The sequence below is a fragment of the Poecilia mexicana genome, unplaced genomic scaffold (assembly GCF_051168715.1).
Source record: "Poecilia mexicana isolate PSO_F unplaced genomic scaffold, ASM5116871v1 scaffold_5, whole genome shotgun sequence".
Taxonomy (NCBI): Eukaryota; Metazoa; Chordata; class Actinopteri; order Cyprinodontiformes; family Poeciliidae; genus Poecilia; species Poecilia mexicana.
The window spans coordinates 30899412-31039534 of NW_028263374.1; the positions used below are offsets into that span (position 1 = coordinate 30899412).

The 140123-nt window shown below is 44.3% G+C and overlaps 12 protein-coding genes across 15 annotated transcripts in view; 6 read left to right on the top strand and 6 right to left on the bottom strand.

Moving 5' to 3' along the window:
- rnf123 (ring finger protein 123) overlaps window positions 1-5757 on the bottom strand; it is a 48111-nt gene extending 42354 nt beyond the window's left edge. Inside the window, exons 1-4 of the mRNA XM_088005883.1 lie at window positions 5448-5757; window positions 3857-3957; window positions 2535-2619; window positions 230-309 (exon numbers count right to left, since the gene is read on the bottom strand). Coding sequence (XP_087862009.1) covers window positions 230-309; window positions 2535-2619; window positions 3857-3938 — 247 coding nt within the window. The 5' untranslated portion in view covers window positions 3939-3957; window positions 5448-5757. The remainder of the gene's footprint in view (window positions 1-229; window positions 310-2534; window positions 2620-3856; window positions 3958-5447) is intronic.
- A 1277-nt stretch (window positions 5758-7034) lies between these two features.
- Window positions 7035-15023, top strand: aldh4a1 (aldehyde dehydrogenase 4 family, member A1). Of its 2 annotated transcripts, none has more exons than XM_014974592.2 (15): window positions 7035-7287; window positions 9732-9825; window positions 9903-9995; window positions 10074-10121; window positions 11191-11346; window positions 11422-11571; window positions 11651-11725; window positions 11912-12099; window positions 12176-12249; window positions 12665-12861; window positions 12945-12992; window positions 13068-13220; window positions 13531-13652; window positions 14115-14233; window positions 14340-15023. In XM_014974592.2, exons 1-15 carry the CDS (start codon window positions 7247-7249, stop codon window positions 14450-14452), a joined length of 1671 nt encoding a protein of 556 aa, XP_014830078.1. In that variant the 5' UTR covers window positions 7035-7246; the 3' UTR covers window positions 14453-15023. The 2 variants fall into 2 exon arrangements, with proteins under 2 accessions (XP_014830078.1, XP_014830079.1); XM_014974593.2 differs by lacking the exon at window positions 7035-7287 and adding an exon at window positions 8575-8728.
- Window positions 15024-19126: 4103 nt separating this feature from the next.
- On the top strand, window positions 19127-21967 carry LOC106908471 (achaete-scute homolog 5-like). Its single transcript, XM_088005885.1, has one exon. It carries the CDS (start codon window positions 19187-19189, stop codon window positions 19703-19705), a length of 519 nt encoding a protein of 172 aa, XP_087862011.1. The 5' UTR covers window positions 19127-19186; the 3' UTR covers window positions 19706-21967.
- Window positions 21968-24821: 2854 nt separating this feature from the next.
- ppp1r15b (protein phosphatase 1, regulatory subunit 15B) lies at window positions 24822-31021 on the bottom strand. The gene is made up of 2 exons (XM_014974590.2): window positions 29076-31021; window positions 24822-26107 (listed from the first exon to the last, which is right to left on the bottom strand). Exons 1-2 carry the CDS (start codon window positions 30453-30455, stop codon window positions 25904-25906), a joined length of 1584 nt encoding a protein of 527 aa, XP_014830076.2. The 5' UTR covers window positions 30456-31021; the 3' UTR covers window positions 24822-25903.
- A 266-nt stretch (window positions 31022-31287) lies between these two features.
- pik3c2b (phosphatidylinositol-4-phosphate 3-kinase, catalytic subunit type 2 beta) lies at window positions 31288-57755 on the bottom strand. The gene is made up of 33 exons (XM_014974589.2): window positions 57507-57755; window positions 52983-53835; window positions 51949-52049; window positions 51317-51477; window positions 51010-51130; window positions 49810-49921; window positions 49382-49461; window positions 49243-49306; window positions 49015-49161; window positions 48862-48895; window positions 48595-48790; window positions 48257-48379; window positions 47169-47336; window positions 46821-46935; window positions 46595-46737; window positions 45810-45998; window positions 45635-45728; window positions 45417-45511; window positions 45003-45183; window positions 43818-43925; window positions 43517-43609; window positions 43312-43441; window positions 43022-43158; window positions 42768-42937; window positions 42537-42693; window positions 41627-41736; window positions 40340-40535; window positions 34425-34549; window positions 34235-34352; window positions 33561-33636; window positions 33370-33476; window positions 32458-32586; window positions 31288-32322 (listed from the first exon to the last, which is right to left on the bottom strand). The coding sequence occupies exons 2-33, from the start codon at window positions 53811-53813 to the stop codon at window positions 32131-32133; spliced, it is 4803 nt and encodes a 1600-aa protein (XP_014830075.2). The 5' UTR covers window positions 53814-53835; window positions 57507-57755; the 3' UTR covers window positions 31288-32130.
- Window positions 57756-61273: 3518 nt separating this feature from the next.
- Window positions 61274-92535, bottom strand: LOC106927700 (protein FAM107B-like). Its single transcript, XM_088006003.1, has 5 exons — window positions 92431-92535; window positions 88026-88101; window positions 84750-84948; window positions 63233-63392; window positions 61274-62108 (listed from the first exon to the last, which is right to left on the bottom strand). Exons 1-5 carry the CDS (start codon window positions 92533-92535, stop codon window positions 61995-61997), a joined length of 654 nt encoding a protein of 217 aa, XP_087862129.1. The 3' UTR covers window positions 61274-61994.
- Window positions 92536-110002: 17467 nt separating this feature from the next.
- On the bottom strand, window positions 110003-115795 carry mkrn2 (makorin, ring finger protein, 2). Its single transcript, XM_014975245.2, has 10 exons — window positions 115660-115795; window positions 114452-114580; window positions 114260-114378; window positions 113303-113434; window positions 113070-113233; window positions 111851-111916; window positions 111634-111782; window positions 111406-111516; window positions 111186-111330; window positions 110003-111112 (listed from the first exon to the last, which is right to left on the bottom strand). The coding sequence occupies exons 1-10, from the start codon at window positions 115683-115685 to the stop codon at window positions 110954-110956; spliced, it is 1200 nt and encodes a 399-aa protein (XP_014830731.1). The 5' UTR covers window positions 115686-115795; the 3' UTR covers window positions 110003-110953.
- On the top strand, window positions 111927-113028 carry LOC148159818 (uncharacterized; the record flags this gene model as incomplete). Its single annotated transcript, XM_088005954.1, has 3 exons — window positions 111927-111935; window positions 111980-112400; window positions 112520-113028. Coding segments are annotated over exons 1-3 (939 nt in total), but the record flags the coding sequence as incomplete, so codon positions are not given.
- Window positions 115796-115915: 120 nt separating the features above from the next.
- Window positions 115916-118510, top strand: LOC106908961 (MKRN2 opposite strand protein). The gene is made up of 4 exons (XM_014975248.2): window positions 115916-117428; window positions 117685-117734; window positions 117845-118013; window positions 118079-118510. The coding sequence occupies exons 1-4, from the start codon at window positions 117115-117117 to the stop codon at window positions 118320-118322; spliced, it is 777 nt and encodes a 258-aa protein (XP_014830734.1). The 5' UTR covers window positions 115916-117114; the 3' UTR covers window positions 118323-118510.
- A 296-nt stretch (window positions 118511-118806) lies between these two features.
- On the top strand, window positions 118807-125313 carry tsen2 (TSEN2 tRNA splicing endonuclease subunit). The gene is made up of 12 exons (XM_014975247.2): window positions 118807-119197; window positions 119357-119423; window positions 119495-119534; window positions 119624-119830; window positions 119903-120020; window positions 120100-120174; window positions 120469-120519; window positions 120600-120744; window positions 120886-120922; window positions 121121-121232; window positions 121309-121398; window positions 124834-125313. The coding sequence occupies exons 1-12, from the start codon at window positions 119027-119029 to the stop codon at window positions 124891-124893; spliced, it is 1173 nt and encodes a 390-aa protein (XP_014830733.1). The 5' UTR covers window positions 118807-119026; the 3' UTR covers window positions 124894-125313.
- A 133-nt stretch (window positions 125314-125446) lies between these two features.
- Window positions 125447-134916, top strand: LOC106908957 (RNA-binding protein 39-like). 3 transcript variants are annotated; one of them, XM_014975243.2, is made up of 15 exons: window positions 125447-125683; window positions 126577-126634; window positions 126751-126800; window positions 127860-128036; window positions 128205-128258; window positions 128868-128985; window positions 131253-131405; window positions 131537-131680; window positions 132250-132315; window positions 132425-132629; window positions 132702-132788; window positions 132865-132976; window positions 133982-134087; window positions 134241-134319; window positions 134399-134916. In XM_014975243.2, exons 2-15 carry the CDS (start codon window positions 126581-126583, stop codon window positions 134500-134502), a joined length of 1509 nt encoding a protein of 502 aa, XP_014830729.1. In that variant the 5' UTR covers window positions 125447-125683; window positions 126577-126580; the 3' UTR covers window positions 134503-134916. The 3 variants fall into 3 exon arrangements, with proteins under 3 accessions (XP_014830729.1, XP_087862013.1, XP_087862012.1); XM_088005886.1 differs by lacking the exons at window positions 125447-125683; window positions 126577-126634 and adding an exon at window positions 127187-127256 and having other exon boundaries at window positions 126761-126800; XM_088005887.1 differs by lacking the exons at window positions 134241-134319; window positions 134399-134916 and having other exon boundaries at window positions 133963-134087.
- A 1130-nt stretch (window positions 134917-136046) lies between these two features.
- Window positions 136047-140123, bottom strand: part of LOC106908963 (pyruvate dehydrogenase [acetyl-transferring]-phosphatase 1, mitochondrial-like) — an 8180-nt gene continuing 4103 nt past the window's right edge. Inside the window, exons 5-6 of the mRNA XM_014975252.2 lie at window positions 139091-139659; window positions 136047-138842 (exon numbers count right to left, since the gene is read on the bottom strand). Of these exons, the coding sequence (XP_014830738.2) occupies window positions 138574-138842; window positions 139091-139659 (838 nt within the window). The 3' untranslated portion in view covers window positions 136047-138573. The remainder of the gene's footprint in view (window positions 138843-139090; window positions 139660-140123) is intronic.

Below are 140123 nucleotides of genomic sequence, written 5' to 3' on the forward strand. Positions count from 1 at the left end.
TTCCACCACAGAATTCACTGCCAACTGAAATGAGAAGGTTTGAAGCAGCATTTATGCTAAATGGATGTAATGATTTTAGAAAAGTAATAAAAGTAAAATGGAAGATTCAAAGTTTCTGTACGACATCGGACAGAAGCTGAAGCCGACTTGAAACAAGACAAAACTAGAGAAAACATACCTGGTCAGGTTTTGTGTTTTTACAGTGTAAGGCGATGCAGCAGGACTTTACCTCTGAGCTCTTCAGGTGTTTCTCCTTCAGACAGAAGCTTCTCCAGGTGTGAGCTCAGGTCCTGGAAACCAAGAGGCTTCCTGCAGACCGACACAGAAAGGCTGAAGGTTTGAATCCTCTGAGGGGCCAGAACCAGAACCAGAACCAGCTGGAGCTCCGGTTACCTAGGAAACCTTCAGGCTGTGTTCTGGACATCACACACTGATCGGATTCTTCATCAATCATTCAGTCAATACTGTCTTTATGGAACAATAATGTTAAAGGTGGAAAATTCAGGGTCAGGATCAGCGCAGAAGCCCGGTTCTTTTGGGATTTTATTAAGTCCAGTCCAAACTTTATTCAGTTTTATTATTATTATTATTATTTCTCTTCAAATATGATGGACATGTCAAAGTTTTGCTTCCATCTTCATGTCTAAAAAATGAAATCTTAAGACTTTCTTCCATAAAGACACCATGAGTTTAACTGGGATATTATTAGAGGTGTGCCGATCGATCGGTCACCGATCATAATCGGGCCGATTTCCGTGAAAAAGTGCATGATCGGTGATCAGCGATCATTGGCTCTTGTTGCCGATACCGATCATCTCATTTCCAGCCTGCCTGTGCAGCTGGTCTCCTCTTTCCTTCACTCTGCACAAACGCAGCAACAAATCCTAAGCGATGTGGAACTATAACGCACTGAGTGAAAGGGGAAGTTTGCGTGTTGCGGCGGAAAATTGAAGCAGGTCAAAATGCATCAACACAGCGAAGCTAATATGACATAAAAACAATGACGGAGTTTGGCTACATCGAGGCTCACTGCAGTAAATCAGACATACGGAGGATCAGACAGCAGGTAAAGCAGCGCACAGCTACAAACACTCACCCGGATTAGCATGACGGTCAGAAAGCTAAACAAATAACCTGGAAAATTATTTAAGTCTTCGAGCTGCGATGTCAGACTCTGGTTCTGCTCTCCTGTTGAACCGCTGCTACGCTACAGGTAGTAATATCTGACAGGCTACAGGTAGTAATATCTGACAGACGGAGCTTCGCTTCTGCTCCACCTGGTGGTGACTCTCACACCGAACCTGCTTAAAGCTGCAGCATCTAACTTAAAAAATACATTTTACACACGTATTAAAACTTTGCTGTCCTAACATGAGACAGATAATCTCTGAATCTCCTCCCTGTCCTGCATAATTACTCCGCTCAGTCAGAAACAGCCAATCAGAGCTAGCAGTAACCAGCTAGCCGCCATGCTAACAGGAAGTTTTCAATCAGTAACTCTGGATTGTTTATTGTAATGGAACCTGTTTTTGCCTTTGAATGTTAAGTTTTATACTTGAGTTTTTGGCAATGTTGAGAGGTTTTATTTTGGCTCTTTGCATTATTTAGCCTCTTCAGAGCCTTCATATGTTATCAGTCTGTTAAAGATGGTATTACTATAGCAGTACAATTTGCACAATGCCTGTTTTGTTTTTTTCTTGGAAAAAGTTATTAAAAACAAGTTTTTGTCTAAATTAAGGTGAATTCATGGTTCCTTTTTCCACATAATGTAACCGGTAGTGGCTATGATTAAAAAATAATAATAATTATGTGATCGGTATTGGTGATCGGCCCTCATGGGTGATCGGTATCGGCAGGAAAAAACCTGATCGGCACATCTCTAATTATTATCACTATTTATTCATTTAATTCAAACATCAAAAGGTGAAATAAACATGAGAAATATGTGTAAAATAGAAAAAGATGGATAAATAAAGTCAGAAGGGATTAAGTCTAAAAAATGGAAACATCAAAAGAAGAAAAGTTTGTGTCAAAACAGCTGACAGAACCGGTCTATCATTAGAACCGGGCCTGAAACATGAAGCTGGTGGCTTCCAGGACCACACACACACACGCACACACGTTTGTTTTGCTATCTTTGTGGGGACTTTCCATTGACTTCCATTCATTTCTACAGCCTAAACCTGACCTTTACCCTTTTCCTAACCCTAACCAACCAAAACTCAATTCATACCTTAGTCCTAACTCTGACCCCTGACCCAAAAACAGGGTTTCCCCTCGTGGGGACCAGGCTCCGGTCCCCACGAGGGGCAATTGGTCCCCACAACGTAGTATATGTCAGGAAAATCGTCCCCACAAGGTATTACAAACGCGCACACACACACACACACACACACACACACACACACACACACACACACACACACACACACGGCCTGATATGGCCTTCCACTGACTGAGATGCAGTTAGTGTGTCAGAGTCAGAACCGGGCCAGTCTGGGCTGTAGAACCGGGACTGGCAGTGGGTCTGGTACCTGAGCGAGGCGACGGTCGGTCCCAGCTTGGTGGAGGGAAACACGTGGTGCAGGTAGTCACTCAGCAGCTTCTCGTTCACAATACCTGTGGGACGAAGAAGACCAGGTTCTGCTGAGGACCAGAACCTTCATCTGGGTCTAAACCAGCTCCACATGGAGACTGTATGACTGGGACTGGCCAGAACCACCCAACAGAACCCTGCAGGAACCTACTGCTTCCTCTGCTCCAGGAATTATTCAGTTTGGAGAGGCTGAGGATGCACCATGAGCAGGAAGTGAGGCGGGAGCCGACAGGAAACCAACAATCAGTCTAATTGTCTTCCTGCTTAGAGTTAGACCAGTGTTCCTCCACCTGGTCTTCAGGCCCCCTGTCCTGCATGGTTTAGGTGTTTCCCTTCTGCTACACCTGAATCGTATCTCTGGGTGATTAACAGGATCTGCAGCTCCTGATGGTCATGCATTCATTTGAATCAGCTGTTCTGGAACAGAGGCTCATCTAAAACATGCAGAGCAGGGGGGCTGAGGACCAGGGTGGAGAAACACTGGCTCCTTTGAAGAACCTAGAATATAAGGCGTATTTTCAGTTGTTTCACACATTTTTGTTAAGTATATAATTCCACATGTGTTAATTCATAGTTTTGATGCCTTCAGTGTGAATCTACAATTTTCATAGTCATGAAAATGAAGAAAACTCTTTGAATGAAAAGGTGTCCAAACTTTTGGTCTGTACTGTATCTTCTATACATCACCAATATATCACCAATACATCACCAATATATTGAAAATACACCACCAGTATGTCACTAATATATTGTCATTAGTAAATAAATTACTTGCTAAAGTATTTTTGAATTATATAAATAGAAAACTAATATCTCAATATATTACCAATATGTGGCCAATAATTGCCAACACATCACCAATATACCACCTATATATCATTATTATGCCATCAATACATCACCAATATATAAATATATTACCAATTTACAACCAATATATCTAATATTGTCAATAAATTAGAAATATATCAACAATATTTTGGCAATATATAGCCAAAATATTACCAAAATTTCATTATTACCCATGTAACACCAATATATCTCCCAACATATCCCCAATACATTACCAATATATCACAAATATATTGTTAAAACTTTTAACGTTTCATTAATTGTCCCCAAATGCAAGGCCAGCCATGGAGGATCTGAATCCATATATAATCATTTATAGCCGGTTGTCAGGCATGTTGCATCCAGAGCTCATGGGATCCCTGACAGGAAGTACTTCCTGTGACCTGTGGCTGACCTCAGGTGTCCTACCTGTGGATCTGGGTTTGTCCATGTCTGAGGCCAGTCTGTAGTTCCTGCGTGGCAGAGCTGTGACTCCTCCCTTTGTGCTCATCCTGATTCACCGCCGCATGCTGCTGACAGAACAGAGTTTCAGGGTTTCCCCCACCGCATCATAAGCCTGGCAGCTGCCAGGCTTACTTCTCCCACCATCCAAAGATGATTTTCTTTATTTTAAATAAGGTTTTATACACCAGTAGTAGAGATATTAAAGATGAATTGAAGAGTATATTTGGTTAAACGATTGAAAGAGCAATTGCGACATCTCATGAGTCTGAGGTCATTTTTTTGGTCAATGGATCTAACGCAGGGGTGTCAAACTCCAGTCCTCAAGGGCCGCTGTCCTGCAACTTTTAGATGTGCCTCTGCTGCACCACACCTGAAAAGAATAATTAGGTCATTAGCAGGGCTCAGGAGAACCGATCTACACAGGGAGGAGGTAATTAAGCCATTTCATTCCACTGTTTTTTACCTGTGGCACATCTAAACACTGCAGGACAGCGGCCCTTCAGGACTGGAGTTTGACACCCCTGATCTAATGATTTCCTGTCTACACACCAACAGCTTCATCAAATAAAGTGACTAAACATGGATAAAGGATTAAAAAAGTGAATAAAATTCTTTCCTGAAATCCAAACGGTAGCAAAGACAATGTTCACCTGCTGAACTCACCTTGCCAGAACCTCGGTGGACTAGATGAGGGAGTTAGCAGAGTGCTAGCTAGAATGGTTATTTTCTTCAGTGTGAACAAAAAAAAATAACATTTTGTATGTGCTTGGCTCTGTATCTGTCTGCTAATGTGGCTAAATGAGCTACACCACCAGCCAATCACAGACGGCTCTTTTTCATCCAATCAGGAGATTCTTTGCAAACATTGCATTTTGTTTGAATAAATAACAACCAATTGGAGTACTGCACCAAGTACTCGTGCACCAAACAAAACATGAGGATTTAGGCAAATTGAAAAACAAATACTTCAATTTTTTTACCCTAAGAATATTCAGCTTAGCATTATACAGTGGAGCCACTGCTTTAATGAGGTCCGTTGCTGACAGAACCCACAAGGGTTGAATAACCTGGATCTTAGCAAATTTACACCAATCAAATAGTATTTTAATTATTATTTTACCATTAACTAAATATTAAGGGCATAACTCGGAACATTTCCTTCGGTCTCACTTTCAGTAGAATATTTTCTGTTACTGTTTGATGTTGAACAGTTTTGCAGAAAGAAGCTAAATGTCACATTAATCAGGTTAGTAACCAACATTTATTATCCATTAATTAAGTTACTAGTCAACATTTATTCTTCAAAATCTCCTGGATCCTCCAAGATCTCTAACGCTGCTGTTAGCTTTAGCTGCAGCCCTATAAACTGCTGTTAGCTCTGTTAGCTCACCGCAGAGCTTAGTCTAATATCAGCTGTCCGGTTCGGTTCTGGTTCTGCGAGGGATGACAGCAGGTGTTAGTGCCTCCCTTGGCTCGGTTCGGTTCGGTTCCCTGTCAGTCATCGAAGCTAGAAGCAAGCTAACAGCTAAAGCTAACTAGCTATTGTTAACCTTACCCCCAGCGTCTCACCGCTTGACCGGGACTCCCTTCCAGCGGCGGCCCGCTGGTGTGAGCTTCACACCGGCTGATGAAAGATCGGCGAGCCGCTGATTTTCACAACAATCCCCAGTTTGTTGACCCCTGTCTGTGTACGGAGTGCTGCTAGGTCCAAAATAGAGAATACAAATCCCGTTCCTGGAAACAACGTGAGAACAGGAAGACGACAGGGCTTCTCAGTTTTTAATTTTAGTTACTACTTTAACATATTTTTATTAGAATAAAATCAAAAGTAACCATCCAAGACATTATTCAAGGAAGAATGAAGGCCTTAGAAGATGTTTATCCAGCGGAAAATAAACTCAAAGGAGGCACACTATGGGCACACTGATATCTGTCTCCCTCTCCTGGTCACTTTATGACACTGCAGGCTGAAAGAAAAAACACTGTTGATGCGGGTACTCTCACGCATCGACATCAAACCCCCTGTACTGGAGTACATCCCAGAATATACAAGCTAATTATAGCATGGAAGGGGGGTCCATCAGAGGAGGATTAAAGGTGAACATGTTGAGGTTGGACTTAATTATGTAAGTTCCTCTGATTCACATTAAAGTGTTTTATGAAGATTTTTCTAAGTTAAATAATTTCCTGTGGTTGCTGGAAGTTGAATAGCTTAAATTGATGTTCATTCATTCATTTCGTAAATTGTCTTTCAAAATATTACCTTTATGTTCAAGGAAACCTAAATTCACTGGATCTACTTCTTACCAGTCAGCCGGTGTGTGGGCCGGTTCGAAGTGAAGCCGAGAGAGGGAGGAATGAGAAGCTGTATGCGAGTTCAAACAAATGGGTTTTTAGTTTGGACTTAAAATATTGCAAAGACTCAATGTTACGTAGATCAGGTGGGAGTGAGTTCCAGAGTTTGGGAGCAGAGCGGCTAAATGCTCTCCTTCCCATAGTGACAAGACGAGCAGGGGGAACAGTGAGATGGACCGAGGAAGAGGATCTGAGGAGACGAGATGACGAGAGTAAGTTTAACAGACAAGTAACAGTTGATGAATGAAAAATGAATCCCACCAGAGATCACCTGCTGGTGTAATCAGCGTTCATCTTTATATCACTACTTACTCATCTGTGTTACGTTTAATATTAATATTGTAATATTTCGATTTTTCAAGGCAGATCACTCCTTTATGATTGTTAGGAAATTAAATATTAACTTCCATAGATCCTCTGGAGGTTAACACACAGTCTGATTAGATTCAACATATTCAGTGACATATTGCAATGCTTCTTTTTAATAAACAGTCCTTTGTGTTTGGGTCCAAACTCCGCCTTTCCGGTGCGCCAGCAGCTTCGCCGGTGTGTGAATGGAACAGAACCACTCTGACAAAAGTTACGCAGCTTTGTGTTTCAGTAATGGCCTTTGATTGGCTAATAAAATAGTGCTGCTCTGTGATTGGTCAGAAAGATACCCGCCTCTGGAAGGTTCCACTTATCTGAGGGATATTAGAAATTGACCAGAATTATTTTTTAAATAGTTTTAAGGTGAAACACTTCCTCACGTTGAGGAGTATTTATGTAAAAACACCTATTTACAGTAGTTTACAATTCCTGGATGAGATGGGCTGATTCTGAGGCGGACTGGAAGACCTGGTCACAGCCTGCCCCCCTGGCAGCAGGTAGCTGCCTCCAGTTACCCTCCTGTTATCTACCTGATCATTCCGGATCGGTTACTGATCAGGTTTTCGGGGCTGGAACGGGACCATTCAGCCGCTTCTCTTCTCTCTGAGCGCCGCTGGGTCTAGACGGAAGATGCTCCGTGTCCGGGTGCTCCTGGGCCGGTCCTGGAGGGGGTAAGTCCCGGCGCTGAACTTCACACGAGCGGACACGAGACTCCGGAGACTTCCAGAAGGTGTTCAGATGATCATCTGACCCACTGACACTTTCAGTAACTTTGTGGGGACAACAGGCGCCTGATCACGCGGTGCTGTTGAGCTTCAGGTGTGTTACCGCCCTGCGTGTTACCTAATGACACCTGATCTCCTGCAGCCTGAGGAGGAAGGTCCAGGTTGGTTCTGATCTCCTCTGCAGGACAGCTGCTCCACTGCAACTAAGCAGACACTCAGCAGGAAACACGTGTTGTTGATTGTTTCCTGGAAATAACTTGAAACTACCATAAAAACATCCGATTTACTTCTTTAATCTCTGGAGAGTAGAAACTCAGCGCAGGTCAACAAACAGCAGGAATTAAATTAGTAGTTTGTAACTGTTCCTGCCATCTAGTGGTCACAATAGAAATAGCAGCCTCGTTAAAAATAAAAATATAAACAGAAATAAACAATGAAATGAAATTAACATTAAGTAGAACACACTGAAATTATATTCGTAATATCCTTTGTTTTCGTGTTTGACTATTTTTTAGCCTTTCAAACTAATGTGAAAGATTTTTTTTTCTTTTTGCACCCACAAGCAGTTGTCGGCAAACTATGGCCTCCAGGAGGCCCTCCGCTTAAGCAGACTAAACATTTAACTAATAACTAATAAAAACTGATTTAGACAAACAAACTGTGACAATGAAATAAAACTAAGCTATAATGAAAAACCCAAAAGAAGCCTGCTGCTCGGTCAGCTGCTCATGTTTCGGCCATCTTTGTAGTATCGGGACTGTAGTTTTCCTCAAAACCGTCACAGCTGAGCTCTCCTCTGCTGCCCCCTGGTGACTATTTGGGGGGAATTTCTGGCTAATTCTGTTTTCTGTTCATATATTTGAGTACTGAATGTGTAACTAATGTCAACTAGACTCAGCACTAGAAGAGGCTTGACCTTTGAACTGTCAACATGTCTAATGATTAAAACCAGCTGGAGTTTAAACAGATGGAGATTTTTTTTCTAAATATCATCAAATAAGTATTTCAGACTCCGACTCAGACTGGTTCTGCAGGTTCTGGTCTACTGAAACACCAGAACTGCTTCTAGAATTATTGATCTGGAAAATCGATTACCTCCACGCAGAGGAAAGCTGCAGATGGTCAGAGTCTGAAGCTATCAGGCCCCCCGGGGCCTCAGGGCCGCTGTTTGTTGTTCCAGCTGCAGCAGCGGCGCAGGGTGAAGGCCGCCCAGTTCTGGTGGGAAAAACCCACCTGGTTCTGGTTCTGGTCCCTCCTCTTTGTCGAGTCAGGGTTCAGGTTGCTGCTGTTAATTGCAGCCTAGCGCAGGAAGCCGTCCAGCTGAGCCGCTCTGACCCGATCCAACCCGGTCCAAAGTACCGATAAGGAAAATGAGCGGAACAACAGGGTGAGTTTGAAAAATGTGACCTGGTTTAGTCAGAGCAGAACCTGTAGGACAGAACCGAGTCCAGTCCGGGTTTTATTACAAGAAGCTAAAATTAATCAAAGGCTTGGCTCTCTGGGTTCTGGACAGGACGCTGGAACAGAACCAGAACCGGTTCTAATTTAAAAATCTGAAGGTTCTGACCCAAATCTGGTGTCTGAAAACAAAGTTCTGGTTCTGAAAGGTCTAATAGAAATAAACTGGCCCAGAGTAGAACCGCATGAAATATTTAAAGTTCTGTAGAACCGAGTTGTATACTCAACTGGACCTGTGGTTCTGGTTCTGAATGTGTTCCAGACAGAACCAGGTGGGACCTGCAGCCACATGATGATCAGTTTAAGCTGGTATTTGGAATAAGGCCCGGTTCTGTTCTGGTCCTGTTCCTGTATCAGAACCGGAGAACATTTAAGAAGCGGTCCAGAACCAGAAATGGGACCGAAGAGGAGCCGAGTCCGTTTATTTATTAAGAATTCTGCAGAGATCTGGTCCAATCCGGTTGGTTCTGATCCGATCCAGGTTTAAGCTTCACATCTACTGGGTCAGAAGAAGTCATGTCTTCTGGGTTTCTAGTTCTGCTGCGACCCAGCGGGTCAGAACTTAGATTTTTTGTGTTATTTTATTCATATTCAGTCTAATGTTAATCAGTAATGACGAACGGAGCTAAAACCTTTTGACTGCTTGTAGAATCTGACAACTGATGGTTCCCTCCAGATGGAGCTGCCATCTGTTTATTGTTCATCTTTTCTGACTTTTGTTTTCCAAATAAAAGGCTCTAGCAGAGGGAGGGCAGAACGCTCTGTGAACGGCTCGGAGGAGCAGTTTGCTGAATCTTGGCCATAAAATTCAGATACGTTGTCTGTGGTTCTTTTATGAGGTTCGAGAAAAATACCTATCAAGAACCAACGACCCGACCCGTTTACGTGTCTCTGGTCTAGAACCAGAGACACGAACAGCTCTCTGCTTCCAGGTTCCGAACGTTCCCGGGTTTGGCCGTGGAAGTGAAGAATGAACCCATCCTGGGCTTCGAGGCGGGGAGTCCAGAACGGGCCGAGCTGCAGAAGGTGTGGTGGTTCTCCAGGCCCGGTTCTGATCCGTTTGGGTTGCTGCTGGGTGTTTTAACCCTGCGTTGTGTCTGCAGGCGCTGGACGGCCTAAAGGGGCAGACGGAGGAGGTTCCCTGTGTGGTAGGAGATGAACTGGTTTGGACCAAAGACGTCCGGTACCAGCTGTCTGTGAGTCAGACACGGAACCACTTAATGTTCTGGAGATGGTCCTCCTGACCTCTGACCTCTCTGCGTTTCTGTTTCCAGCCTTTCAACCACTCTCACAAGGTGGCAAAGTTCTGCTACGCTGACAAGGTATGTTGCCCAGAACCAGAACCGGTTCACCCGGACAGTTTACAAAGACTTTATAATAAATTTTATTTGTTGTGTTATTGGGAATATTTAAAATGTCTTCCAGTTCCAGTGTTTAATGTTCAATAGAGTGTAAAGTTTATTGATCTTCTTGCATTATTATTCCATTACCATCATATGGAACCATCATTGTTTATCGGCATAACTTCCAGGTAAAACATGCCGTTGTGACACTCCGGTTCTGTCTCTTTAAATCCAGTCAAAGCTCTCCATGACGCCACCAAGGCAAACATTTGAATTAGAGTTTAGATTTATGGCCTGAGCCAAAAATCTAAATTTAGGTTTTGGGTTTTCTGCCTAGACCCGATCTAAGGCAGCGTTGACACAGCAGGAAAATGAGATTGATATCCGATTTCTTTTCTTTCTTTTTTTTCTTCAATCGATATCTGACTTTTCCACAGCAGTCTGAACGGCCCAATTCTGATCATTTCACCCCCAAAAAATAATCCAATCTGCTCCATATTTGGAAGTAAATCTGATACTTTTAAAAGTCTCTGCAGTCTGAATGGTCATGTTGAATTTTATCTGACTTTTATGTCCTTGATGTGAGACATGCGTCATCATTCTGCAGCAAAAGAAGAAGAAGGCGGTAAATCTGGACTTAAACATCGGCCAACATTTTGGTTGATTCTCTTTCATGTGGTGACCATGATGTCAGATCCCAACAGCTTTAAAATTCATTCAGCAATGGCGGCGGCCATCTTTACTGCCGTAAACGGAGCGCTGCGGCGGCCATCTTTACTGCCGTAAACGGAGCGCTGTATCGGCCATCTTTACTGCCGTAAACGGAGCGCTGCGGCGGCCATCTTTACTGCCGTAAACAAAGCATTGCTAGGGGACATTCTTCATCTGCGGGTCGCTTTGGAGTCAGAAACCCGTTACCACAAAAGTCTGATTTAATAAGTAGCATGAATGAGCACGCAGAAAAGATCGGATGTGAGCGATAAATCGTAGTTGAGCATCACTACCTGTTGTGGAATCGCTGCCTCACTCCATCTTGGATCTCCTCCAGGAGCTGATCGATAAGGCCATCCAGGCGTCACTGGCAGCCCGGAGGGAGTGGGACCTGAAACCCGTCCGAGACCGGGCCCAGATCCTGTTCAAGGCTGCCGACGTCATCAGCGGGCCCAAGAGGGCTGAGATCCTGGCCAAGACCATGATCGGACAGGTAGGTGACCCTTGGAGGTCAGGTGAACCGCCTGGAGTTTGGGTGACCCATGACCTCCCTCTGTCTGGTGTTCAGGGTAAAACAGTGGTCCAGGCGGAGATCGACGCTGCTGCAGAACTCATCGACTTCTTCCGGTTCAATGCCAAGCACGCCGTGGAGCTGGAGGCTCAGCAGCCAATCAGCACCAAGGAGAGCACCAACACTGCGCTGTACAGGGGGCTGGAGGTGGGGAGCCGTCACCATGGTTACTGGGTCCGTTTGGTTCTGGGTTTTCTGACCTGTTCTGGACCTGCCTGTGTTTCAGGGCTTCGTAGCAGCAGTGGCGCCGTTTAACTTCACCGCCATCGGGGGAAACCTGGCAGGAACACCTGCACTCATGGTGAGTTCTGCAGGTCCGACCCGAGTTCTGCAGGTCCGACCTTTCTCAGAACCTCAAAGACTTGACACTTGACTTTGTGCCCTAATGACGAGATTTGACTTGGACTTGCACTCTAAAAACTTGAGACTGGAGTTGGACTTGTGCCCTGACTTGTAGAGAACTGACCTCTGACCCTGTGCGCCCCAGGGTAACGTGGTTCTGTGGAAGCCCAGTGACACGGCGGTCTCGGCCAGCTATGCGGTCTACCGAGTCCTGCGTGAGTGCGGCCTGCCCCCCAACATCATCCAGTTCCTGCCGGCTGACGGCCCCGTGTTCGGCGATGCCGTCACTTCCTCCCCGCACCTGGCAGGGATCAACTTCACCGGCAGCGTGCCGTAAGGACGCCCGACCCAACCGCCTCTGGTTCCGTTGGTGTTACCATGGCAACCACATCTGTTTTGCCACTTGCAGGACTTTCAAGCGTCTGTGGAAGCAGGTGGCCCAGAACATAGACATCTACCGGACGTTTCCGCGCCTGGCCGGAGGTGAGTGGTGACCGATTCTTCAGGTCCCGGTGTTCTGAAGATTTGTGCTACCCGTAAATCCGTCCTACCTTGTGGTAATGCCCACGTCGATGCTACGTCACATACTGCTTACTCAGCAGATTTATTATAAATACGTCCTACCTGTGGAATTTTTTTTCATGTGTTTTATTTCATGGCAGATTACGGTAAACTTTAATTTATTTTATACCTGGCTTTCATTAAGCTGCTGTATTACTTCATGTTTTTAGTTTACATGACAGCTTGCAAATATATTTATAAATGGCTTTAGTTTTCTGTCTGCAATGTCGTTACTACTGTGAGCAAGTCATTGTTTGGCGGTTAATTAGGACAAAATACGGTACTTTAGTTTAATAACAATCTTCATTAATGGTTCTGACCCACTCTGTGTCGGCAGAATGCGGCGGGAAGAACTTCCACTTCGTGCACTCATCTGCGGACGTTCGGAGCGTGGTGTTGGGGACGATCCGCTCGGCCTTCGAGTATGGCGGCCAGAAATGCTCAGCCTGCTCCAGGATGTACGTTCCCGACAGCAGCTGGCCGCAGATCAGAGAGCAGTTGCTGGACATCCACAAGGACATCCGAGTGGGAGACGTGAGTGACCTCTGACCCCTGCAAGGTTCAGGGTGTGTGGTCAGACCCAGAGTGAGGACTAACTGGATGTTTCTGACCCTCAGCCTGTTGAGGACTTCAGCACTTTCTTCTCTGCCGTCATAGACGATAAGGTAAACCTCGTTAACTCGTTAAAACTCCACATTAGCTCTGTGGCTAATCTGTCCCTGTGGCTCCGCCCCCTCCAGTCCTTCGCTAGGATCAAGAGGTGGTTGGACCACGCCAAGTCCTCCTCGAACCTCAGCATCATCGCCGGAGGAAAATGTGACGACAGCAAAGGCTACTTTGTGGAGCCGACGATCATTGTGACCAAAGACCCTCAGGACCCAATCATGAATGAGGTCAGAATATTTAGCTAACTAAATATTTAACCCCAAATAAAATATTTTAATTAAATATTTCATTCCAAGTTAAACATTTAATTTCCAGATTAAATATTCAAACAAATTTTAGCTCAGAACTAAATATTTAGCATAGTAGCTAAATATAGATGAGTTAGTTTGCTAGCTAAGTATTTATTAGCAGGCTGGCATGCTAACAAAATATTTAGGTGAGTGCAGAGACTTACCTGTGAAGCTTCAAAGAGATCTGATGACACATGGGTCACATGGCCTGCTGGAGGTCATGACCTTGTGTTTGTGGTGTTTCCAGGAGATCTTTGGGCCGGTTCTGACCGTATACGTCTATCCAGAGAAGAACTACGCTGAGGTTCTGCGGCTGGTTGATAACACATCGCCATACGCTCTGACCGGATCTGTGTTCGCCCACGACCAGTAAGATAGTTTCTCCTGCACATGCGTGTTGTTGTCCGTCATCCACGGAAACAGGCTGAAAGTTGTGTGGATCTCCTTTGGTTCTGGTTCTGGTTCTCCTAAGCTTCCTGGAACAAACCAGCAGGTTTAAGGAGTTCTCATGCTCTGGACCACCCGTCTGTGTCCAGTTCTGGTTCTGGTTCATGAGGTCTTCTCCTGTTTCTCACCGGAGAGCACAATCAGTGGGTCTCTTAGGATCAGAACTTTAGAGTTCTACAAACGGATCAGAACCCTGAGTTCAGTCCAGGTTCTGGTTTCAAACTGGTTTAGTTGGTCCACCGAGTTCCTACAACCGGACCAGTAAAGAGCTGGAGCTGATTAGCTCTTGGTAGCAGAACCAGGATCGTGTTGCAGGTTCTGTTGTGCATGGTGGGTTCAGTCCTGGTTCTGACCCAGACTGAGTCAGACCTGTTGGTCCTGCAGGAAGGTGATCGATGAGGCCGCCAGAGTCCTGAGGAACGCTGCTGGGAATTATTATGTCAACGATAAATCTACCGGATCCATTGTGGCCCAGCAGCCGTTTGGAGGAGCCAGAGCTTCAGGTGGGTGGGGAGGGTTCATCCAACATGGACGGATGGATGGCTGGATGTTTGGTTAGTCAGACGGTTGGTTGGATGATCACTGACGGATGTCTACCTGTTCCACCAGGTACCAACGATAAGCCCGGCGGTCCTCACTACGTCCTGAGATGGACGTCTCCCCGGGTGGTGAAGCAGACTCATGTTCCCCTCACAGAGTGGAAGTACCCATACATGGGCTGAGGGACAGTTGTCCATATGTCCCCTCGCCCCAGTCCATCCACTGGTCCACTCATCAGTCCTCCATCTCTCAGACTCTCCATCCGTCCTTCATCTGTCCTCCTCTTCCTTGCTGTCCTCCTCTGTCTGTCCCTCTGAAGCTGGACAGGTCTGTCCATCAGATGAAGGGACGGTGTGTCTCTGCATCTCACTCAGATGTCCACAAACCGCTTGTCTCAGAATCCCAGCTGGAAGCTTCATGTGATCCATCAGAAACTGGATCAGAACCGCCAATGGACTCGATTCTGTTTGAAACTAATAAGATGAAATCAGGAGCAGAGGTCCATCAGAGCAGGTACTGATCCTCCTGGAGGCCATAGTGATTAGGAGCTGAAGGTAGTTAAATGTGTCAGGTCCTGCTAAACAGATGATGAGTGAGAGTGTGTGTGTGTGTGTGTGTGTGTGTGTGTGTGTGTGTGTGTGCGCGCGCGCATGGAGACATTTCCTCCCAGATCTGGATGTTAACTCATGACCATGTCTGTCTCAGTGTCTCTGGATATTTAGATGTTTGACAATAAATCATTTCTAACAATCAGCAGCTGGTCATCTTCTTCTTTCTGATCCTCACAGAACTGTGTGTGTGTGTGTGTTCTTGTATTTAGTACATTTAGAGGATCACTATAAACATATCCACCCATAAATTGAGGTCACTGTGGGAAGTGAGGACATGTTCGTGGTCTACTTTTTTTCAGTTCTACTTTTCTCTAATAGTTTGTTTTAGACAAGGGGATGTCCAATATTTTTGTCATGTGGGCCAAAATCATCAGCTCAAAAGTATTCACACGCCAAAAATATATAATTTTTAAAAACTAAAAGGATGTAGTTTTTTTTTTTTACCTACTCAACAATAAACCAAGCATAAATTATTTTAATTAAAGTTTTTCTGGGCTAATGTTGGAGAACATGCAGGAATTTGTTCACTGGTTTATGTTTCAGAAACATGTTGGCAACAGCAGCATGCTTCATTAACTATTCTTCCTGAGTTGGTTTACATAAAAAAAATTACATTTAAAAAAAATAATTTTACATCTGGAGGTTCTGGGTGATTTGGGCAGACCTGCTATTTGAAATGGAGGTTCAGTCTGAAGGATGCTCTGATCACATTCATGTCTCTACATGTGGAGCTGCTGCAGCTGTCATGTTCACACACACGCCTGTCTCTCTATACTTGTGGGGACTCACATTCCCTTCCGTTACTTGATGCAACATGGCAAAAGCAGGAACAAGTCACAGAATAAAACATATAAACTATGAGAAAATAATTTTATTTTTTTGCTAGATATATTTAGTGATGCAACTAATGATTAATTCATTAATCAGTTATTCTATTGATTATTCTGATTAACCAAGTAAACAGATAAAAAAAATTCCCACATTCTGCAGATTTTTCACTTAACCTCTTAAGCCTTTGTATACAATATTAGAAATACATTAAAAAATTAAATTCAACAATAGCTAACAATTCAATTCCATTTTTAATTGAGAATAAATATTTTATTGCCTGAAATGCTACATCTACATAAAATGGATTAAAAACAATGGGGTAATGGGGCCATATTGAAATAAAGTAAAATTACAAGAATAAAGCCATTACATTAAAGTCATAATTTAGTCATAATATTATGACTATATTCTTGTAATTTTACTTTTTTTTTCTTAGCATAGCCCTAATACTCCGTTGTAAAAATCGGATTACATTATATCAAGGAAAATTTTTAGATTTACGAGTTAAAAATCTATTGGATTACATTTTTTCTTCTTTTTCTTTTGCCTGTTGCCCCTCCAGGGGGTTGCGGTCCACACTTTGAAAAACCCTTCCCTAATCCACAAACTCTGTTTTTAAATTGTGAGGACAAGGCAAAATGTCCTCATAGCTATACAAGTACACACACACACACACACACACACACACACACACACACAGACTCAGAGTGAAGCTGATGAAGTTTGTTTCTGAGGAGGTCACACATGGCTGGCCCAAGCCTTTCTGGGGCCCTGAACAGATTTTCATTTGGGGGGTTCCCATGCCAACAGGTCAACACCAGATCGTCATCATTCCTAAGCTGTGTAGATTCACATACTTCCATTATTTATTTAATTTATTAATTTACATTATTTGTAATTTCACACTTGTGTGTTTTATTTTTATATTGTTATATTTATATATGCTAACATTTAAAACTTTGGACTGCAGTAGCTTGTAAACCAATACGGAGACTGATTCAAGTAACTTACCTGCAATGATCAGCATATGATTTATGTGCCAAATTAAAAAAAAATGTTTTTCCATGTGTGACAGCATTTAGTTTGTATTTTTCAACGTTATGTTTTATATATTACTATCTATTTGCTCTTGGGTGCCCCTGGTGGTGTGGGGGGCCCTAAGCAGCAAAATAACTTGCATATACATTCATCTGGCCATATCTGAGACTGAGAGATTCAGAACTGGTTCATGTAAAGTCACCTGAGGAAGACGCTGGACTTCCTGCCGCTAACGACTGACCTCAGATCAGACGGCACTCTGAGCACCTTAATGAGAGCTTCCGTCCTCACCTGCAGACTGGGATCAGCGCAGGTGAGTGTCAGGTTGCAGGTGTGTGTGTAAACAGTCATCAGCGTGTGCGGTGCCAGCAGACGTGTGATGACAGGAAGGGTGTGTGTGTCTGACGCCTTTCATCTGGAATATCGGGATTTAGGGAGAGGAAACTGCAAACACTCATTCTGTGGAGCATGCTGCTTTGATGTGAACATCACTCCAACTGGGAGACACTGGGAGGACTGGGACACGCTGGGAGTCACTGGGAGGACTGGGAGACAATGGGACATACTGGGACACACTGGGAGGACTGGGAGACACTGGAACGTACTGGGACACACTGGGAGGACTGGGAGACACTGGAACGTACTGGGACACACTGGGAGGACTGGGAGACAATGGGACATACTGGGACACACTGGGAGAACTGAGAGACACTGGAACGTACTGGGACACACTGGGAGGACTTGTCAATACCAAAGTGGAGGTTCTCACCATGAAACATCTGATCAGAGCAGTGAATGTTCGTCAGAGAAAAACCTGCAGAATCTGATGTTTGGTTTCCAACCTGACAGTCTCTCTCTCTCTCTCACTCACACACACACACACACACACACACACACCAATGCACGCACACACACACACACACCAATGCACGCAAACACACACACACGCACCTGTGAGGGCGGAGCTTCAGCAGGTAAAGTCGGATCTTTCCATCCTGAACTCAGAGACACAGAGGAACTGAAGGAGGATCTGCTGCAGCTCCATCTGAAGGTGAGACACCAGGCGGTTCTGTGAGGTTCTGGGCAGATCCATTTATAATTAGCAGGACAATTTAACAGGACAAATCAATCATCTGGTTCTGGTTTACATTTTATTTCTGAGGACATCTTTTCTAAACTAAACACTTCTGATTTGGGTTGAGATGAGCTTAAAATGTTTCAAAGGTTCTGAGAGGAACCAGCAGATTCCTGATGAAACAGTTTTTGGTTCTGGTTCTGTATAGAAATTCCAGTTTTCTGACTGACTGACCTAATGATTCCAATTTTGGCTGATGCTGATTTTTTTTGTCTGAAATGCTGCAAAATATAGCCAGAAAGTTGCTGTATTGGTAACAGTGGCTGATTTTTAGACCTGAATGAGATCGGCTTCAGGGTTAAGTATCGACCGATTACCGATCTCCCAGGACGATTTATCAGTGCATCTTAGTTCTGTAGATGCTCGTCGAGTCTTTAGCTTGGATAAACTTTAAGATTTGAACATCTCAACTGGACACCAGTAGAGTTGATGTTTGTGATGGTGCAACCAGTCAGCATGCAGACAGTAACTAATTGTTGTCATAGAAACTGAGCAGGAAGAGGAAATTATTTGGTGCAGTTGTCCAATACTGACTTTCCTCTGTCTGTGTGGAGGAAGTTCAACTGGTACTGGTCCAGCTTTGCCGGCTGCTGGTTTCCTACTTTTTGCTGAAATCCCAATTTTTCTGCATGGTCATTCCTACTACTAATTAAATGCAATCGCCGTCAGACCTATGTGTGAACGGTTTCTGCATGAACAGAAGAAGGACATAACCATCTCCCAGCAGCGCTAAATTTACTGCAGTAAAGACGGCCACCGCCTTCTTTTTTAAGTTGTTGAGAGTTATAAAAGACAGCATGGTCACCAGATCACCAGTTCGTTATTATTTCCAGCCATTCTTTGCGTCCATACTTACCAAATTATAACGCATGTCTCTTGTTAATGACATAAAAGTCGGATAAAATGCAACATGACCATTCAGACAGCAGACGCTTTGAAAGCTATGAAATATTTAGCTGCACATCTTGAAGTGGAAAAGAAGTATCTGTAAACAAAACATCACACCAAAAATCCAGACTGAAGACTTTAGTCATCCAGTTTTCAGTAGAAAGAGAAAAACGATAAATTATTTAGCTCCTTTTAATTTACCACAATTAATTGCTTTCGATATGGGTCTCATGTGGGCAAAAATGCATCGTCGTACTTTCCTGCTTCGTGAAGGTAATCTCCTCATCCTCGGAGCTCATGTCTGCCCCCTGGTGGAGATGCTGTAACTGATCCCTCTGTCTTTTCACAGGTGACCATCATGAAGCTTCTCTGATCCAGTCAGGTGTCCTCGCTCCTGATTGTTCGATTGTACAATGAGCTCCGCCTTCTCTCAGTCGCTCTTCGACCGTTTCGCTGCGTCGCCCCCTGCTGGCCGGGAAGACCGAAGCAGAACCCAGCACTCCGAGTCTCTGTCCGCCTCCGTCCCCTTCCTGTTCTACCCCCCCGCTGTGGACCCCGCTGCCCTCAGCCTGTACAAGGGCCCCCTGAGGGGTCCCGCCGGCATCCTGCCCTACCTGTCCCCCTTCCACCACCACGGGCACTTCAGCGTCTATGAGTGTCCGTTCGAGCCAGCATTCATCCAGAAGCGTAACGAGCGGGAGCGGCAGCGCGTCAAGTGCGTGAACCAGGGCTACGCCAAGCTGCGGGACCACCTGCCGGGCCACAGCGCCGACAAGAGGCTCAGCAAGGTGGAGACGCTGCGCGCCGCCATCAGGTACATCAAGTACCTGCAGAGACTGGTGGACATGGAGGAAGATGGGCGTGAAGGGGCGGAGCCAGGCAGTGGGACGTGTTCTGGCCGGGACAGGGGTGGAGAGATGCAGGCGTGTTGAACCACAGACATAATATAAGGATAGACCCTCATGGACCGCTCTCGCCTATTGTCGCTGACGAGATTTAGGGCGGCCATCTTGGAGCGGTCCACCACTCCACTCAGCGTTATGTGTTTAGCAGCACAATGACGTATCAGCGGATTTAATCGATCATAACACACTTTGTTACTGTAAACCATATTCAAACATCTATCAAAGCTACATTTATAAACAATTGTATTTTTAAGTATGTTTTTAATACATAGTTCATCATATTTAAATATGCTTAGTGGCTATAACAATAGAATAGGAATGGAATATTCTGATATCGATGTATGAAGAGCATATTACAAAGCACACAGCCGTTCATAGTTTAATAAATTATTTAGTAATATCAATATATATTTATATACAGACACAAATAAATAATGATTAATACTGAATAATATATATATTGGATATATGTTTATATGTATATATATAGATATATGTATGTTTTCCAGCCAACGAGTCCAAAATCCAATGAGATTCATCCTGCAGTGAATCCGTCTCTCTTTATAGATTTCTCCCTCTTCTTCCTCACATCGTGTCTTTAGGAAAACTTCAAAACAAAACGGAAGATTTAGGATGTATCTTACTAGTGAAAGAATATAAATAATAGTCTTTACCACCTGTGTAAACTTTGCCGGTGAATGTTATAACACATAATATAAGTTTTATAATATGTGTTATATGGTTTCATTTCTAATATAGGCCCTTGTGTCAGATAATCTAAGTCAATGTTAGAGAATAATTAATTTTTTTTAGATTTACAGAATCTCAGTTAACCTTCATAGCGGGGCTGAACCCGTATTACACCAAGCACTGTAGCTAATATTAGCTGGTATCTCGGTGGACATAAATACAGTAAAGTAATATTCTAATCACAATATATACACAATAATATGTCCATCTTACTTGTGAAATGTTGTCTGTGGAGCCCTCACATCAATAATCCATCGACCAGAACAACAATATCCCTCAGTGCTGAGGCATCTTCTGCTGTTTTGGTTGAGCAAAGTAGGAGGGTATACCGCTCCAAGATGGCCGCCGTATTTCCTGAGCGGCCAATGCGGGGTCTACTCTTATAGTATGTCTATGTGTTGAACTGTCGGTTCACCTGGACGACCAATCAGAGCGCAGAACCCAGAGGGAGGACATCAGCGACCTCCAGAGGACAGATTCTAAATGGACAGCGCCACCTGCAGTTTGTTCCTGAAAGTCTGATGGGAAACCAGGCAGGGTCAAACCAGTTCTTTCTGGACATTTTCAGCCACTGTAGAGCAGCAGATGGTTCAATATTTCAGCAAAACCTTTCATGTGTGGATCCAACAGCCTGGCACAGATCTTGCTAAGGGTCAGCTTTTTGGAAAAAAAAAAAAAAAAACAAAAAACAAAAACAACAACAAAAAAAACACTGAAAAATTCAAGATGGCGACCATTTTTCAAGATGGTTGCCATGAAAAATAACTTTTTGCACTAAAATTGCCAATTAAATCAATGTGTTTGGTGTCAGATCTCAACCTACATATTATGATCCATAGAAATTGTACATATTTTCTTGAGTTTATGTTTGCTTTTTCAAAATGGCTGCCATAATTTTAATGGAGAATAGATGTTTGCACTTAAATTGGAAGAAGTAATTGCCAGTGATGGGCACACCTAACCAAAGAGTTAGATTCACTAACCACTAATTTGATTAACAAGAATCTTAGCTTCACTAGTGCTAAACACATTTTAAAAATTATCACAAGCTAATGCTACCCTGCCAAACACATTAACCATTAAGATGACTGTCTCTCAGTCTCTCATCTTGATTTCCTTCCTGTTGATGACTGTTGTGATACTCGCTAACAGCAAAGTCCTAAATTTCTGCTTTTACTATATTATTACTTTACAGTTGTATAAATATGATCACCAAAATTTAAAACATGTCATGCAATATAAAATTCATTAAAGTCATGAAAATGGGGAATATTTTATGGCAATTAGTTTAAAAAGGTCAAAATCGGTAGCCATCTTGAAAAATTGTGGCTGATGGGAAATATGAAAATCGTATGATCTGAGGAGTGAGCAAATGTTTATGCTTGTATCCACACTTTAACTTTTTTTACAGTAATATGCTGCACTTATCGTAGGTCAGGAATCTGTAGAGAATGTAGTTTTATTTTATCGCCACTAGGTGACACTGCAACTTTCACAATGAAAATGGGTCAAAAGTATAAAAACTAAGTTACTTATTAACAAATGTATTAAAATGTATATTTTGCTTCACGTTCATGTAGAGTAAAGTATTTATAGGTATTTTCTAGTCTTATATGACATCAGAAAAACATAACTGATATTACTGCTGGATAGAATTCACATTTATATTTTTCTTTTTTTTTCCATTTTCTATGAGCTATAACGTCTCACCACTAAAAATAAACCAATGGTGGCATCAAACACAGGTATTTGTTTAAATAATCATACCTCCAGATATTATTTTGGTGTGATAGTGCTTCCAAAGTGGTAGCCATAGCTATAAGCTTCAGATATATTCTGTTTTTTGAGCCTTGTATGTCTGGTAATTAGTGATGGGTCCGGCAACACCGATGCGTCCAGCCCACAGACCAAAACGTGTCGGTGCGCGTATTGGTTTCAGCAAGTCACGTGACCGATACAGGAACTGTTTTGAAATGACATTAATGTGCCAAACTGTGTTTATAAGGAAGCGAATCTGTCAAAAGCATTTGCCAAGCGAATTCTTAACCTTTTACAGCGTCACCTATGGAGCAGCCTCAAATAAAAGGTTTGCTCACTGTGGGACCATTTTGATCTTATATTGGAAAATAAATTTGTTTTCATTTTGTTGTTTCATCCGGTCAGTTTCTATTTGATCTATCTGAATCCAAATTCAGCTGAAATAGACTCTTAGTTTACTTTCATATCATGTTCTGCAGGTTAAATGTCGCATATGTTTGACTAAACTGTCTTATTTAAATAAATCCACCTCCTCAATGCTGAGGCATCATGAGACATGAGAATGAAGTCCCAGATAAACTCAGATATGCAGCCATTCTACAAATTACTCAGGTGCTTTTTATAAATTATTTCATATACAGTGATCCCTCACTGTAACGCGGTTCACCTTTCACGGTTTCGCAGATTTTTTTGTGCAGTTTTTTTCCACAGTGTTCTGCGTCCTGATTGACCGTATGATTGGTAAAAACAGTCTCCGCGCTTCTTCTCTAACTGAGTGCCAATAAAGTTACAGAATTTAATACTGATTGGAAACTGAAACTTTGAATGCCAGCTGGAAAAAAACTGGCCAGAGGCAGCAGAACCGGACCGGAGGCTCAGATCCGTCGCTCTGCCGTAGATCCAGCTGTGAATCTCTGGGCAGCTTGGAGGAGACGCTTTACTGACACTCCAGATCACATTAAGGCCCGATGGATGAACATCCGCTGATCTGAAAACAGGTTTTGTTCTTTGGTTTCAATGTAGAGTATTTATTTATGCTGTGTAATAACTGTAAAAAAATAAAGGCAATTACTTCACGGATTTCGCCTATTTTCAGAACGCATCCCCTAAGAAAAACAAAGGTTCGCTGTAAATGTAATGTTTACTTCATTTTTTTTCTACAGCAAAAGTTTTGTTAAAAAAGCGTAAAAGGTTAAATTTCAAAATGTTGTAAAAACTTTTTTTTTAAATAAAAATCTGTGGGGGGGGAAACATTCCACAAGCATCCTCATTCAAACACATTCACTTAAATTTTCACTTTATGGTTCATGTTCACATTTTTTATTGGCTGTATATCAAATATATTTTAAATTTAACTGAAGATATGACATAATACAATATATAATATTCAATAAAATACGAAGACTTAAATCTTATTGTATGGACTAGGTCATCAAATCACTAAGTTGCCTGTAGGAATTTTTAATGTCCAGCAGGTGTCAGTATTGAGTGACAGTATCGAGACAGAATCGACAGTTTTGCTGTGTCGAAACGACACATGACGCCTCATCTACCATCACTACTGGTAATACAGACATATCATAATACAGACATTTATCAAAGCTCTATGAGACAGTGTTTTGTGTCATCTTAAAGGGAATCCTCTTGGGTTTCATGTAAGCCGCCCTTTGAGTCTCTCTAATCGACAGAGGTCACTAAAGCTCTTTAAAACAAAAATAATGGTACAAATTTGTCCCTCCAAGACTTTTGTAATTTCTTTCGGAGGGGATTTCCCATGGCAATCTTGCGAAACCAAATGCTTAGTACAACACAAAGTTTTCTTTTATCAGCCTTTCTTTTGCTTTTATTTTCATTTTGAAGTAAGCTATGCCACAAACATCCAATCCAATTTTTATTAACGAACAGACTTGGCCACACCCATCCATGATCACTAAATATGCAAAGTTTTTAGAAGAAAATTTTTGTTGATGGGAAGGAACTACGGTAAAATATTTTATAGACCAGGGGTGTCCAAGTCCAGTCCTCGAGAGCTACCATCCTGCAACTTTCAGATGCATCCCTGCTTCAACACACCTGAATCAAATGAATGGCTCGTTATCAGGCCTCTGTAGAGCTGATCCCTATGGATACTTCTAAAACAACACACCCATGCTGTCTGATTAATGGAATCGGTTATGATCCGTATGTCGAAGTCACAAGCCCTCATTACCTTAACTGGTTCTTCGGTGTGTTTAGGTGTCTCTTTGGCGCCCAGTTCGTTAGCTATAAATAAAAGTAATCAAAAATAGGAGAAATTTATACTTACATAAACGTCATGATGATGAACGCAGGCCTCTATTTTTCCACCTTGGGCTACCACCACGTTTGAAGCTTCCGGTTTCTGGTCTGAGTACTTCCTGTTTTAGCTGCAACACCACCGGCGTCCACTATGATTGGTTAAATGTGCGCCATGTTAAACATAGTAAAACATCTAAATTTTAAATAAATTATGCCAATAGACGCAGCAGAAATAAAATATTTCGGATTTAAAGAATAAAAATATGTTTATTTTCCCGGTAAATTGTTGAAATGCACGCGAGTTCCCAGCTAACCTGAATGCAACGCAGCATCCAGCAGAAACAAGACAGGACTCCGATTTCGATCAACAGCGATTATTTATTAGCTCATCGTTAATCTGGGCAGAGATGAAGAAGCAGAACCAGTGAGCTCCAATCAAACTACGAGTTAGAAAAATAAAACCTTCCTCTGATTAAAATACCACCAAAGATCCTGATCAAACCGGGAGGTTCACTCTGATTAATATTTTCAGTCCTGAACATGATGGAGCAGATTCTGCTTCCTGTACTTACATCTGTTGAACGTCCCATTCAGCTGCGGGTCAGTGAATGTACCAGGAGACCACTGCAGGTGACTCTACCTGTCAGTGTCCTGCAGATCCAGTCGCTCTAAAAATGATAATTTAACAAACACCTGTGGAGTTTAATAATCATCAGCTGAGCCTCCAAAACCAGTCAGAACCGGACTGGATCCACTGGTTATCAGTGAGCCTGGAGTTAAACTGATTAAAATACATTTGGGATTCAGAACTTTGAGAAATAAATTCAGTTTGAATCAAAATATTGTTAGAACCTCAGAATTCCCACACTTTCTCGGACCCTGAAGGCAGCGACTGATTGTTACTATGGAAACTAAACCCATAGTGCAGGTTCTGCTGCTGCCTTCAGGGCCGCTCAGAGAGTGGGAACAACCCTTCATCACCTCACATCTTCCTCTGACAGAACCAGACCTAACCCAAGACTGGGACCAGACTGGATCAGAACCAGAATCGGACCTGTGTGAACAATGAGCGCCTTCTGCTGGATGTTTAACACCTCAGTGATGCCCAGCAGCACCAGAACACTGACTCTTCTTCTTTGGCTTTAATGGGACCAACTGGCTCCACCCCTCGTTAAGCAGCTCGTTAACACACCTGCTCAGGTTTTAATTAGAGCCCGAATCCTTAAAATAAACTTTTAATTGGCAACAGACTGATTTTTAATAAAGTCAAAATTCCTTCAAACTTTGGACCTGCTGGTTAGAGCAGAACCAGCGGAACCAGAACCAGCAGGTGGCGGGGCTGAATGCCGGCCTCCGATTGGCTCTGTAGTGATTTGGTGAAAGCAGCAGCTATTCAAAGTCCGACCTGCGCATCAGAACCGGGTCGGAACCAGGCCCGGGTCAGGAGTCAGAAGGGGAGTAGAGTCCCTGGTAGACCCGCCAGCGGTGCGCTGGCGCCAGGCAGAAGCCGATACTGTGCTCCACTTCCTGGCAGCGGCGCCGGAACCGGCAGCGGTCGCGGGCCAGCTCCTCCCACGGGCCGCGCCGGTCCTCCTCCTCACTGCAGCTGGCAAAGAACTCCTCCACCTCGTCACAGAACCGGACCTGGGGGTGCAAGGTCAGAGGTCACTGAATGGATCACATACAGAACCAGCTGAAGACAAATCAATGAATTATTTAGGCCAGGGGTGTCCAGAGTGGGTCCTGGGGGCCCAGAGTGGGTCCTGGGGGTCCAGAGTGGGTCCTGGGGGCCCAGAGTGGGTCCTGGGGGTCCAGAGTGGGTCCTGGGGGCCCAGCAACCTGCATGTTTTATTCTCTCCCTGGTTTTACATGCCTGCATCAAATGATGGCTCATCAGAGGCCTAAGCAGAACCCTGACCTGATGAGGAGGTTGTTACTGCCACCAGGGAGAGAATAAAACATGCAGGATGCCGGGTCCCCAGGACCCACTCTGGGCCCCCAGGACCCACTCTGGACACCCCTGATTTAGGGTCTCTGCAAAACAGAACCAGAACTGATCCAGTTCTGGTGCGCTCTGCCTCCCTGCAGCAATGTGAGATATTCTGGGCCAAAACATGAAGCTGAACCCAGCAGAGGTCAGAACACCGCGTCCCAGCAACCAGAACCATAACCTGAAGGTTCTGATGACACAGTCAGAACCTACTGTGGACTGTGACCCAGTACAGGGAGAGGGGTGGTTCTGAAGCACAGAAATATAACGGGATTGTTGCTTAGAGACATTTTTAAGGGCTTTATTTGAAAGTAATCCAACAGGAAAGAGGGTAATGAGAGAGCGGTGAAATGTCGCCAGGCCGGGAATCGAACCTGCGACCACCGACAAGAGGATGCATGGCCTCCATGTGGGGGTCATGCATTCCCCTGCGCCACACAGCACCGCCAATTAGAGATATTTTAACCCGGTTCTGGTAAAGTTGGGCCAGGTCCAATTAGAAATAAAATCTCCGGTTTAAAGAAAAGGGTTGTTAAATGAGGAAATGGTCTGATTTTTATCAGGATCTGACATGAGCAGCTAAATATCTACAAACCTTCACAAATGATCAACATAGATCTTCATTTCTATTTTTGGTGTCGGAGTTCTCGTAAAATTATGACTTTATTCTCCGTAATTGTATGAGAATAAAGTCATAATATCAGAGATAAAAATATTTCCAAAAAGCTAATCGATAATCAATAAACATTGATTAATCGTCTGGCCAAGTTCAGGTTCTGATAGCAGTAAGTTGGCTTCATACAGAACCACATCCAGCGACCCAGCCTTCTGAACCAGCCAGAACCAGACCCAGTTTAAACCAGGGCTGTCCAATGTGCAGTCCGGGGGCCATCAGTGGCCCCTGGCGTGGCTTTGTGTGGCCGCTGGATGCAGCTCTGATCCGGACGGAGACTTTCTGTTCGTCTCTGCATGAGATTTTCAATAACTTTATAATATTTTTTAGGTACAAAACAAATGACTTTCTTTGTTTTCAATTTAATATCTGTTAGTTTGGCCATAAAACTACTGACATTTTTTGCTGAACAATCAATCACATCCATTAACTAAAATAGTCTAAATACAGTTCAGCATTTTCACAGACTGTTCTCATTTTGTTTCTGGGAATAAAATAAAATTAATATCTTGACCAACACGTTTAGAAACTGTACAAGTTCAAGATCCTTTTTCGGACTTCAAATTCATTTGTCGCTGAGCAGCAAAAACCTGGAAGTAATTCTGAACCGCCTTCTCGGTAGGCAATCGCAGCACAAAGCATTCAGGGGTGTCATACGTACGGCCCGCGGGCCGGAACCGACCTGCCGAACGATTTAGTCCGGCCCGGGTGCTAAATGCATTATCATTATTCATGAAAAAACATATACTTCGTTTAATTGAAAATCTGCAGTTCCTATACTGTCCACGAGGGGCGCTGTGTTTTATTCAGAGCACATAACATGATGCAACACTGCAGCGGAACTAACAGCAGATGGCAGCACTGAGCTTCAGGTTCTGTAAACAAGTTGGATTCTATGCTTTACCAGCTTATTATTTTGGCCCTGGCAACCTCATATTTCTCGTGCATGCTAACATACATACATGTTATGTATGCAAGTTTTTCTATATGTATGCATTTTATGCATCAACAAATGTACTTAATCAAATGTCTGTTTAAAACAGCTGACACTTAAGATTTCAAATGTGTGAAGCCAGATAATTTGTTCAAATTGCTTCCCAGATGTTGAAAATTGATTTTAAATCTTTTCTTAATTTTTGTCTGTTGTATTTTGTGATGCAGGACAGTGTTTTTAAGTTCCAAAAACTGTGAATAAATGTTTTGCAACATTGTACAATCACTGAGGTCAGTTCTTATGCATAATGCACTTAAATAAATGCTTAACTGAGTAAAAGTATTGTTGAAATTGCAGATACCTTTCTTAAAAACTGAGATTATTCATAATATATTTTGTAAAAGTGAAATTCGTTTAATATAAAAATCAACAACAAGTCCACTTTTATTGGTTCCATTTAATCTTGCAATGAGTTTACTTGTGTGGCCCCCTGCAGATCAGATTAAGCTGTATGCGGCCCCTAAACCAAAATGAGTTTGACACCCCTGGCATAGATGAACCCAACAAAAAGTAAATGTATGGGAAAAAAAAAACATTTTAACACTTAATAGCTGTAATGTTCTTATGTTGTTCATAAGTCAGATAGGAACAAGGTGAGAGCTTGTTCTAACCTTGTCGATGTTTATTGTTGTCATAGCAACTCATTAGCTTTTTTGTCTGAAATGTTGCAAAACGTAGCAAGAAAGTCCCTAAATTAATGTTAGCTGGAAACGTGAGCTGGTGGGCCAAACATCTCACAGAAGAGCAAAAGAGAAAAGCAGCTGATTTTTAGACCTAAAGGCTGGAGGATGTGTGAATCGTGCGATTTATCGCTCAACTCCTGTTGGACACCAAACTGAAACCTTCTGGGTTCCTCCAACAGGAAGCAGCGCACTGCAGAAGAGGTTCTGGTTCTGAACCCAGAAGCAGGAAGTGAGGTGGTGAGCGGTCCTGGACAGGATGTGAGGTAACTGACCTTCTTGGTGCTCCGGTTGGAGGCAGCGGCCTCAGCGAAGCCGCTGTCCAACCTCTCCTCGGCCTCCTCCCTCCTGTACTCGGGCGGCACCGTCAGGTTCTGGTGGCCGGCCCTGGTTCTGGAGGGGGGCCCGGCGGGCCCTCGAGTCCTGAGAGGAGCCTGGAAGTTCAGGGGGCTGTAGGGGTCCAAGGAGGTGCTGAACGAGCGCAGCAGGCGTTGGCTCTCCGCCTCATCCGCCTCGCTGGCCGACGCTGAGTCGTCCCAGGTGTCCTGGCTGGAGGGGGAGGAGGAGGCAGCGAGGGAGGGCGCGGGGTCAGCCTGGGGGGTGCTGGGGTCAGCCGAAGGGCAGCGGCCGGTGTGCAGCTCTGCGGTGAAGCTCTGCGGGTTGTAGGGGTCCACCGTCCGTCTAAAGGAGCTCCAGAGACGCTCCGAGTCCTGGTCGGGTTCACTGTCTGAGTCCGACGCCTCATCATCCTCATCCTCATCAGAGGTTAGATCTGAGGAACCTTCGCTGTCGATCCCGTCGTCATCATCAGAGCCAGACTCGGACTCGGACTGGCTGCTGTCCTCATCGCTGCAGGGCAGCCCCATGATGAAGGCGATGGATTTGTTTCCACACTGAGGCACTGACAGAACCTCCTCTGGTTCTGGTTCTTCTGGTACCGGCTCCATCTGAGGCTGCTGCTCCTCTGTCGGGGGGGTCGTGGTGCCCGGCTGGGTCAGCTCCTCCTCCAGGCTGTGGTAACCCTGGTCTTGTTCGGATCTAGGCTGAGCCGCCATGTTCTGGACTGTGTCTGCATTGTTGAGCTGCTGGGGGGGTCCAGAGCTTTCTGGCTCAGGGGGGCGGATGGTTTGGGACTCTGCCCCCTCCTCTTGGATGTCCCCCCTCCGCAGAAAGCTGCCCCACCACGGCCCGCTATTCCCGGCGGGGCTCGCCGCCCAGGCCTTCCTTCCAGCGGCCTCCTGGGAGCCCAGCAGTGCCCGGACGGAGGAGAAGTACCCGACCTGCGGCTGGATCTCCGTCCCGACATGCCGCACCGACACCGCGCTCAGCCAGGGCACAGAGCCGGTGAGCCCCGGCTCCAGGAGGCCGGCTGCTCCGTCATGTGGACACTGCGTGAAGCTGAGATGATGCGGGATTATTTCATTCAGCTGCCGTAAAATCTCCCTTTCCTCGCCGATGAAGCTGTTGCTGAGGTCTGCGGGAGCCGCGCTCCACCGCCGAACCTTCCGCAGTAGCGACAGCGCGGGCCTCGACAGGAGGCCGATCCACGAGCTTTCCTGGCTGTCAAATCCCACCGAGGCGACGCCGAAAGGGGCAGATGAAGGAGCGCTCTGGCCGTCAGATAAACGTCCTTCAGTGTAAAAGTTTCTGAACATGTTGTCTCGTTAACTGGGAGTAAACAGGCCAGCTGCTAATATGACAGCTGTCAAACACTTAGAAACCAGCGAGGCTGCGCGGAAACCAGGAAATATCCTCCAGAAAACCGGCGTCAGATTCGAAATGGTGCTGGGACTTCTTCCGTGTGGAACCTGAGTTGAAATACAGAGCCAGGAAGGACATGTTGGATCCGTGAAACAGCGACTGGTCTCTGTCTAAACAGCGTAAGAGATCCATTTTGTCCGGTTCCGACTGCGGAGAGCCGCGGGAGGCTAGGCTACTTAGCACGCTAAGCTAGTTAGCACGCTAGCTTAGCATAAGCAGCTAACTGACGGTTGGTTCCCCGGGGAGAAATCCTTTAAAACTCGCTCAGATGAACACCTTCACCCGCTGTAGATTTCACTTCTGTCCTCCGGTCGGTAATACTGCTTGATGTCCGTCCACCAGGGAGATGAAACCGCCGGGGAACCGAGTTGTCTGTCTGCCTCTCAGGTGAGAGATTTCATCAGAAAGTCCGCGGACCGTCCCTTCCTTTTCCGGTAAGCGGCAGGCGCGGCGCGCTGCCGCGCGGCAGTTGCTTCAACGCCGTTGCGTTGCGTAAAGCACTGGAAGATGCGTGCGTGCCACGTGCTGATGAGCGCGAGTACCCTATAAAGGTCAAAGGTAACAGGTTTAATGTTACAGAGGTACAGGTAGGAGGCTGAACCCAGTTAACAGGTTTTGTTCGGGTAAACGTTACTTCCTGCTACAGACTGGACCGGACTCTTATCTGTGATTCAACATTTGTGACTGACTACATTTCCAGATAAATAAGGAGAAAAAAGCTAAAGATTCACTTTTTCACTTCAAGTTTATTGTTTTTAGTGCAAATAATTACAAAAAATTCCAGGTAAAGAAACTTCACATTTTCATGTTCGAGGTTCAGTCTGATCAAGCGGAGGCTGCAGGCCAGAAGCTGCTCACTGGAATATAAGGTAGGCGGGGCTTCTACTGATCGAACAAGGTAGTGGGCGGAGCCTCATTGCTCTCACCTTTACCTGGTTCTCCTTTAAAAAACCATGGGAACAATTCATTCTAAAAGCATGTCTCATGTTTATGGAGAGTCACATGGTTACACCGATAGCTTCAGTTGTCATGGTAACAGGCACAGCAACCTGCTACCTGTTTGCTTTGAGCTGGGAAACCCACAGCTGCAAGCTTGTTTGTCCAGGGGCCAGGGTCACAGGGGGCTTCAGCCAATCGGAGCTTAGAGCTGAGGAACGCCCAATCACACACTGTCTGCCAGCTGGATGTCCCAGTCCTGCAGCTGCCACATTCATCTGGTCTACAGCGCTAAAACAGAGAAACCGTCCCAAGAAGGCCATAAAACGGTCCGGAACCAGCAGAACTTCTGCTGTCCTCAGAGGCTCCGAACCCTTCAAGACTGAAACGATTCATTCATTCACCAGCTTGTTTCCTAGAGAAATGCTCCCAGTTCCTGCATGTTCTCTCTTAAAGTCCAGCTCATTATTCTACGGTTCTGAGAGGAACCAGAACCACTCAGCAGCAGCAGATCCATCCTTGTAGTCCAGCTTCAAACTGACATGAAATCATCTCAAATGTTCTTGATGGAAAACTGCCAGTCTTCAAATCTACAGCAGCTTTTATTTTGAAAGGACATCCCTTTGCTTCCTGTCAGTGGGCAGAGTCTGAGCCGGTTGGACCCAGTCGGTGCCAGTCGACCCAGTGCTGACCCGGGACCAGCCTGGTCAGGGAGATGAAGGTCTCCCCCAGCAGCGTGTTCTCCCAGAAGGATCCGTCGCTCAGAACCCTCAGGTGGATCACCCTCTGGTCCAGGTCCCCCCGCGGGATCCGATCATACACCAGCTGCGGACACACACACACACACACACACACACACACACACACACACACACACACACACACACACACAGAGAGACAGCCAGGTTGATGCTACTGGTTCCTGATGGTCCCCTGGGTGGGACAGGAAGTGTGTCTCACCATCTCGTTGTAGGTGGGGTTACAGGTGCGCCGCGCTGCCTTGGTCTTCCTCTTGCCCGTCTTCTGGGGGTCCGGCAGCAGGTAGAGCTTCACGTACGGGTCTGGGTCGGTACCGTCCTGGAGGGGCTGCTGCACGGAGACACACCAGAACCGGGCTGGATCAGTCCAGGTTTCAGGTCTGACAGCAGGTCCATCTGCAGCCAATCAGGAGCCAGGAACACCTCTACCAATTTTTTTTCTCTTTAACATTAGCTTACGCTAATTCTTTCATCTTTTGCTGTTTGGCATTAGCTTGCGCCAAATTTTTTACGTTTCGTGCTTTAGTGTTAGGTTACACAGTTTTTTGTGTCCAGCTTGTGCTAATTTGTTATGTTTAACTGCATAGCATTAGCTTGTGCTAATTTGTTATGTTTAGCTGTATAGCATTATCTTATAATTTTTTATGTGTTTAGCAGTTCAGTACTAGTTTGCGCTAATTTTATTTAGTTTTAACTGTACAGTTTTTTTCGTTGTTTAGCGTTGGTGAAGTTAGGATTCTTGCTTAGTGAATTAGTGGTTAGTGAACCTAATTTTTTGGTTAGCTTTGCTCACCCCTGGCAATACCTTCAGCCGATTTTACATATATTCTCCATTATTTTCAAAATGTCAATCAGTTAGAGGAAACACAAGATCAAGAAAATATAAATGATTTCTATTGATATCTGACACCAGACACATTCATCTAATTGGAGATCTTAGTCCAAAAATTAACTAAAAATGATTTTCCCATGACAAACATGGTGGCCTTCTTGAAAAATAAAAAAAATATCAGTTAATATTATTTCTATGGGTCCAACTGCACATGACTTGACACTGAAAGTCTTCATCAGGACTCAACAGAACCTGAAATCAGAACCTGGGTGCGGTACTGACCAGGCCTCTGATGTGGATCACCATGATGAACAGCTTATTGTTCTTGTAGGAAATGGACAGCTTGACCTCTCCGAGCTCCGTTCCTGCAGCTGGAGACCACAACACCTCTGCAACACACACACAGTAGGAAGCGCCTGTTACCATGGTGACCACATGGATCCATCCAATCCTGGAGCAGCAAGGGAACGTACCTGCAGGTTTGCTGCTGCCTCCTGTGGTTCGTTCGTCTCTGGACAGAGGGTGGAAGAAGGTGTAGACCAGATCACACTGAAAACACACACACACACACACACACACACACACACACACACACACACACACGATGTGTGACAGCAGAGACCCGACTGACAGGTCCACCAGAACCCTGCAGAACCTCCAAGATAAACAGAACCTCTGCTGCGGCCTGATAGGACGCTCACACCCACTCTGACATGGAGCCACATTCTTTACACTGCAGCATGTTTCTGTAAAAAACCTTCAAGTGTGAATGGGAGCATAAATGTCTCTTCAATTTCAGAATGACGGCCATTTTGAAAGATGGCTGCCATTTTCTGAGCCTTTTAAACCAATTGTTCCTATAAAATCTAATCCATTTTCATGACTTGGATGAACTTTCTGTCACATGTTTTTAACTTTGATCATAATATTTATACAACTTTGAAGTAATATGCAGCAAAAGCAGAAACCAGTCCGTTAACCATTATCAGTCGTCAACTGTAATGGTTAACATCTTTAGCTCCCACTAATTTTTAAGATGCATTTATTGTTTCAGTGTTAGTTTATGATCCACATGTGAAAGATTTTGCTGAAATATTAAAATATGCAAAGCATTACTACAACAGCCTGGACTGCAGCCCCAACCCACCTGAGCCACCTCCGGCGCCGCATGGATCAGGTGCCACACGTAGCCGTTCAGCTCGTCTTTCCTCCGGTCCGCCGTCGCCTCACTTCGGGAACGGCCGATCACAAAGCGGCTGGGAAAACTGGGCGGGGCCAAGAAGACAGAACATTTAACCCAGCTGGGTTAGCGGGGCCTGGAGGGGCCCAGCGGGTACCTGGGCAGCTTGGAGGAGGGGAAGACGAGCCGCAGTTTGCTGTGAAGTTCCTGGAACTCCTCGAATGTCCTCTGAACCAGCTGCACCTCCTGCTGAGCTTCACGCTCCACCTTCACTACAAACGCCTGGAGGGCCAGAGAGACAAATCAGACATCAGACATGCTGCGCCGCATCTATCTGAGAATTTTTCTGCCATAATCCAAGAGCACACATGTTCAGTCTGAAAGTAGGATTTCATGTGTTTTGTACTCAAAACTTCTCCTCCCGCTCGGACTCTCTGCTCGCTTACAAAACATGGAACTCCCTTTTGGCACAGTTGCCTAGCAACCTCTCAGCCAATAGAATGAAAGTGTTTTAATGGGAGCCTTTGCTTCTGTAAGAGCGGAAATACTATCTAAGGAGTTGTTTGGCGGAAAAATGACACTGGCGCCTCGGCGAAGACTTTGGCTTCGCACTAGGTCAACCTGACCGAATTCTTTCCTTCCATTTGCGTGCAAAGCGCAAATGGAGCCAGAATTTACTGGAAAGGATGTCTGTTTGTGCAAGATAAAATCAACAATTTGAGATAAATTGTCCTATTCAGCAATTCTGAAATGGAGCAGATGTTGAGTTCGTGAGGTCCAAAATATTTTAAAGGTCGCCCAATACACACTCAGTATAAAGCGTGCCAGAATCTTTCTGCAAAACAACAGTTGCACGCCATTGGTTGAAACTTTCCAACACACACTGATGAAGATGAGAAGGTATAAAATAGGTTGATGTTAAGACTTCGAGGAGATTTTTTGTGACAAGACGATGATGATGAAGATTTTGTATTGAACTGAAGAAACTGTAAAGAGGAAGCCGTGGAAGTGTAATAAATCTCCAGCTCGTCTATGGCCTAGCAGCAAGAACTACGTCTCTGTGCGTTATTTCTTTTACTTAGATATTTAAGAGTATAGCCACCTTTCTAATCCTCAATAAAAGTGGTGACACCCGACGTTTGAATGAATAATTGAACAACCAGGAGAAGGAAGGTGACTCGCTTCAGCCTGACTGCGGACGGGAGCCGTCTGGGCCCAATCACAGGAAAGAGGTAAGCTTTTATCTCTTTTACTTGTTAAAAACAGAACGGTTTCCTGTCTGCTGGCGGTCTGAAGTGCTAAAAAGAGTGATTAAGTTCTTTCTGCTTACCATAGGCGAGTAATTTCTTTGCGCAAAGAACGAGCTGCCAAAAATCTGAGACTCATAGGTATCTCGTACATTCTGGAAACATGCAGCTCGGAAAATAAGCACTTTTTCAGTCTGGTCTCACCCGTTTTGGTGACGGTAACAAGGAATTTCTTCCATTATAAGTTACCATATATCAGCCAATCTGGTGTAGTTCTTCTGAGCAGGCACTTTCATTGAGCTGACTAATAAATAATATATCACGATTTGTTAAATTTGGCGGGAGGCCAAGAACCTTAACTTTAACATTAAACCAGCTGAGCCACGAAGAGAGATTGGGATCTCTGTGAAAGCGCTATAAAAATAAAGAATAAGAATAAGAAGAGGCCAGGAGAGGACAGTTCTTTTTTCTCTGTGAGACCACCGAATGTCTCCATGAGAGAGACAGCGGAGTTTCCTTAGCGGAGGAACGTGTTTTTCTCCAAGGAGTGACCACGGCATATCCCATCCACGAAGAGAGCAAAAAGCTCGTCTGGAGGGAGAAACCGAAGTCCTCCATGAGATGATGTGTGGCCTGAAATAGAGTTGAAAATGAGTAAAAAGTGAATAAAGAAGTTCAAGTGAAGAAAATAGAGTTTTACAGATTACTTTGTGAGTTAAACTGCAGTAAATGTTCTTTAATTTCATTCCTTTGAGTTTTTGGTGAGGAGTTTAAGTGTTTCTGTCAGCCTTGGCTAAAATAACTGAAGTCCTAATATAATTAATTGTGTGCACACATTAAAATTGGACAGTGGCTAATTAAATCAACAGCCAACTAAATTTTATTTATTTATAATAAATATATTAATAAATATAATTACACTAACTAGAATCCCCGAGGAGGAGAAGGAGTAAGGAAAGAATAATGGAGTAGAAATGCAAATGGAATGATTGTTGCTGAGATGAATGCTGAATAATTGGGAATGTATGTTGTCTATTGTGTAAGTATTTGATTGGCATGCCTGTATATATTGTAAAAATCTGAAATGTGCATGTTTTTGGCTTATTGAATGACTGACTGCTTTCAAAGTAATGTTGAGCATTAGAAGCCGCCGTGCTCTGTATTAAAGTTGAAATTTGGTCTTCATTTTGACTGCAATTGTTTAACGCTGTTTGTAACGTCTAATTTTATGCTGTGCAATATAGATAGGAAATATCCATATCTCGCTGCTATATTTCAGAAAAGTTGGGAGAAAGAAAAGAGTTTCTTGGCTGAATCCCCAGAAACACACACACGAACCTTCCCTCCCACCCCTTCCCTCCCTATCCCTTGACCTCCCTTCCTCCCTCCTCACTCTCTTTCCTCTCTCACTTTTTCTCTCTTGCCCTGCCCCTATCCTGCCCCTCTCTCTCTCTCTCTCTTATTCTCTCTCTCTCTGTCCACAACACGTCATTCGGTCCCGGATCTGTCGTGATTCGAGACCATTCTTTGTTAACACCCATTTGTAGTCCATAGTATTTAAGACGGCCCACTTCCTATTACGCAAGGTTGGCCCCCACCTTTGCTCATTTCGGACTGAAGCAGACTGAAGTTTAGTTTTCCTTTTTTCTCTCCTCTGCTTGTAACGGTGAAGAGGTCTAAGCCTAAAGCCTTGAGTTAACTCATATAATACAGACTTTTATCCAAATAACCATGTTTCTGTGACACTGAACTATGTTAAACATTTTTCAAATGTATATTTTACTGTAAATAGAGTTGAATAACTGTAAAAAACTTGGTTAACAGTTACACTTATTGAAGAATACTTAACACATGTAACAATATATAGCAACTATAAGCAATAATACTACAAGGAAAAAATATTATAAGAATAACTAACTAAAAATCAACTTATTTTTTACTAAATTGGAAAAATTAAAAAGTTAAAGGACAACAAAACTGCAAAAGACAGAATTCTAATAGTGAGACAACTGCTAAATAAGCAAGATGAGCAACATACCTATTGTCATTATTGGTTCAAAAAACCCAGAATATGCTTCTCAAATTCCAAAAATTTCTAAGAAGTGGCAAAAGAGAACGCAAGGACTTCCATGCCCATGGCCAGAAAATGGGAGCTTTGACTTATCTCTTTGTGAACAGATGGAAACTCGGATTGCAGACTACAAAGCAAAAAACAAAGGAAAGAAAAGACAAGCCAAAAGAGAACTAGAATTAAACATTTTACAACTATTCAAGGAAGAAGGTGAAAAATACCGGAAAAACTTAAAGCAGCAGGTAATTGAGCTGAAAAATAATTATGAAAAACCAGACGATGATCAAATGAACCCTGCTGGGTTGTATCCAGCCCTGACAGGAGTTCTGAATATCACAGGTGATTTTGGATACAGGAATGATGATCAAATTAGGGACATTAAACAAGGTAAAAACAATGAGATGGAAACTCAATTAGACAGACCCTCTACAGGGCACACACCACGATCAACAGTGGTTCAAACACCAGCTCCACCCAGAGGTGCACCCCAGACGAGCACAAGTGCTACAGACAGTAGCACAAATAATAAGCACTCAAAAAGCATGGAACTACCGACGTCATATGCAAATGCAGATGGCTATAAGCCAGCTGGCAGATATGACACATCATTACCGCCAATCCAACCCAGAAGTCAAACCTCTGGTGCCGGATGTTCCACAACACGGACAGTTGGAAATATTAAAATTCTTGACTGCTACGCTGGAAGTAATAATAATAAATTTTTTGATGGCTACGCGGGTCATCTGAAAAGACGCAGAAGCGGAGATGCTTATTGGTTAAAGTTAGGCCCAGAAGTCTTTAATATAGAACGTAAAGCAAACCAAACACAGATACAGGAAATAGAGGAAGAAATTGATGAAGGCCTTGTACGATTAGCTGAAACAGAGTCAAGATGTGATAATGGTGAAGACGGAGCAATGGCTGGTCCAAGTACAAGCACTCCGGTCAAAGAACAAAAAGCCCCAAACCAAAAAGAATACGATTTGAGATCCAGACCTGACATACGCAAACCTGATCGTTATGACCCCTCAAAACAATTACCAATCATATTAAAAGGAGATATTGCTCAATATTTGCCATTTGCCTCGATGGATCTGGTAGGGTTAGTCTCGCGGTTGCCGGACATTCATAATGGTGCAGGAAGATGGATAAGAGCACTTGAAGAAGAGACAGTTGGCAAAATCCTGGCACTTGGAGACATCAAAGCCATTCTAGCAAAAGTTGTTGGAATTCCCACCATGCAGAACATTTTGAAGGATCATCCCTGGATGCTACAAGAAAGAGCAGACGGGATTGAACTAAATGCATGCCGGACAATGATCTGGGCAGCCTTGAGGGCAGAATTTCCAAACAAAGTGGACCCTAAGAACATGAAAGCGGAACCAATTGGTGACTCGGAGAATCCAGCATCCTACGTCGCCAGGCAGTTGAGAAGGTGGAACGAAATAATGGAGTTTGATGTTGACGAGTACCCAATGATTGCAGGTGTGTTTCGAAAGTCATTGGTGGATGTAATGCCTGAGCCAGTGCGCACCAAACTTGAAGAGGTGGTGGCTCTGATGTCTATGCCACACAAAGAATTTCGTGATCATGTGGTACACACAATAGAAAAATACCGAAAAGATGAACAAAAACGCACTGACCAAGACAAAAACATCCAAAGGAAATTGGCTCAATTACAGCTTGGAGAACTTCAAGGAAAAAACAAGACTAAGACCCAAGCTGCAGTGGTAAGGGGGGACCAGCATCCCGCCCCAAATGTAGCCAACCTTCCTAATTCTGTGAATTCAGCGCCACAGATGTATACTCCAACTTCGCAAATGACTCAGCCTTCTCAACCAGTGGTGAATATTTATTCACAACCATGGAACTCACGTCCATTTGTGCCTCGAGGAAGGCAGCAAAGAAGCCCTTCATGGCCTAACAGGGGACGAGGCGGTCCGCCCAGAACACCCGGAGCATGCTGGACATGTGGTTGTTTTGGACATCGTGCTGACCAGTGCCGAAATGGTGACAACTCATTCCAAAGACGGCCGCGTGGCAGAGCCAGACCAGGTCCACCGACAGCCCCATACAATCACCAAGCAGTTCCATATAATCAACAGGGAACTCCATACGATCCTCAAGGAGTCCCGTACGAACCACCAGTTCAACAAAATTCACCAGCTCAATACAATCCACCAAATTTTGGATACTAGGGATGCCCAGAGGACCCTAGGGGAGAGAGTCAGTACCCAATTCTAACTACAGGTGCTGACGATGAACCAATATTGAAAATTCAAATTGAAAACAGAGAAACTCCAATGTTGGTCGATACAGGAGCAGCTTACACTTGTGTAAGTCCAAACTATGCAACGCATTTAATTTATTTATTTTGGATATTTAGCATATACTCCAGTTCCAGTGTTAAATGTTCAATGGATTAAAGTTTATTGATAATGTGTTCTTGAATTATTATGCCATTACTATTATATTACTGGAAAATGTTCTCAAAACTGAGATATTATAGTTTATCACAAGAACTTCTGGGACAATTTTTCATCCAGTAACATTTGTTATCATAACAGGCATAACTATAATAAAAACTAAACAATATTTAACTAATAAGAACTAATAAATGCTAACAAACAATCTAAAAACTAATCAAAACTAACTGAATTAGACACAAAGTCACGACAAAATAAAACAGCCACAGTGAGAGCGGTGCCTGGCGGTCAGACCCGCAGCGTCCCGTCCCAGCGGCTCGGTACTCACGTAGCCCTTGTTGGCGAAGCGGATGTGTCTGCAGATGTAGAGGTTCTTGATGACGCCGTCGCTCCTCGCCGTGTGAATCCGGGGAGCGAAGGACAGTGCGGGTCGGTCCTCCGACGAAGCGAACTTCATCTGGGCCAGGTTATGGATGAAGAAGTTCAACTTGGTGGCGACGCTGCCCAGACTGGACTCGATCAGCCTGGAGGAGGAGGAGACACAGCTGAGGGTCAGAGGTCACAGAGATCCAAACCAGTCCAACCAGATGTTATGCCATAGCTGTGACCATAGGAGGCGCTGTTGCATTTCAATACTATTCTATGCCAAAACCATAAGTTATGCAAGGGGGGAAACAAAAAAGAAAAGAACGAAGCAGCTGACCAAAAAATAAAAAAACATTTGATATTATATTATTTAAACCCATTTGTTTGAACTAGCATACAGCTTTAATTATCTTTGTACTGTCTTATAAATCTTGTTTGTGTTTTTTTTTTTTTTTTATTACCGGTATGTATTTTATAATCTGCTTGCTTTTATGTCAAGGTGACCTTGGGTGTCCAGAAAGGTGCCTACAAATAAAATGCATTATTATTATTATTATATTTCCATAATCATAGAAAGTCAGAATATGATGGCTGTTATCAGATATTGTAACCAAACTGTTACTTATAGTAAAATAATAAACTCTACTAAAGCATTTAATGTTTTTCTAACAGAGTCTCTGTGAGCATTTCTTAAAAATATAGTCTGTGTTTTCAGAAAAGTTGAGCAGACTTTCCAGAAATGAACATGATGCATTTAAAATGTGCCACAATTTCAATAAGTTGGCCATCGAGAGGAGCTGGATCGCTTTAAGGTTTTGTTTATGTCTTTTGATTAGCTCTACAACCTTAAGAAAATGAAGAAAATAAGATATTGTATTAGAGAATTAATACTCCATGGTGCCAATAATGCTGGAATTAATAAGACTTCTGATTTAGTGATGTATTCATGTTAGTTGTGTTACCACCTCCAAGCCACTAGAGGCAGTAGCAGAACCCAAAGGATACAAATAAGAGACAGATTTAGAAGCTACAGAATGTGTTAAGAACTGTGAGCTGTGCTGAAGTAAATAAGAGAGAAATTCATAAACATGCTAAGAAATATCAGATTTCAAAAGAAAATCAAAACAGGACACCATGGATAATAGTGTCCCCTTCATTCCAGGAGTGAAATAGTCCCATTTCCAAATATGGTATGGGTCTGCCTGCCCCTTCCTGTTAGCTGCAGCGGTGTGCTCAGGTGGAGGCGCACCTGGTGAAGTAGGTAGTGGCATCAGCCTCCGACTCGTGAGGCCTCAGAGCGTCGTAGACGTATTTCAGATCATCCAGATCTGAGAGTTCAGGAATCCCACAGGAGAGCATCTGCAAGCAGAAACACTGTTAAAGCTTCTGGATCAGCAGAAAACTGGAGGCCTACTCACCCACAGCTCTCAAAAATCTATGCATTACAGCATGAGTGACCAAACCGCGGCCCCGGGGCCGTTTACGGCCCTCAGGACGACTGATCAGAATTCAAGAACAGCTTAAATTTGGATTTGTCAGTTCAATTAGTTTGATACATCTAAAAACAATGTTAGGGTGAAATTTTCACTGATGCCAAGCTGCTCAAAACAGGAACTACTAAAATCTTGAAATGGGAAATGTAAAGTGCAAGGCAAAGCTTCCACCCAGAAGCATCCAGACTCAGGAACGCACATTTAACAAACTTAGCAAAATAAAGCAGGAGTGAGAGACACAGACAAAAAAAACAATCTTGGTCAATAATCAATCTGATTTATTTTTTCTGCAAGACTTTTTTAGCTTAACATCCATGATTTATGCTTCTCTTGTCCACAAAAACTTGGGGATCTTTTACTTCATCAAAACATTGAGTGTTGAGTTTATCGAGTGTTGAGTAAAAACAAAAATAAAAAGTAGATTTTTGTGATTATAATTAAAAAGTAAAATACAAAAATTTAGTGGCCCCTGAATTATCTTCAACCTGACATTTGTCCCCAAGCCCAAAACATTTGGACACCACAACTGTCTCCAGATTCCTCCATGATAAACCTTCAACAGACACTGGTCACCCATGGAGTGCCACAGGGTCCACTGTTTGGGTCACTGGTGTGTGACTCCAGAACCGGTTGGTACCGTCTGATCGCAGGCGTGTGTGTTCTCACCAGGCCCAGCAGGTTGAGGAACAGGTGTGTGTGTTTGCGGATCAGGTTGTACGCATCGCAGCACAGGTCAACGAACTCGTGGAAGCGGCTGGAAGGTTTGTCTCCGCCGTTGATGACGTACGCCATGTCGGAGGTGAAGACGAAGGGGGCGCGGTCCCTGCAGAGGCAGCCATGACGATGAGCGTCTGTAATCAGGCGTTCTCCTGAAAGGCGACATCGCTGGCCTCTCACCGCTTGATGTTGCCGAACATCTGGGCGTGTCCCAGGAACTTCCCGAAGTCGATGTGGAACATGTGGCCGCTCGTCTTCAGCATGATGTTGTCGTTGTGGCGGTCACAGATTCCCAGGATGTAGGTCGCCACGCAGCAGCCGGCGCACGAGTAGATGAAGTTCTCCACCGCCTGACAGAAAGGGTGTTAGTTCAACTTCCTGTTCCAGCTGGGGACCTTCAGAGTAAAAGCCTGGACGTGAGCAGGAAGCGTTACCTTGTCATATTGCTCGTCAGTCGGGTTGTGCTTCTGCAGCCAGTCGGCCAGCGTCCGGTCCTTGAAGGATCCCGTGACTCCATGTTCCACCTGGATCTTCCTCAAGGTGTCTGCGTGAGGAATCATCTCCACCATACCTGGAGACAGGTAACACACCAGTCTGTCACACCTGGAGACACGTAACTCAAACAGGTTTCAACTGTCCTCCTGACTAATTGTCCTCTCTGACTTTAGGCTGGCCACTTCACCTGTTCTCCACCTGCTGACCAGGTGTGCACCTGTCGCCTCACCTCGTCCTCTGCCTGTGGAGAAGCATTTGAAGATGACCATCCTCATGTCCAGCCCCTCCTGGATCCAGATCTTGTTCATGATGCGGATCATCTGCAGGGTCAGCATGTCCTGTCGCAGGTCGTCTCCTGACTGCACACAGAGAGAGACGTCAGTCATCACAGGCACCCAGGTGTGGGCTTACCTGTGGAAGCAGGCAGGCAATACCTTGAAGATGACATTGATGTTGTCTCCGCGGGGGTCCAGGTTCTGGAAGGACAGTTTCAGAGGAACGGCGTTGGAGTTGAAGAAGGAACAAGACTGAAATGGAGAGAGAAGAAAGATTTGCAGATCAAACCACCCAACCTGTTCCCCTCCTGGCCTGTGGGGGCGCTGCACCAAGAACCACTGAAGGAAACGACACAAAAACCTCTGAAGACACTGAGAGCAACTTCCTTCTTCACCAGATGGAAACAAGATGGAGGCGTCAGATTTTAGCGGTTGGAGGTGTGTGTCAGTCTGTAGTTACCTGGATATTGATTCCTGAGACGAGCAGCGCTGGGTTCAGAGGTAACCTGCAGCAGCTGTTTACCAAGAAGAACTGCTTCATCTCATCCAGACCCTCTCTCAGGACACTCTGAACACAAACAGAACCAGTTCAGGATCTGCTGCCCCCTACTGGACAGTTTGTTCCTCCTGCTAATCAGATACTTTAAACCAGTGGTTTCCAAACATTTTCTGCGCCCCCCCCATGGATTACAAATGGCTGTCTGGTCCGTGTGTGTGTGTGGGGTGGGGGGGTGGGGGGGCATCGACTTTTTTGGGGGCAAACTGAATGTACGTAGCTGAAAATAGACACCAACATCGGTAGCCTACAAGCTACTTGCTAAGCTTAAGGTTCTGTATTGATGTTAGCTAGTCATCTTTTAGCTAACATTAGCTAGTCATCTTTTAGCTAACATTAGCTAGTCATCTTTTAGCTAACATTAGCTAGTCATCTTTTAGCTAACATTAGCTAGTCATCTTTTAGCTAACATTAGCTAGTCATCTTTTAGCTAACATTAGCTAGTCATCTTTTAGCTAACATTAGCTAGTCATCCTTTAGCTAACATTACCTGCATCCAGCAGCTTTGCTCAACTCAGTCGGTTAGTTTGGAGGGAAAAACTGTGAAAAGTTCTTTGCGTTTTGCTGGTTTGCTGCCGTGATTCTAACACACCTGTAGCTCCGCCCAGCAGCAGCAGGTCTCCTTCACAGGTGGAAACCCAGCGCGAGCGTTGTAGCGCTCATGTTGCGTTTAAAGGCGGCTCGGACAAACAGGTTACAACATGTTAACAACGGATTAAACAGTTTTAACTGCTGATAAAAGTGACAGAGGACACAAATATGGGAAGTGTGGAAGCCTCTACTGTATCAAACTGACAGGAATAACAGAGAGTTGGCCATTCTAAGGTAAAAACCCAGCGCATACAGTGTTCATGTTTTCTTTTTTTTTTCATCCAGACGGCTTCCCGCGCCCCACTGCAATGACACGGCGATCCCCATAGGGGGCGCGCCCCACAGTTTGGGAACCTCTGCTTTAAACACTGACAAAACAATAACTACATCATCATCTCCTGGCTACGGTTACAGTAAACTGATCTAAAACCATCAGTTATATTTCACAGCAGGATTCTCTTTTCTGTGACGACGAAATAAACGCAGAATCTTCCTCACCTGTCGGCTGGAGGGCGTGGCGTCCCGGACCTTCTGGGCCACCTTGGTGAGGATGGAGACGAGCCAGCACTGCCGGTCAAACTCGTCTCTCAGAGCTCGGCCCACGCAGCACAGCAGGGCAGCCAGCAGGTGCTGATAGCGAGCGCTGAACTGGCTGTCCTGCAGGTTGTCCTTCAGCAGCCTGTCATGGACACAGACACGGAATCACAGCGGCTAGCTTCTGCAGGATCAATAACCGACCAATCAGCAGCTGATCGATTGCTCTGACCAAAGACTGTCTATGAGGGAGGAGGTGTCACTCTGACTATGTTTCTGTACCCAGAGGGCATCATGCAAGAAGCTAGTGTGGGCTAGTGGGCTCGATACTGAACCAGAACCAGAACCAGCTGAACTGGTTGGAGGTTTGCAGCTCACCAGAACAAGTAGTGAGCAATGCGAATGTCCCCGATGGCTCTCCGTAGGAGAAAGCGGACCAGAGAGCTGTCCAGGTAGCACTCGTACTTCAGAGCCTGAAACACAAACAGAACCGGCAGAGAGGATGACCGGTTGGTACCGGCTGCTAACAGGTTCTGGTTTCATATTCCTGACTTTTCCCAAATACAGGAGGACGCAGGACAGGTGAGAGGCGCTACCTGAACCAGCTGAGGTAGAAAGTCCAGCAGCTCCGGGTCCGATATGGAGTCCATCCACTGGACCGCCGTCCTCCTTAGCTCCTGATCCGGAAACCTGGAGAAAAAAAAAAACAGGAAACTGTTAGTCAGGTGAGCTCACCTGGACGACATACTGCATCTCCTCTGTTCAGCGTACGATGCGTGCAGCAGCCCCAGAGCGTCCAGGTAACCCAGACACGCCCACTGCCGCAGCAGGGCGTAGATTTCCGGCAGACACGCCCACTGCCAGCAGGGGGCGCTGGCCAGAACCAGAGGCAGCGCTGCGCTTTCCGACTGGCAGAAGGCCTTCTTCTCCCACAGCAGCCGCTTGTCGTCCGCCGTCAGCCTGCAGACAGGAATCAGGGAAAAACACGGGAACAACGTAAACATGTCAACGATACAGGAAGACTGTAAAACCACACACACTGATACACACACACTGATACACACACACTGATACACACAATGTGTGTATCAGTGTGTGTGATACACACACTGATACACACTGATACACACACTGACTCACACACTGACTCACACACACTGATACACACAATGTGTGTATCAGTGTGTGTGATACACACAATGTGTGTGTCAGTGTGTCAGTGTGTGTGTATCAGTGTGTCAGTGTGTGTGTATCAGTGTGTGTATCAGTGTGTATCAGTGTGTGTGTATCAGTGTGTGTCAGTGTGTGTGTATCAGTGTGTGTGTATCAGTGTGTGTATCAGTGTGTGTGTATCAGTGTGTGTATCAGTGTGTGTCAGTGTGTCAGTGTGTGTGTGTCAGTGTGTGTGTATCAGTGTGTGTCAGTGTGTGTGTATCAGTGTGTGTATCAGTGTGTGTCAGTGTGTGTGTATCAGTGTGTGTGTATCAGTGTGTGTCAGTGTGTGTATCAGTGTGTGTCAGTGTGTGTGTATCAGTGTGTGTCAGTGTGTGTCTGACCAGTGGAAGGCCTTCTTCTGCAGGACGTCCTGCAGCTGGATCTGGCTGATGGTGTCCAGCCTGCTGAAGTCGTACTGAGGACAGAAGTCAGCAGGGGGCGGTGTGCTGAAGATCACCTCAAAGGAGGAGGTGGGGAAATCCACCTGGGGACACACAGGTGAGGCGTCACGCCGTCTGGCTACATCGTCAGGAGGAAGGTCTTCACCTGTCCAGGTGTGGTTCTCACCTGCAGGATGACGCTGTCCGGCTGGCTGAAGTTGGGAGAACTGGTTCTGGCATTTCCGCTCCTCCCTGGCGTTGATGGCCACAGACCCAGCAACTTCCTGCCGCACGTCAGCACACTGCACACACACACATAAAGCACACACTCATCAGCACACACACCTCCACCTGCCATCAGCAGGTAGATTTACTGAGTGACCCGTGACAGGAAGCTGAACCGTGAGTCCATGTCCCTTCAGTCTAAATGGCCGTTTCCATGGTGACAAGCCCAACAGAACCAAGCAGGGAGCTAATATCACGTTTGAACCGAGGTGACCAATCAGAAGAGCTTCCTGGGAGTCATGTGACTCACTGTCTGAAGTTGAAGAGCGGCATGGTGACCCAGCCCAGAGGCTCCGTGCTGCGCCGCTGCTTGCCCTTCTCCTCGGCTCCTCCAGGGGGCGGTAGAGGGCTGGCGTACAGCGTCACAGTGAGCTGAGACTCCCGGGGCAGCTGGGTAATCTCCACTGGGAAACACACCCTGAGGGGCGAGGGGGTTAGGGAGAGGTCAGAGGTTAAACTGAAGGATTAATGGATAGATACAGCTGAGTATCATCAGCATAACGGCAGACATTATGATGTCTGATGATCTTACCAACTGGAGGCATTTAAATATATATTAGATTATTTTATTTTATTTTAGAGTTTCAATTGATTATTCCGACGATTATTCGGACAAAAAATTGGAACATTCTGCTAATTTTTCTCTTTAAAAAATTTAGAAATACATACAAAATGCAAACAATTAAAGTCCTTTTTTTAAATAAGAAAATAAACATTCTACTGCCTAAAATTGGATTCCTTAGGCGAAAGCTTGATCATTTGTAACAAAGGATGCATCTCCAGATAAAAATACGGTTTTGGATTAATAAATCTAATTAAGACATCTTCAATGGCTCTTTGAAGAAACTTGATGAGCTACAACATTTAATTTCCCTTTGGGATGAATAAAGTATTTTTGAATTTGAATCTAATTGGACAGCAAAAGATACTCAGTACGATTTTCTTTGACAGAATTTGAACCAGATGAAGCTAAAAAAGCAACTTGATGAGTTTTGGGTAGAACATAATTACAGACAAAGAACCAAATGTTTACATTTTTGTAGAGTTTTAACTTAATTACTGCTCTGTGATGTTCTTTGTTCGATTACTTCAATAATCGGGCTTTTGTTTCACCAAGAAAATCTAGTTGAAATTAAAAATCTCTTTTACAAGAGAATCCTGGCCGAGACTGGCAGCAGCACAGCACAGAAGAGCGAAGTGGCCAAGCACACAGCCCTGTGGCACACCTCAAGTAACCCTGAAGATTCAACTAACTGGGATGTGTGAACCAATCAGATTTAAACCAGCCAACAGAAGCTGGACCAGGTGAGGCTGTGATGTCACGGCTCAGGTGCGTACCTCTGGTCCCACACCACCAGGTGGAACAGGTATTTACTGACGGCCTGTTTGCTGGTGTGCTGCGGCGCGCAGAGCTCTTTCCCTCCATGAGTCAGAGAGCAGGACAGGAAGAAACCCTCGTAGCTGACCAATCAGAGAGCAGGACACACATGATGTCATGATGAGTTCATGAGCCAGGTGTACTATGTGCACATTTTCAAAAAATATTAAATTCTCAGAATCATCTCTGATCCGGTCAGAGAACATTTAATCTTTCTATGGTTTAACAGAACCGACCCACCAGCTGCAGAACCAACCGAGCTACAGGAAACCTGATGCAACCCAGAGAGCCGCCGTACCTGGTTGCCCAGGTGATGGGGATGCGATGGGCGGCGTACACGTTGAAGGACAGCACATTGGTGACGAGGCCGGCCTCCTGGACCGGCGCTGTGGCGCTCCGGCTCTGCGCCGCCGTGTGGAAGTTGGCGTTAAACGTGCTGCAGTATAGCTCCACCAGGTCCAAGATGGCCGCCGTCAGCTTCTCCACCACCGACTCTGCAGGAGGAGAGGAGAGCTGAAAGAGGTTCTGCTGCAAGAACTAACCGAATCACTGGTTCTGGTCGTACCTCTGTTCTCCCGCAGCGACAGCACTGATGCATCCTGGGAAACAGGAAGACGTTAAACTTCTGAGTGTCTGCTACAGAACAGGCCGCAAGAAGGACAGACAAAAACAGAAGACCAACCTCTGAGAGAGCCCTTAAAGGGCTTTAACCGCTCACCTTCAGAACCTTGGGCTGCAGACGACAGGGGCATGCTGGGAGCTGGTTCAAGGCCGCTGTCACATCTGGCGTTTCCACGGCAGCCAGCGAGCTGCAGAGCGCCTTCACTGATTGGACGAGGCGCTCCACATGCAGGAGCAGCTCCACCTTCAGACAGCGACACAAATAAGAGGGTGTGTGTGTGGTCATGGTTATTTTTATCTTTAAATATGTGTGTATACAGGTCACCTCTGACAGCAGGAAGGACTCGGCCTCGTTGTGAAAGGTGTCCAGCAGCAGAGTCAGAGCCTCCCTGATCAAACACATGGAGATGCTTCTTAACGGAGATCGACCAATCAGAGCTCTGTGGCCAGGCCCCGCCCCTCACCTGGTGACTGTCTGTTTAATGGGACGCTCCTGCAGTAGGATGCAGTGGTTCATGGAGGACGGCGTGTCATCGTCTTCCTTCTGGAAGGAGAATAAGTCTCTGTCTCTGATTGGCTCAAACAGTCAAAGGTTCACTTCCTGGTTTCAGTGGATCTGAGATCTGATCGGTTAGAACAGAGCTACAGGGTTTGCCGGTTCAGTACCTGCAGCTCACCTGCAGGGGGAGTTCTGCTCTGAAACTGGATAATTTTTAAATGACAGAAGCAGGATGTGTGACCCGGTTTGTTTTCCAGAACCCGGCGTTTGTTCAGAACCACAGAGGGTTCCTGCAGCCTCTCAGCTGATTGTTTCATTTCCTCTTAGACCAAATTTTGTGTGTGTGTGTGTGTGTGCGTGCGTGTGTGTGTGTGTGTGTGTGTGTGTGTGTACCGTGCGAGCCAGGTTGGTGTTGACAGCAGATCTCTTGGTGAGAAACAGCCGAATGTCCCAGTCAAACTTCAGACACTGTTGGACAAACTCCAGACCGGCCAGAGTCTGAGAGCTGAAGGACGGGCAGAGGGACGGGCAGAGGGACGGACAGAGGGACGGACAGAGGGACGGGCAGAGGGACGGGCAGAGGGACGGGCAGAGGGACGGGCAGAGGGACGGGCAGAGGGACGGGCAGAGGGACGGGCAGAGGGACGGGCAGAGGGACGGACAGAGGGACGGGCAGAGGGACGGGCAGAGGGACGGGCAGAGGGACGGGCAGAGGGACGGACAGAGGGACGGGCAGAGGGACGGGCAGAGGGACGGGCAGAGGGACGGACAGAGGGACGGGCAGAGGGACGGACAGAGGGACGGGCAGAGGGACGGGCAGAGGGACGGGCAGAGGGACGGGCAGAGGGACGGGCAGAGGGACGGACAGAGGGACGGACAGAGGGACGGGCAGAGGGACGGACAGAGGGACGGGCAGAGGGACGGGCAGAGGGACGGGCAGAGGGACAGGTGGAGACAGAGAAAGGGACAGCATCAGTTTTATTCAGAGTTTGCAATATTTGGGTTTTTCCTCCAGTTTACTGTGATCTCTGTTTTTCATGGTCTCCTCAAATCCAAACTTACAGAAAAATTTACACGGATCCACAAAAAACCTGGCCCGGATTCCTGCCAGAATCCTGAGAGAAACCGGCCCGGATCAGTAAATGGTTCTTCATGAGTTACTGTTTCAGAGCAGGAAGTTCAGCTGCTCTTATCTCTCACACACACACTTCCACACATTCAGCAGCAGACAGCTGTGTGTGCGTGAGACATCTACAGCTGCTTCCTGCTCGGAGCGGACCGGAACCAGAGATCCAGAAGAGGAACAACATCTGGGAGCAGCCGGATCAGAACCAGCAGGTCCATCTCCACGAAGGACCATCTGGTTTCACGACCTTTAACCTGACGAGGAAGTCATGTTATCCTTCAGCTGCTGTGGTTCTGATCGTCTGAGCCCAGATCGGTTCCGGTTCTCTGGAGTCGGTTTCAGTTCCAGTTTTGTAGGCGACAGAAGATCCACATAACTTTACCACAAACCACAGAACCAGAACCTCCTTTGAGCACCAGGACCAGCTGTTGGACCTCCAGAACCAGCGGTACAGATCCGCTTCTTACTTGCTGAGGAACTCCTCGTGTCCGCAGACCTTCAGCAGGTAGTCGTCCACATCCAGGTGGTCCAGTTGGTCCTGGGTGTAGCACAGCGTCTGGTAGATCAGCAGGTCCACCGTAGACGAGCCTGAGACACACAGACCGGTCCGGTTAGGCTCCGACAGAACCAGACTGAACCGGTTCACGAAGCAAATCATCATGCAAACACCCAGCGTAACCATGGAAACTCTTGTTTAGCTGCTCAGCTGTTCTCCCACAGAACTGCCTCCTTCACTCCAGAACCCGTCCGGTCGGTACTTCCTGGGCTTCTTACCGTCGCAGGTGAAGGTCAGAGGTTCCCTGAACGCCTCGCAGGCCACCGTCACCTTGACGGCTACGCCCAGAGCCTGGTGCAGCTCATCATGGCCGACCGACGGCGACCACACGAAGCCAGCGTTCCTAGAACGGTTGGTGCTGGGGTATGCTGAGCGCAGCCTACACACACACACACACACACACACACACCTTTTGAGTTTGTATCCTCTAGTTAGCAATTAATCAATTACTAAATTAGTTGAAGATTATATCAATAATCGATTAATCCGTTAAATTGTTTCAGGCCTAGTCCAAGTCCACCTTGGTGCAACCAAATCTGCTTTTAATTGTTGTATTCAAACTTGGCTGAATACAAAAAGTGCTTCAAATGAAGACTGACCTAGATCCTGTTTTAATGGTGAGAAAAGACAAAAGATGTTTTCAGTTTTCTTCTAGTTGATAAACTGGTTGCCTTTCATTTAACACGGAAAACCTGCAGAAACCATTTGTAGTTTTGGATCTATAATCTGTTTCTAATCTACTTTTATCTCAGAACTTTATCTGATTAATTAAAATAGTTCGTGCTAACTTTGGACACCCTGGTCTGAGCTGTTCCTGGAGAATTACTCAGGAAGGGGAGGAGTCACTCACACATCCAGCATGTGGCAGAACGCTGCCACTTCCTCGTCTCTCTCCTCCGACACCTGGAACAGCTCGTATCCAAACCCGTTGGTCCTGGAGCCCAGACGCACCTGTCAGCCAATCAGAGCACAGACACCCAGCAGCCAATCAGAGCACAGACACCCAGCAGCCAATCAGAGAACAGATTTAATTTTTGGAAAATCTGGATTTATTTTCCACCAATGCTCCATCACACACTGTGTGTTTTATTGTCAGAATAAAATTGTTATTTTATGACAATTCCAACATTAAACATAAAATCTAAACTGAAGAACTCTTGTGAAGTTATCTATAGAATGTAAGCATTAGTTTAAGTTTTACAGGTGAGACTTTGAAACGATTGTGTATTTGGAAGAAAAAAATCACACAAATTGAGAAGGTAACATCAGACTGAATAAAACCTTTTTCTCATAACTTTAAGGCTGTTTGTCTGGTAAACTTGCATTATTATTGTTATAATATTATGACTATATTTTTATAAGTAAACAAAAATTCTGTTATTGTGGCCCTGTTACTCCATCGTCCATCTCACAGCAGGGATTATTCAAATGAAAGCCACTTTTTATAAATATTTTATATCATTGGTAATTTTCTTACTTTTAGAAAAAAAGTGAGAAAAAAATCAGAAATCAAATATGTTCAAATAATTTTCTAAACCTATCAGACTGCCAGCTGTGATAAATAAGCAGCTCAGTGATGTAACTTCCTGCTGAAGCTCCACCTCGTTTCAACCAATCAGAGGCCAGGGTGATCATCACCTGTGGTGTGATGAGACTTTTCTCCAACAGGGGGCAGAACTGAGTGGATTGAGCTCAAGTTTAGTAAATATTCCTGCAATGGGGACGCTCTGCTGGATAAACTGGTCTGACTGGTGTTCAACTGGAGGAGAACATGAACTGGGAGGAAATGCAAATATAGACAGGAAGTCCGGTTCATATAAACAGGATATCTGGTTGATTCTGCAGCCAATCACAACTCTGTACCGGGCCGGTCCAGGTTCTTACCAGGTCAGCGGAAACCCTGCGCTGGTTCTTGTTGCTCTTCGCTGCAGGTGTGTAGGTCCTGGGAGGCACCTGTGGGGGGAGGGTCTTACTACGGGCCACGGGCTTCCCTAATTGATCCCCGTTGGTGCGGCGGGCCGGCGGCACCGGACGACCCTCGTTCAGTCTGGCCAGCGAGTCGTTGATGAGGTCATAGTTCAGCTCCGCTGAGGTCACCTTCAGCTGGTCGCCCCCAGGCTGGAACAGGTTAACGTCCCGGGTGAAGGGTCGGGGGGGCAGCAGGGGCAGCTCCGACCCCGATGGAGGGGGAAGGGGGTGTCTGGGCGGCACGGCGGGGGGAACGTCGTCAGGCAGGGCCGAGCCTTTAGAGAGGAACCCTAAGCTAGGTCCAACCGAGTCGCCAGAACCAGAACCAGAGAACTTCCCGAGCTCCGGACCGTCCAGGATGTAGGGTGTCTCCTTCATGAAGACGCCAGTGGGGGGCGCTGGTCTGGGTGGGAGGGGCAGCGGGAAGTGGGATCCCCCGGGCTGGTTGGGGGAGGAGTCGGGTCCAGAGAGGTCCAACAGCAGGTCCTCTGAGGAGGTGGGGCGGTTCTGACCCGGCGTGGAAGGATCTGGAGTCTTTAGGCCCGTCTGGCTGGGAACGCCGGGTTCTGGGAGGGCAGACCCGGTCCCGGTTCCGGTCTTGTCCTGTTTGAGTCTGGAGAGAGCGTCGTACTCCATCTGCAGCGCCTCGGCCAGAACCAGCTCCCTCTGGCTGAGACCCAGAGCCTCCAGAGCGCCCCAGCCCGCCTCGCTGCCCTCCTTCTGGGTTTGGGTTTGGGCCGCAGACATGGCAGCTGCGGTGGGAGCAGATCTGACGAGGAGACGGTCAGAAGATCATCTGGGTTATTAACGTCACTCTGACGCAGCTTATTACTGTAAAAACCTTTCAAACATCGAACGTTAGCATCAGCTATTTCATACCTACAAATACTATACTTATTCAGTTTTTACGTAAATAAGTTAGTACATTTGTTGAGTAACTTATTTTTTTATTCTTTTGACTCATTTTCATTTTGAAAGTTGCCGTGATCCTCAGCAGTGACACCTGGTGGTGGAAAAACAAAACTACATTCACTACAGATTCCTGAACTCCGTTGGAGCAGAGCATTACTCTAAAAATCTTTCAAATGTGGAAACAATCTTATTCACTACTCAGTTCAGATGTTTTCCATGTTTCCCATCATCCCCTTGAATTTTTAAGCCTTTTAAGCCAATTATTGTTTAAATGTTATCCATTTTCACAATTTGGATGAACTTTTTGTCATACCATATGCTTGTGACATTGGTCATCATATTCATACAATGTTAAAGTAATAACGTAGCAATTTACACACTGAAAAAACAGTCATCTTCATGGCTAGCATTAGCTTCCTCTAAGTTTTCTTATGTGTTTAACAGTTTAGCATTAGAGGAGCTAAGAGTCTTGTTGGTGTGCTGTCCTCTCCACTAGTTATATCAACTCTTTACATTAGTGCAAACATACATTCTCCATTACGACCAAGGCGGCCATTTTGGAACATGGCCACCTGATAAAGGAAACAAGATCAAGAAAATATATGTGGTTTCTATAGTTCAAAACATGTAGGCTGTGCTTTGACAAACACGTTCATCTAATCTGTGATTTTCGTGCAAAAATATGTTTTACATGGTGGCCATCTTAAAAAAAGTCAATGTGTGATTTAAAATATGTAAAAATATGAATGAATTAACACCAAACACATTAGTCTAATTGCTGGACAACCATGCTGCAGGTGACTTGATCCCTGTATTTATATCTGTTCACGTCTTCCTGAAGCTGTTTATGAACGTGTGTCAATAAACAGGGCCTGGACTCTGCTGGAACCAGACCAGAGGTTCTACTTGACCTCTGACCTCATGGTCATGTGATTCTTAAGGAATCAGACTCTGCTTCACGTTCTGTTCAGGGTCTTCTTAGAGGAATCTACTTTCAGTAAGCTGCAGGTTCTGGTTCTAAATAATAAAAAACAGCTCTGAGCAAATAAATCCGAGTCACCTGAACCAATCACAGTTCAGATTGGTCAGACTACCAATCTGATTGGTCAGATTGGTAGTCTGACCAATCTGCAAACAGTCTGACAAATCGTCGCTTTGACGACCCAAACAGCTTGTTTTGTTCATGCATGCACACAACGCTGGAGGGCTAAAAGTTGATTCTTTTCCTTCCCATCTGTAGCGGCGCCGCGCTAGAGCTGCTAACAAAATGAAACCAGGAGACTCAGAGCTCCACAGCAGAGGGAAAAATAACAGAAAAATCATTAAGAACAACTCAAAACTACTTTTTCAATCATTCTCTGTGTTGGATGTGTTACACACAGACTCAATGCCCTATCAACTGACTGATGTTCACCTTCCACTGGGAAGTTGGGGGCGGGATCTAGCGTGTGTGACATCACACTGCAACGTGTCTATTGGTTCACTGCTGGCTCCTAAAGGTTATAAAAGTGGAGTGGGAACTTGACCTGAATCTGGTTCTGGTTCTGCTGGAGGTTTCTTCCTGTTAAAGTAGAGTTTTCCTCTCTACTGTCGCTACGTGCAAGGTCAGAAGGAAGGATTGGTGTAAAGTGAGCTGATGCAGTTTGCTGGGCTTCCTTAGATGGAAAACTGTACAAACCGAACTGATGTGCTGCCTAGTGTCAGGGAGTGAATGAAACCTGTTTGTTTAGTGAGGAGCTTTGAGACAACATGCTGGGAATCAGAACCAGGAAGTGAACTCAAAGAATAGCAGAAAGAGAAGCTGGTGTGAGTCTGACATGATGGGGGTTTTAACAGCTTTTAACAGGTTTTAATTACCTCTGTTTTTCAGGTTAAGAATGAATGAAATGAATATTATTGAGGTTATGTTGGACTGTCAGACTGAATCAGCTGGTTCTACCACATTCTAACACCGCTGATGCTAATCTGAGCAACGGAGACGACAGATCAGGAGAAGAAGAAGAGAGAGCGACCAGTCTGTGTGAGCTCCCCGATCAGACAAAAGGCTTTTCAATGAAGCAGAGGGGCAGGATGGTTTGGAACAAAGAGCTGGGGCCGGAGTCACATGACCGAGGTCAAAGGGTGACCCAGTCAGAGGGGGAGGGGCAACAGTCGCAGCCAAACCCCACCCCTTGCCAGATACCCACAAACATCCTGAGGCTCAGACTGGAAACAAGTTCCTGTTACTGGGAACTAAGCGTCATCAGAACCAGGCAGACATGAGCAATGACCGACAGAGTGGAAGCTAAAGGAACCAAGTCAGTCCGTCCTCTCTGGACACCAGAGCTCTGTAAAAGGTTAAAGGTCAACACAAACTCCTCATACAAGCTGTCAGGCACGGTGGTGGAGGGCTGATGATCTGGGCTGCAGCAGATCTACGAAAGAATGACTGAAAAAGTTAAGACTCAAAGTCCTGGAATGCTCTAGTCAAAGATCAGTCCTCGCAGGATTCAATCAGTTTTGACAATATATCGGTTCCAGAATCTGCTCTGATCTGCAGGACAAGCCGACGTTTCCTCCAGCAGAACTGTTTGATCTGCTGAGATGATCTGGTCTCAGAACATTCAGCTGTCGGGCCGAAGTCGGACCCAGAGGATCTTCTGGTTCTGCTCTGAAGGAAAGAACTGTGTGGATCTGCAGGCTTACAGAGGAAGCTCAGTCAGCTGCTGTGACTTCCGGTCATGATGTCATCGCAGCAGCTGCAGAACAGCATGCAGCAGCAACAGGACCCTCACGGCAGAACCTGGAGGTTCTGGACTCCAGAACCAAGACAGACGTTTAGCCGGACCCGCAGGGCATTCCGGGAAAGCTCCATCTGCTGACATCATCAGCTTGATCCGCAGCCTGTCTGTGAGGAACCGCTGGAGAACCACAGCGGTTCCTCAAACCGGTTTCACTCAGCTGGAGAACCGGAAGTTCACCTGCTGCACGCTCAGCCAGGTGAGTTGGCTTGTCTGCGCTGAGACCGTCCAACCAGATTCCATTCAAACATTACACACTTTACCTGGGCTTCTTTCACCAGCAGAACACCTGAAGATAAAACTAATCCTCATTTTTCTGTGACGTCATATGAATCCCACTCACAGTTTGGACCGGAACTTAATCCAAATGTTGCTGATTTTAGATTTTTCTGAAGGTTTTTCCCTCGGAGGGAGAGTGGAGGGTGCGCAGCTACGAGCCTCCTCAAAAAGAAAACCCATTTCAGAGCCTAAACGAGGCTTGGATGTTAATCATTTCGGAGCCGAATTTATTAAAGGAGCCGAGCCATCGGAACCTCGGACGTAATGGTGACCGAACCGCAGTCTGGTCTCACAGAGATACCGGAACATTTTTAAATGTCATTTTTGTAAATGGAGTTTGGCTGAAATCCTAAGCTCTTCCAGTCTGATCCACTAGTCTGGCCCGGTGGATCAGAGTTCTGATGAATGGACCGGACCCGGCCGTGTTGGTCGCAGAACCTGGAGGCCATATGGACAGGTCCAGTCTTACCTGTCCGTGAAACTACGGGGTCCGGGAGGGGCCAGCGGCTGCCATCTTTACTTTCCTCCGGGAATCATATCGATCCAGGCGGAGTAACGGTCAGGAGTCACCACTGCGTCCGGTTCTCCTCTCATGCAGACCGGAGAACAGCCCAGCCGCTGCCCGGGCTCCGGCTCCTGATTCAGGATAAGCAGCAAGCCCGGAGGTTCTGCCCGGTTCTGACACACGGAGAAAGAGGTGCGGACCGCGGGGCGAGGGCTGCTTGGCAGCTGCGGAGCTGGGCTGTCAATATACACTAATACACACTGTGTTTCCGGTTTACCTTTCACAATAAAAGCTAGACACAATCCTGCTGTATAGTTGCGGGGTTATCTTATCTACAGTATACATACATATATATATCAGTGATTCTTGAGAATAGGGACAAAACAGGTCCTATGGATAAAGCATGAAATTTGAATAAAATATACACAAAATATATTTTTTTCAAATATCTAACTAAACTAACCTGGGTCATGTGAGCACAGCAATGTATATTTTTCTTTTTTTTGCTGAATATTTTTTTATTTTAAACATTGTAGTCGGTGGATGATGCCTGTAAAAGCCCTTGTCCAGGAGCAGAACTCAACACATTCTTATAGTTTAAAACAATTAAAGAAATACTAAAATTAAATATTATGACAATTAAGTATAAGTAGTCATATAAATAATTATAAAAGTATCGATAAATTGAATTAAAAATAATTTTTAGATATTTTCCAACTCCGTTGAAATTTGTCCTTAGTTTTTGTCAACACCGTCAGAAATGAAAAGAATGTAAAAAAATCAGGCATTATTGGGGGGCACCAGAACTTCTGAGGACCCCATGACGTTGTCTTTTCTCTTCCTTTGCTAAGAGGGCTAGTTAGCTCTGGTTAGCTTAAGTTATTCTTTAGTTTTTTCTTCTGTTTTATTCCTAAGTTGTTTGTCACAACCATGATGTGTCAACTCCATAACTGACAATTTACAAAACTTTGATGAAATTTTGCAAAATAAAATCTTAATTTTGGTATAATGTAAAGATTTCATGGACTTGACGAGCTACAATATGACCTCCTTCAGAATAACATCATATAAATTGAGGTAGTTTGGCATTTCGTCAACTCCGTCAGATGTCAACTCCATCAGAGTTTTTCTGACTCTTTCAGTGAAATTGTTGTCAAATCTCACTTAATTGTGCAACTAATTCATTTTAATGTATTTTACATGAATTGCATTACTTCACATGTACCAAGTTTTTCATTTTACTCACTAGTTTGTCACCACCTTCAGTTCTGTGTCAACTCCGTCATGCACTGTCAACTCCATCAGATGGACTTTTTCTTGTTTTTTGTTTTAAATAATATTTATTTTATTTCTTGAGAAGCATTTGTCTGTAAATTGAGTAAAAAATATCACTAATGGGGTATTTTAAAAATCATTTTAGATTTATTTTTGTCAGATGGTGATGACAAAGTTCTGGGTCAGGTCGATTAAAAATGTAATTTTTAAAAATAAATTCGCAACTGGGAGCCTGTACCTTAGCATCTTCATATTTTCTAAACATTATTTGTCATATTTGCACACATAAGGTTGAGAAATAATAAAAAAAATATGGGAAAATTAAAACCCATTTTGTCCCTATTCTCAAGAATCACTGATATATATATATATTTTAAAAATTCCCTTCTCACCCTCTGCGGGTGGTCTCTCTCTCCCTCTCTCTCTACCAGAGGCCTGGCAGCTTGAGGTTCTCCTCCAGTATCTTGGCTGTGCCTAGAACTGCACATTTCTGGACTGAGATGTCTGATGTTGTTCCTGGGATCTGTTTGAGCCACTGCTCCAGTTTGGGGGTGACTGCCCCGAGGGCCCCTATGACCACAGGCACCACTGTGGTCTTCACCTTCCAGGCCTTCTCCAGTTCCTCTCTGAGGCCCTGGTATTTCTCCAGTTTCTCCTTTTTCCTGATGTTGTGGTCACTTGGTATTGCTACATCCACCACAACGGCTTTCCTCTGTTCTTTATCCACCACCACAATGTCCGGTTGGTTCTCCATTACCATCTATATATATATTCCGGTTTACCATTCTCAATAAAGTGGATGGCTGATGGATGGATGGATTTTTATCTCTACATGTCATTTAAATATATTATTTCCTGGAAACACATTTATTAAGGTCATATAAAAATTATAAAACTAGATGGAACGAAAAGTATAATAAAACTTTGATCAAAATAAAAATGAATCAAATATGAAGAATCGTTTGTTTATGGATCATTTTTATAGTAAAAGAGTTTCTTTAAAACATATCAAAATCAAACTAGAAACAGACAGGATACCCCGTTTGAGCTGCTGCGGCTCTGGAATGAATTGTGTCAAAATAAAAGCTTTTCCGGTCAGATCTAATTCTTCAGATATTCGGTTTATGGAGAAAACGGGTGAAAGTCAGTAAATCTCATCCCTGCAGAGAGCGGCTTCATTCCCACCTGAACAAAGATGCGCCAGGTCAGAACTGGCTCACCGGAAGTTATTTATGATTCAGAACCTTCTGGGAAAAAGTTTTTATTATCCAGAAAAATCCAGAAACAGTTTTAGTTCTGTTGTTGCATCAGTGTTTCAGCAACCCGAACCTGAGATTTGGACCCAACTCCAGCTTTAGTTCATGCTACTGCTAACCGAACTTTCTGCCGTTTTCTCTTTAGAGACTCTGACCAGAACAAGCAGAACCTGACACGGGATTGCTCAGAACCCCAAGGTGTTCCTCAGGTTGTGTCTGGGCCTGCAGCAGAACAGAACCGGTTCTTCCAGAACCAGCCTGAACAGAGCCGTTCTGTTCCTGTCAGGCAGGACAGAGGGAAGAACATTTCCTGGTTCTGATCACCTTGACCCGGTTTTGTGTTTCATCACAGGAAAAGCTGCCTCAGTGCAGATGAAATGATTCTCCATCAGAAACATGTCAGGATTGCAGGCGGGCCGAACCAGAATCATTTTCTTCATAAAAACTTGATTTTCTGTCGCTGTTGCTGGAAAAAATGTGGAGCTGAGGCTCCTGAACTGGTTCTAATCCAAATCATAGTTGGTTCTTTGGCAGCCTTTCCAGTTTCTTCATGGTTCTGGTTAAGAATCTGGTCTCAACAGAACCAAATGTTCTGGATGGTCCAGATTTCTGCTTCTATGTGAGCAGAGAAGCAGAACTCATGTTAGGTTCTAAACCACCAACAGTTTGGATCTGGATCAGAACCGTGTCTGGATGCTTGTTCTGAACACAAAACCGGTGTGGTCCCACTGAAACCAGTAGGGGGAGCTCTTCTCTTTGGCTCTGCAGTTGGAACAATCGACTCACTGACCCAGCAGAACCAAGGTTCTGGTCCAACCTCGCCTGATCAAGGTCAGCTCTAATCCATGTTCTGCCCTGTAGCCTCTGAGCGGGAACCAGCAGCTGGATCTGGTGTCGGATCAGAACCAAACTGTCTTGTCTGGCCGTTTGGATCCTCTTCTGGTTCTGGTTTAGCTCAGTACAGGTGACATAATCCACATCAGGCTGTCCATGGTCTGGAAGGCTTTGAAAGATCCAAAAGAACTTCCAGAACCTCTCACCACCACCAGACCAGGCTGTTCCTGTACAGTCGGTCTACTTCCTGTCATTTTATGCCCATCACCTCCTTTCTCTGTATTTGCAGGTTTTCTTTTTGCTGGAGTCAGAAAATAAAAATATGAGAAAAGATGTAAATAAATAAAAACTGTCATAACTTTGAGCTGCTTTAATAAAGATTTATTCAGGCACATCAGTCAACAAACCCTACTGTCCACCGTCTGAGCATGAAGTGCTGTGAAATCTCTGCAGCTGTTCTTGCTCTGACAGGAAGTGGTTTCATGTCTCCACGCCAAGCCGGCCTCAGCGGTTCCTCTGTCGTTAGTGACTGCAGCTGCTTTGCATCGTCAGGTCCCAGCAGAGGGACAGCCAGATGTTAGACGTCCTACAGGAGTTAGCTTGAACTCACTGAGCTGAACTCTACAACACAGATCTAACATGGTTACGTCTATAAAACGGCTCTGGTTTAATAAAGCCTACATAAAACTTGTTTCTGCAGCAGGAGGACCCAGAGGAACGGTTCCTGACAGAAAAGGCACAAAGAAGAAGTTTGAGCTGAAACACCCGAGGATCATCCTGACCAATGAGAGAGCAGAGAATCTGTTCATCATTAGGCTGATGAAGAGCCTCCTCTTCCTCTTCAGGTGGGTCTACCTGCTCATCCAGGTGCTGCCGTCTACAAGCTGACCACCAGGGGGCAGCAGCTGTCTAACAATCATCATGATGCAGAAACATTAGCATCAGATCAGGGATCTGACAGGTTTAACATCTGCTGGGAAACATCATGGCCGCCATGTCCCCGACCTCGCAGAGTCCTGCTATGGACGCTCCGTCCCCAGAGCATCCTGTCCTCCTGTCGCCATCTGGACACTTTGTGTCTCCGTCTCTACACCTCCTTCTCATCCGCATGGAAGGACGTCCGTCTCAGATTCTCTCTGACTTTAACAAACTCTGGAGCTCTGAGGTTCTCCTCCTGCTGCTGCTCCTGCTGACGCTCCAGCTGTGGACAGAGAGACAGACAGAGGGACAGGCAGACAGAGGGACAGGCAGACAGAGGGACAGGCAGACAGAGAGACAGGCAGACAGAGAGACAGGCAGACAGAGAGACAGGCAGACAGAGGGACAGGCAGACAGAGAGACAGGCAGACAGAGAGACAGGCAGACAGCGAGACAGGCAGACAGAGGGACAGGCAGACAGAGAGACAGGCAGACAGAGGGACAGGCAGACAGAGGGACAGGCAGACAGAGAGACAGGCAGACAGAGAGACAGGCAGACAGAGAGACAGGCAGACAGGGACAGGCAGACAGAGGGACAGGCAGACAGGGACAGGCAGACAGCGAGACAGGCAGACAGAGGGACAGGCAGACAGGGACAGGCAGACAGAGGGACAGGCAGACAGAGGGACAGGCAGACAGAGGGACAGGCAGACAGGGACAGGCAGACAGAGGGACAGGCAGACAGAGAGACAGGCAGACAGAGAGACAGGCAGACAGAGAGACAGGCAGACAGAGGGACAGGCAGACAGAGGGACAGGCAGACAGAGGGACAGGCAGACAGAGGGACAGGCAGACAGAGGGACAGGCAGACAGAGGGACAGGCAGACAGAGGGACAGGCAGACAGAGGGACAGGCAGACAGAGGGACAGGCAGACAGAGGGACAGGGACCGTTTAGAGTCGGGTCAGCATGAGCCCGGTTGCTCCTCAGTGAACTTCTGATCATTTCTGAACTGATTGACCCTTAACTGTCATGATGACCCTGGAGTTCTCAATGGACTCATTGACTTACAAGTCAGTGTTTAGAAGGGTTCAGTTAAAGGGTTAATGGGCTCTGAACCTTGGTTCTGGTCCAAACAGAACCATAGGTTCTGGACCAGACCAGTCACAGAATGTTCCAGATCTGCTGTAGCTTTCCTAGAGACTGAGGACGTTTTCAAATTCATGAAACATAATTTAATGTGCTGCGCCCCGGATACAGTTATCCTATTCTGGTGACCCTGGTTCAGTTAACCTGGTCCATCAGACTCGGTCTGGACCGGTCTAGTTATCGGGGTCTAGTCCACCACCTGAGTCCCGTCTGGTCCAATGAACCCGGTCCATGTCAGTTCGCTCCAGCATGCTCTCACCTCCTCCAGCTTCATGTGTCTCTTGAGCAGCTCGGCCTCCAGCGGGGAAATCTTCCTGCGTGCTTCCTCTTCCTGTTTCCTCTGGCGGATCAGCTGATCCCGCTTCCTGGACTCCAGAACCCGCTGCAGCTCCGGCTTGGTCTCCATGCCGCTGCCCCCCCTGCAGGCACAGGAAGAAGGCACATCAGCATCAGGCTGCTTTCTGATTGGCTGAATGGATCCCACTGAGTCTGTGGTTCGGTTCCCAGTGAGCTTCATGTTCCAGATTGGGTCAGGCGAACTCTGAACAGCAGCTCCGTGCGCGCTGCTTTGTTTCTGTGAGGAGGTGAAAACTTTCCCACAAGCCTCAAAAGTCTGTTGCTTAGCAACAGCACTCACAAACAGCCTGAACAGAATGACAACAAAAACACCAGAGCCGCTCTCCGATTGGTTGGCTGCTGGCAGGTGGAGAGCAATCCAAGCCAATCAGCAGACTCCACCAGCCACATTCTGACCCGGTTGGTTCTGGTCCAACTTCCAGGCTTGCTGCATGTTCTATGTAACAGATATGGGCTATGCAGCTAACTGGGGCTAAAAGAGCAGCATCAGAAGATGGTTCTTTTAAGGAGCCTGAGGTGTGAATGAAGACAGAAAGCAATGTTTTTAGTTTTGGTGTATATATTAGTGATTTGAATAAAAACAGACAATTACAAATTCACAATGAGAGAAATTAACTCAAAATAAATCAATCCCAAGATCATAAAGTTCTTGTCCTTTTTCCTAGCTTGCCATCCTTGGATCCAGTAGAGGACCTGATCCATCAGGGAAAAAAACCCAACCTAAAAGGCCAGAAAACCCATTAAGTGTTTTATCAAAACAATCATGTACAAACACTCAAAGGAAATAAATATTAAATGCAAAGGCAATTATTAAATTCCTAATAATTAAACTAAACATTTCAATCAGGTTAAATTAACCATAATTTAAATAAAGTAAAACAAAAAGAATATCAATCATATTTCAAGCTAATCACTTTAAAGTTAAAGTTGAAAAATTGAAATCAAAGTTGAAGTCAAAGTGCACTGTCAAAATATCAATCAAGAAAAATAAAATAAATTGTCAAATACTCAGAGTGTGAAAAAGAAAAAAATTAAATATACTGCGCAATATAAATTTAAAGTGTAGCTACATCCCATTTTGAGCAATTTCATTTTAAACTCAGTATCAATACAAAAAGTGCCAGAACACACACAAACTCAGTAACCAGGTTACCTTCTGGAACAGAGTGGGGCAAACCACAATCAGCTGTGGCAATCCGTGTGAGGCCCAGGTAACCAACGCCAACAGTTCTAATAAAACAACCTCCAATGAGCCATCAAGCAGAAATTTCACATGCTAAAGCAATAGTGCTATCAAACAACAAACTCACCAAAAGATCAAATCAGTGGATGCAAAGATTTGGGTGAATTGTCAGAAAGATCCCAACAGCCAGCCACAATCACAGTGGAACATGTGATGAAGTTCAAACTGTGCGCTGGAGGCGGGGCTTTAAATAAGTTGTCAGAGTTTGGGCCAACACAGGAAGTTGGCCCGCAAAAATAAAAGTCTCGACTAATTGCGGGTTACATCTGCATCTCAAAATATCAAACTTTTCCATATTTTTTGCTTGTTTTTAAACACATTTTTACCTTTAAATTACAAAAATATTGGTCTTCAGAAATGTAATTTAATGCAATTAATGTAATTCAGGGTTTCCCCCAGTGTATTATAAGCCTGGCGGCCCGCCATGCTCTACTAGCCCCGCCGCCAGGCTAAGCGTTGCTTGTTTACGTTTCTAGGAAAGGGGGGGGGGAATCGTTGTTTTTTTTTTTTTTGTTTGTCTTTAAAATCCAGGCTGCAAGCGTCTCTTTTGCTCTTAGCATTTCACTAGCAGAGCAGATTGATTCCTAAATGATAGGTTTATAATAGACAGGTTTATGCATTTAAACCCGACAGCGCGGACCAATCACACCGCTGGCGCCTCTGCGCTTTGCCTCGCGCTGCCGCTGCTTTACCTCAGCGGGATCGCGCGCGCCTCCTTTCACTCAAACTGGACTCAGGCTGACCTGTATGGATATTTACATCAACCTACTGTGAGGAATTATGATCCTTTGGAGAACTCTAGATAAGAGTTTAAAACCCGCCACGTTAGCTCTGGTTGCGCAGCTCAATGTGAATCGCAGGAATAAGTTGTAGTGAATTCAGAGGCGCGTTGTGGAGCGGCGAGAATGATTTAACTTTGTGAACGAACAATTATATGCGGCGTTTCCATCTCAACACGCTGCCCAGCGTGTGTCTCTGTGTCTGTCTACCCTGTAAAGTTTGTCTGTGGGCCCTGTTGGCCGGAGCGTTTGTGGATAAGCAGCGCTAACCTCATCATGCAGGTTCAGCCCGGTGAGGAGCTTTAACGCTCTCCTCGGAGTCACGCGCAGATTTTATATTATTTTATTATTATTTTTCCGGTTACACAATGCATCAAACCATATCAATGCGTTGTCTACTTCAGTGGTCCCCAACCTTTTTATTACCGCGGACCGGTCAAGACTTGGAAATTTTGCTGCGGCCCGGGGTGGGGGGGGGGGGGGTGAACAGTCAGATAAGGCTTCTGCATGTTGGTGTTCCCACTAAATCCTGAATATACTCAATTTGGGTCGTCTTGGCCCTTTAATCGCAGCCTGTGGGGTTTTCCCTGACTGGGAACGAGAATACAACCTGCTGAATGTGACAGGGAGCCAATCAGAAAGCGTGGTGACGTCAGAACAGAGGGGAATCCCAAACAGCTGACATATCGGAGATGATATGTGGAATGTTTATTATGTGTAGGGGTCATTATTATGTTTATTCAGTTAAAAATGTTAACTATAAAAAAACAGTCACCTACAAATCATAGTGCAGCAAATAGAGCGGCTGCTCCCGCTGTCTTTTATCCACCGCCTTTTCCTTTTGTTACGTCTTTTATCTCTTAAAATGTCTCCACAAACTGTCACTATAGACCCTTTTCACATGACGTCACACAACCTCCGTTTTGGCTCGAAGCTGTGTATCCTTAGTTCCGGTGTACATAGTAAGTAACGATAAAGTTGTCTATTTCATATATATATATATATATATATATATATATATGTAAAATGGACACATATATATCTATATAGAGACATGTATATACAAAGAGAGATTTAGATATTTATATATATATCTGACAGCATATGTTGATCAGACAGAACACCGGAGCATGGAGTTTACACAGTCTCTAAAACATTTGCCTAAAATAAGATTTGAAGATAGATCACGATTTGCAAACCAATTTTCTCTGACAATAAAATCTAAATTAGACAAAGGCTAGAAATTCTTCACCGAACAAAACCTGTTTGACTATGAAGGTAGGTATTTTTGTTTTGCGTAACCGTTAGCTTAGCATTAGTGAATTTTGTTAGCTAGCTAACTACGTGACATAACTGTTCCTTAACCAGAACTTTTTACTGTTTTTGAACTATAACGTTTTAGGCTCTAATCTGGATCAGATTCTTAAATTATAGACTGGAGTTGCCACTCATCCCATAAAATAGGGGTTTGTTTGTTATAAGCAGAGATGTCCGGTGCCGCCGCTGCGTCTAACGAGCTCGTATTTCAAATCCAGTAATCAGATTAAAGTTATTTTTATGTCCTTTATTTTCCATTAATACAGAAAATGAACCTCTAAACGTTACATCACTGACAGGCGGCGGTGTATATGTTTCCTAACTGTGGCTAAAGCTGCTGCTAGCTGGTTTACTCTCCGATCGGAGGCTGGTTGGAGAATGGTAAATTGACAATGACTAATAACGGTTATCTAACACGTAAACACTGTTTTATAAAATACAGAAAGTGAACCTCTAAACGTTACAGCACTGACAGAGAGTATATTTTTTCCTAAATGTGGCTAAAGCTGCTGCTAGGTGGTTTAATCTCCGATCGGAGGCTGTTTATTCTATACACAGTTAGAGAATGGTGATTTTACAATGATTAATAACAGCTATCTAACACTTAAATGCTGTTATTATTAAACTTACCTTTTATTGGGGCATGCCATTAGCAATGCATGGAGGCAGTGACTGACCTGCGAAGCAGGTCAGTCACTGCCTCCATGCATTGCATGGCAGGCACCTATTAATCTACACCCAATAGAACCTTTAGAATATCTTTATTATTATTGGGGCATGCCATTAGCAATGCATAAGGAGAGCAGTGACTGACCTGCGAAGCAGGTCAGTCACTGCCTCCATGCATTGCATGGCAGGCACCTATTGTTCTTCACCTAATAGAATGTCTCTTTATTGGGGCATGCCATTAGCAATGCATAAGGAGAGCAGTGACTGACCTGCGAAGCAGGTCAGTCACTACCTCCATGCATTGCATGGCAGGCACCTATTGTTCTACACCCAATAGAACGCCTCTTTATTATTGGGGCATGCCATTAGCAATGCATAAGGAGAGCAGTGACTGACCTGCGAAGCAGGTCAGTCACTGCCTCCATGCATTGCATGGCAGGCACCTATTGTTCTTCACCTAATAGAATGTCTCTTTATTATTGGGGCATGCCATTAGCAATGCATAAGGAGAGCAGTGACTGACCTGCGAAGCAGGTCAGTCACTGCCTCCATGCATTGCATGGCAGGCACCTATTGTTCTACACCCAATAGAACGCCTCTTTATTATTGGGGCATGCCATTAGCAATGCATAAGGAGAGCAGTGACTGACCTGCGAAGCAGGTCAGTCACTGCCTCCATGCATTGCATGGCAGGCACCTATTGTTCTTCACCTAATAGAATGTCTGTTTATTGGGGCCTGCCATAAGCAATGCATAGGGAGAGCAGTGACTGACCTGCGAAGCAGGTCAGTCACTGCCTCCATGCATTGCATGGCAGGCACCTATTGTTCTACACCCAATAGAATGTCTGTTTATTATTATTCCATATTTTTCTTCCGTTACCGTTAATGCGGCTCGTACCGCTGCGTGCCCACCCACAAAAGTGGTATCAAAACGACTGGCTCGATCCCGGCATTGGAGCTATTACTTTTATTGGGATTCTGTGTAAAAATGACGACATAAATTAAAAAAAACGAAAATACTTTAATCTGAGGAACTCGCAGCATCACTAAGATTTCTCTCTGAAACACACACACAGGACAGTGGAGGTCAGACTCCAAAACTCTGTTTAACTCGCCCTCACAGGCACAAATAGCGGCCTATTGATGTCAAACTTGGTCATGACATAGATACACATGCCTGCTCCTGTAAAATGTTTTCAAAATTTTCCTAGGGCTTATAGTTTTTTGTCAGGGTCCTGTAGACCGACGTTAAGTGTCTCACAAGTATAGAAACCAGCCTGTCTGAAAGACAGTGCCAGCCCAGGTGCAGATAATTAATTACCATAGCAACGGGCCGCAGACAGAGGCAGTGAGTATTCCCACAGCGCTGAATCAGATCTCACAATGCATTGTGGGAAGAATACATATTTCGTGTGACTATTCATGTTTTGCTTACATAAAATTATTACTTGTCTGAATTTTTGAGTGTAAATTAAAATCTTTACTATGAAAATTGAAATAGTTTTTAGAAATTAACTATTAACAACTTTCTTCATGTTTTTTATTTTGGACCATGAGTAAGAAACACATGTGCGAAGCTTATAGTCGTCGGTCTCAGATTGAATTTCACTGACTTGGGGTTTAGATCCTGCTTCCCAATGGTGACTCATATTGGCATAATACACCTGACAATATTTACAGTTACTGTGTTCTAGTGGTGGGATAAGTATGTCAGACATGCTTTTATTTTTTTTCACGGCTAATTTGAAACGCTGGGGTTAAAACGGAGGGCACACTTGGCAGGCCCCTTAAAATTTCTGTGGAATTTTCTAGTTATTATAACATCTTCTTCCATTACCGTTAATGCGGCTCGTACCGCTGCGTGCCCACCCACAAAAGTGGTATCAAAACGTGTGTCTCGATCCCGGCATTGGAGCTATTACTTTTATTGGGGATCGGAGTTACGACGGCGACGTAAAAAGCGAAAAACGAGCGAAATTTCCAACTGCCAAAACCTTAGAGTGTAACTGAAACCAACTGCCGCTTTTTAGAGTGAGAAAAAGAGTGGAATTTTGACCCCAAAATAATTTTGAAATCGCTCTCATGGGTGCAAAAATTGCTCTATTGGTATGAAAGTCGGTCATGACATTGATACGAATGCCTGCTCCGGTAAAATGTTTTCAAAATTTCCCTAGGGCTTATGGTTTTCGGTCCAGGTGCTTCAGAGCAAAGTTTTGGGACAGGATAACTGACGCTCCTCTCCAGTGTTTTACATACATTTCTGAAAAATCTCTGAGCTCAGCGCACACCATTTTTCTCTCATCACTGCAATTACTGTGATTGAGCTACAGATATGAATCGCGGTAATAGATGAGATGAGAAATAGCCCTCTCATATGCTTCAAACGGTTTTTGGATCGGACTTACGGAACCCGAACGGGAAGCAGTCGTTCGGACTGCTTTTTCCATTAAAACTGACTGGGTGTCTCATAAAGATAGATAAGTCTGACACACACAGGGCACTTTCATCACTATAGCAACAGAATGCAGAGAGGGAGAACTGCTGGGGTTTGGACTACAAAGACTCTGTAGTTCTAAACATGGCGGAACACTTTAATACAGAGGGCAGAGCAGAAGGTCAGAACTACAACATGGCGGAACACTCAATTATTACAGAGGAGGGCTGAGCTGGCAGTTAGAACTACTTCCTGTTTTGGGCATTATACAGGTGGATTAACCAAACCACTGTTACACATTGGATTAGTGTGGTTATGAAAATTAAGTTTACTGAAAGTTTCAAAATAAAACTCTGAAAATTGCACTGACAAAAGTGCATCGCCGTAGGCGATGCAAAAATGAAAATCTTTTTTTTATGTTTTTTTTCTCAGGATAGTGAACTGCCTTGCGCAGCAAGGCAGTTCATTAACATTAGCATTTCATGGTTGTCTCAAAGATTGAAATCCTTCCCCAGCTTTCTGTCTCACACACACAGCAATTGGCTGAGGGCCAATCGCTATAGCAACAGAATCCAGAGAAAGGCAAATCTGCTGGTTTGGACTACAAACCAGCAGCCATAACTGCCATAACTGTAGTTCTATCTATGGCCAAGACTCAGTTAAAACAGAGGCCTGAGCAGCATGTCAGAACTACAACATGGCGGAACACTCAATTATTACAGAGGAGGAGTTGGCTGGTATTATAAACAACTTGTGCTTTGAGCATTATATAACTGATTTAACCTGATCACTATTACACATGAAATTAGTGTGGCAATTTCAAATGAAGCTTATTGAAAATTTTCAAAATAAAAGCCTTGACAATTTTTACATCATGTAATTGCTCTTTTTACATACATTTCTGCAAAAAGTTCTGAGCTCAGCGCACACCATTTTTCTCTCATCACTGCAATTACTGTGAATGAGCTACAGATATGAATCGCGGTACTAAATGAGACGACAAATAGCCCTCTCATACGCTTCAAACGGTTTTCGAATACGTATCACGGTTCCCGAATGGAAAGGAGTTGTTCGGACAGCTTTTTGGAGTGAAACTGGCTGGGTCAAACAGATAGAATTGTTTCTCCCCCTGTCTGGAGAAACACAGGGGGAGGCTTGGTCACTATAGCAACAGAACACAGACAAAAGCCAGACTGCTCCTTAGGACTACAAAAACGCCATCTTTGTAGTTCTAAACACGATGGAACACTTTACTACAGAGGCCTGAGCAGAAGGTCGGAAGGTCAACATGGTGGAACCCTCAATCATTACAAAGGAGGGCTGAGCTGGCAGTTAAGAAGTACATAATGGTGGAACTCTGACTTATTACAGAAAGAAGGTGAGCAGAAAGAAGGTGAGCAGAATGTTATAACTACAGACAGGGCAGAATGTTCTGGGCATTATATATGAACTGGTATAACCCAACCACTGTTAGACATGGGATTAGTGTGGCCATTTAAAATGAAGCTTACTGAAAATTTCAAAATAAAAGCCTGAATATTCCTATCAGGCCTTTATTACGTTTTTCTCTCAGGTTAGTGCAGAGAGAACTACAGATTTAAATCGTGGTTCCATCGGAGACAAGAAATTGCCCTCTTATATGCTTCAAAAAGTTTTCGGATTGCTCTTATGGATGCTGAACAGTAAGCCGCTTTGATCAGAAAAACTAACTGCTTCAAAGAGTTGCTGCACTCCTCTCATGCTAGTGCAACGCCGTAGGCGTTGCAATAATATTAAGCTTTTTTCGCATTTTTTTTCCTCAGGATAGTGAACTGCCTTGCGCAGCAAGGCAGTTCATTAACATTAGCACAAGATTGTGCACAACATTAGCACAAACTTTAGCATTTTACTGCCCCCACTAGTGCACTGCCTTGCGCAGCAAGGCAGTGCACATCCTAACATCCTAACATCCTACATGAATATTAGTCTTCACGCTAATATTAGCATTTTGGCTTATGCATTAATTTCAACATACTGAATGGTACAGGTGCAGTTTAGTCAACATGTTTCTGACTCACCATAGGTTATTGACTACATTGAAGCTTTCTTTAGCATTAATGCTAATTTTTTGCATTAGAACGCTTGATTAAAAACCGACGGGCACACTTTGGCATGCCCCTTAAAATTTCTGCGGAATTTTCTAGTTGGGGCCTGCCATAAGCAATGCATAGGGAGAGCAGTGACTGACCTGCGAAGCAGGTCAGTCACTGCCTCCATGCATTGCATGGCAGGCACCTATTGTTCTACACCCAATAGAATGTCTCTTTATTTATTTATATCTTTATTTTTCTTCCATTACCGTTAATGCGGCTCGTACCGCTGCGTGTACCCCCACAAAAGTGGTATCAAATCGTGCGGCTCGATGCCGAGAAGGGAGCTATTACTTTTAGTGGGATTCTGTGTAAAAATGAGGACATAAATTAAAAAAAACGAAAAAACTTTAATCTGAGGAACTCGCAGCATCACTAAGATTTCTCTCTGAAACACACACACAGGACAGTGGAGGTCAGACTCCAAAACTCTTTTTAACTCCCCCTCACAGGCACAAATAGCAGCCTATTGATGTCAAACTTGGTCATGACATAGATACACATGCCTGCTCCTGTAAAATGTTTTCAAAATTTTCCTAGGGCTTATAGTTTTTTGTCAGGGTCTTGTAGACCGACGTTAAGTGTCTCACAAGTATAGAAACCAGCCTGTCTGAAAGAGAGTGCCAGCCCAGGTGCAGATCATTAATTACCATAGCAACGGGCCCTAGACAGAGGCAGTGAGTATTCCCACAGCGCTGAATCAGATCTCACAATGCATTGTGGGAAGAATACATATTTCGTGTGACTATTCATGTTTTGCTTACATAAAATTATTACTTGTCTGAATTTTTGAGTGTAAATTAAAATCTTTACTAAGAAAATTGAAATAGTTTTTAGAAATTAACTATTACCAACTTTCTTCATGTTTTTATTTTGGACCATGAGTAAGAACCACATGTGCGAAGCTTATAGTCGTCGGTCTCAGATTGAATTTCACTGACTTGGGGTTTATATCTTGTTTCCCAATGGTGACTCATATTGTCATAATACACCTGACAATATTTACAGTTATTGTGTTCTAGTGGTGGGATAAGTATGTCAGACATGCTTTTATTTTTTTTCACGGCTAATTTGAAACGCTGGGTTTAAAGCGGAGGGCACACTTGGCAGGCCCCTTAAAATTTCTGCGGAATTTTCTAGTTATAGTTATTTATTTTTCTTCCGTTACCATTAATGCGGCTCGTACCGCTGCGTGCCCACCCACAAAAGTGGTATCAAAACGTGCGGCTCAATCCCGGGAAGGGAGCTATTATTTTTATTGGGGATCGGAGTTACGACGGCGACGTAAAAAGCGAAAAACGAGCGAAATTTCCAACTGCCGAAACCTTAGAGTGTAACTGAAACCAACTGCCGCTTTTTAGAGTGAGAAAAAGGGTGGAATTTTGACCCCAAAATAATTTTGAAATCGCTCTCATGGGTGCAAAAATTGCTCTATTGGTATGAAAGTCGGTCATGACATTGATACGAATGCCTGCTCCGGTAAAATGTTTTCAAAATTTCCCTAGGGCTTACGGTTTTCGGTCCAGGTGCTTCAGAGCAAAGTTTTGGGACAGGATAACTGACGCTCCTCTCCAGTGTTTTACATACATTTCTGAAAAATCTCTGAGCTCAGCGCACACCATTTTTCTCTCATCACTGCAATTACTGTGATTGAGCTACAGATATGAATCGCGGTAATAGATGAGATGAGAAATAGCCCTCTCATATGCTTCAAACGGTTTTTGGATCGGACTTACGGAACCCGAACGGGAAGCAGTCGTTCGGACTGCTTTTTCCATTAAAACTGACTGGGTGTCTCATAAAGATAGATAAGTCTGACACACACAGGGCACTTTCATCACTATAGCAACAGAATGCAGAGAGGGAGAACTGCTGGGGTTTGGACTACAAAGACTCTGTAGTTCTAAATATGGCGGAACACTTTAATACAGAGGGCAGAGCAGAAGGTCAGAACTACAACATGGCGGAACACTCAATTATTACAGAGGAGGGCTGAGCTGGCAGTTAGAACTACTTCCTGTTTTGGGCATTATACAGGTGGATTAACCAAACCACTGTTACACATTGGATTAGTGTGGTTATGAAAATTAAGTTTACTGAAAGTTTCAAAATAAAACTCTGAAAATTGCACTGACAAAAGTGCATCGCCGTAGGCGATGCAAAAATGAAAATCTTTTTTTTATGTTTTTTTTCTCAGGATAGTGAACTGCCTTGCGCAGCAAGGCAGTTCATTAACATTAGCACAAGATTGTGCACAACATTAGCACAAACTTTAGCATTTTACTGCCCCCACTAGTGCACTGCCTTGCGCAGCAAGGCAGTGCACATCCTAACATCCTAACATCCTACATGAATATTAGTCTTCACGCTAATATTAGCATTTTGGCTTATGCATTAATTTCAACATACTGAATGGTACAGGTGCAGTTTAGTCAACATGTTTCTGACTCACCACAGGTTATTGACTACATTGAATCTTTCTTTAGCATGAATGCTAATTTTTGCATTAGAACGCTTGATTAAAAACCGACGGGCACACTTTGGCATGCCCCTTAAAATTTCTGCGGAATTTTCTAGTTGGGGCCTGCCATAAGCAATGCATAGGGAGAGCAGTGACTGACCTGCGAAGCAGGTCAGTCACTGCCTCCATGCATTGCATGGCAGGCACCTATTGTTCTACACCCAATAGAATGTCTGTTTATTATTATTATAACATCTTCTTCCATTACCGTTAATGCGGCTCGTACCGCTGCGAGAAACCCCACAAAAGTGGTATCAAAACGTGCGGCTCGATCCCGACATTGGAGCTATTACTTTTATTGGGATTCTGTGTAAAAATGACGACATAAATTGAGAAAAACGAAAAAACGTGAGTCTGAGGAACTCGCAGCATCACTAAGATTTCTCTCTGAAACACACACACAGGACAGTGGAGGTCTGACTCCAAAACTCTGTTTAACTCCCCCTCACAGGCACAAATAGAGGCCTATTGATCTCAAAGTTGGTCATGACATAGATACACATGCCTGCTCCTGTAAAATGTTTTCAAAATTTTCCTAGGGCTTATGGTTTTTTGTCAGGGTCCTGGAGACCGACACTGGGTGTCTCACAAGTATAGAAACCAGGGAGAGAGCCAGCCCAGGTGCAGATCATTAATTACCATAGCAACGGGTCCTAGACAGAGGAGTAGTCACAGCGCTGAATCAGATCTCACAATGCATTGTGGGAAGAATACATATTTCCTGTGACTATTCATGTTTTGCTTACATAAAATTATTACTGATCTGAATTTTTGAATGTTAATTAGAATCCTTAGTATGAAAATTGATCTTTTTTTTAGAAATTAACAATTACCAACTTTATTCATGTTTTTTTTTTTTTATTTTGGAACCATGAGTGAGAACAACACGTGCGAAGCTTATAGTCGTCGGTCTCGGATTGAATTTCACTGACTTGGGGTTTTTACCCTGCTTTTTAATGGTAACTCATATTGTCATAATACAATATTTTCAGTTACGGTGTTGTAGTGGTGGGGTAAGCATGTCAGATGTGCATACATCTATTTTTCACGGCAAACTTGAAAAGCTGGGTTTAAAGTGATAGGTGCAGTTGGCAGGCCCCTTAAAATTTCTGCAGGAATTTTCTAGTTTATGTCTTTATTTTTCTTCCATTACCGTTAATGCGGCTCGTACCGCTGCGTGCCCACCCACAAAAGTGGTATCAAATCGTGCGGCTCGATGCCGAGAAGGGAGCTATTATTTTTATTGGGGATCGGAGTTACGATGGCGACGTAAAAAGCGAAAAACGAGCAAAATTTCCAACTGCCGATCCTAGATGAATCTTAGAGTGTAACTGACACCAACTGCCGCTTTTTTAGAGTGAGAGAAAGAGTGGATTTTTGACCCCAAAATAATTTTGAAATCGCTCTCATGGGTGCAAAAATTGGTCTATTGGTCTGAAACTCGGTCATGACATTGATACGAATGCCTGCTCCGGTAAAATGTCTTCAAAATTTCCCTAGGGCTTACGGTTTTCGGTCAAGGTGCTTCAGAGCAAAGTTTTGGGACAGGATAACTGACGCTCCTCCCCAGTGTTTTATATACATTTCTGAAAAAGCTCTGAGCTCAGCGCACACCATTTTTCTCTCATCACTGCAATTACTGTGAATGAGCTACAGATATGAATCGCGGTACTAAATGAGACGACAAATAGCCCTCTCATATGCTTCAAACGGTTTTTGGATCGGACTTACGGAACCCGAACGGGAAGCAGTCGTTCGGACTGCTTTTTCCATTAAAACTGACTGGGTGTCTCATAAAGATAGATAAGTCTGACACACACAGGGCACTTTCATCACTATAGCAACAGAATGCAGAGAGGGAGAACTGCTGGGGTTTGGACTACAAAGACTCTGTAGTTCTAATCATGGCGGAACACTTTAATACAGAGGGCAGAGCAGAAGGTCAGAACTACAACATGGCGGAACACTCAATGATTACAGAGGAGGCCTGAGCTGGCAGTTAGAACTACTTCCTGTTTTGGGCATTATACAGGTGGATTAACCAAACCACTGTTACACATTGGATTAGTGTGGTTATGAAAATTAAGTTTACTGAAAGTTTCAAAATAAAACTCTGAAAATTGCACTGACAAAAGTGCATCGCCGTAGGCGATGCAAAAATGAAAATCTTTTTTTTATGTTTTTTTTCTCAGGATAGTGAACTGCCTTGCGCAGCAAGGCAGTTCATTAACATTAGCATTTCATGGTTGTCTCAAAGATTGAAATCCTTCCCCAGCTTTCTGTCTCACACACACAGCAGTTGGCTGAGGGCCAATCGCTATAGCAACAGAATCCAGAGAAAGGCAAATCTGCTGGTTTGGACTACAAACCAGCAGCCATAACTGCCATAACTGTAGTTCTATCTATGGCCAAGACTCAGTTAAAACAGAGGCCTGAGCAGCATGTCAGAACTACAACATGGCGGAACACTCAATTATTACAGAGGAGGAGTTGGCTGGTATTATAAACAACTTGTGCTTTGAGCATTATATAACTGATTTAACCTGATCACTATTACACATGAAATTAGTGTGGCAATTTCAAATGAAGCTTATTGAAAATTTTCAAAATAAAAGCCTTGACAATTTTTACATCATGTAATTGCTCTTTTTACATACATTTCTGCAAAAAGTTCTGAGCTCAGCGCACACCATTTTTCTCTCATCACTGCAATTACTGTGAATGAGCTACAGATATGAATCGCGGTACTAAATGAGACGACAAATAGCCCTCTCATACGCTTCAAACGGTTTTCGAATACGTATCACGGTTCCCGAATGGAAAGGAGTTGTTCGAACAGCTTTTTGGAGTGAAACTGGCTGGCTCAAACAGATAGAATTGTTTCTCCCCCTGTCTGGAGAAACACAGGGGGAGGCTTGGTCACTATAGCAACAGAACACAGACAAAAGCCAGACTGCTCCTTAGGACTACAAAAACACCATCTTTGTAGTTCTAAACACGATGGAACACTTTACTACAGAGGCCTGAGCAGAAGGTCGGAAGGTCAACATGGTGGAACCCTCAATCATTACAAAGTAGGGCTGAGCTGGCAGTTAAGAAGTACATAATGGTGGAACTCTGACTTATTACAGAAAGAAGGTGAGCAGAATGTTATAACTACAGACAGGGCAGAATGTTCTGGGCGTTATATATAAACTGGTTTAACCCAACCACTGTTAGACATGGGATTAGTGTGGCCATTTAAAATGAAGCTTACTGAAAATTTCAAAATAAAAGCCTGAATATTCCTCTCAGGCCTTTATTATGTTTTTCTCTCAGGTTAGTGCAGAGAGAACTACAGATTTAAATCGTGGTTCCATCGGAGACAAGAAATTGCCCTCTTATATGCTTCAAAAAGTTTTCGGATTGCTCTTATGGATGCTGAACAGTAAGCCGCTTTGATCAGAAAATCTAACTGCTTCAAAGAGTTGCTGCACTCCTCTCATGCTAGTGCAACGCCGTAGGCGTTGCAATAATATTAAGCTTTTTTCGCATTTTTTTTCCTCAGGATAGTGAACTGCCTTGCGCAGCAAGGCAGTTCATTAACATTAGCACAAGATTGTGCACAACATTAGCACAAACTTTAGCATTTTACTGCCCCCACTAGTGCACTGCCTTGCGCAGCAAGGCAGTGCACATCCTAACATCCTACATGAATATTAGTCTTCACGCTAATATTAGCATTTTGGCTTATGCATTAATTTCAACATACTGAATGGTACAGGTGCAGTTTAGTCAACATGTTTCTGACTCACCACAGGTTATTGACTACATTGAAGCTTTCTTTAGCATTAATGCTAATTTTTTGCATCAGAACGCTTGATTAAAAACCGACGGGCACACTTTGGCATGCCCCTTAAAATTTCTGCGGAATTTTCTAGTTATAGATTATTTATTTTTCTTCCATCACCGTTAATGCGGCTCGTACCGCTGCATGTACCCCCACAAAAGTGGTATCAAATCGTGTGGCTCGATGCCGAGAAGGGAGCTATTATTTTTATTGGGGATCGGAGTTACGACGGCGACGTAAAAAGCGAAAAACGAGCGAAATTTCCAACTGCCGAAACCTTAGAGTGTAACTGAAACCAACTGCCGCTTTTTTAGAGTGAGAAAAAGAGTGGATTTTTGACCCCAAAATAATTTTGAAATCGCTCTCATGGGTGCAAAAATTGGTCTATTGGTATGAAAGTCGGTCATGACATTGATACGCATGCCTGCTCCGGTAAAATGTTTTCAAAATTTCTCTAGGGCTTACGGTTTTCGGTCCAGGTGCTTCAGAGCAAAGTTTTGGGACAGGATAACTGACGCTGCTCCCCAGTGTTTTACATACATTTCTGAAAAAGCTCTGAGCTCAGCGCACACCATTTTTCTCTCATCACTGCAATTACTGTGATTAAGCTACAGATATGAATCGCGGTACTAAATGAGACGACAAATAGCCCTCTCATTTGCTTCAAACGGTTTTTGGATCAGACTTACGGATCCTGAACGGGAAGCAGTTGTTCGGACTGCTTTTTTCATTAAAACTGACTGGGTGTCTCATAAAGATAGATAAGCCTGACACACACAGGGCAGTTTCATCACTATAGCAACAGAATGCAGAGGAAGGCACAGCTGCTGGTTTGGACTACAAAGACTCTGTAGTTCTAAATAAGGTGGAACATTTTAATACAGAGGGCAGAGCAGAAGGTCAGAACTACAACATGGCGGAACACTCAATTATTACAGAGGAGGGCTGAGCTGGCAGTTAGAACAACTTGCTGTTTTTGGCATTATACAGGTGGATTAACCAAACCACTGTTACACATTGGATTAGTGTGGTTATGGAAATTAAGTTTACTGAAAGTTTCAGAATAAAACTCTGCAATGTCCACTCACGACGAATATTAAGCTTTTTTATGTTTTTTTGTCTCAGGATAGTGAACTGCCTTGCGCAGCAAGGCAGTTCATTAACATTAGCATTAATGTTAATTGAAATCCTTCCCCAGCTTTCTGTCTCACACACACAGCAGTTGGCTGAGGGCCAATCGCTATAGCAACAGAATCCAGAGAAAGGCAAATCTGCTGGTTTGGACTACAAACCAGCAGCCATAACTGCCATAACTGTAGTTCTATCTATGGCCAAGACTCAGTTAAAACAGAGGCCTGAGCAGCATGTCAGAACTACAACATGGCGGAACACTCAGTTATTACAGAGGAGGAGTTGGCTGGTATTATAAACTACTTGTGCTTTGAGCATTATATAACTCATTTATCCTGATCACTATTACACATGAAATTAGTGTGGCAATTTCAAATGAAGCTTTATTGAAGCTTATTGAAAATTTCAAAATAAAAGCCTTGATATTTTTCACATCAGCTTTGGGCTTTATGTGAATGGTTTAAACAAACTACTGTTACACTATGAATTGGTGTGGTGGTTAAAATTAAGCCTACTGAAAGTTTCAAAATAAAAGTCTGCATATTCCTCTCATGCTAGTGCAACGCCATAGGCGTTGCAATAATATTAAGCTTTTTTCGCATTTTTTTTCCTCAGGATAGTGAACTGCCTTGCGCAGCAAGGCAGTTCATTAACATTAGCACAAGTTTAGCATTTTACTGCCCCCACTAGTGCACTGCCTTGCGCAGCAAGGCAGTGCATTAGCATTAGCATTAGCCTTTTCCCTAAAGGTAGCTATTAGATAATTTTCTTACTTATTAGCGATGTTCAGTATACTGAATGGAGTAAATCAATGACAGAAAACATGCTAGTGATGCCACACATCCTACATGAATATTAGTCTTCACGCTAATATTAGCATTTTGGCTTATGCATTAATTTCAACATACTGAATGGTACAGGTGCAGTTTAGTCAACATGTTTCTGACTCACTACAGGTTATTGACTACATTGCAGCTTTCTTTAGCATTAATGCTAATTTTTTGCATCAGAAGGCTTGATTAAAAAGCGACGGGCACACTTTGGCATGCCCCTCAAAATTTCTGCGGAATTTTCTAGTTATATCCTTAAGATTATGAGAATGCGGGAATTTTTCAGCTTGGTTCCCAAGGCAAAATCACACCGGAAGTAAAGATACCCAGGTTTGAGTTCTGGCGGCCATTGTCTGACGTCACTGTGAAAAGGGTCTTGTTTGGTTATTCTAAATTCCCGTATGTTATATTGGGGGTTTTGTGGATTTTCTTCTGGAATCGCGATGTTCGTGACTGGAATCGGTTCCTGCCTTGTGGCTGAACACGAACAGATCGAACCTGTTGTACTTTTACCAGCTCTGTGGTCACAGAGGTTTGGAGAATCGGCCGACAATCCTTAAATCTTGCCGTCTAAACCAGACTTAAGACTCACAGCTCTACTCATCTCCTCTCACCACTGCCCAAACGCTCTGACTCTGGTCGCTATGGTAACGTTTACATATCCCTTCAAAATAAGATACAGAAGCGCCACAAAAACGAGCATTTTACTTTCGTGAAAATTTTAACTCACGATAATGACTAACGGGAACCCTGAGCTTGTTTCTCTGCAACGAGACGATCCCATCTGAGAGTGAAGGAGACAATGACACCCGAAGTGTTGCTTATATCCACAGCCTGCTTGGTCTCTACGTGGTGAAGCAGTTTGAAGCTTCATTGCCTCATTAGCAGCCGGTCGCCACATATTACGCAGAGCGGCTTGTAATGTTTGACTCACCTACCGGTCCGGGATAAATCCATCCTCCTGTCTCTTCTCTGGGCCTTTTCCCCTTTGCAAAGAAACTTTCCAAAGACATCTGATCCGATTCTTACTCATTTTGCTGCTTGTGGGCTCAGTGTTGGCGCGCAAGTAACAGAGAATCCGGTTAAAGGATTTTCAAAATAAAAGATCCCCCAAACTCAAATAATACATAAAACGGAAATATTTAATTATTTCTTGCGCGGCCCGGTACCAATTGGTTCACGGACCGGGGGTTGGGGACCACTGGACTAGACATAATATAAGAGTAGACCCCGCATTGGCCGCTCTGGTGCAGGAAATACGGCGGCCATCTTGGAGCGGTATATCCTCCAACTTTGCTCAACCAAAACAGCAGAAGATGCCTCAGCACTGAGGGATATTGTTGTTCTGGTCGATGGATTATTGATGTGAGGGCTCCACAGACAACATTTCACAAGTAAGATGGACAGATTATTGTGTATATATTGTAGAGGTGTGCCGATCGATCGGTCACCGATCATAATCGGGCCGATTTTCGTGAAAAAGTCCATGATCGGTGATCGGCGATCATTGGCTCTTGTTGCCGATCACCTGCATCTCATTTCCAGCCTGCCTGTGTAGCTGGTCTCCTCTTTCCTTCACTCTGCACAAACGCAGCAACAAATCCTAAGCGATGTGGAACTATAACGCACTGAGTGAAAGGGGAAGTTTGCGTGTTGCGGCGGAAAATTGAAGCAGGTCAAAATGCATCAACACAACGAAGCTAATATGGCATAAAATCAATGACGGAGTTTGGCTACATCGAGGCTCACTGCAGTAAATCAGACATACGGAGGATCAGACAGCAGGTAAAGCAGCGCACAGCTACAAACACTCACCCGGATTAGCATGACGGTCAGAAAGCTACACAAATAACCCGCAAAATTATTTAAGTCTTCGAGCTGCGATGTCAGACTCTGGTTCTGCTCTCCTGTTGAACCGCTGCTACGCTACAGGTAGTAATATCTGACAGACGGAGCTTCGCTTCTGCTCCACCTGGTGGTGACTCTCACACCGAACCTGCTTAAAGCTGCAGCATCTAACTTAAAAAATACATTTTACACACGTATTAAAACTTTGCTGTCCTAACATGAGACAGATAATCTCTGAATCTCCTCCCTGATCTGCATAATTACTCCGCTCAGTCAGAAACAGCCAATCAGAGCTAGCAGTAATCAGCTAGCCGCCATGCTAACAGGAAGTTTTCATTCAGTAACTCTGGATTGTTTATTGTAATGGAACCTGTTTTTGCCTTTGAATGTTAAGTTTTATACTTGAGTTTTTGGCAATGTTGAGAGGTTTTATTTTGGCTCTGCATTATTTAGCCTCTTCAGAGCCTTCATATGTTATCAGTCTGTTAAAGATGGTATTACTATAGCAGTACAATTTGCACAATGCCTGTTTTGTTTTTTTCTTGGAAAAAGTTATTAAAAACAAGTTTTTGTCTAAATTAAGGTGAATTCATGGTTCCTTTTTCCACATAATGTAACCGGTAGTGTTTATGATTAAAAGAAAATAATAATTATGTGATCGGTATCGGTATTGGGAGGAAAAAACCTGATCGGCACATCTCTAATATATTGTGATTAGAATATTACTTTACTGTATTTATGTCCACCGAGATACCAGCTAATATTAGCTACAGAGCTTGGTGTAATACGGGTTCAGCCCCGCTATGAAGGCTGACTGAGATTCTGTAAATATAAAAAAAACTAATTATTCTTTAACATTGACTTAGATTATCTGACACAAGGGCCTATATTAGAAATGAAACAATATAACACATATTATAAAACTTATATTATGTGTTATAACATTCACCGGCAAAGTTTACACAGGTGGTAAAGACTATTATTTATATTCTTTCACTCTGTCAAAGTAAGATACATCCTAAATCTTCCGTTTTTGTTTTGAAAGTTTCCTAAAGACACGATGTGAGGAAGAAGAGGGAGAAATCTATAAAGAGAGACGGATTCACTGCAGCACGGATGAACCTTGCATCGATTTTGGACTCGTCGGCTGAAAAACATATTTTTTATATATATATATATTATTCACTATTAATCATTATTTATTTGTGCCATTATTAATCTTTATTAGTGTTTGTATAGTTATATAAATATGTATTGATATTACTAAATAATGTATTAAATAAACTATGAACGGCTGTGTGCTTTGTAATATGCTCTTCATACATCGATATCAGAATATTCCATTCCTATTCTATTGTTATAGCCACTAAGCATATTTAACTATGATGAACTATGTATTAAAAACAAACTTAAATAATAGGCTACAATTGTTTATAAATGTTGCTTTGATAGATGTTTGAATATGGTTTACAGTAACAAAGTGTGTTATGATCGATTAAATGCGCTGATACGTCATTGTGCTGCTAAACACATAACGCTGAGTGGAGTGGTGGACCGCTCCAAGATGGCCGCCCTAAATCTCGTCAGCGACAATAGGCGAGAGCGGTCCATGAGGGTCTATCCTTATATTACGTCTATGACCACTGGTCTACTTAGAGTTAATGTGCGCGGCTGCACTGAGAAACTCGTCCCATAAACTCGACCAACCAGAATAGTTTCTGTGACGATTATTAAAAACTCAACAGACACGAAATGGAAGAGCTACTAAAGCCACATTAGCAGCATTGAATTAAATCTCCCGTTTGTTGCGCATCTCTGCGTAGTGCAGCAGATTTAACTCATCATGCAGGGCCGGTCCAAGGCTGTATGAGGCCTGGAGCAGAATCTGACTTAGGGGCCCCTTTTGTTGCTAAAATCATCAGCACCTCTAACAGCTTCTGTGTTAGATTTAGTGAAATATGGGAGAAGGGAGTAGTTTAATTGGCCAACCTAAAAATCAATAAGTTATAACCACAGTTTACTAAATTGGATTTGTAAATTCAAAGACTAAACTCACAGCATCAGATTGTTGCTATGGTAACAAAACAATCTAACTATGAATATTGTTCTTTGAAGTTTTACAAAGTAAACTTGCCAGCTCCTTAAAATCTTGTATTTAAATGTTAATTTAATTTATGTATGCCTAAACAATTGAATCAAATTTAACAGCATTGATCATCTCAATAAACAAGTGTTACATTTATGTATCTGTGGTCTGTTTTAAAATATTTGTGTTTATGGGGCCCCTGAAGCTCTTAGGGGCCTGATGGAGCTGCTGACTTAATTTGGATTAAACAGAAGTGCAAATTTGTTGTTTTTAGACTAGTTGTGGGTTTAAATAGCATTTCACTGGAGATCTTTTCCTGTAACATATAATTACACAGTAATACTTTTACATTTCCTGTCAACTTAACATCTTTTAATACAAAACACGGTGGATCACGGTGGACCGCCTCGACGGCCCGACCACCCGGCTTAGCAAGTTTTCTGGGGGAAACCCTGTAATTTAAAGTAATGTAATATTATCTAATGCAATGTAATTTCATATAATATAGTGTAATAATTGTCATTAATATTTAATTTAATGTAATATTATGCAGTCTGTGCTGCTGACTGTCCCCCCCCCCATGAGGACGGACATGTCTCACCGTCTGCAGCTGCTCAGCAGCTCCCTGTGCAGCTCCTGGTGGCTCCTGGACGCCTTGACAGGATTCAGCAGCTTCTTGGGTTTGATCAGGTCCTCGTCCTCGTCCATGTAGTCAGGCGGGGGGACGCAGCTGGACGCCGGGGACGGCCTCCTGTGGACGTCACCGGGGCGATGTGGCTGCAGGTTAGAGTATGCTGAAGCTGAGGACACAGAGAGACAGCAGCTGGACATCCGTCTCTGAAGACACAGGCTTTCTCTACCGTGACTCCGAAGGGCAGCGACCTCTGACCTACAGGCAACGCTACAGAAATATCAACTTTAGAATGTTTAACTTTTCAACAATTATTACATTCACTTAGCATAAATGCTGCTTCACACCGCGGTAAATTGATCAGATGATATACCATCACTTTATTACCAAACAATACGATTTTCCCTCACAATCTTGTCTTAATATCAGAAATATGTAATATTTTATATTAATCATATCAAGTTATATTTTATTTCCATAGTTCTTGTGGGTTTTTTAGCAGATGGTTCCTTTGGTCTTTTTCTTCAGATTCCCTTTATTTGGTAAATTAACAAAATTACAAAAAATAAAATTGTCTCCATGTCTCTGTGTGTCCCAGAGGACATGGCGCTCCTCAGGGACCCGATCCTGGTCCTCAGATATTCTGGGAGTCCCGGGTCAGATTTCCTCCGTTGTCCTGAAACAAAGCTGCAACCAGAGAGCGACGCGCTCGCTTCATATTTCAGAAAATCAGACCCAACATGCAGCTCCGCTCGAAGATGGAGACCGGCGTGATTTAATGAGGATCAGGTCCAGTTCAGCAGAGGTTCTGGTTCTGGATGGGTTCAGGAAGAACGTTCTGATCAGAGCGGATCCATATATGGTGGTACAATGGGAACTCTGTCAGGTTCTGTGTTTCAGAACCGTATCAGCCCAGCTCAGATGGTTCTGCTGCTGTGAGATGATCAGGTCCGCTCCGAATCGGTCCGAGCCGGAACCGGATCCTCCCGGTCCACTGATGTTTCTGAAGGAGACCCTCAGACTACTGCGGGTCTGAACACCTGCAGACAGCGCTCAGGGCAAAACGCAACCCACAGAACCCAACCAAACCAGAACCACCCAAACATCATGACGCCTGCAGGTTCCTACTCCATTGGACCTATAGAACCTTAACAGAACCTCCTAGTTCACAGGTGCCAAACTCGAGGTTGGCAGGCCACATCCGGCCCGCCGTAGCCGTTTCTGTGGCCCTTTATTTGTTTTGTGCTAAATTACATCACTGCGAAATGTTGCTAAATATTATTTAATCACTCGCTGAACGCAGCGAAAGCTGTAAAACAGTTTGGTGATGTTGTACTGGCCCTTTAAGGACATCGATAGTCTCAAGAAATGAGGCGGTTAATCTGCATGTCAGCAGCCAACAGTACTGATGTTGGCTGAGAATCAGGTTCCTTATGAACCAGGAGAATCAGAAGGAACCTGATTCTCCTGGTTCCTTCTGGTTCCTCCTTATTCTCCTGGTTCGGCACCACCAGGTTCCGACTCGAGTCTTGAAGGACTTTCTGCATTGGAAACTGAAGCAGATGTTTGCTGTGAAGACCAAATATGAACATTTCGGTTCTGTTCCTGCAGGGGAAAAGAACCGGCCTTGGTTCTGGTTCCAGAAAACCAAACATAACCAGAACTCAGGGACCCAACATGGACCACCTGAGTAAGAGGAGGGTGAGTCTTACCGGACTTCACCGTTGCCTCTCTGCTGCTGGCTCTCCTCTCCTCCATGGACCCGGTTCTGTCCCGGTTCTGATGGGTTCTGGTCCTGCTGTGTCTCTGGTAATCTTCATGCTCTCTGCAGCAGCACTCTGCTCCTCCTCTTCAGTTGTGCTGGGTCACATGATCCTCCTCCTCAGGTTTTCCCACGCTGCTCTCCTCCCAGCAGCTTATGATGAAACAGAAAACTCAACAGCAGTTCTGGCTGCAGCCAGATGAGGGCGCTCAAGCTAACCAGCTGCTACAAGAACCAGGTTCTGATCCAGAATCCATGTGGAGCTCCTTCCTCCTCCTTCTCCGTGTCTGAAGCAGGTCCAGATGTTCTCCTGCAGTGAGGTTCTGTTTTCCTGATGGATCCAAAACCAGCAGTACTTTATAATCCCAGAGCTGCTCAGAGCCTTGGGAAGCAGAACACCATCCAGATCTTCTCAGAACTGATCTTTTCCCTGCTGGCACCATGTTGAAGGTTTCCATGGAGACAACAAGCATCCCTGAGACTCGGTACCGGACCGGACTGAGCTGCAGCACAGCAGAACCTCTGAATAGGAACCAAACACAATAGGAACTAAATAAGGTAGGAACCAACTATAAGAGGAACCAAACATGGTAGGAAGTAAGGCTGAGTCCCAGACAGACAGCTCACTCTGTGAACTTCACCATATTTCCAAGATGGCAAAAAATACATTAAAACGTTCTAATAATCAATTTATCTCTATTTGACTAATAGAGACATGATTTTTTTAACCATCCGTTTCATGCAGCTAAAAGTTAGTTTGGTACAAAGTGGAGCTAACAAAGATCAAGTTAAGGACAATATGGCATATATAAAAACATCTGATGCTACATGTGAAAAAGTGGTAATAATACATGTGGAAATGGAACCCAAAATGGGCGAAGGTGGATCACACTGCGACCTTTAACCTTCAACATGAGCGAGGGAGGGAGAGGATTTGGACCGGGCCTTAGAACTGCAAATCTTCTGGGTTTTCTCCTAAGAATGTTGGGAAAATCTTCTTACTTCCATGAAAATGACTCAACAAGCTGCAGACCTGTCTGCCGGAGCCTTCCAAAATAAAAGCCTCTAAAGGTAGCCAGGACAGAGGGAGCTGGAGCAGCAGGTACTTGAACACACCTGGGTTCACGGCTGTGATGTCACCAGTTCTACAGTTCTGGATCAGAACCATCAGTCTGAAGGATTAAACCAGATCAGAACCTCTTTGGGTTTTCTTGTATGAAGTTCTGATGTTACAACCAAATAAAGACAAATGTAAGTTCTGCTGGTTCTGGTTCGGTCCAGAACCAACAGAACTGATTTTTCTGAATGGGTTGGCAACCACCAGAACCTTGACTGGGTCTCGGTTCCTCAGCTCGGACTTTTTCACCATCAGAACCTCTGGGGTTCTGTTGTACGTTTTAAACTGGGCCTGAAGGTGGCGCTGAACATGTCTGCTTCATTCTGTTCTGACCCGGGTTCTGGTGACCCGAAAGGGGCAGCCTTACCTCTGCCATTCGGCTGCTTCCCGTTCTTTGCTTCCGGCTGTCGGGACAGAGGCTCATGGTCGATGCTGTACGATTTCTGGAAGACAGAAGAAAACTATTGGAACCCAAAATGAACCAACGCTCCCCCCTCCCCAACCTGTTGACCGGCTCAGCTGTGGATTCTGAGAAGAATGGATCTACAGCTTGGATTCGATGTTCAGACAAACTGAACATTATATTATTTAATTTTTCTGGTGGACATTTTCCAAAATGGCCACCACGATGTAATGGAGACTATATATGTGTGACCTGAAGCCCTTTTCGCACTGCAGAGTCCAGCATCGAAGCTGTGACGTCATCATGTTTGAAACTAAACGGTTTCCATGTAGCGGCTGAAGCCTTTTCCTCAGATGGGGCGGAAAACTCTCTTTCCTCGCTGACTGATCCAGTTCATCAGCGAGTAAATGACCTCATCATGGGACCAGGTAACAGCAGAATATTGGGAGGAATTCATCGCAAATTAAAAATATTAAAAAGAGCACTCTTTACAAAATACAGTACGAACAGTTCAGTGAGAGCCAGCTGGACCCGATCAACGGCTGACTGCAAAACAATCAGCTGCTGAATTCAAAGCAGCCCCGATTGGAACCACAGCTCTTGTGGTTCCATAGTCCATGGGCCAGAGGCCAAAATTTGACATTTTTGTCCATTTCAGGGTGGCAAAGTCTATCAATACTTTTTGAAAAGATACATGTCTCTAGTTAATATTTTGGTATGATAGCCCTTCCAAAATGGTAGCTGAGTCATCGTTATCATCTCATGAAGTAAACAACCCCTTTGGAAAAATTCTGTTTTTTGAGACTGCTGTATCTCTGGTTTAGGGTCATGGTATGGGCATTTGTCAAAGGTCTATAATGCAATATTTGGTATCATCTTAAAGGGGACACTCTTGGCTTTCATTTAAGCCATGTTTTGAGTTTCTCTGACCAACACAGAGGTCATTAGAGGTCGTTAAACCAAAATTATTACACATTTTTCCACATCTTTTGACCAAACTAGATACACTTCTTTCATCCCAACGGTATCCAGGGACATCAGAGACACAAGAGTTAATGACTAAAATACTCAACAGACTCTAAGGAATCAGAAAATGTATGATATGCCTACACTGTCTGTCTATGGGAGGCGAATATGAGCTGTAATTTGAAGTTACAGATTTGGGCTATAACCTTAACTGGTGTATATGTTGGGGGTTTAATAGGGGTTGTTTAGCGTGTCACTCATGTCTAGTTTGTTAGTTATAAAAAAGTTAATAATAGTAGAAATGTACACTTACATTTAGACTTTAGGATGCTGTATTGGCCTATTTATCAGATTTTGTGAGTTTTTCCATCCTGGGCTACACAATAGTAGCCCAGGATGGCCACATAGAGACATAGCAGAATGAGGGAGGAGACCACCCTCATTAAATGACTAATTCTGAGGTAAAATAAAAAAAATGATTATTTTTAGATGCTTAGGCTACTATTGACAGCATTATTCAGATTATTGTATTACATTTCTGCCAACAGATGATAACCTTAGGCCAGTGGTTCTTAACATTTTTTGAGGTACCAAACCCATCAGATTCATATGCGCATTCACCGAACCCTTCTTTTGTGACAAATAAAATGATTTTTTCCAAATTCACTCCAAGATCACCAAGTCTTCTTGAAAGGTAGAGTCTCTGACAACAGTTCTTCAAAATATAGTCAGTGTTTTCACCAAAGTTGAGCCGACTGTCCATGAACGACCCAAGGAATTTAAAATGTGCCACAGTTTCAACAGGTTGGCCATCGAGAGAAACTGGAACCACTTTAAGGTCTCGTTTAGATCATTTAATTAGCTCTGAATTAATGAATGAATTTTTCATTCATTAAGAGAATGAAAAATTAATAATAAATAAAGACTTTGCGGTATTCTGATTTAGTAATGTAATTATATTAGTTGTGTTACCACCCCCACACCACTAGAGGCAGTACCAACCCCAAAAAGATGTACTAAGGAGCAGATTTAGAAGTACACCAAAAGCCACAGAAAGCTTCAGGTGACCAGCAGCATTGAACAGCCTTTGTTTGTCTGCTATTCATTTACTACCACATTTCTTTTAACCCAGCTGTACCTGAGATGAAGTTAACAACTGCAATACTCAACAGACTAAGGCAGTGGTCTCAAACTGCATTCCTCAAGGGCCAGAGTCCTGCAACTTTTAGATGTGTCCCTTGTTATACACACCTAAATTCATTGGCTGAACTACCTTACCAGCATGCAGCCTTATATTTCAAAGCAGTCTTGGTGCAACATTAGAGCTTGCACATTTCTGAGCTCTTCAGCCTGTTTGCACATCAGGTAGCTTGCATGCTACCCAACTGTTCCTGATGCTGGGGGTCCTCACATACATAGCAAGATAGTAGGCTATTAGACCATTAGATGTGAGGACATAAACCTGTACCAACTAGCTGGCTATGTAGATAGGCAGACCATAGTCAGACAGAAAGACAAAGAACTTTATTGTCATCATATGCTGACATTAAAATTGATTGCCTTGAGTAATAGAATTGCCAATAAAAAAGTGAAAAATTGCTCAAAGTATAAAAGTTTATAGTCAAATAAAAATAAATATTTAAAAGGAAAAATATGTAAATGTATAACTTTAAGTCGATTAATTTGTATGTCCAGTCAGTTCAGTTTTTAATATATAAAAACTCCCTTAGGATCTTCAGCAAGACTGTCTCCTGCTCTCTACATAAAGCTGCAGTATGTAATGTTTATTAAAAAAAATATATTTTTTACTTAACTGAAATGATCACTATGTCCTGAGAATATAAGATGGATAATCTGTGTAAAGAATTAGCTCCTCTGCCTTCTCCCTCTGGACCTGCTGTCATCTGAACAAATATTCTGCTCTGTCAGACACAACCAATCAGAGCGGGAAGAGGGTCTTAGCGCTGTCAGTCATCCTCATATAGGTGCTGCTCTACCCTGGTTTTCCTGGAACATTAAGTTGCTTCTCCACCATTAGCATATTTAGAAGCATAAACATGAGGTTGATTGACAGTGCTAAGACCCTCCTCCTGTCTGGGTGTTTTTGACTGGTTGTTCTTTTAGCTCTGTCAATCAACCTAATGCTCATGCTTCTAAATATGCAAATGGTGGAGAAGCAACTTAATGTCCCAGGAAAACTGGAGTAGAGCGGTGCCTTTGTCTGCTGCTGTACAGTGGAAGTACCTTCACTGTACAGCAGTAAGTCAGTGACAGAATCTGGTCATCAGCTTCTTGGACAGACGACACTGCCTGAGGGTTCTCAGAAAAAATGAGGCTCTTCTGGGCTTTTTTTAAAGAGGTATTTGGTTTTAAAGGTCCAGTTGAAATCCTTTGAGATGTAGACTCCCAGAAATTTGAAACTACTGACCCTTTCTACTTGCTCACCATCTATGCTCAGCCCTGGATGGATTGTCCTCTTTGTCCTGAAGTTGAGGATTATTTCCTTTGTGTTCTTGGTATTCAAGGTAAGGGAATTCTCGCTTCACCATTGGTTTACCATGTTATTAGCCTTTGAACATCTTCTGTATGTCATCCGCATTTTTGAACAAGACGATATTATTCTGGGTGGCTTTGCAGTCGTGGGTAAATTGGAAGTAAAGGATGGGGCTGAGGACACAGCCTTGGGGCATACCTGTGCTGAGTGTGACCGCGGAGAAGGTAAGGGAGTTGATCTGGACATGCTGGGGTCTGTTGGTTTAAAAATCCCTGATCCACCAGCACAGTCCTTCTCCTAGTACCAGGGACTCTAGCCTCTCCACCAACTTGTCAGGAGTTGGAGTTAAAAGCTGAGCTGTAATCCACATCCAGCATCCTTACGTAGGTATAAAGTAATATCAGTATGCTTATTATAATAAGTCTTGCCATCACCTTTTAGTTTTTGAACAACTTTCATTCCACCAATGATCCATCAAGACTATTATTCAACATCAACTGATTCTTCCAACTCTCTTGCAAGAGGAAACTTGCTAGAGTTATTATGAACATGAGAAAAGGCCATTGATAGTGGATGACCAAAGACTTTTTAAATCTGAAGGTCTCTTCTTTGTTAAACTATTATGATGCACTCAAAAATATTTCAATCTGTTTTCTTTCCTTTTGTTAGATAGCAAAAACAGTGGTGTAAAAGAGTGAGCCCAGTATTTTTGAAGCTTAGGAATATTTTTATTGTGTCAACGAATGTGGTTGTTGGTAAGTATTTTTCTAAATGACCTGTTCTGAACTTTATATAAGCTTCCTCTCCAGCATGATGAGCTTACAGCAAATCACTGACTATGATTAGTGATACAATGAATCTGGTGAAAAGTCCGACTGTGTCTGACTGAGGCTGACTTAGAGCGTTTACCCAGCTTTTCTCTATAAGTTCTACAAAGGAATATCTGTCCATCTCTATCCCAGGCTTCTGTAGGCCATAATGTCTCTCACTTTCTGTGGGCTCGTTGTCTGTCATGTTCCTAAAGGTGCTGTTCTACCAGCCTGCCTCTAACTGGTTTGGTCTCAGTCTGCCTCAACCAGATTCATTTTCCTTTAGCAGATCCAGCGCGGCTCTGGCTGGCTGTTCTCAGATTTCCATATCTACTTCAAGTGTAGTACTAGCCTGACCAATCAGGGTAGGGACCAAAGCGATTTCATATATCGCAAAATAATCAGCTGATCGAAGCCTTTATCATTATCTTTGGGCCAGCAATGAATTTCTATAAAACAAAATGAAATATCTTTGAGTCCATCTGAACCATAACCTTGAGGTTCTCCATGGCTGAGTGTCACTTCAAACCTCTGCGGAGAATTGACCAGTTGCTGCGCTAAAGGCCCTCCCACAATAGTGAGGAATAGAGAGGGTAGAAAAACTCACTACCAGGGGTAGAACCGAACTACACACTAACTGGTTAGTGATTGGCTTGCCAGTAGAAAAGCACTTTAAGTTACCTTAGATACTGAAGTCTGTTTTCTGAGGTGAGATAGTATCTGGTAGCGGCTCTGGCTTTTAAAATGAAACCTTTGGTTCCTGCAGGTGTCTTAGTATCCTTATTCACACACACACACTGGATTATTTCCAAATGGATTAATGATACTCAGATGGTGAACATTCTAATTTACTGTTAATAGCCATGTGTCATCTGAAGAAATAAATACAAAAAGTCAATAATATTTCCAGGTCTGTAACTGTAAACCAGCACTAAACTTTGCTCCAGATAAGTAGAAATTGAAAGTACAGAGTAAGACTATTCAGCTAAATTGTGTAGCTATCAGAGGGTAGGAACAGCATCTAAAGGCAGTTCAATGCTGCAGTATGTACATTTTAGGGAAAAGATTCTGTTATATATTTGTTGAAACTGTCACCATATTGTCACAGTATGCTGAGACAAATAATCTGTGAAGAAAAATCAAGCCCGTCTGCCTTCTCGCAGTGCTAAATTGAAACAACCAAGCAGAGCCAGGAGGAGGGTCTCAGGACAACATAGTAATAGTTTTAATAAATACATAGATTTTTAAATAAAAGTTACATGCTGAATCTAAATGGTTACATCTTACTGATTTTATTTTTTAACAAACTCATTTGTGGGCCTGATTGAAATTAACATCCTCAGCAAGCATAATGTAGATGGTACTGATATGCCTAAGGTTATCATCTGTTGGCAGAAATGTAATATAATAATCTGAATTATGCTGTCAATAGTTGGCTAATCATCTAAAAATAATCATTTTTTTTATTTTACCTCAGAATTAGTCATTTAATGAGGGTGGTCTCCTCTCTCATTCTGCTATGTCTCTATGTGGCCATCCTGGGCTACTATTGTGTAGCCCAGGATGGAAAAACTCACAAAATCTGATAAATAGGCCAATACAGGATCCTAAAGTCTAAATGTAAGTGTACATTTCTACTATTATTAACTTTTTTATAACTAACAAACTAGACATGAGTGACACGCTAAACAACCCCCACTAAACCCCCAACATATACACCAGTTAAGGTTATAGCCCAAGTCTGTAACTTCAAATTACAGCTCATATTCGCCTCCCATAGACAGACAGTGTAGGCATATCATACATTTTCTGATTCCTTAGAGTCTGTTGAGTATTTTAGTCATTAACTCTTGTGTCTCTGATGTCCCTGGATACCGTTGGGATGAAAGAAGTGTATCTAGTTTGGTCAAAAGATGTGGAAAAATGTGTAATAATTTTGGTTTAACGACCTCTAATGACCTCTGTGTTGGTCAGAGAAACTCAAAACATGGCTTAAATGAAAGCCAAGAGTGTCCCCTTTAAGATGATACCAAATATTGCATTATAGACCTTTGACAAATGCCCATACCATGACCCTAAACCAGAGATACAGCAGTCTCAAAAAACAGAATTTTTCCAAAGGGGTTGTTTACTTCATGAGATGATAACGATGACTCAGCTACCATTTTGGAAGGGCTATCATACCAAAATATTAACTAGAGACATGTATCTTTTCAAAAAGTATTGATAGACTTTGCCACCCTGAAATGGACAAAAAAATGGTCTGGCCCATGGACTACCAAGTGTGACCTTGGGTACAGCTTTAGATCCTCTTTTTACCAGATCACTCAGATAAGTTTGTAAAAACGGACAGAGGCACTGCTGCAGATTAACAGTTTATTGAATTCACAAATGTTTCATGAGCAAAAATAGTCAATTTATTTTATTATACCAAGTGACCACACTAAAAGTGGAAGTCTATGCTGGCCCTGGGATCCTTAAAGCTGAAAAATAATTAAAACCCAATTAGATAAAAATTTTCCTGTTTGGGGGAGGAATAATAAAGAAAACACAAATTCAACTAAATACACCCAAGTGTTCCCCAACAAAAGCACACTCACACAAAAATCCCTAGTGAATACAAAGGAAAAGAAAAAAAACTCCCCTTCCACTGGTCTCCTCAGTCTGAATAAAACGGCCTATAGGACCCAGGGACAGCATAGGTCCCAGTTAAAACAAGTCGGAGGGCTACAGTAGAAAGTTCCTTTCCCTAAACAAAACCCCAAAAAAAGAAAAGTTATTTTTAATCAACAATAAACATCTAAAAATAAGTAAACTGAAACAAAAAAAATTGAAATCAAAACAAATCAAGAACTGAAACAGTAGCAGGCCAACCTACACACAAAAGAAATCAAGTTAGACAAGAACATTAACCAGCCAGATAAATGATAAGAAACGGCCCTTACCTTCTCTACAGTGAAACCAGTAAATGTTGCTCTTGACGTCACTCTCTAAAGTGCGTTTCCTACAACAATCAGTGGCAGAATCAGACATAAATTGTAAATGCTGATTACCTGTCTCCCTAACAAGCCAGCTGCGCTCTGTCACAGCATCTTCCATATATGGACAAGAGGAAGAGGGCGCAGCACACATTCAGGGGACAATATGCCCCTTGGAGCCGCTGTTCTGTCAGATCAGCCTACATTGTCAGATAGTCCTACGCTTAGCTCTGACATGCATACGCAGTCATTACCATACGATTTTATTTAATCAGCAACATAGAATCATGACGTAGATCATCATACACTTTGTTATTAACAGTTATATGGCATCCTGACTTAGCGGTTAAGTAGATTAATTAGTTTTACACGGCGTGTTGTAGTTGACTGCAGCGGCAGCCAGACCTGCTTTAAATACACTTTGAAACCACGACAACGCATCTATATTTATCTAGTTATCATATTATAGACAATTTAATGACTTATTTTCGTCATAACTTTGTTGCGTATGCTGAACTGACAACTCTACTGACGGTCAGACTTCTTAATGCGCATGCGCGGGCATGCGTACTAACTGCATGTAGGCCATCCTGACAGTATGGCTGTCTGATAGAACAGTGTTTTTCAACCTTTTTTGAGCCAAGGTACATTATTTTAATTGAAAAAATCACGAGGCACACCACCAACCAAAAATGTAAACAAAGACACTCTGTATCCGCCTATATATATATAGTCATTCTTATCAAAGTGTCTTGAATAGAAATCAAATAAACACAAAAATTTATTTTTATCATATTTTACATTTCTTATTTCAAATTGCACTTAACATGTCCACTTCAAAAATACACCTGAACAGCGACAACACTGTGGTGTGATGCATAAATGTAGTAACACTCATGCATCACTAATTCTCTTGTTTTAATGTAAAATCCTCTGTACCTACTGCCATCTAGTGGTAATAAAATTACATGATTACGCTGCTAGTCATTACTACAGCAAAGACACTGAAAGATGACATTATTTGGAGATAATTAATTCGTTTTCAAAAAATCTTTTAAGACCAATTACCATATTTTCCAGACTATGAGCGCACCATACTATAAACCGTACCTTAAAATTCACCCCCCCCCCCTGGAAACTATATCAGCCGCACCGGGCTACAGGCCGCTGGTATCTCTGCCGCTCTCGGTTTTCCATAAGGACCCAGCAGAGGGCAGCAGAGGGCTGCGTCCTAATAACTGCTGGATCAGATACGGTTCCCCCTTCGTCTTCTTGCCGCTCCGCCCCGCCCACGCGGCAAAATAGGCGCGTGCTCGTGATGAGCACTGAGAAAGAACGCGCGTAGCAAGCACGCGCTTGTTTGGCGCGCTTGTCTGAGGAACTACGGACACCGTGAAAGCTCAAACAACATGTTTCGGCAAAGTTGTCACACTTTCTTCACGTTTTTGCGGGAAACTAATAGTAATAATACTAATAATTATAATAAATATATATGTAATACATATTATAATTATAATAAATAATATATATTTTATACATATATTATAATTATAATACATAATATGTTATATATATTATAATTATAATATATGCTGTATATATTATAATTATAATATGTTGTATATATTATAATTATAATAGATAGATAGCCTAGTGCTATATGAATTAAAAACAGGGCAATGCAATTTAATGCTCAATATTACCCATCAGATACCGTTTCCCCTGTTTTAAAGTGGGGGAACGCTAACTGATGGCCATCTTTCACCCATCAGATACCGTTTCCCCTGTCTTAAAGTGGGGGAACGCTGATGGGAGATTTATGGCCATCATATCTCTCGCCCATTTTCTCTCTCTCGCTCGAAAATGGGCGAGATATATATATATATATATTTATTATAATTATAATATGTATAACATATATATTTATTATAGTTATTAGTATTATTACTATTAGTTTCCCGCAAAAACGTGAAGAAAATGTGACAACTTTGCCGAAACATGTTGTTTGAGCTTTCACGGTGTCCGTAGTTCCTCAGACAAGCGCGCCGAACAAGCGCGTGCTTGCTACGCGCGTGCTTTCTCAGTGCTCATCACGAGCACGCGCCTATTTTGCCGCGTGGGCGGGGCGGAGAGGCAAGAAGACGAAGGGGGACCCGTATCTGATGGGGAAACGCGGATTCACGCCGAGTTTACGTGCAGCGGCTTTATTTCCCTCCTGTACTGTCAGATCGATACTCCTCAACTTAGAAGCTGCATCATATGAGTTTGAAAACATTTCTCCGTCGTGCCTGCTGCTAGCATGTGGTTGTTCTAAATTAAAATTAGCTCGTTCTTTGATTTCCAATTTTGACTTCCAATTATTGACTTCCTGCTAAAGAGCCCCCTGGTGGATGAAGAAAAATACACAGAAAAGCCGCATGTTCAAAGTGTAGGAAAGAAGTAGCAGCTTATAGTCCGGAAAATACGGCAGGTGAAATTGGATAATTTCCACGGCACACCTGACGATCACTCACGGTACACTAGTGTGCCGCGGCACAGTGGTTGAAAAACACTGTGATAGAACACCGGGTTGAACCGGGTCGGAAGTTCTGATGCAAGAACGGTCGGCCCTACTTTGAACCCGTGTTTTGCTGTTCCGTGCCGGACCCTGCAGTGCGAAAAGGGCTTAAAATTGGCAGCAGTTATTGCCAGTGGCGGGCACAGCTAACCAAAAAGTTTGGTTCACTAACCACTAATCCACCAAGCAGGAATCTTGTCTCTGCTAACGCTAAACAAATGAGCTCTGCATTAATAGTGTTGCCACACGTCCCGCATTTGGCTGTTAAATAGGGCTGGGACAATCACAGAAACCCTTCCGCAACCAGAGTCCCTTCCACCAATCACACGTTGTAAAAAAAAGTCCGTAAATTTCACGGTGAGAAATGGTAAAAATGCAACAGTTTGACTGTAAAATCCGAAACATTTTATTACAGTAGAAAATACATGGAATCACCGTCAGTCAACACTGCAAAAATAAGTCCGTAAATTTACGGCGCAAAAAAAAAAAAGAAGTAAAATAGTTACGGTGTCATGATTTGTGGAAGTAGAGGGTGAGGATAAACGCAGGCAGACCCAGGATGTAGATGAAAAACAATGGTTTAATGAAGAATCCAAAAATAAAGAGTCCAACAGGGGAGGCACAGGGAAACAGACTGAACGGCATGACGCGACGAGGACCCCAAAGACAACAGGTGGGTTCAAATACAAGGAGGGTAATCAGGGAACGAGACACACCTGGGAACAATCAGGACAGGACGGCACAGAGACTCACAGGGGAACAGCACTAAATAAATACACAGAAAACACAGATCACCACATACGGTTTTTGACTGTAATATAAAAAACACTTAATTACTGTAGAAAATACATAGAATTACAATAACTTCATAAACGTATATTAATCAGCCAAAATTCCAAATTTTGCTGATGTTTCTTTTTAAAGGTTTTGTTGGCTCTAGTGGCCTTTATTTGAAAGTAGTTTGACAGGAAGGACGGTTACGAGAGAGGAGGAAGACATGTGGCAAATGTCACCAGGCTGGGAATTGAACCTGTGACCACCAGCATGAGGACTAAGGCCTCAATGAGTGGGTTGTGCTTCACCGCTGCAACATCACAGCTCCCCTGGCTGATGTTCATATCTATAGATATGAATGTAAAACCATCATAAATAATGGAAATAATTTTCCATTATTATGGAAAATTATTATTTTCCATAATATATATTTAGTTTGCGAATTAAATTTTACATTTGAAACTATTTATAGATGCATATCTAATATGGTGAAAGTACATAGAATGGTGGTGTGATACTTGGTTTGTTTTTTAATAACTAAATCTATAAAGACTTTGATATATCAAACTGAAATCTTAAAGGAGGACCAGGTATCAATCTGGCAGTCCACCGATTGCAGGGCGAACTCCTACAACCGATGCCACCATCTTTATGAGAGACAAATTGACCATAGATTTGTCACATTTAGAGGACTGTATGGTAGGCCCTGCTGCTTGGGCGAAGGGCAAGTTGGGTAAAGGGCGATGCCACCTAATTTTTCACTTCCGTCAGCATCTTTAATTTACCAAAAAGATATGGTCAATTTTACTAAGGGAAAACCACAGCTGCCAGTATCTTACCGTATTTCCTAAAATACGGTAGAATATTGGCAGCTGTAGTTGACAGACATTTACCGTATTTTATAAAATACGATAAAATACTGACAGCCAGTATTTTAGTGTAATTTTACAGTGGAATTATGGCAACCCCACAATGTAAAATAAACCCATAGATTTTACGGTAAAACGCCGGCAGCTGGGGTTGGCGAAATTCCACCGTAAAAACAATTTACAGTGTTGGGAACCCGGGTTGTTGGAATGGTTCCTTTTTGCTGCTTTCCCCCTCTTTTACCACCAGAAGGTGCCAAGAGGCTGTTCCCTCCTGAGGGCGTTGCTGGTGGTTTCTTGATTCCTGCACAACTGCAATTAATCAGATCATCTGGAGGAGTATATGAGAACGGAGCTGCCGACACATCAGATCCAGAGTGTTAGCCAGTATTTGGTACTCCAGCCCTCCATGCTTCTCATTGTGATCTCCTGTTGTGGACCTCTAGTGATGTCTCTTTGTGCTTCTTCCTCAGGTTATTCCTCGTGATGCTGTGGACCCACTGGTTGCCAGATTTCCACTGACACGTCCGCAGTAAACCAAAACTCCTTGGATACCCTGTCGTCAGTCTCACTCGCTCCTCACCTCCTGTGATCCAAAACTTACTTGTCCGCCCTCCACCGCAGCCTCTTCGTCAGTGAAGCAGCAACCCTCCACTTGAACCAAACCCCAATAACCAGAGTGATTCTTTTGGCGGGACAAGACCTACCTCCACCCAAGTAAGACCAATCTGTTTAATCTGACACTGCCGTTTTCCACAATCCCCGAACTCACCATCCCTCTTTTTTTACACTCCAGTGCTCCAGATTGCAGACTTTCCCTAGATCCCGATTGTAGATCATTATTTTGTGTTTACAATGAACTTATTTAACTGATTTCTGTTCTCTGCCTGGTGTTCTGCATGTGGGTTAAGAAATTAGACTCCATTATGACATACAGGTAAAATCTTTTTTTGTTTGTTTGTTTTATGGTAAAACGCTGGCAGCCAGGGTTGCCGAAATTCAACTGTAAAAAATAAGTACGGGTAAAAAGTTTTTTTTTGTTTTACGGTGAAATTTCGGCAATCCCGGCTGCCGGCATTTTACCGTAAAATCTACGTTTTCTTTTTTACAGTGCAGAGACCCTTCCACCAATCACAGGGAACCTTCCACTAATTACAGAGACCCTTCCACTAATTACAGAGACCCTTCCACCAATCACAGGGAACCTTCCACTAATTACAGAGACCCTTCCACCAATCACAGGGAACCTTCCACTAATTACAGAGACCCTTCCACTAATTACAGAGACCCTTCCACTAATTACAGAGACCCTTCCACCAATCACAGAGAACCTTCCACTAATTACAGAGACCCTTCCACTAATTACAGAGACCCTTCCACCAATCACAGGGAACCTTCCACTAATTACAGAGACCCTTCCACTAATTACAGAGACCCTTCCACCAATCACAGGGAACCTTCCTGGGCGGATTTGGACCAATGGTCTGATCCACCCGGTTCTGAAGGTCCAGTGGAGAACCTGCTGCACGGTTCGTGTCATTAGATATCAGGACATCAGCTTCGGTCCAGGTGTTGTTTGCACCTCAAACATTCTGGAGTGCTTCTTGATGAGCTGAGGAGGAGATTCAAACATCTAGGCCAGGTCGGTCAGAGAATGAAGAGGAGGCCGAAGATGGAGGAGGAGGAGGATGAAGAAGAAAAGGAGGAGGAGGAGGCAGCAGCAGCGACGACGACGGCTTGCAGACAGTGGGGTACTTGTCTCCATGCTGCAGCCTGATGAAAATCGCTCCTAGCAACCAACAAAGGTCTATTCATACGGCTCAGAATGCGAGGAGACACCCAGGCTCCAGCTGGTCTGGAGTCAGAACCAGCAGAACCTTCAGAACCAGCAGAACCTTCAGAACCAGCAGAACCTTTCTGAAGTCATACAGATGCTTTCTATCTTCTGTATTTCCAGATGTTTTGGGTTTTCTGCTGAAAAAAAAGTTTAAACTTAAAAAAGTTTGAACTTTCTTAAGTTTAAACTTTTCAGTGGTTCATGACTTCACATGTTCTCTCCTGGATAGTGAATGGTTCTGGTCCAGTTGGATTCCTTTATGGTTCTGCCCCTGACCCAGTCAGGTTCTGATCCAATCGGAACCGCAGCAGTGTTCCGTTTCTGCAGAAGCAGGCAGTGTGAAGTGATAACAGCCTGACCTCTGCTGGACAGACCGCAGTATTACAGGTCCGACCAGTAGAACTGGTTCGGCCCGGTTCTGGGTCAGTGTCCGCTCCTCTGATCTCTGGACCAGAAACAGAACTTTCAGTCCTGATTCTGCTTCACGATATAATCAGGATTTCATCCACAGTGAGGCATTTTAAATCTGTTTGCCATCCAAACTGGATCTGAACCTCAGAATGGATCAGAACCTCCATTGGATCGGGTCAGATTCTGAGGTACCAGACCCCGACCTCTTCTCCTCTCAGTCACCTGTACGGGCTGCTGTTTGTACAGTCACACAGTGAAAAATCAACAGTAGTAATTGATTTATTTAACCGTAAACAAGTTTTTTTAATCAATTTTCCAAAGTTGTTTTCACCATATTACTAAATTTAGAAATGTCAGTGTTCCAAACTAAATATTTAATTTACATGATAAATGTTCAGTTTGCAAACTAAATATTTAACTTTCAAATTAAATATTTAGTGAGAAAGTTAGATATTTAGTTCTTGTCGAAATGTTTAAGTCTGAGTTAGCAAAATAAATATTTAGCTCAGATTTTAGTTAGCAAACTACGTATTTAGCCCCAAATTAAATATCTATTTCGCTAACTATTTAATTCCAAACTAAATTTTTCCAAACAAAACATTTAATTTTCTAATTAAATTGTTACTTTCCATAATATATATTTAGTTTGCTAATTAAATTTTACGTTTGGAACTATTTATAGATGCATAACTAATATGGTGAAAATATAGCTTTGGAAACTTTACACTCACATTTTTTTCTATGACAGGTTAAACAAACCAAATTCTTGCCATTCATTCTTTACAGTGTGACTTTATAAACGTTAAGCTAACCTCCGCTGCTGTTTCAGTATTTTTAGCAGCAAGATTTTCTCAGCTTGGCCTAATCTTCTGCAGACACACAGACCCGAGGCGCGTCCCATCTGATCCTGGATCAGATCCCGTCCAAAGTTACGTAAGCTCCGCTGAAAATATTGTGTTTACTGCTGATGATCTGGGCTCTGACTGGCGGAACACATTCCTCTCTTCTCTGTTCTGGTGTTGGCCCATGCTGGGTCCAGTTTAACTGTGTAAACGGAACCGTTTCATCGAGGAACAGACTTCCACAGCGCCACCTGCTGTTTCTTCAGCACTAACAATTGGTCCAGCTTCAGTCAGACTGTGTTCTAGATTTCAGGTTCTAGTTCTATTCAGATTCCAGGTTCTGTAAGAAAAGACCCAACACGTCAGAAATACGGTTCATTTCAGCTTCTACCTGTCGCTCCTTACCTTCAGCTTCCTGTACCTACCTGTAGTTACCTTTAGCTTCCTGCAAGCTAAAGGTTAGCAAAGCTTTAGGTTTAGGGTTAGCAAAGGAAGGTAGAAGTAGCTTTCTATGGACCTTATTCCTGGGGGGCTTACTGGGGAAACGATTATGGGTGTTACTTCCGGCGGCTAGCGGAAGTAACGTCCTACAAATTACAATGAAATAATGTTACTTCCGCTAGCCGCCGGAAGTAACTATTTCATTGTAATTTGTAGGGTATTTTGCTAAAAAATATCAGCCACGACAATGGACAGGGGAACCAACGAGTTCATATCATCTTTTTTGGACGCCATCAAGGTGTTTGAGCCACGCGATGCCTCCAACATTGTGGCGTCGCAGCGAAATGCTACCTGTGGATGAGGAAAACAGCAGATCCTCACAGCCTCAGCATAAATATACTGTGGACAAGATCACTGATGCCTGTTGTTCTTGCAAGGCTGGGTAAGTCGGCATTCATGGTTTTGAGGGTTACTTTTGGAATCAGTGATTTCTGTAGTTGGCAGATGTTTGAGTGTACCTAGGCCTGACACTCGGTGCTAGCGTGGCTAACACGATTAGTTTAGTAAAAAGCCTTTTCAGGTAAAATAAAATCTTTAATGCATGTCAGATACGGTACACACTGCATATCGATCTGCTCAGCTAACGTAAGACTGTGTAACAGACAGGCTTCAAGGTGTAGAAGTTGGATCGGTTCTGCTGTACTTAGCTAAAAGGTTTTCATAATGGATGTGTTAATTATTGACTTTCTTTTTTCATTCACTAAACACAAAGAAAGCAAAGTAATAATACTCACACCAGCACACACTCCTTTGTTCTTATTGGTCCTACGACGGTTGAGCTGCAGATGCGGTCGTCCACAAGCTTTGATCCAAGCAAGGCATCCCGTTTCAGATTTTGGAAATCTGTGAATTTTATTTCCACAAATACTATCAGGATACCTGACATCGCCTGAAGAGATTCCCCACTGACGGTGGAGAACCATTCTTTCTTTCTGCCGGTCTGCTAGTCCACAACGTACATTAGCATGTGTTTACTACTGTGGCTTGTGTTTGTGAGACGGTCACCACGTGGTAGCTACGCTGTGACGTCAAATGGGCATTAGCCAATGAAACGTGGCCCCTGTGGTAAGGTCCACTGTTGTGCTGTTCGTGGCTGTTCTCTAATAATCCGACCACATTTAGTTCATGGCTGCAGCAAGTTCAAGATAAGCCACATCTGCATCTGCAGCAACTGAGTCAGTGAAGTAGCTACATGCTAGTGCGGGTAGCTGGTTAGCGTCAGGGTAACATGTAAACAAATGGAAGTTCTGGCTTGCTGTGGAAGTCGCGCCCATAATTCACGCAAAGCATCATGGGGCGTAGAAATAAGGTGAATACTTACCTGTAGTTATCTTTAGCTTCCTGTAGTTATTTGTAGTTACCTTTACCTTACTGTTGCTTGCTACACATAGTTACCTGTATCTGCTTGCAGTTACCCGTAGTTACTTGTAGTTAACTGCATCTCCCTGTAGTTACTTGTATTTCCCTGTAGTTACCTCTAGTTGCCCGTTTCTCCCTGCAGTTACCAATAGTTACTTGTAGTTAACTGTATCTCCCTGTAGTTACCTGTATCTCCCTTTAGTTACTTATATCTTCCTGTAGTTACTTGTAGTTACTTATATATTTCTGTAGTTACCTGTAGTTACCTGCATCTTCCTGTCATTTCCTGTAGTTATGTGTAGTTACCTGAATCTCCCTGTAGTTACCTGTATCTACCTGTATTTACTTGTAGTTAACTGCATCTCCCTGTAGTTACCTGTATTTACTTGTAGTTAACTGCATCTCCCTGTAGTTACCTCTATCTACCTGTATTTACTTGTAGTTAACTGCATCTCCCTGTAGTTACCTGTATTTTCTTGTAGTTAACTGCATCTCCCTGTAGTTACCTGTATTTACTTGTAGTTAACTGCATCTCCCTGTAGTTACCTCTATCTACCTGTATTTACTTGTAGTTAACTGCATCTCCCTGTAGTTACCTCTATCTACCTGTATTTACTTGTAGTTAACTGCATCTCCCTGTAGTTACCTGTATTTTCTTGTAGTTAACTGCATCTCCCTGTAGTTACCTGTATTTTCTTGTAGTTAACTGCATCTCCCTGTAGTTACCTGTATTTACTTGTAGTTAACTGCATCTCCCTGTAGTTACCTCTATCTACCTGTATTTACTTGTAGTTAACTGCATCTCCCTGTAGTTACCTCTATCTACCTGTATTTACTTGTAGTTAACTGCATCTCCCTGTAGTTACCTGTATTTACTTGTAGTTAACTGCATCTCCCTGTAGTTACCTCTATCTACCTGTATTTACTTGTAGTTAACTGCATCTCCCTGTAGTTACCTGTATTTACTTGTAGTTAACTGCATCTCCCTGTAGTTACCTGTATCTACCTGTATTTACTTGTAGTTAACTGCATCTCCCTGTAGTTACTTGTAGTTACCTACATAGTATTCAGGTGGATGCGAAAACATCTCTCTCCCCCCAGAAGAAAGGTACGTGTAAGGGTGAAGTAGCGTAGAAAACATACGCTCGCTTTACCCCCCTACCCCCAAAGTCGACGATACATGAAGGGTAAAAGGAGCGTAAGGCGCGCTGAAGTGCATGCGAACACATCATTGGCGTGCCGCCCCCTCCAGACGGGGTTTTGACGCCCCCTCTGGTGCTGCGCCCTAACGCATGCGTAGTTTGCCTGTAGTTTGCTGTAATGATGATGAGAGAACATCAAATTTTTTGTATAAATTAGTTTTTTTATTTGTAATGTCAAGAACAGCGATTTTTTTTATGTCTGTAATGTAATTACTTTTATTTCCCTGTAGTTACCTCTAGTTACCTATTTCTACCTGCAGTTACCCGTAGTTACTTTTAGTTATCAGTATCTCCCTGTAGTTACTTGTATCTTCATGTCAGTGACGTGCGGTCACTGACATGAAGCATACAACGCTGGAGGCGTTGTATGCTTCGTTGTATGCTGCTCGAAATTTCCGTAGGTCCAATAACATGCATGGATCTAAGTCATAAGTCAGAGCCTCACCAGCAGTGAACCTCACCGCACCTCACTGCTTCATGTAGTTACCTGTAGTAACCTGTATCTCCTGGCCCGGCCGTTGATCTGTATAAATCAGTCTGTTTTTCCTCTTTTTGACCTTTGACCCTGGAACATTCCTGTTGCTGACGGGAACACTGACCTAAAAATATCCAGAGCACTCCATGATCCCGAGCTGCTCCACCTCTGCCCGCGCTGCCGTCAGCTGTTCGTTCCCATGGCAACAGCTACTCCCAGCCGGACAGGTGCGTTGCTCCTCATACCTCACATATTTGGTCCGGGTCGAGTTTCTGAGCAGAGCAGCGGGCGGAGGAGCGGCCTGAGTTCTGCTGCAGGAGTGCAAACGGACCGGCTTCCTCTGCAGGTGGTTCTGCTACGGGCAACTCAGCAGAACCAGTAGAACCATAAAAACCAGTAGAACAAAGCAGAACCACTAGGAAGCTGCTGGGTGGTTCTGATTGGTCGATGTAATCTGCGTTAGCTGGCGTTTCGTCCCTGTGAGCCACCAGAGAGCCCGGCTCTGAGGCTGCTGGTTTGAGTCCCAGTGGGAGATGAAGAGCAGTCAGACTCAAATCCAGCCACACGGTTGGGCCTGCAGCTAATGATTGTTTCAATTAATCAATTCTGATGATTAATCGGCAGAATAATCGATTAATGGTCAAATTGATAGCTTATTCTGATGATAGTTTATTTGATACAATGTTAGAAATACATAACTTGTTTTTCTTAAATAAGAAAATAAACATAAATAATAAACAATAAAGAAAAACTTTGATTATTTGTAGCATCTGCAGCTAAAAAAGTATTTTTGATATAATCTCAAAATCAATAGTGTTGAACTGATCTGTTGATTATTTTTATATTTATTGACTAATAATTGGTGCTGAATAAGAGATTATTTTACAGAAAATGACAACCCTCCCAATGACAAGTTCTGAGTTGGATATATTTGCTGACATTTTTTTTAATCTTATTGTAAAATATTAATATTTTTTGTAGCGTTTTAGCTTAATTGCAGCTCTGTGTGTGTTGCGTCTGTGTACTCCAGTTAACGATTAATCGATTACTAAATTACTTAACGATTATTTCAATAATCAGTCATGATTAATTGCTTGAGCTCTACATATGTTACGGAGAATGAGAAATATTGTCATTTTCCGTCCTGTTTAACGTGCTGAACGTTGTATTCTTGCCCACCGAACCCAGACAGAACCGCGTTCGGGTCGGCCCAGATTCAGCTGACTTCATGCAGAAATAACCTGATTATGAGCTCCGTTCCAGCAGACTGGCCCTCAGATTCCTGATCCTGTAAGCAGCAGAAACTGACGGATCATTAATCAGATTCCTGCTCTGAGCCGAGCTCCACCTGCAGAGCCAAAGTTCAGCGCTTTGTTCAGGTTCTGCTGCCCGTCAATATTTACTTAAAACTGAATCATGGAGCGTTTCAGAGCCGCCAGCTGGTTTTCATGGTAAACTCAGAGAATCAGGAGCAGCACTCACCTTCTTCCCATAAGAAGCTCCCATTATTCCCAGTAGGAGCGACGCCCCTCCTCTGATCCTTCCTGTTCTGCAGCCTGACAGACGGAGCTCTGGGTTCGGTTAGCGCACCAGCGAGTCAGGTGGACTGCTGAACTTCATCCCAACCGGCAGCAGAGCAGAGATCAGCCAGACTGAGCAAGGAGAGAGTGTGGAGGAGGAAGAGGAGGAGGAGGAGGAGGAGGAGCAGCCACCTGTTCCTGTCTGACTCTCAGCTGTGAGGAGTTAAGGTGGGATTACGGTAATCCCAGCAGACAGGAAGCCAGAGAGCAGAAGGTTCCTCACATCTCCTCCAACCAGGATGGAGACGGGATTCTTCATCCCAGCAGGTCCGAGTTTCCCTCCATCCACGGCTCTGGGATGTACTGGAGGAACTGGGAGGCGAACTGGTTTCATCAAATGAACAAGATGGGACGCCTGGAGGACCAGAGAGGAAACATGGAGCTACACTGCAAAAACAAAATCTGACCAAGTATTTCTGTCTGGTTTCAACTTCAAAAATCTTAGTTCCCTTTAAATCAGACAAAACTAACTTACAAATAAAGTAAGTTTCACTTGGCTTGTTTTCAATGAATAATTTCTTGATATTGATGAAAAAGTTGTAGTTCCACTGGCAGATTATTTCACTGTTTTCAGTGTGTGCAGCAACATTTTATTTTTTCAATACTAAAAACACACTAAAAGGTTACTTGTATGTTAAATTAGTCTGATTTCTAAAATATTTGCACTAGAAACTAGACCATAAACACTTGGTTAAATTTGCAGTGTTTTTGCAGTGTACCTGCTCAGACCTTCAGCACTGCAAAAACACACAAAAAATGTAAATTAAAACATTTTGGTCTAGTTTCTAGAGCAAATATTTTTGTACTCTTGAAATAAGACAAAAGTAACTGACAAGTAACATGTAGTTTGTTTTCAGTCAATAATTCCTCAATATTGATAAAAAGTACTTATTCCTCCAGCAGATTATTGAACTGAAAACATGGGAAATGTCTTGTAGGTGAAATAATCTGAAAGTGAAGCCGGGTCTGTTCATCAATATTAAGGAATTATTGACTGAAAAGACGCTAAAGTTACCTGTAAGTTATTTTTGTCTTATTTCAAGTGTAAGATGTTTTCTCTGAATTATTTTATTCAGTGACCCTAATCCTAATCTGTAATCTCAAACATCACTGCAGAAACAGAAAATCTTACAAAATATTCTTGTTCAGGGTGTAGATTTGGTGCGATGTGGCGCCTGAGGGACTGGAACTGTTCTCAGTATCTGATGTTATAATTGAAATGAATGTATTGATGTATATTTATGAGTGGCCTACAGCCATGCATTAAGACAATGTTATTCTAATCTGCACTGATTTTTGTAATCTTGCTTTATTTATTTTCATAAAGTTTGTAGCTTTGCCTTGCCTTTACTCGGGCGTTGAGGGGAAGAAAGTTTGATCTGGTGGATAAAATAATATTTTGTTTGTTTTGCTGTTTAACTGAAAACTAATAAATTAAATGGATTGTAGATCTGGATCTGGTGGGAAGGTTTGGGCCAAACAAATCCTACTCAGAATGGGTGTGAACTTTATCTCCATGGTAACGACGGTTTGGATCAGAGCACCTGAGAGGATCTGCAGACACCTGGAGCTTCTGCAGCAGCCAATCACAGGACAGTGGGATGAAATCACCTGGTGTCGGTCCTGCAGCCAACAAGCTCTTTATGAATAAATCTGTCAGTTAATTTTCCAGCTGCGGAGCAAGCACAAGGTGACAATGAAGAGAAGCAACTGGGAGAAGCTCACAGCAGAACCAGAACCAGACTGGTTTCAGAACTTTGTTTTGTGTGTTTTAGCATTTCTCACCTTCTAAGGTCAATTTTTCCTACACATCTTACGTTGTGAGGAAACTCTGCTGCTTATTGGCCCCAGAAAATCAAATGCTGTTTTGGGGTTATGGTCAGGTGGAGGGCAGCAGGGCTGTCCAAACTTCTTGTGGCATCGGCCAAAATTGTCAAATCAAAAAAACTTGAGTCAAAAAAAAATTATTTTACCTTCTCAAAAACAAAATATGCATGCAGTACTTTAATTAAATAATCCGATTTGTTGCTTGACAGGGATGAATTATTGTAGATCCAAAACTTATGAAGGGTTCTGCAGGGTTGCCTTGTTAAAACAGAAATGTTCTAGTCAGTTCTGATCAGCAGGATCAGGATTTGGGTCACTCTTTCTTCAGCAACACTTGGTGCATTTAAGTTTACAAAATTAATTAAACGTAGATTTGGGTGCAGCAAACTTCACTTTTGAATAAAAGTCACTGCATGATCTGTGCAAGAGAACATGAAAAGCCTGATTATTTAAAGACAAAAACTTTGTGTTGTAGCAATTTTTTTTATTGTACAAATAATTTAATTTTAAAAAAATTATCAAATTCGTGTCATTCCTGACCCACAAACATTTTGGACCCCCTGGTTTAGGGTTGTGTTGTAGAAATGAACAAAGAACGAACGGACGTTAACGCGTTAATTTTGATTATTTTTAATGCAACGTATCACCTTATTTTCTGTTTTTGGGTACAAAAGTTCCAGCTGGAACCTTTGTGTTCATGTGTGTACATCTTGCAGTTACATCCGCTAACATTTCTGATTTCTGGAGATTAAACACGTCATTACAGTAGAAATAAGACAAAACAAACTTACAGTAACTTTTCAGCAAGATATCGATAAAAAAAAGTTATAGTTTATTATAGATAATTTCACTCTATAAGTGAAATAATTATCCAGTAGAACGAGTCCTTTGAGAGATTTTGTGTTTTTGCAGTGTGAAACACTGGAAACACTCCAATCTGATGGCTGAAGAACCAGAGGAACAGATTCAAAAAAACATTTGTTGCAGAGTTCATATGTCTATTTACGCAACAATTTAACAACAAATATTTTTTATTGAAGATGTTGCTTATTTTATGAATTTTTAATTCAAATGATTAAATGTGAATAATTAATTACAGACCCTGAAATTAAATTGATTAAAAATTTTAGTCTTGTCCCACCATCAGTAGACATACATATGTGTGTGTGTGTGTGTGTGTGTACCTGTCGGACCTGGTCCTGGTACCTGTCGGACTCAGGCTCTGGTCCTGGTACACATGCGTGTGTGTGAGCATGTGTGTGTGTGTGTGTGTATGTGTGTGTGTAAATCAACTCCAAACAGCTTCAGATTTAAACGGTCTCTATTTACTTTATACACCATAAATAAATATCCGTTCCATCAGCCTCCAGTCAGGACCAACATGGCCGCCGGTTGCCATGGAGACGGCGGGCCTCTACTCCCCGGGGTTGGGTGGACCCTCGGCTTCCTCTGCGCTCGGACCCGACATCTGCATGAAGAGCTGGCGCAGCTCAGTGATGTCATCATCCAGCGCCGGAGCGGCGTGCTGCTCCCGCTCCTCGATGAAGTCCCAGAGCCGGACCCTGTTCATGAACTGGAGACACAGAACCGGGTCAGAACCACAGGGATCGCATGGCCAAGGGGTAATGGCAGTGGTGGGTTCTGACCCGGACGTTTCCCTCGGAGCTCAGCTGCTTCCGGGGCCGGTCCGGTTCCGGTCGGGTTCCGTCCGGGTAGGCGTGGAGGTACAGGCAGTTTCCCCCGAAGGGACAGGAGCCGCGGCCCTGGTCGAAGTATTTACAGGCCTTCTTACTGCAGAAACAGAGGAGTCAGGCACGCACTCCGATTGGCCGACAGCCAGGGGGCGGGGCTTACACAGGAAGTTACCTCACGCCCGACTTGAAGAGCTCGATCAGCTGATCCTTCTCTTCCTGGTCCTCGACCCAATAGACAGATGGGATGACGAACTCCGAGATGATCCGACACTCCGGACAGGACCTGGAGGGAGAACCGGGTCAGAACCACTGAGAGAGACTGAAGGGTCTCTACAGAACCCTCATCTCTTTCTATTTTCTCTGGTTGTGGTCCACGGTACCAGAACCGGGCCGGACTCACTTGATGATCTTGTTGCAGAAGTTGGTGGTTCCGCGCCACTGGCGGATGCAGCTGAGGCAGAAGGTGTGGCAGCAGGAGGACAGGATGCCGAACCGCCGCTCCGACGGCGCCGCCTTCTGGACCACCACCTCCATGCAGATGGAGCACACCTGCACAGGTACAGGGCGGTCAGGACCCTGTCGTCACGGCAACCGGCACAGAAACTCACCCCACCCACCTTGTTCTGGCTGAGCTGGGCGGCGAACGCCTTCTCCATGTCGGCCTCAAAGGCCAGCAGGCACACCTGGAGAGAGATGGGTCAGGTACCAGAGCCCGGTCCGACAGGTACCTGGACCTGGTCCGACAGGTACCAGGACCCGGTCCGACAGGTACCAGGACCAGGTCCGACAGGTACCAGGACCCGGTCCGACAGGTACCAGGACCAGAGCCCGGTCCGACAGGTACCAGGACCCGGTCCGACAGGTACCTGGACCCGGTCCGACAGGTACCTGGACCCGGTCCGACAGGTACCAGGACCAGGTCCGACAGGTACCAGAGCCCGGTCCGACAGGTACCTGGACCTGGTCCGACAGGTACCAGGACCCGGTCCGACAGGTACCAGGACCAGGTCCGACAGGTACCAGGACCCGGTCCGACAGGTACCAGGACCAGAGCCCGGTCCGACAGGTACCAGGACCAGGTCCGACAGGTACCTGGACCTGGTCCGACAGGTACCTGGACCCGGTCCGACAGGTACCAGGACCAGGTCCGACAGGTACCAGGACCCGGTCCGACAGGTACCAGGACCCGGTCCGACAGGTACCTGGACCCGGTCCGACAGGTACCTGGACCCGGTCCGACAGGTACCTGGACCCGGTCCGACAGGTACCAGGACCAGGTCCGACAGGTACCAGGACCAGGACCAGGTCTGACAGGTACCAGGACCCGGTCCGACAGGTACCAGAGCCCGGTCCGACAGGTACCAGAGCCCGGTCCGACAGGTACCAGGACCAGGTCCGACAGGTACCAGGACCAGGTCCGACAGGTACCAGGACCAGGACCCGGTCCGACAGGTACCAGAACCCGGTCCGACAGGTACCAGAACCCGGTCCGACAGGTACCAGGACCAGGTCCGACAGGTACCAGGACCAGGACCCGGTCCGACAGGTACCAGAACCCGGTCCGACAGGTACCAGAACCCGGTCCGACAGGTACCAGGACCAGGTCCGACAGGTACCAGGACCAGGTCCGACAGGTACCAGGACCCGGTCCGACAGGTACCAGGACCAGGTCCGACAGGTACCAGGACCCGGTCCGACAGGTACCAGGACCAGGTCCGACAGGTACCAGGACCCGGTCCGACAGGTACCAGGACCAGGTCCGACAGGTACCAGGACCCGGTCCGACAGGTACCAGGACCCGGTCCGACAGGTACCAGAGCCCGGGTCGGTGTTCACCTTCTCGTGAGCTCTCCGCTGCTCCGGGTCATGGGGGTGGAGCACCTGCAGGCGACACACCTCACACAGGTCACCATGGAGATACGGGCAGCTGTCGCCATAGAAACAGTGTCCAGCAGCGGCGTACGGACAGAGCTGATAGGCTCCACCCACCGCGTGAGGCTCTGCAGGAAAAAGGATGGGTAAAAAGGAAGTTGTCATCAGCCAATCGGATGGCTCCATTCAGGACCCACCTGGTTCTGGAGCCGACCCGTCCAGCCCGGTTCTGATGGCTTCCACGTAGGACTGCGGAGTGGCCGCCGCCTCCGGTACCGCTGGGATCGGACCGTCTGACAGGCTGCCAAAGGGCCGATCGCCGCACAGTGCTGAGGAACAGGAAGGGGCGGGTCACACGCCGAGCAGCACACCTGGACTCACCTGTCGCAACACCTGGACCCGACCCGCAAGCAAACCCACGGTACTATCAGAACCCAGGAGTTACCAGATTATTGGGTTCTGGAGATCTGAATTTTGTACAATTTTGATTTTTTTTCCACCTGGGTTTCCACTGTTCAGAGTGATGTCATCACCCAGGGCGGCCATCTTGTTTGACAGTTTCTGTTTATTTGGATTCAGGTAAACTCTACATTCAGGAAATGACTTTTATTTTAAATTAAGAGAATAAAAACAAGAAAGCAGTCGTAATTTTAGGAGAATAAAATCTTAATTTTATGCAAACACAAAAAATTTTAAATTGAAATGATGAATGTTGAGCATCTTGTGAAGTTATACTTTGGTATCAGTTTTACAGATTATACTTAAACACGTCAGCATCAAATTATTTTCAGTAGCTGAACTTTGAGTCGATTGGTCAAACTGAGTATTTCAGAGAATAAGGAACTAATCAGATCTTTTCTACAGAAGCTTTTTTTCTCACTAAATTGACTTATTTCTTGTAATTTGATGATGTTTGTTCTGGTGGAATTGTGTCTTTTCTGCTAATATTATGACTTTATTCCCATAATTAAACAGAAATTCTCGCACTCTGATGCTGATCCAACTGACAGATGGAATGATTGAAATAAAATCCACTTTTTAAAAATATTTTCTGGCATTTGCAATTTCTTTTTTGGAAAAGAAAGCGAGAAAAAAAATCAAGTAAAATTGAGTCAGTTATGAAAAAATCTGCAGCATCTCAGGTGTGTCCTTACCTCTGTCCTTCAGGACCAAAGGCTTCTTCCCTTCACCTCTGACTCCTCTGCCTGCACCTGCTGGGTCCGCAGAAGCTCCGCCCCCTCCTCCTCTCATTGAATGTTTCACGTGATCATACCTGGACACACAGCACACCTATCATGTACCTGGAAGGTTAGACAGGTCAGCTGTCAGGGGCAGGTGCACCTCACCTGCAGCGCTCTCCGTAGGCGCAGGTTCCCCTCTGGTAGTACTTGCAGATGGTGGATGGTTTGCTGTTGTTCAGGTCATGAGAGAACAGGCAGTTGCTGCCCTCCCTGCAGACTCCGTGGAGGAAATACCTGCAACAAACCTGGACACGTGACTCACCTGGCAGTCACCTATTCAGTCCACTCAGGTACATTCAGACAGACCTTTGCTAAAGATTGGGTCATTTAAAACTGCAGTATGTAACTTTTATAAAACATTTTTTACACATTTGTTTAAACTGTCACCATGTTGTGGCAGTTTGGTGTGAGACACAATCTGTAAAAAACATTTAGTTCCTCTGCTTTCTCCCAGTAGCAGTCTGGATTACAGTAAGTCTGAAGAAGCCTCTGACTGAAGATACTCCTCTTTTCCACAACAGTCTCATGAAGCGGATGGTCAGGGTTGGCCATCATTTTCTTGATTTTAAGAATAATATCCCACCCACCTCTGCTATGCTGCAGCTAGCATAGCACGTTATGAATGCTCAAACTAGTAGCGTATCCTGTGACTGTAAATTGTTTCTCCGCCACTGAAACATTTAGCAACAAGTACATAAAGTTGATTGACTGTACTAAGCCCCTCCTCGTGGCTCTGATTGGTTGTTTGTGGTTAGTAGCGATTCATTTCTTCCAGTAGCTCAGAGATCGATATTTTTACAGATTTGACTTTAACAAACTGTCACAAAATGGCGACAGTTTTAACAAATACATAAAAAACATTTTCTTTATAAAAGTTACATACTGCAGCTTCAATCTGCTCAGAACCAGAACTTTATCTGAGACAGTTACATCTCCGATCAGAAGAACTGCAGAATGAAACCGGTTCCGATCCGGTTTAATTGGACAGTAGAGGTTCGGACGGAACTCGACCTTTTGCAGTCACACTAACTGGACCGAACCGGGTGGAAAGAGCACCAGGATCGGAACCAGACGCAAGCAGCGATGTTCTGCCCTAAACTATAGTTTCCATGGTAACGGCAGGACTCGGGCAGCTTACTGATCAATCGGCTGATCAGATGAATAGCTGCGCATGCTCACACAGGTAAGCATAGCCAGCGGCAGAGCTAGCGGCTAAAAACATTAGCTTTACGGCAGCGCGTGCGCAGTGACGGTCCTGAGTTAGTCGGACTGTTAGCTTAAAGACAGAGACACAGCAAAGAGCGCGCGCTCACCTGCAGGTCACCTGTCTGGTGCTCATCTTCTTCGTCGTGGTCTGCGATCAGCTGCCGGAAGTGTGCTGCTGGTTCTCCGCTCTAAGAGCTCCGGGAGTAAGCAGCAGAAGGAGGAACGTTCCTGCAGCTGCAGAAAATAGCGCCATCCTGCGAATGTTCTGGTCCAGTTCTGGTCCGGTTCTGCTCCCGTGAATTCATGTTATCCTGCTGTGATTTTAACTATCCAAAAAGGAGCTCTTTGATTCCAGATTGACCCAGTGTGTGTTACTGTTTCTGGTTCTGTCTCATCAGCCCAGGGAGGTTCGGTTTCAGGTTGGATGTTTTCTGCTCTCACCTGGCGGACTTTCACCTGTTCAGGTTTAGGATTACTGATTTGTATTCCTGGAGGTTCTGGGTTCCGGCTCTGGTTTGTGTTTCAGGTCACAGGCTGTTGATTCTGTTCCAGATTCTTTTGGATCAGAACCTAAAACAGAACCATAACTGTTCTATCTGCGTGGTCCAAATCAGCTGCTAAGCTTTATATTCACCAGCTTACAGAAAAAAAACTGATTATCTTATTTTAACAGTTTATAGCTCTTTATTCAATTTAATTTATGTAGATATTAATTGGTCCTGGGTAACAGGTGGCGTGCCACAGCTCACCTGTTTGGTACTAATGAACCAAACAGTCATAGTTTGACTGGGAGGAAGCAGGGCTACCCAAAGAGAACCCATTCATAATAACTCCATGCAGAAAGGCCCCAGGCTGGGATTCCAACCCAGGACCTCTATGCTACTTCCTGAGGCACCCTGGAGGAACCTCAAGGGTTCCTTGGATTCATGTACTTCAATCCCCAAGTACACCAGGGACCCTCATGTACCCCTAATGAATCCCCTGACAAATCTCCCCAAAGTCCCTGAGGAACCCCAAGGTTCATCAGCCACCTGATGAACCGGACCCTTCAGGAACCCCTTAGACTTTCCTGTTCCTGGACTTCCTGAACTCAGGGTATTTCCTGGGTCCAGCTCAGGTGTGCCAGTTTACCTGCAGACAGAGGATAATTTCACCTGTTCCTCAGAGATGATGAATGGCTGAAGAGGAAAGTGTGACATTTGACCCCAGATGAGTCTATCTCTGTCAGACTCACCTGAGCTCACTGATCAGATCGCCATCTGACAAGTGAGACGGAAAATATTCAGTGAGAACCAATCAGGAGGCAACACCTGGAAGCTTCCTGTTTCAGCTTTCAAGTCAGAATTTTTCTGCGGGTTTGGGTCAGAACCAGAACACCCAACCAGTCTTCAGACCTCAGAGTATAAAGCTGAACAGGTCCTGCTCTGTCCATGTTTCCATGGTAACAATGCAGACACAGTCCAGAGGTCACCTGCTCAGACTGACTCACCTCCAGGTGAAACAGGTCACATGACCACCTGCCTGACACCAGAACACCTGATAGGCTGGAGCCAGGGTCTGTGATGTCATCTGATAGGCTGTATCCAGGCAACCAGAGGAGGAGGCGGGGAGAAGAAGCTAAAGAGAGGAGGAGGAAGAGGAGTGGGTCAGACTGCCAAGCAGCTGAGGAGGAGATGGAGCAAAGCGTCATCCACCTGAGCCACTGCCAGAAGGAGATCTTCTGTTTTGCGGTGCCTGAGGTGTGTCCGAGCTGCGGGGAGGAGCTGAAGGGCCGCAGACTGCAGGAGGCGCCGGTGAGTCTGCCGTCCCCCTTCACCGATGGACACAAGACCTCCTGCTGCCTGCTGGTCGCTCCTGCACACAACAACCAGGACAGGTAACAGCACATCTGCACAGTTACACCCAGGATAGCCTGCAGAAAACACTCAGCCAACAGCTGTTAGAACCCAGTAGAACCAGTATCAGTCTGGATTGGTGGGTGATGAGGTTTCCTGTTAATGCTGGTCTGGAACACCTGAGCTCTTTACCTGAAAACCTTACATCAGTTACTTGCAGGTGACTGGTTTGCAGGTCAGAAAACCAGTTTGGAGTACGACACCAGTCTAACTAGTGTGTCCTCCTCTGTCCCTCAGAGACTTTACTGGGACATCAGACCTGCACACTGGCATCTCCAACACTAAAGGTATGAACCTGAGACAAGGGCCTTTGTCCAGGTAAGGAGGCCTACAGGTCACCTGGGTGATGCCACCGCTCTGTCTCACCTGACTCTGTCTCACCTGTATATTTATCCAGGTGTTGTTTATAACTACACTCAGGATGGCGTGCGGCGAGATCAGAGTGGGTGGAGCCACTGTGTCAGCGTCCCCCTGGTCCGACCCGACATGTTCCACCTGCTGGCTCAGTGGGACCAGTACCTGGAGACGTTCTCTGAGGGACCCGCCTGGGACCCAGTGTGGCAGAAGTAGGTTCCACCCAAAGCCCCTGTCTCACTACCTGTCCTCTCTGACTCACCTGTCGGTCTCTCAGGTTCCATGAGGAAGACCACAACTGTTTCAGCTTCTGCCTCCAGTTCCTGAACGGCGTCCTGGCCATGGAGGGTCGCGGCACTCTGAGCCGGGATGACTTCACCCGCTGCTTCATCCTGCCGAGGATGAGGAGGGTGTCAAAGTACACCACGCTGATCCGGCACCTGCAGGAACACCAGTACTACCTGGCAGACAGGCAGGAGACACTGGGATACGGGCAGGAAGAGTCGGTCGCCACCAGTTAAACCAATCAATCCACCAGTCAAAACAACCATACTACCAGTTAAACCAGTCTCAGTATTGTTGAAGCTAAATAGTTGAAACAGCAGCCTGACCACTAGTTAAATCAGTCTGGTCAACTCGTCTGTTTTGGTGTGACATGAATGTTTATTTATTGTTTGTAAATAAAGGTGAATATTTTCATAAACCTTAACAGAGTTTCAGACATCTGTGTTTTGGATGAAGCATCTAAAGCAGGAAGTCTTTCCACCAATCAGGAAGAAGCTGAGGTTAGAGGAGGAACCAAAGAGAGAGAAGAGTTGGTTCCAGCAGCTTGAATGGACTGGTTCTGATCTGAACTGGGTTTGTGGACTAGAAGTAGAGTATTGTTCTTCATGGCAATTACAGATTATTGAGCTGAGCTTTATTGATTTCAGCTAAAGAAGGATGGAGAGAAACCGAAACCAGAACCACCCGAAACCCTGGACGCATAAGCAGGTGGAGTAATAGTTCTGGTCTCATTAGCAACCGATTAATATTCTGTAGAGGCGAATTATCCAGCAGATGGCAGTAGAGCAATTATTTGGACGCAATCAAACCGCAAAGAAGAAGTTCCGAATGGAGTTTCCAGCCGGACACAGTTTTTGTAACACCGCCTCCCCTCCCACGAACGAACCACGGCGTTTAAACTTGAGATTGGACCCAACTCTGGCCGCCAGGAACCGGCGGAATGCAGGCGGAGTTCCGGCCTCCTCGGAGGAGAACCCGGGTTTATGAGGACTACAAGGCTCCGCTGCCGCTGATCCGGAACCGGCAGGACAGGAAGCATTACCGGGGGGAGCTGGTCCACCAGCAGGTTCTGGTCTGCCATCCGGACCACATCCAGAGCATCCACAACCAGGTCAGAACCAGATCCAGGTTCAGTAGAACCATGTGTGAACCAGCAGATGCAGGTCCAGGTTCAGATCCAGTAGAGCCAGGTCCAGACATGGTCTGTGTAGCTTCAGATGGGTTTTGCCCTTAGTATCGTCTCTCAGGCTAAATGTGTTTGTCGTTTTAGGGCTACTTTGGAAAAGGGGTTCTGTCCAGAGCCCGACCGGAACACAGCATTTCCGACCAATGGGAGAGTGAGTTTCCACCCACACAATGACATCATCTTCAGTCATCCAATCCGTGCTGACCTCTGTTTTCGTCACAGAACACAAAGGTGTGCTTCTACCTGTCATCTCTCAGTCCAGGTACCTGACATCACATCACATCCTGTCTGCTTACACAGTGACATCACATCCTGTCTGTGGTGATAGTGTCACATGTCTGAACCTCACAGGTATGAAGAGCTGCTCAGGTGGGCAGAGGCAGAGCTTTCTTCTCAGCGATTGGATGAAGAGGCGGCCAATCAGACGCTGCTGTCTCTGACTGAGACTGTGGAGGAGGAAGAGGAGGAAAATGGAGCAGAAGAAGAGCCAGGGGGCGGAGCCTGTGTCCTAATGAAGAGGCTAGGGGCGGAGTCAAAGCCAGAGGACAGAAACTGCAGGTAGAGTTCAGCACCCAGAGAGACCGGTTCTGAGGCAGAACCAGACTGAACCTGTTTCCTGTCAACGTTCAGGTCCGACCCACAGAACCTAGACCAGGACGCAGAACCCAACTCTGACTCCGACTCTGAGCCCGGTTCTGGTGTCCGTGTTCCGGGTCCTGGTTATGTCCTGGTGGACCTGGAAGCTCAGGTGGGTCCTCACCTGAGACAGTGGCTGCTGGTGTTTCTCTGCTGCTGCTGTTCATTTGTTGTTGTTTCCATGGTTACAGGATGGAGGCGGAGCCAGGGAGGTGAGGCGGAGTCCTCTGGCTCTTACAGAGTACCTGCAGCTGAGCCTGGAGGAGGTAACACACCTGAGTCAGCACAACAACTACGCAGGCAGTGAGACTGATCTACTTGCATATTTCTATGAGAACGAATGATAATTCGATTTATGTGCATTTAAGTCTTGCAAACGCTCATTGAATAGCACTCTCACTCAGCCTAATCTAGGCTAAAACCAACCAAACCAGCAGCCAATCACAGACGAGTCTTTTTCATCCAATCAGTTTTTTCCTAGGAAATACTGAAAAACAACCAATTATTGCACCAAAAGGCCAAAATTTCACGCCTAATCTGCTCACCTGTCTGACCTGCAGGCCTTCTTCCTGGTCTACAGCCTTGGCGTTCTGTCTGTCTACCAGCACCAGGTGAGGCTCTCATTTGGACCTCTGATGCGTTTTGTCAGGATGTGACCTCATCATCTCTGTCCTGTCTTCTGATTGGTCAGGAGCCCCTGTCAGTCGTGGAGCTGTGGAGGACGTTTCGGTTGCTGCGTCCCGACTTCGTCAGTTCATACGCTGCGTACCATCACTTCCGCAGCAGGGGCTGGGTCCCTAAGGGAGGAGGCGGGGCCAAATACGGCGTTGATCTCAGTAAGGCTCAGTGAACTCTGAGCTGTCAGTCAGAGTGCAGGGAAAAGCTGGAGCTGTTCCAGGCCCTGGATCAGAACCAGGACACATTCTGCTAGTCTGTGGACTTATCAGGTGTGTTTTCTCATCTGGTTCTGGTTTCAGTGCTCTACAGGAAGGGACCACCTTTCTACCACGCCAGGTAACGCTCACCTGTTCTGGTCTCCAGAAGTTCGCTCTGTGTTCAGGTGAAGGTCAGACATGTTGTCTCTTCCAGAGCCGTCTCGTTCCGCTCTGGGTTGGGAGCTCCTGACGGATCATCCCGTGTCTAGTTTCTGAAAACGATTAGAAATGCTGCAGCAGGAGGGCCTCACAGATTGTTCCTGTCCTCTTGCCATAGCTACTCAGTGGTGGTGGAGAGGACTGGTGAATCGTTGGGGGGTGCGGCGCTGCGCCCGTTTTCCTGGCGCTCACTGGCGGCTCTCAGCAGGATCACAGCCAGTGTCTCCAAGGTAACTGCTCCACCTGTCGCTGCTACCTGGTGCTGCTGTTGATCTTTCTTAATGGTGGATCCTGATTGGTTCCCAGGAGTTGATGCTATGTTACATCATCTACCCAACTGACCTATCAGAGGATGACCTGGATTCACCTGTGTGCCTGAGCAGATTAAAGGTTCAGGTAAAGATCAACTACCTGTCTCCACATCACGAGTTACCATAGTAACTGAACAAATGACATTATAAAGAAAGATCTTCAACACAATAATTAATATTTGATTGCATTAAACAAAACATTATAAACAGAAATAATGGTTAAAATATATATATATATATATATATATATATATATATATATATATATATATATATGATCCATGCCTACTGGCTAAAGAAACTCACTGCCCTCCATGAGCGACTGGCAGCTCAACTGAACCAGCTGCTACAGAATGGGACTCACCCTGAATGGCTAACTGAAGGGCGCACAATCCTGATCCAGAAGGACCCCTCAAAGGGTTCAGTCCCATCCAACTATCGGCCAATAACCTGTCTCTCTACAACATGGAAGCTCATGTCAGGCATCATAGCGGCTAAGATAAGCGGACACATGGATAAATACATGAGCACGGCACAGAAGGGCATCGGCATAAATAGTAGAGGAGCCAAACACCAACTCCTTGTAGACCACACAGTCGCCCGAGACTGCAAAACCCGACACACCAACCTGTGCACCGCTTGGATTGATTACAAGAAAGCCTATGACTCAATGCCACACACCTGGATCATTGAATGCTTAGAGATGTACAACATCAATAGGACTCTAAGAGCCTTCATTGCAAACTCGATGGGGCTGTGGAAAACCACCCTTGAAGCCAACTGCAAACCGCTTGCACAAGTGTCCATCAAATGTGGCATATACCAAGGAGATGCTCTGTCCCCACTGCTGTTCTGCATAGGCCTGAACCCCCTCAGCCAAATCATCAACAAGACTGGCTACGGATACCGACTCAAGAACGGGGCCACAATCAGTCACCTCCTCTACATGGATGACATCAAGCTGTACGCCAAGAGCGAGCGAGACATCGACTCACTGATCCACACCACCAGGATCTACAGCACTGACATTGGGATGTCATTCGGACTAGAGAAGTGTGGCCGGATGGTTACAAAGAGAGGGAAGGTCGTCCGCACAGAAGGGGTCTCACTCCCAGAGGGAACGATAGCAGACATAGAGCACAGCTACAAGTACCTGGGAATACCACAAGCAAATGGCAACCTCGATGAGGTCACAAGGAAAGGAGCCACAGCCAAATACCTCCAACGAATAAGGCAAGTCCTGAGAAGCCAGCTCAATGGCAAGAACAAGATCCGTGCAATAAACAGCTATGCCTTACCAGTAATCAGATACCCTGCCGGAATAATTAGCTGGCCAATGGAAGAGATGAAGGCCACGGATGTTAAGACTCGGAAGCTACTAACCATCCATGGAGGGTTCCACCCCAAATCCAGCACCCTGAGACTGTACACGAGCCGTAAGGAAGGAGGCAGAGGACTAGTGAGTGTGAGAGCCACTGTCCAGGATGAAACATCTAAGATCCATAAATACATCAAGGACAAAGCCTCAACGGACGATGTGCTCAGCGAATGGCTCAGGCAATGGGGAACAGAGGACGAGGTCCTGGAGGTACCATCATGGGAAGACAAGCCCCTACATGGGATGTACCACCGACAAATAACTGAAGTGGCTGATATCAGGAAATCCTACCAATGGCTGGAGAAAGCTGGACTCAAGGACAGCACAGAGGCCCTCATCCTGGCCGCCCAGGAACAGGCACTAAACACCAGAGCAATAGAAGCTCAGATCTACCACACCAGACAAGACCCAAGGTGTAGGTTGTGCAAGGAGGCCTCTGAGACAGTCCAGCACATAACAGCAGGGTGCAAGATGCTGGCAGGGAAAGCGTACATGGAACGACATAACCAAGTGGCGGGCATAGTGTACAGGAACATCTGTGCAGAATATGGACTGGAAGCCCCGAGGTCAAAGTGGGGAACACCCCCAAAGGTGGTGGAGAATGACCGAGCTAAGATCCTGTGGGACTTCCAGATCCAGACAGACAAGATGGTAATGGAGAACCAACCGGACATTGTGGTGGTGGATAAAGAACAGAGGAAAGCCGTTGTGGTGGATGTAGCAATACCAAGTGACCACAACATCAGGAAAAAGGAGAAACTGGAGAAATACCAGGGCCTCAGAGAGGAACTGGAGAAGGCCTGGAAGGTGAAGACCACAGTGGTGCCTGTGGTCATCGGGGCCCTCGGGGCAGTCACCCCCAAACTGGAGCAGTGGCTCAAACAGATCCCAGGAACAACATCAGACATCTCAGTCCAGAAATGTGCAGTTCTAGGCACAGCCAAGATACTGCGCAGACCTCCTTGACCTCCTTTTTTATATATATATATATATATATATATATATATATATATATATATATATATATATATATATATATATATATATATATATATATATATATATATATATATATATATATATATATATATATATATATATATATATATATATATATATATATATATATTATAAGGGCTGCACAGTGGCGCAGTTGGTAGAGCTGTCCCCTTGCAGCAAGAAGGTTCTGGGTTCAATTCCCAGCCCCGGTCTTTCTGCATGGAGTTTGCATGTTCTCCCTGTGCATGCATGGGTTTTCTCCAGGTTCTCCGGTTTCCTCCCACAGTCCAAAAACATGACTGTCAGGTTAATTGGCCTTTCCAAATTGCCCCTAGGTGTGAGTGTGTGTGTGCATGGCTGTTTGTCCTGTGTGTCTCTGTGTTGCCCTGCGACAGACTGGCGACCTGCCCAGGGTGTACCCCGCCTCCCACCCGGAACGTGAGCTGGAGATAGGCACCAGCACCTCCCAACCCCACTGAGGGACAAGGGTGAAGGAGAATGGATGGATATATATATATATAATAACAATGGATATTAATAGTGTTACTCAAAGGACTTCCAATCTACAAGTAGAGTAAATAAATTTATACACAAATAGGTAAAAATAAAATAATGTATCTTTTAAGTCTATACAAACAATATTTTTTTATAAGAAATGTGCAAAAATACATTCAAGTACATATAAAAAGAGTCTGTAGCAAATAAGAGAAAATGGCAAAGGGTTCTGCTTGCAGGATAAAGTAAAATTTCTTTAGAAGGGCTTTTGTTTTTCCTAGTTTTTAATTATTTAAATTAAGTTAATAGAGATAATATATGTTTTTAAGTCATTTTCTTTAAAATTATTACATGAGGGGATTTTTTTTCACTCCTTATCATCTTGTGGACATAATATAATTAATTATAACAATTATTAAATTGACTTTAACAATTCAACCTTTTTTTCAGATGAAATATATAAAGATGATCAATATTATTCAATGTAAGTATTTATACTGCCTGTGTTAACACCAAGAGCTATCACGGCTAGTTACCGTGGCAACTAAGTGGTGCGAACCAGAACCAGAGGACTGTGGTTCTGAGCTGTTCTGATCCCAGGTTTATGTCGGACAGATGGAACTAATGGAGCTGGTAATGTCTCTACAGGAAGCGATCGTCAGCAGGTGGGTTTCCTCCAGAGAGCGAGCAGAGCAGGACGACATCTGATTGGCTGACAGCAGAAGCAGTTTAGTGATGATCTCATAAAGAGCCGAGCGGCCAATCAGAAGGAAAACCAGCGTGAACGCGGTCTTTGGTTGGATGCAGAATCGTTTCAGAAGACAGAAGAACATGCAGAGGAAGATGTTCTTCATCGTCATGTTTGTGTTTGACTCCACCTCCTGGTGATGACGTCACCGCCAGCCACCTTCTGATCTGGCTGAGCTACCTCTGCAGGTGTTCCTGTCTGATCTTTAGGTCCATGTCCAGATGTCTGTTCCCACAGAACCTGTTCAGGAATCCATTGGGAGGAAATCTGTGTGTTTATCCTGTTACCATGGCTACGTATGTTTTCCTGTCAGATGGATGTCAAAGTTCATTAAACAGATGTTCAACATGTTACCTCCATAATACATGAAAACAATTCGGCTTCAGTCTCTGTGTCCTGTTTGTTGCTTTTGAGGTAAAACCATGGTTCAGAAGTTGTTCGTCCAGAACCGAATCAGAACCACTCAGAGAAGAACTGAACCTGTTGTTTCAGTTTAAATTTATGTCCAAGTTATTGATCAGTTACATCCCTACTTAGAGATGTATATGTATATATGGCTGGTATCAAGAGCTGAATTCTAATGTTAAGCTGTGTTTTGATCTCGTATTATAGAAGTCTCGCGATAACTCCTGTGGTTGCCATTTAAAGCAGCTCCAGTAGCGAGGCGCGAACCCCGGACACAGGATCCGTTATCCGGACAGAGGACACACGTTTAGCCGCTCACATCCCACCGAGCCGCTCTGTACCCAGGTAAATCTACATCCTGCTGCCGCTGTGAGACTTCCTCTGGCCGGTCATCCGCCTGGAGCGGCCTGCCTCGCTGTTACTTAGCTGTTAGCTGCTGTTAGCTTTGAAGCTCTACAGCTTCCGATCCGGCTGAGCATGCGCACAGCCCGGACCCACCAGCACCGCAGCCCGCGGCTGTTAACGGCTATCCGGTAGCTGCTAGCTGTTAGCGGCTAGCTGCTAGCTGAGCCAGATCAAAGTCCCCGAGTTCTGATCCAATCGAAGTCCTTTAAAAATGAGAACTTTTGGCTGCCCGATCCGAACCATGAGGATCCAGACCCAAAGTCCTGATAACTGGTTCTAGAAGAGCCGAAATCAGTGACTAGTCAAAGGTTATGGTGATTCTTCCAGTCTGGTTCTGATCCAGTTCATGAGCTTATTGGTAAATGTAAAACCATGAAACAGGAGGTTCTGAATGGACCCAACACAGTAGATGGATCCACCATCACAAAGCACCGAACTCTGACCAGAATCAGACTTCCCAGAAAACCCAGTTCGGATCCTCAGAGTTAAGCAGAGACCGGTGCTTACCTGCCTGACATGAAGAGGTTCGGTTCGGTTCTCCAGGTCATCGTCATGTCTGACGTCTTGTGTGTAGTTTGGATCCGTCGACAGATTAGAACCAAGCCTCAACTCAGTGGCAGCATGTAAACATAACAGGACCTGCTTGTTTGTTTCTGGTTCTGGTTCTGGAACAGACTGAAGGACCAAATCAGTTTATTAATTCAGTCAATAAATCCAGACCAGGTTGATGATGCAGACGCATCACCTGTACTCTTCCACCTGTAGATCCACAGTCATTGACCTGTGTGTGTGTGTGTGTGTGTGTGTGTGTGCGCGCGCGCGCGCGAGTACAGCAGCATGATGGCGGATGACCTGGACATCGAGGCGATGCTGGAGGCTCCATATAGGAAGGTGAGACTCACCTGAACTCCTGTACTGTTAGCTTGGGTTCCCCAGGTGTGGAGCCAGGTTCTGGTTCTGGTTCTGCAGAATGTTAATGTGCTGTTAACGATTTGTGTGTCTGTCAGGAGGACGGGAAGAACCAGAGCCCTGAAGGACAGGAGGAGCGCAGCAAGAGGTAACACCTGCTCACCGGGAATGACAAAGAAATAACAGACGTTAGACGCAGCGCTTTTGATTGTTTTTTTCTCTTTATTGAAAATTCAAGAATACCCGTATAACAAGGCGCACATCAGTAACAGGAGTGAACATTTGATACGAAAAACTGAGCAGAAAAAAGTCAAAACTAACAGTGTGAATGTAAAACAGAAAATCTTTTACTTTGAATTACAGTTCTTAAAATAAGTTGTTGTACTGGTATAGAGATCGGGCTTTTGGAAGGCACTTCTTTAAATAAACTATATTTAAAGAAGTAGTTTTCATTAAATGGCATTTGTGAATAAAAAATTTAGCCAGAAGGATTAAATTATTACCATAATTTAATTCTTCATTCCCTGTTAATAGACGAGGAACTGCATGTAAGTTGATGTCTAACAGAACCGCGCCAGATGGTGGCCAGCGGCTGCAGCAAACGGTAAAACGAGCTGCGAACATTAAAACACAAATCATGCAACAGAAAAACCACAGGAAATACAAACAAAGGAGGAAATTTCTGCAAATAAATAACAAAGCAACAGTGAGTATAAAACGCTTCAAATCGGAAATCTTCCAGGCAACTGGGGGGAGTATGGAGTCGGTAATATTAGATACATAAATATTTTGCAGTTCTATAATATTGTAAAAGACATGAAATGTGACACAAGTTTTCTTTCTTCCTCCATCGTTTTTTTGGTCTTTACTGAGGCTTTGGTCCTAGGTGGTTTTGTGATCCACTCCCCCTAGTGGTCTGGAGGACTTCTGTTGAGTGGAACGAGTTTACAACATTTTATACTTGCCGTTTTTAATTCAGTTGCGGTATTTTCCTGCCTGTTTCCATCTCCTGTGGTTGCAGCATCTTTTATTTGCAGCATTTGTCTGTTGCATTTGTTTTTTGTGCTTAGGAGTTTGTGTGGTTCATGCAGTTGCAGCTTTTGCTGTTAGTTGAACAGCAACTTTAATGCAGTCAGAACCGTACAGTTCACTGAAGAAGTGATGTCAAAATTTACTTTGACCTGATTGGTTGCCGCCGGTTCAACAGGAAGAAGCGCAGCCGCAGCAGAGACAGGAAGCGCAGCCGCAGTCGGGATAAGAAAAGGAGCCGCAGCCGCGAGCGCAAAGGCAGCCGCAGCCGCGACCGACGCAGGAGCCGCAGCCGAGAGCGCAGACGCAGCCGCAGCCGAGAGCGGGGGGGCCGCTACAAAGACCACCACAAGCAGTGAGTCCTCTTCCTGGTTCCCTCAGTGATGTCACTTCCTGGTTTGTTTCATCAGAGGTTGCTGAAGGAGAACCTTCAGGATGTGCATCTGGTTCCCAAAACCTGGACCGTGGTCCTGGAGGTTTCAGAACCCGGTCCGGTTCTGGTGACTGACTGACTGTGTTTCAGCCGCAGACGGTCGAGGAGCAAGAGTCCAATCAGGAAGGAGAAAAGCCCAGCCAGGTGAGACTGAAGGCGTCTCAGTCCTTCGGACCCTGAGACCTGAATAAATTGATTCATCAACTAATTGATAAATCGATTATCCTTTTGTTTTGTTTTCATTTATTGTGGATATTTAAAATGTCTTCAGGTTCCAGTGATAAATGTTAGTTAAAAATAACATTAATTGTCCTTTGACGGGGTGAACTTGCATTACCATCATATTACTAATAATATTTTAGGTTCTGTCACTGTTTCAGATTTAGCTGGATGATAAATTGCCCCAGTAATTATCGTGATAATTTAGTTTTGTGACCATTTAAGGTAATACTCATCCATATATAATATGATTTTATTTTTAACATTTCTATACTCAAGCCTAAAAAGGAAAAAACACAACGCTGAAAAGAAAGTTGAGTAAACTGGTACAAAAATGGACAAACAAGAACACAGAGTAGACCAAATAACGTGGAAGCACAAACTTATTATATCTTCACTTTTATCCACAGCAAAATCTTTCCTGCATGTTATTCTAAAACATACAAACTTGATCGATCGATCCTGACCCATGATCGATCGATTGATCTTGATCATGGGTCAGGATGTGTTTGCTGACCATCCTGTTGTCCTCAGGCTGCCGCTGGACAACCTGACCCCGGAGGAGCGCGACGCCCGCACCGTGTTCTGCATGCAGCTGGCGGCCCGGATACGACCCCGCGACCTGGAGGAGTTCTTCTCTGCTGTGGGGAAGGTGAGGTCACCTGACCAGGAAATGCATCATAAGGTTCTGCTGGCGCCGGACGGGTTCAGCGGCGCACCGAGCCTCACAAGGTTTCTATCAGAGCAGGACCATAAATCAATAACTGCATAGAACAGGGGAGGGCAGCTCCAGGCCTGCAGGGCCTCCTGCAACTTTTATATGTGTCTCTACTTCAACACACCTGAGTCACATAATGAGGTGGTTAGCAGGACTCAGGAGAACCTGCCTGCCCCGCTGGACCAGGGAGTCTAAGAGCTGCAGGACTCCGGCCCTCCAGGACCAGACTGCCCACCCCTGGCATAGAATCACAATGGTTCTGATCCATTACCGCACAGCATTCTGGGAGATGTAGGCAGTGGAAAGACGTTAGCTGCTCAGCCAATATGCTGAGCATAGTGGAACCAATTGAGATGCTCTCTTTATGGTTACTTAGCAACCACCCACTGGGTAACTTCTGGTTACCTAGCAACCACCCATAGACATAATATAAGGATAGACGCCTCATGGACCGCTCTCGCCTTTTGTCGCTGACGAGATTTAGGGCGGCCATCTTGGAGCGGTCCACCACTCCACTCAGCGTTATGTGTTTAGCAGCACAATGACGTATCAGCGCATTTAATCGATCATAACACACTTTGTTTCTGTAAACCATATTCAAACATCTATCAAAGCAACATTTATAAACAATTGTATTTTTAAGTTTGTTTTTAATACATAGTTCATCATATTTAAATATGCTTAGTGGCTATAACAATAGAATAGGAATGGGATATTCTGATATCGATGTATGAAGAGCATATTACAAAGCACACAGCCGTTCATAATTTATTTAATACATTATTTAGTAATATCAATATATATTTATATAACTATACAAACACTAATAAATAATGATTAATAGTGAATTATATATATATATATATATATATATATATATATATATATATATATATATATAATATGTTTTTCAGCCGACGAGTCCAAAATCGATGCAAGGTTCATCCGTGCTGCAGTGAATCCGTCTCTCTTTATAGATTTCTCCCTCTTCTTCCTCACATCGTGTCTTTAGGAAACTTTCAAAACAAAAACGGAAGATTTAGGATGCATCTTACTTTGACAGAGTGAAAGAATATAAATAATAGTCTTTACCACCTGTGTAAACTTTGCCGGTGAATGTTATAACACATAATATAAGTTTTATAATATGTGTTATATTGTTTCATTTCTAATATAGGCCCTTGTGTCAGATAATCTAAGTCAATGTTAGAGAATAATTAGTTTTTTTTAGATGTACAGAATCTCAGTTAGCCTTCATAGCGGGGCTGAACCCGTATTACACCAAGCACTGTAGCTAATATTAGTTGGTATCTCGGTGGACATAAATACAGTAAAGTAATATCATAATCACAATATATACACAATAATATGTCCATCTTACTTGTGAAATGTTGTCTGTGGAGCCCTCACATCAATAATCCATCGACCAGAACAACAATATCCTCAGTGCTGAGGCATCTTCTGCTGTTTTGGTTGAGCAAAGTAAGAGGGTATACCGCTCCAAGATGGCCGCCGTATTTCCTGCGCCGGAGCGGCCAATGCGGGGTCTACTCTTATGTCATGTCTATGGCAACCACCCACTGGGTAACTTCTGGTTACCTAGCAACAACCTGCTGGGTAACCCACACAGCAGCAGTTTCCGGTTTGTCCACTGCGCCTCATAACTGCTGAAAAAAAACAAACTGAAAAATGGATGAAACAGGAAACGTCCCGCCAGGATGGCTGAGTTTCACATATTTAAAACAAAAAACCAATCAGCTACTATCAATGTCCACTAGGCCTGTCAAAAGATCACATTTTCCTGAAAGATAAATTGGTCCAGAAGTTATTGCAATAAGCAATGATTGTTTTATATTCAGACTATTTTCAAGTAATTTAATAATATTGGGATAATAATACGATAACTCATTCTCAGAGATCAATAAACTTTAAATTCTAATGAACATTTAACATTTTAGTTTGATTTAATTTATCATTTGATGAACTGATTTATGGAATGATACGAAATGTTAAAATTGACAAAAAAAAAAATCAAGCTTCCATCCGAGCTTTAGCAAAAGAACCACAACTTTCTTTTGTCTGGTGACCTTTGACCTCTCTGTGTTAGCCGGGTTCACATGAGAGATGCCGTCAGTTCGGCGACACACGGTGCCGGGCTCGATGGTTACCATGGTAACGCCTGCCTACCTCCCACCCCTCAGGTTCGGGATGTGAGGATGATCTCTGACAGGAACTCACGGAGGTCAAAGGGTATCGCCTACATTGAGTTTGTGGAGGCCAGCTCAGTTCCTCTGGCCATCGGCCTGACGGGTCAGAGGCTGCTGGGGGTTCCCATCATCGTCCAGGCCTCACAGGTACCCACACACACCTGGACACACACCTGGACACACACCTGGACACATGGTGACGCAGCTCAGGGTGCTGGGGAGACTGAGCAGATGGTGTGTGTGTGTGTGTGTGTGTGTGTGCGTGTGCGTGCGTGCAGGCGGAGAAGAATCGAGCTGCTGCCGCTGCTGCAGCCAACAGCCTTCAGAAGGGAACCTTTGGCCCGATGCGGCTCTACGTCGGCTCGCTGCACTTCAACATCACCGAGGAGATGCTGAGAGGGATCTTCGAGCCTTTTGGACGGGTGGGGCACACACACACACACACACACACACACACACACATATAAACCCCTCCATCTAGGTGTGAACTATGACTGCAACTAACGATTATTGTAATCAAGTAATCAACACTGCTATAACACAAAATCTTTCCAAGGATTTTTGGTCGTTTCTGATGCAAATATCTTAGAAAACTTGAAATGACGCAAAACTAACTAACAAATAATTTATCTGTAAAATATATTAGCCAATAATTCTATAATATTGATACAAAGTTCTAGTTACTTTGGCAGATAACTTTTCATCAATATTAAGAAGTTATTGACTTAAAATAAGCTCCTATATCTTACTGAAAACTTAGTTTTGTTTTATTTTTATAAAACTGAAACTCCATTAGTTTTGGAGTTTACAAGCAAGAAGGTTTTTTTTATCTTAAATGCAAACTGTTCATATTTATGTCCAGTTTTGCTTTCTTAAACCTTTTTTAGGGTTTGTATACTCCAGTTAGTGATTAATCAATTACTAAGTCAGTTGATTATTTCATTGCCTGATTGATCGGTTGTGGTGTGATCAGCCTGTTTGTGTCGCTCAGATTGAAAACATCCAGCTGATGATGGACAGCGAGACGGGCCGATCTAAAGGCTTCGGCTTCATCACGGTGAGTTCCTCCTCATCATCAGTAGATCAGAACCTGGTGACATCTTCAGCCCGTTAGCATTAGCCTGTTAGCATTAGCCACCCGTGGTGCAGCGGTTCTGTGTTGTCAGTTTGCAGACGCGGAGTGCGCTAAGAAGGCGCTGGAGCAGCTGAACGGCTTCGAGCTGGCGGGCCGGCCCATGAAGGTGGGTCATGTGACCGAGCGGACCGACGCCGCCGCCGCTTCCTCCTTCCTGGACAACGACGAGCTGGACCGGTCCGGCGTGGACCTGGGAACCACGGGGCGGCTGCAGCTGATGGCCCGGCTGGCTGAAGGTGAGGCCACGTCCTCTCTCACACCTGGTGTGACTCCGCCCCCACCTTAAAGGCTCACCTGTGTGTGGACAGGTACCGGCCTGCAGATCCCTCCTGCTGCTCAGCAGGCGCTGCAGATGAGCGGCGCCATCGCCATCGGCGCGCTGGCAGCCGTGTCAGGTAAATGGATCACCAGTCGGCTGATCGGCAGCTGTTCCTCCATCTCCGCTCAGTTTCTCACCTGTCTGTGTTCCAGCTGCCATGAATCCACCTCTGACCATGAACATGAGCACTCCAGCGCTGAACCTGCCGTCTCAGCCACTCGCCACTCACTGCTTCCAGCTGTCCAACATGTTCAACCCAAACAGGTGAGCGCACACCTGCTGATCAGACTGGAGATCGCTGCTGATGTTAGCTGTAGTGCAAATGAATGCAAAACACAACTCTGTGGCGTTTCTGTTAAATAAGAAATTAAATTAAGATCACATGTGAATAAGTTTGTTCACCCAATAAAGCAATAGAAAACAGGCCTTCATCCTCCTACCACTTCCTGTTTTCTTCTTCTTTTCCACCTGCAGTAACAGCCGGTTATGATCTGGAGCCTCTTGTGAAGCAAAAACAGTATTTCCATTGAAATGCACAATTTTTTTAATAAACTTTGACGAAGTAAGACAATTATAAGACAGTTGTTAATATTCAAGCTGCCATAGGATTTATCTACCATTTTAACGCGTTTATATTGCATAACGCAGATGAGTCAGACTGAACACCAGCCTTCACTGAGAAGGTCTTACATGTTTGAAGTTTGATAGATTAAATTTCATTATAAATTAAATTTTCTTTTCGAGCTGCTTGAAATTTAAATTAGAATGAAAAACTACTCCAATGTATTTAAATTACAGAACAATCAAGATTAATTATGATCAGGAAAATCCAACAGATTTAGCTCAGAATCTGATTCTACTAACGCTAAGCTAACTGCCGGTAGGTCTTTCTTCTGGTCAGGTCGACGCTTCCTCAGACGGTTTCTTTCTGTTCTTTGAGGAAGAAATCTTCTCATTTTTCTGCTTCCTGGAGCTCTGGGCCATAAAACAGCCCAGACCTCTTTTATGGCTCTTTGACTAAAGGTAGAAAACAAAAAACTTCATCGCCGAATTCTCAGATTCTCAGACGTCCTTTCCTTCATTTATCCCAATCTGCATAAAGTTATACGTAAAATGTTTATACCCAAGACCCCAGATCTCCATCCTTACTGATCCCAGCTCAGAGCTGACAGGAAGTGATGAAGTGAGTGAACAGGAAGTGATGAACCCTGTGCTCCAGCTGAGTGTGTGTGTGTGTCTGTGTGTGACAGAGTGTGTGTTGTGTTTCAGTGAGAACGTGCTGGGATGGGAGCTGGACATCCAGCACGACGTCATCGAGGAGTGCAACAAACACGGAGGAGTCGTCCACATCTACGTTGATAAGAATTCAGCCGAGGTACGCCTCTGACCTTTGACCTCTCTGATGGTTTGAAATAAAAGAAGCTGGAGGTTATATCAGCTAGTTTTGATCACTTGTTTTTAATAACAATGAAACAACATGTAGTGAGACATCCTGTCAGGTGGAGGATCTCTGACCTGTGTCTTTCAGGGAAACGTTTATGTGAAGTGCCCGTCCATCCCGTCTGCCATGGCCGCGGTTAACGCTCTGCACGGCAGGTACTTTGGAGGTAAGACCTGCTGTCACATGACCGCTGCGGACCAATCACAGAGCGGCTCTGACTGATCTGATCTCACCTGTGTTTGCAGGTAAAATGATCACAGCGGCGTACGTCCCCCTCCCCACCTACCACAACCTGTTCCCAGAGTCTGCCACTGCCACGCAGCTGCTGGTTCCACCAGCCAGGCGGTGATCAACAACACAGACTTCTGATTGGATGATAGATCCCGCCTTCTTTTTAAACCTTGAAATCCCATTGGACCAGTTTGACTCCTTGTCTGACTGCCAGCAGAGGGCGCTCTCTGTTTTCTTCTGGACATAAACAACCAGCTCTCCTCCCATTGGTTGCTTCCAAACACGGGTCACATGATCATGTGATGCAACACCGTCGACTTCCTGATTCCTTAGTTTCATTGGTGAGGTCTCTCTGTGGCCCCGCCCCCGACCTCCAACTATTGGCTCTGTGAGCCGTGGGGGGGGGGCGAGGCAATGACAAGCTGTCAGTTGATTGGTTGGGTTGAACCGGTTTAGTATTTAAATGTTTTTCTAAGGCAAATTTGATTTTGTAAAATTATTGATTAAAAATTATTTTCATGTCTCTCTGAAATGCTGCAGTCTGACTTTCTGGCTCCTGATTGACTGGAAGAACCTCCCACTGAAATAACTGGGGATTATTTAAACTAATTAATTTCAGTTCACAGAAAGTTTTATTTTAACAGCTTGACTCAAAGACGCAACCAGCAGGGGGAGCCGTAAAGGTTAGTTCTCCAGCAGGATGAAGTCTTGTTCTCTGACTTCAGGTTCTGCAGCAGACTGGGTGGCCCAGTCCTCCCAGTCACTGGTTCATACCTGACTGTCCACGTGATTATCTGATGTTGAACCTGACAGCATCAGGTGGACCCTGCAGCTCATGCTGTGACCACTAGAGGGAAGCAGAGCGCTAACCTACAGGCCCTAACCCAGTGTCCAAGGTGTGATCCTGCATGTTTCTGGCTGTTTACACACTAGATAGCCTGGTAAACTCAATAAGATTGGAAACAAAACTTCAACATTTGAAGAAGACACTGAGCGCAACTTCCTTCTTCACCAAATGGAAACTAAAACGGAGGCGTTAGATTTTAGTGGTTGGAGGGTTTCTCTTTAGTCTTCAACTAAAAACCACGAGCCATTTCTCCTGCTAGTGCTGGGCTAGAGAACTCTGGGTTGCATTTACCCAGAATTCTCTGTGCTGTAGTCCCCGTCTTGCGGTTGAAGCGGTCTCCGGCGTTTTCATATGCATTCAAACTCAACCAGAGTTCACTTCAACCGAACCCAGACCGAGGTTTCTTGTCAGTCCAGAGTTAGCTTAGCATTCACACCTCACCAACTGAACTGGACTTTCTAAACTTGTGGACCGGAGTTTGATAAAAGCAGACTAAGGGTTGGTGTGAATGCACCTTTAGTTCTCTCCCTGGTTTAACACACCTGGATCTTCTGATGGCTCGTTAGAAGAACCTCTGCAGAACTTTGACCTGCTAAGAAGGTAGTTGAAAAACTAAAACATGCAAGAAACCGGACCTGGGGGACTGACTTTGGACTTCCCTGCTGATAGTTCAGCAGGGAACTATCAGCATTATTATTAATGGATTTGAAACCATTAATAATAATAATAATAATAAATTGTATTTATAGGCGCCTTTCTGGACACCCAAGGTCACCTTGACATAAAACAAAGTTATAAAATACATACCAGTAATAAAACAAACAAGATTTATAAGACAGTACAAAGGTAATTAAAAGCTGTATGCGAGTTCAAACAAATGGGTTTTTAGTTTGGACTTAAAATATTGCAAAGACTCAATGTTACGTAGATCAGGTGGGAGTGAGTTCCAGAGTTTGGGAGCAGAGCGGCTAAATGCTCTGCTTCCCATAGTGACAAGACGAGCAGGGGGAACTGTGAGATGGACCGAGGAAGAGGATCTGAGGAGACGGGTGGGTGTGGCAATGTGAAGGAGGTCCGAGAGATATGAAGGTGTGAGGTTGTGAACTACTTTAAAAGTTAGAAGAAGCATTTTATAGTTGATGCGATATGTGATTGGAAGCCAATGGAGCTGTCGTAAAATAGGAGTGATGTGATGAATTAAGGGGGTCTGTGTAATAATACGAGCAGCTGAATTTTGAACCAATTGTAGTTTATGCAGTTTTCTGTGGCTGACCAAAAAGTAGAGAATTACAATAGTCTAAACGAGATGTGACCAAACTGTGGACCAGAACAGCAGTGGAGTGCGGAATGAGAGAAGGACGGAGACGGCGAATATTTTGGAGATGAAAGTAAGCTGACCGAGTGAAATTATTGACATGGGAGGCAAAAGAGAGGGTGCTATCGAGGATGACACCCAGACTGTTAACCTGATGGGAGGGAGAAATGGAGGAGTTATCAACTGAAATGGAGAAATTATCAAATTTACTTAGTATTGAATTAGTACCAATTAAGAGAAGTTCAGTTTTACTGGAATTTAATTTGAGGAAGTTAAGAGTAAACCATTGTTTTATTTCAAGAAGACAATCAGTGAGGGAGGAAAATGGAAGCTTGGAACCAGGTTCGGTTGAAACATAGAGTTTGGTGTCATCTGCATAGCAGTGAAACTGGATGTTACGTTTGCGAAAAATATTACCAAGGGTAAATGATAAACAACAAAGGTCCCAGTACAGAGCCCTGGGGAACACCTGAAGAGACGGGAACTGGGCGAGAGGTAAATGATTTTAACTGAACAAACTGAGAGATATGAACGAAACCAGTTGAGAGGTGTATTTACAATGCCAAGAGAGGATAATCTGTCAGTAAGGATGTTATGTGAAATTATATCAAAAGCCGCAGTCAGATCAAGGAGAAGGAGAATGGATAACAAACCAGTCAGCAGCAAGAAGGAGATCATTTGTAATTTTAAGAAGCGCCGTCTCTGTACTGTGGAGTGGATGGAGATTGGAATTGTTCATATAGATTATTGCTGGAAAGATGAGAATGGAGCTGAGCAGCAACTGTCTTTTCTAGAATTTTTTTAATAAATGGAAGATTTGAGATTATTGAGTTCATTGGGATCTAAACCAGGTTTCTTAAGTTTTGGGATTATTGCTGCAGTTTTGAGAGCCAAGGGAACAACAGCAGTAGTAAGGGAAGAATGCACAATATTAGTGATGAGAGGGGACAGAGAGGGGAGGGTGGCTTTAACAAGAACAGTGGGAAGAGGATCTAAATGGCAGGTTGAAGAGTTAGATTTTTGAATTAATTTGGTGACATCATCAACAGAAGGGAGGCTGAAGACCGAGAATGAATTGGTAGGAACAACTGAAACTGGGACAGATGATATTAAGGCAAGACTGGGTATAAGTTCCTGATGGATAATTTCTATCTTAGAAGTAAAAAATGATACCAAAGTGTTACAAAAATCAGAGGTAAACAGGTGGGGAGGAAGGGAATCTAATGGTCTGGTAGTGGTTGCAAGTACAGAAAATAAAATTTTGGAGTTGTCCTTGTTAGAACTGATTAAAGTGGAATAATATGTTGATTTGGCTGAAGAAATTGCATCTTTGTATAGAAGAATGTGACTGGAATACATGTCTTTGTGAACAGTGAGACCAGTTTTTCGGTACAGTCTTTCAAGGCGACGTCCTTTTGTTTTTAAGTGTCAAAGAGTGGAATTAAACCAAGGTGCAGTATGAGTAAAAGAGACAGATCTGGTTTTAAGTGGAGCAAGATTGTTCAGGACGCTGTGAAGACTTTTGTTGTAGTGAGCCAATAGTTCATCTGTGGAAGAAAAATGATCAGCAGTAGGTAGTCTGTTAATACAATGTGATAAATTATCCATGTCAATGTCCTTAATTTTACAGAAGGTTATGTCACGTGGGGGTTAGATTTAGAAAGTGAAATATTAACTCCAAATGGTAGAAAGAAATGATCTGAGAATGGCAGGGAATCTGCTTTACAGTCAGTGGGTGTAACTCAGCAGATTAAATCCAATATATGTCCTTTTGTATGCGTGGGAAAAGTTGTGTATTGCTGAAGTCCAAAGCTGTCCAAGCACGATATGAAGTCTTTGGAAAGTGGAGACTCTTGATTATCAATATGAATGAGAGCTACATTAGAGCTACATGAAGAAGAACCATGATCCGCCACTGGTTCTGATACTGCTGCTGACTGTAGATGTGTCCATCAGAACCCTGCTGGTCCAGTTCATCAAAATGAAGTGAGTTTGGTTCTTTGAACAACAGGAACCTTTATCTGACCTCAGAGGTCGTTCAGGTGGACCACGGTGATTGTGATGTCATCACGGTAGCTGCGGGCCAAATCTGCCGGCAAACTCAGCATCCGGGCCAGGCGGTTCTGGTCCACGGATCCATACCCGTCGTCACCCAAGGCGTGGCGCAGCAGGTGGGTGGCCGCGTTCTGGTCCTCCAGGACCGACTGGACTCGGCCCCTCCGCTCCAGCAGGAGGCGCTGCAGGCAGCCCAGGGTGGTGTCAGCGCTGGGGACGATGGGCCTCTGCTGCTGAAGACCTGAACAAGACCAGAACCAGAACTTAACTCAAAGCTTTTTAACACCGTTCTCTCTGGCGGCCTCTGGTGGCTAAAAGTATGAAGAGCAGCTTCAGCATCATCTACAGCTTGTAGATCTCTGGTGAGGGAACTTCCTGCTCGACTCTACAGAATAAAACTCCCATCCTAAAAGCTCTGATTTCCATGTCCTGATTCTGAAGACAGATCACCCTGAGCATTAAAGCAAAGCGGTCCAGATGTCTCCTGACCTGCTACATGGTTTCCAACCAGCTGGACCACCGTCTGCCGGTGCATGAGCTCCCACAGTCCATCCGTTGCCAGGACCAGAAACTTGTCTGCAGGCTTCATGAGGTGTCGCGTGACCTCAGGTTGGGCACTCAGGTAGGGCGGGGTCAGGTAATGAGGCGGCAGAGTCCGGACCGACTCGCTGACGGCAGACAGGACATCTGGACGTGTGTCGTAAAGTCGGCTCAGCATCTCCGGGCTCCATTTGAAGCGAACGTCTCCGAAAGCTCTGAAGGGCAGCAGCAGGCCCAGCAGCCTGTCATGACGGACCACCGTCTTCCTCTCCGAAGCCGGGTGCTCCCCCAGAATCCTTTGTAGCTCTTCAGGGTTCTGGGCATTGTGGTCGTTGGTGAGGCTCAGCGCCATCCAGCGCCCGTCCTCTTCCTGGACTCCAAGGACCGCCCGACTGTCCCCCAGGTTGGCCACATGCAGAACGCCGTTAGAGACGTGAACAACACAAGCAGTGGAGCCTGACAGCGCCACCCGGAGGGGAGAGGACAGAGAAAAGCCTTCCCCAGGGATGGACACCCGTCTGTGGACGTAAAGAAGAAAAGTTATTGTGACAGAAAAAAATGGAGATGGGCTTGTTTTCTAATCCAAAGACATGAAATCACATCAGACTTCTGTAGTGCTTTTTAGCACTCACAAAAATGCTTTACAATTAAATCAGTCATTGCCATTCACATGTTGATGATGCCAAGCTACTGGATCGTAGCCACAGCTGTCCTGTGGCAGTCTAACGGAATCAAGCCTGCCATTTTGTGGTACTGGCCCTTCTGATCACCACCAGCAGGTAAGGTGGGTGAAATGTCTTCCCCAAGGATAAAACGATGGACATGGATGGGGCTGTGGCTCGAACCAGTAACCCACCAATTGCAGGGGAAACTTCAACTTCCATTGCCACAATTGCCCCAAAGAAGAACCCAAGTGTTGGACATCTGAACCCTGGGAGGACCTGAGCAGCAGGCGGGAAGTTCTAAACCCAAATCTGTACCT

Excerpts from the sequence above, each read along its gene's own strand:
- aldh4a1 (XM_014974592.2), top strand. The coding sequence starts at position 7,247 with ATGCTCCGTGTCCGGGTGCTCCTGGGCCGGTCCTGGAGGGG. Across the intron at positions 9,996-10,073 it reads ACGTCCGGTACCAGCTGTCT|CCTTTCAACCACTCTCACAA; the intron begins GTGAGTCAGACA and ends TTCTGTTTCCAG. Across the intron at positions 12,100-12,175 it reads AACTTCACCGGCAGCGTGCC|GACTTTCAAGCGTCTGTGGA; the intron begins GTAAGGACGCCC and ends TGCCACTTGCAG.
- LOC106908471 (XM_088005885.1), top strand. The coding sequence starts at position 19,187 with ATGAGCTCCGCCTTCTCTCAGTCGCTCTTCGACCGTTTCGCTGCGTCG.
- ppp1r15b (XM_014974590.2), bottom strand. The coding sequence starts at position 30,455 with ATGTTCAGAAACTTTTACACTGAAGGACGTTTATCTGACGGCCAGAGC. Across the intron at positions 26,108-29,075 it reads CCAACCGGAGCACCAAGAAG|GTCCGGTTCTGTGACGAGGT; the intron begins GTCAGTTACCTC and ends TTGCACCCCCAG.
- pik3c2b (XM_014974589.2), bottom strand. The coding sequence starts at position 53,813 with ATGTCTGCGGCCCAAACCCAAACCCAGAAGGAGGGCAGCGAGGCGGGC. Across the intron at positions 49,307-49,381 it reads ATTAAACAGACAGTCACCAG|GGAGGCTCTGACTCTGCTGC; the intron begins GTGAGGGGCGGG and ends GTGTTTGATCAG. Across the intron at positions 40,536-41,626 it reads GCCACTACCTACTTCACCAG|GCTGATCGAGTCCAGTCTGG; the intron begins GTGCGCCTCCAC and ends CTCCTCCTCCAG.
- LOC106927700 (XM_088006003.1), bottom strand. The coding sequence starts at position 92,535 with ATGACAGACAACGAGCCCACAGAAAGTGAGAGACATTATGGCCTACAG. Across the intron at positions 84,949-88,025 it reads GAAGCAGCCGAATGGCAGAG|CTTCAGCATACTCTAACCTG; the intron begins GTAAGGCTGCCC and ends CTGTGTCCTCAG. Across the intron at positions 63,393-84,749 it reads CTGCTGAGCAGCTGCAGACG|GGGGGGCAGCGGCATGGAGA; the intron begins GTGAGACATGTC and ends CTGTGCCTGCAG.
- mkrn2 (XM_014975245.2), bottom strand. The coding sequence starts at position 115,685 with ATGAGCACCAGACAGGTGACCTGCAG. Across the intron at positions 111,917-113,069 it reads AGCGGAGAGCTCACGAGAAG|GTGTGCCTGCTGGCCTTTGA; the intron begins GTGAACACCGAC and ends ATCTCTCTCCAG. Across the intron at positions 111,331-111,405 it reads CTCTTCAAGTCGGGCGTGAG|TAAGAAGGCCTGTAAATACT; the intron begins GTAACTTCCTGT and ends CTGTTTCTGCAG.
- LOC106908961 (XM_014975248.2), top strand. The coding sequence starts at position 117,115 with ATGTCATCTGATAGGCTGTATCCAGGCAACCAGAGGAGGAGGCGGGGA. Across the intron at positions 117,429-117,684 it reads GCACACAACAACCAGGACAG|AGACTTTACTGGGACATCAG; the intron begins GTAACAGCACAT and ends TCTGTCCCTCAG. Across the intron at positions 117,735-117,844 it reads TGGCATCTCCAACACTAAAG|GTGTTGTTTATAACTACACT; the intron begins GTATGAACCTGA and ends ATATTTATCCAG.
- tsen2 (XM_014975247.2), top strand. The coding sequence starts at position 119,027 with ATGCAGGCGGAGTTCCGGCCTCCTCGGAGGAGAACCCGGGTTTATGAG. Across the intron at positions 119,424-119,494 it reads CATTTCCGACCAATGGGAGA|AACACAAAGGTGTGCTTCTA; the intron begins GTGAGTTTCCAC and ends TTTTCGTCACAG. Across the intron at positions 119,535-119,623 it reads CCTGTCATCTCTCAGTCCAG|GTATGAAGAGCTGCTCAGGT; the intron begins GTACCTGACATC and ends TGAACCTCACAG.
- LOC106908957 (XM_014975243.2), top strand. The coding sequence starts at position 126,581 with ATGATGGCGGATGACCTGGACATCGAGGCGATGCTGGAGGCTCCATAT. Across the intron at positions 128,259-128,867 it reads AAGGAGAAAAGCCCAGCCAG|GCTGCCGCTGGACAACCTGA; the intron begins GTGAGACTGAAG and ends TGTTGTCCTCAG. Across the intron at positions 132,630-132,701 it reads GATGGCCCGGCTGGCTGAAG|GTACCGGCCTGCAGATCCCT; the intron begins GTGAGGCCACGT and ends GTGTGTGGACAG.